Consider the following 134058-nt stretch of genomic DNA (forward strand, 5'->3'; position numbering starts at 1 on the left):
ATCAAACTCCAATGCTAATTAATGCTGACAAACATAGGGATACGAGATGCACATGCTTACATACGTGGTGCTCTTTGGGACCCCCAATCATGAGATGTAGCTAACTGCCCTGTTCGGGGGGGGGGGAACATATAACCTGCTTTGCACTTTTAGTGTTGCTGTATATTGGTCATGATAGAAGGAGATGCTGTATATTGCTCGTGATAGAAGGAGAATCAAGTGCAATGTAATTGCACCCGTTTAGTATGTTATCCTTTTTGGAGATAAGGATGTTCAGGACAGAGTGGTACGATTGACATTATTGACATCAAGGGTTCCTCCAATGTTGTCAGTATCGGAATGGGACCTGTACCGTTTGGCCAACAATTCGGGTGAAGTGGCCTATACCGATTCTCAAGTGAATCGTTTTGAATTGGCCAAAAAATAATTAAAAAATATTAAGTGTCAATCAGAACATGACACATGTTAAAGCCATTAAAATAATATTAAAATAAAAGAATAATTTTAAGTTGTTTTTTTATATTTATTAAAAAATAGTCGATTTAGGTCAGTATTGTATTGATTTTCTGGCGATACTATATGTATCGGACTATTCAGGCACCGAAACTGACAACACTGCATTCATCGATGCATGAGAATGAAGGGCATCCAACCAATGAGGATGGATTGTTTATGCACCAACGAAGCAAGAGCCGAAAGATAAAAAAAAAAGTGGATGAAGAAGAGAAGAAGAATAATAAAGGGAGCGTGGGGGGTAGGATTCATTTGGATCAAATATAGTATTTAGATCTCAATCGTTTACAATTTTTTTTTTCAGTAATTTTCAATAAACTTTTTAGGCTCTGATTGAAAACTGGTAGTTGGAGAGTTTATGCATTTAAAAAGGTGGTGGCAGCTGCCGAATCCATTCTTTAGTGCAAATACAAAGGGAACTCCCTTTCTCAAATGCATGAACTCCCGTCCTATCTCCTAGTTTCCAAACATAAACCACGAAAGTAGTTTGATCAAGTTTTTACCAAATGCATCGACTCCCATCTCAACTACTGGTTTCCCAACAGAGCCTTATTTTAATGGTAATTCATAGTTTCAGTTTGTTGTGTATTTTTAGATCAACACTTTTAATGCTTGCATCAGTTGCTTTGCTCTCAGCTGACCATTCTATATACTCTAGTGCGTTTAAATAATATGGGGTCTCCTGCAGATATCCACAAACAGGTAGATCAAGGTGTGGGGAGCATGCCAGATCCGAACCAGTCTCAAATGGAGGATCTGGCTTCTAAGTGCGTCAATATGCACCGTACATCTCATCCATCTAATTACTGAAAAAAGTTTGTGAGGCCCATCTAAAACATAAGGGATCCAACCGTGATAGTTGATAGTTGGATGGTGTTCATCCATATGGATGAACAGCATCTGAGGGACCCCTGCTGAAGGTATTACTGTGACAGGTACCCCTGGCCCGATCCGTTTTTGACTGCTTTTGAATTTTGCTACTTGTGTCAGGTAATCACTCTGTTCATCACATGTTGGTGATGAAATCTTGGCATAGCAGCTTCAAGGTATAGTGTTGGTGATAATAGCAAATTTGAATCCACTGTATTATTTTTTTTTTTAAGGAGCAGTCAATAAGTGAGTGAGGCTGGTTGTTGAATATGAAACTGGGGGGAGTTGGGCTTGCCCCTTAATCCATGCTGCCACTTTTCCCATTTCTAATTCTGGTTAAGTGATGTACAAGATAAGACTGTCTCCAACACACATCCCAAATCAACCTAAAATAAGCCATGGGCTGGGTTGTGGGCTTAAAAAAACTTATGAATTCAAGGAAATGAATAACAAATGTTGTAAATATACGATAACTTGAACCCGATCCGAATTAGGCCATGGGCCTAATGGGCAGGTTGGGCTTTGTATTCGACCCAAGCCCGACCCAGTTGGTCAATGGGTCGAACTTGACCAGTTTCGGTCCATCAATGACCCGGTTAAACCCATCCAATAAACAGGCAGGGCCAGCCTAAACTACCCATTGTGCAGCACTACTTTTTAACACTTGCTTCCTTGCTTTCATTTCACACATCACTACAAGAAAATTGTTAATTAGCGACGGAAATTTGCAACGGATTTTTTTCATCGCAAATTAGCGACAAATTAGCTAGAGAAAACTTTTTTCATGAATCCGTCGCTAATTAGCGACGGATTAGCGATGAAAGTTGTTCATCGCTAATTAGCGATAGATTAACGACAATAATTTTTCGTCGCTAATTCTCAATACAAGAAAATCATTTTAGCGAGGGAATTTTTCCGTCGCTAATTCGTCGCTAATTAGCGACGGAAAAATTCCCTCGCTAATTTTCGATTTAAACTGAGCGCGAAATTTTTCCTCTCTCCTCGTTCGAAATTTAAATCGACCGCGCGATTTAAACCGCTCTCTCCCCGTCAAAGAGCGCGCTGGAGAGCATGACGGCGATGAGGCAGATTGTTGGAGGACGGCGACGCCGACGACGGAGGACGGCGACGACGGAGGACGGCGACGCCGGAGGACGACGACGATGGAGGACGACGACGAAGGACGGCGACGATGGAGGGCGGCGATGACTTCGGAGGACGCCGTTTCACAGAGGACGGTGACGACATCGGAGGACGGCGACGGTGACGACGGAGGACGACGACGAGTTCGGAGGACGCCGTTTCACGGTGGATGGCGACGAGGCTGAGCGATTGTTGGAGGAAGGCAACGCCGGTTCAAGGAGGACGGCGATGCCGGAGAGCACCGGTTCACGGAGGACGATACAAGTCTGTGAAATGCCTGTCGGGTGCGGTATAAGTCCGGCTTATTGCTGCCGGAATACCGCCCGACAGGGATCAATTTTTTTTATTTTTTTTTAAAATTTAGCAACAGATTAGCGACGGATAATGTCCGTCGCTAATCTGTCGCAAATTTGCGACGGAATTAACGACAGATAAGTTTTTCGCCAATTAGCGAGCAAAAATTCGCGATGGCCTCTATCCATCGCTAATCCGTCGCTAAGCCGTCGCTAAACTGTTTAGCGATGGCTTAGCGACGGATTTAGGTCGTCGCTAATCCACAGGTTTCTTGTAGTGCATCGCTTCTCGTATCCATTTAATTTTTTGGTAATTATGCCTGAGACTCCTCAGTTATGATATTGCAACCTAACCATCCAATCTCATCAAACCTATTATAAGCATTTTTATTGGTGTAAACAAGTAAAGGCTAGGCTGGTTAAATGATATGGCTGGATGGTTGGGTTGCATTATTATAACCGAGGTATCTTCCCTTTGAATTGGAAATAGGTATCCCCAACTTCCCTATCCCCCCAAGAAAACGGACTTAGGTGTATAGGTGCATTAAATTCAAGAATTTTTGTTACATTCACCTTTTCATCCAAATAAAATCCATGTCATGCTTAGGGCTTGTTTACTTGCACTATTAAATGTGATTAAACATCATGTGATTTCCAAATCACAAGATAGACATTTTGATTTCGAATTTCACGTTTCGTAAGTAAATGGACCCTAACGTGATTCAGTTACTTACTGCCCCATTTTCCTATGTTTTGTAGCTTGCACTTGCACATGAGAAAATAAGGTTAGTTTCAATCGTTCTCTAGCAATTGCGAGAGGGTGATTCTTATTTGACTCCAATCTGAGGTGCCCTTAGTCAAATGCAAAGATTTGTCAAAAAGCACCTGCTTGGCCACATTTCATATGATATGGACAGTTATATGTCCAAGCTTCTTTGGACCTCACCCACTCTCATTGGTCGCATGCATGACCTAGTTGTCCCTTTCTTAATCAGTTTGGGTAGTCTGGCTAGGTCTTGTTAAACTAATCAGTTACCTGGGACGGTTCAAATGCAAATGGTAGTGTTGCTTGTGGGAATGCCACAATGAGTTCTTCCTATATACTTTTTGTAGGGTTTAATTAAGGGAAAATATATCAACAATTTTAACAAAAAAAAATATACACTACAATAATTCAGATAAATAGTCGTGTATTCCAATTTGGATGCTTGACTTACCTTTCTTGTTTTTTTTTTACTTTATCTCAATTAATGAAAATATGTATTTTTAAAATAGTTAAAGTCTGTTAAAAAGAAAATATAGCACATCCACTGCATAAACTATGAGTGTGGTAAGATTTGAACTCATGTTAACTTTTAAAGAGACAACAAAACTCTCCACAACACTACTTCTCTTTTTGTTATAATTAATATCTACATTAATTTATTTGTATGCATATAGGAGTTAAAGTTTTGTCAAAAAAAAATCTAGCATCTCACTACATAAACCGTGTGTGGTGAGATTTGAACTCGTCATCTTTCAAAAAGACAACAAACCTCTCCACAACATTACTTCTCTTTTCATTATAATTTATGTCTTCATAAATTTATTTATATGCATTCTAGTTTTCTGATGGATCTCGAATTTAGGATGGATCTCATAATACTTTGGATCTTCTAAAAATCCTAACAAATCCTCAATTGAATTTTAGATCTATTAAAAATTCAATCAAATCTCCAATTAGATTTTGGATCCAACTGCGGTTCAAATCCACTTGCTATATCCAAATCTACATATTAGATTCGATATGACTCCATTCAAATCTAAGATCCATTTGAATCCAATTCATTTGAAATAATATCATATTATCATATCTATTATAAAAAAATCTACTTTTATTTATTTTAATAATTATCAAAATTTTATAGGTTTTAGAGCAACAAGGTCAAAAAGGAAATATTCAAGACCTGAATCACTGTTTTTTAGGTAACCAATACATGCAATTTACCAACAAAAATTTGAGCATAAACTGCTAAAACCAAAACCCTAATTATTTGACACATGGTATTCAAATTCCAAGCATAACCAAGTCATGCTATAACCAGAGAGAAGGTAATATCTGGCAAACACTGATCAATAGTTATAAATAACTGGACTTTACTGTCTTCAAGAAAAGAAAATTTATACAGGTCGTTGAACCCAATCCTCGTCACGTTGTAACCTATTGCCCCATGTAAATAGGGACAACAAAAAGAATCGATCAAAGTATAAATGAAATTTTGTTTTATTAATTTCCTGCCCATTTAATCCCATACGTCAAGTCGAGCCAGGTTAGTACCAACAGTCCAATATGAAGAAACAGTTAAGATATTAACACTAAACAGACTACTACATAAACCTGGACAGGTTATAAAAAAACTAAAACAATCAATACCTACTAACTTTGATCATGCTAAGACGAGAAAATCAAAATTTTTGAAATAGCCTAACCCAACATCCAGAACGCCCCTTTTCAAAACAGATTTTTGGTTCCTTTTTTTTTTAAATATATCAGTTACACAAAAACCCTAAATTTGCACCCTATTGTAAACACTTTCAGCAAATCTGTAGGACAAGAAAAAATTGGCATATATTTTATTCTTAAACTATACTCTGACTTGATCCATGCAAATTTCCTCCTCTATCGAATTAAGAAAGAGCAGAAAGAAGATCAACATTACCACTCATGAAGATCAACATAATGTTGAACCCATGAACCGAACAAGAAAGAAAACAGAAATAAAAAATAGAAAAATAAAAAGCTAAAGAAAAAGTACAACAAAGCCGAGCTCAACCAAGATCCGCTGGACTAGAAGGCACCACCGATGAGTGAACGTTGATCAGATAGAAGAGGAGGTCTCTAAGATGCATACCCAGAATCACATATACATCAACCAGAATTTTATGTACAAGATTATTAAGGACGACCTAAATTTGTCAAAAAATAGCATCATTGCACGCCATCCAAACAAACCACCAAGTAGTAAGCAACCACGTCTTCCAGATCAACTTTCATCGCTTGCATCATCTAATCTGAACAAAGCCCAAGAGAAGATCAAGCGCGAAATACTCCTCTTTGATAATCTTGTCTAGAGATCTCCACGTCCTATTAAAGAGGACCACGAAGATTATGCAAGACCAGAATAAATGAAAGGTAGTTTCTTCAGCAGCTTGACAAAGCACACACCAGCTAGGTAACTGAAAACCCAACCTCTTTAAATAACTGTGAGTCTGAACCTTATCATGCAAAATTAACAAAGCCAAGACCCAAGATCTTGGGGAAGGGCCCTTAGTCCATAACACGCACTCAGGGAACCAATCATCCCCCAAGGGGAGCAATGATCTATATACTTTGTGGGTGTGGAACTCACCATTTGGCGCAATCGCCCATTGTGACAACTGATCATAATTTTTTGCATCCCCAATTTGATCTCTTAAGAACGATAAGGCTATCAGCCACATGCTACGCAAGTGCGAGATCGTCAACCCCCGGTTTTCATGATGAAGAAGAAATAAATGAGGAGCACCATATTTAGCATGAAGCAAACGAGCACATGGAGAACCCAGTTGATGGGCCAGCCAGCATTGCTTGGCCACAAAGCAATACACCTTTGTCTGGGCGCAAAAACACCTAAGCCAGCCATACACCTAGGTAACACCACCGTTCACCAAACCTACCAAATGACACTTACCCTGAAGTTGACACCCAGACCAAAGAAAACCCTCCATTAAGCGACAAATTTGCTTCTCCACACCCACAGACATCACGAACATTGACATGAAAAATTCAGGGATAAAGGAAAGAACATGTCTGATTAAAGTCAGACGTCCAGTGATGGAGAGATAAGACGCCTGCCACGAAAAAAACTTGTTTTTCACTTTTTGAATAGTTGAAGCCCAAGCAGCAGAGGAGAGGTGTTTCACTTGTAACGACAGACCCGAATACGTTATCGACAACTCAGAGATTGCGCGATTAAAAAATTGTTGCGCTGCTTCAAGCAAAGAAGACTCAACATTGAACATAGTAAGAGAGCATTTGCTATCATTTAGAGAAAACCAAGAAAGAGAGAGAAAGAACTGAAGAATAAGTTTGAATCTAAGCATTTGATGCATGTTTGCTCGCCCAAAAATAATTATATCATCAGCATAAATAAGAATATGGTCTGAAAAATCTAGAACATCTAAAGGATCTATCAGGCGCTTCTCCGCAGCACGCTTAAGCAACACCACGAGGTCCTCAACAACGACATTGAACAACAAAGGTGAGAGAGGATGCATGTACCTTTGTGTTTAATCGAAGAAAATCGATCATTCTCCTCCTTTCCTCTTCTCTTGAAGATGAAACTCTCAACTCTTTCTCTCTCTCTATCCTTTCTCTCTCTATTGTTACTCTCTCTTGCTCTCCATCTCGTTCCCCTCTCTTGCTCTCTCTCTCTCTCTCTCTCTCTTCATCGTGCTCCCCTCTCTCTCAAAGTTGTGTTTTGAGAGAGGGTCATGCCCATATTTATAAAAGAGGGATTTCCCTTTTCTTTATTAAGAGTGGAGACGTCCCTTTTTTTCAAAACCAGCTTGAGAACGATACCTTTCCTAATAACAAGTTTACCAAAATAATAATAATAATAATAATAAAATTTGCCTAAATGAGTTTTTTTTTTAAATATGAAACTCTCAATAGCTATGAACCATGGATCCCATTCATTGTGTCCACAATCTATTAAGGTTTCAAAACTTGTTGCAGCCCCTATACATATTTAAATAAAATTGTAAACCTTTATTTAGCATAAAAATTACATAAAATACTTATTGGAATTTTTTTAAATTAATTTTTTTTTTTGAGATCTTACAATCATTTTCCGCTAGTTAAAGTTCAAAAAAAAATATTTTAAATTTTCGCTAAAATTTTAAGTTAAGATTTTTGTGTGTTATAATCAAAGAGAATGTCAAGAGAGAGGGAGACGTAGGGTCAGATCGAAGGTGGAGCACATTTTATGGCTTTGGGGTGAGGTCAGGGCACCATATGAGTCACCCAATACCTCAAAAGGGAGATTTTTTGGGCCACGTGGCTCTGCCATTGATTCCCAAGGAGTTTGTTTGCAATGAAATCAGGGATAGGGTTGTATTAGAAAATTAGAGGAAATGTATATGAGAAGTTTCATGTTTACCCTAGACCAAAGGGGTTTGGCATGGTGGGATTGGGCCTAGACCGTTTAATGGGCAACCTAGGTTCAAACCCTCGTGTGTAAGCTGAAGCTTGGCGACACCTTGGGGTCGAGGAGTAAGCCCTCAAAGCTTTATGTTGACAGGACAACCATGATAATTACGAAAGGTTGAGCCAGCTCGATTAGGTCTATGTGCCTGGGGCAGTTTCTCCGAGTAAAAAAAGAAGTTTTATGTTTACCCAAGGCTAAATGGACAGTATTCTTAGACTGTGACAATAGATTGTTGACATTACATCATCAACAAAGCTTTGGTATTCAGCTTTCAAGTTGTTGCTTTATGTGTAATGGAGGTATTGAAACCGGGAATCATATGTTTTTTAGTATTTAGTTGCAGCAAATGCTTGGAGATTTATTTTAGAAAGGTTTGAGGTCAAAATCTTTTAGAATAACGCTCTGCTCATCCGGTAGGGGTCACTTGTGAATGTCATCAAGTTGTTGGGATGTCACAAGTTTAAAATTCATGGGTGGTGCCCCTTGCCTCAAAGGCGACACTGGGTATACTCCTTGATGGGTAGGGGGACCTCAAAGGTTTTACCAATCGGATACCAGCCAATGTGCCTTTTCACATTGTCATATAAAAGTTACGGTTTATCCTAGCGAAGGAGCCTGAAATTTAACTTAGGGTAGGCACACATAAACAATGAAAAGAAAAATAAATACTAATAAACTATATAACATATATAAAAACTCAAATATTAATATTTTAAATTATACCTTTTATAATTAGCCTCATCCATTTTTTCATATTTTGAAACCCATTCATAATTGAGTCATTGCTAATAGTGTTAAATATATTTTTCTCAACATAGGTAACTAAAATATCATTCGTTTATTTCTCATTCGGTTACGCAATCGAATCTTTATAATATTATGTAAAACTTATAAATTTTTAAGAGAAAATAAATAAAGGAATTGTTTTATTTCGAGTGAAAAATAGGTTTTTAGCTTTTAGTGTGTATTATGTGTGTTTTACACGCTTAGTTTTACTTTTCTGGCAAAGAAGGGTAAAATGGTTATTTAAAAAATTTATGTAAATAAGATACTATTAAAATATTTAATTTATTCATTTTAATAAATCACCAACTCATTTAGGCATGTTTGAGGTGTTTCAAACTTAACGAGACACATTTTAATGATTTTTTGAATAATTTCTTAAAAAAGGTATTTTGGTCATAAAATTTATTTTGAAATACTTTATTCAAATAAATAATTGTGTTAGAGCCAAATTTTTGTCAAAATAAGGCTGATATTCGCTAAGTAGACTTCGTGTAGTTTTATTTTTATTCTATTTTATTTTATTTTTTTTATTTTCCTATTCATTCCTTTTATGATCCTCGGGTCGGGCCCGAACTGGGTCTGATCCAGACCCGAACTAGGTCTGATCCGGACCCGAACTAGGTCTGATCCGGACCCGATAACCCCTCCCCCGTAAAACCCTAAGCACCTTATTCTCCCTCCCATTTTCACTTTTCACAGTTGCTTCCCCCCCTGAGTTTTCTACTTCTCCTTTTCCTCTCCCCGTTTGCAGGTCGCTGGAACCGTGTTGTCACTGTCACCCCAGTCGATCACCATTGTCTCCTCATCTTTTCTTCCTCGTTCGGAGATGGGTCAGAGCAAGGCACCATCGTCCACCCCCATTGGTCAACATCCTCGCTTCTTCTCCTCCTCCTCTTTCCTTTCCCCATCTTCGGCCTTGCCGGAGCTACATCATCGCCGACACCCCTATTGTCCGAAGGGCATCACCATTGCAGGCCATCCCTGACCTCTTCCTTCCTGCATTATCTTTCCCTTCTTCCTCACTTCTTTCTTCCCCTTTTCTTCTCCTTCCCTTGCGTTCTTCGCTCAAGCACCAACCGGAGGGCAGCCATTACCATAACCCTCTTCAACCGCTGTTGAAGACCCAACGAGATCGTCCTCCCCCGTTTGCCGCCTGTCTCCACCATCCCCATTACTGAGGTTTTGTGCACCACTCTCGCTTGTCGCTCCTCACTCGAAACCCTCCATTGTCGATGCCGAAAGTCGGGTGAGCCACCACCATGAAGTGTTTGTTTGGGCGCCTGTGGGAGACCAGCGCGGTTGTCACCATCGTGACCTCCTCCTCCTCCTCTTCCTATTTCCCATGCTCTTTCCTATTCAGGCACTGATCAGAGGCGAACCAACCCCTTCTGGGACTCAATGCTGCTACCATGTTGCCGAAAGCCCCAATCACTATCGAATACCCCCTTCTTCGCCACCCTCTACACGATCCACCACAAGGGTTCTCCTCTGCAAGCACCGGTAACCACCAGTCTGTCACCAACCACTCTCCTCCCTCCTTCATCGAAGTTCCACCGAATTTCATCCAGTCAAGGCCATCTCCTAGAAATCTGATAAAACCCCATCTACCTTCCCTGTTTGTTCTTTTCCTTATCCGATTGGGAGAGGGTTTTGTTTGCGGGTTTGCGCATTGGGAAAATGAATCCCCGTACCCTTTTTGGTTTTGAGAAACTGGTTTTTCCTCTTTATTTTGAGAACTCGGTTCCTCTGTAATTTTGAAATCGCGATTTGTTGAGTTTCATTTTTATGTGTAAGTTATTGGTAAAATGTGGATTATGTTTTAAAAATCTGGGTTCTGCAAATCATGGATGCGTGTTTGCTCAGTACCCCGAGCCCCAATCGATCGAGACCTTCTTCCTTTCATGCTGAAATACATATATGTGTTTGATTTTGTAAGACTCGTAATTTTTCAGTAATTTTTTGAATAAATTCAAGAGGCATTTACTGGTGAAAATAACATTTATACTCGAAATGCAAAATGAATCGATTTCTACGTACCAGTTATACTTAGGATATTCGTATATTTGCAAATATATGCTCAAACCATCAGGGAATCATAATGTCCTCCCTGAATAAAATCAAGAGATTTGTATGAACCAACTTTCTTAGTTACGTCAATATGAAGAGAATGGTGTACTCAGAATTTTTCAGAAAAAATCATCGAAAACATAAAATTTTTACGGGACCCACAAAAATGTTGGTGGGACCCACAAAAATATTCCTCAGAAAATATCTTGTGGGACCCACAAAATATCCCATGAAAAATATCTAGTAGGCCCCACCTCAAAAGAAACCTCTTGAAAATCTTAGAAAGGAAAGGGTAAGAAGGAGAAAGAAGCCTTTGGATTTTTTTTAGCTTTTTCTAGAAAAATCCAAAGAGGAGGTGAGATTACTTGGGGGCTAAGTAATCTTGGCTATAAATAGAGGTGCCCCCTCCTTGAAAAATCATCTCCCCCTCCTTTGCCTTCCCTCTCTCTCTCATAAACCTCCCCTACCTAGCCTAGTCTGCCTGAGTGGGTCTGAGCCTGCTTGATCTGGTCTTATCCTGCCTGGCTGGGTCTGAGCCTGCCTGATATGGTCCCAGCCTGCTTGACCTGGTCAAAATCTAGTTGACTTGACTTGAGCCTAATTGGGTTTAAAGTCAAAGTCAAAGTCTCTTTTAGTCCTGAAACTTGGTTTGGTTCACTTGACCTAGACCCAGCCTACTTGAGCTAAGTTTGAACCTGCTTGACTCAGTTGACTTGGACCAAACCCAGTTTGGTTCAAACCACCTAGGCTTAGTAGTTTGACCTGCTCTTCCTCTTTCTCAACTAGGTCAAACCCATCTGACCTAGTCTGACCTCTGGAAGGAAGGATCAAACCTCGTTCGAAGCAGTCAGAAAGTTTCGAAGTCGTTTCTTCCCTGATTTGAAGTAAGTTCGCTTCGTTGATCCATCTCTCTCAAGTATTTGATTGTTTGTATATAGCATATACCTTCTGAAGTAGTATCTCACCCTAGTCCTCGGTTGAGCCCTCTAGGACACTTCAGTGTTCACGCGCTCGCCTTGTGACTATCGTCAGATATATATGTTTGAATGCATAATATATGTGTTCTTAAAAATAGTATCTCTCCCTAGTCATTGGTTGAGCCCTCTAGGATACTTCGGTGTTCTCGCGCTCACCTTGCAACTATGGTTGGATGTCGATTCCTGCGTATATTGTATTTTATCTTGCTATCGCATTATATAATACCAAGGCTCCTGCTTTCTGTAATTTACAATTATGCACTTATATTACGTATTTTGTCTTGCCATCGCATCGAATGATACTCAGGCTCTTGCCTTCTGCAATTATATATGTAAGATATTTCATTCAGTTTTACCCTCCGAACAATATGTATATACACTCCTTTACGCCACCACCATACAAAGTATAGACTTCTGTTTATACTAAATATAGTGCGCATAAATAAGCGTTCAAATGAAGATCAACTCCAAATCACAAATGTGATTTCATTACCGCTCCTCGATCAAGATTTTACTTGACGAATGAAACCTTTATTGGAAAGACTTTGCCTTTACGCAAAACTGTTTTTCGTAAGAACTAAGTCACTTGCGCATGACCTAGATATGGCCCAAGGTTCTATCAAACCTTGATAGATGCAAAGTATGTACAACGGTGCACATCCATTCTTGAGTTAAAGCGTAGCAATTTCTCCGTCAAAGAGGGGAAGTGATGCTGAAATTCTGAAAAGATGCTCACCGAGCTTAAAAAAATGCATGCTTCCTCAGATAAAGAGAGGGAGTGCTGAAATTTTTTTTGAAGAAGCTCAACCAAGATCGAAAAGAGCGTAGCATGTTACTCTATCATACAGAGGAGGTGCTGCCCATATTTCGTTAAGTACTTTCTACAAACGTAGAAAAGTTTGACTCACTATTGCCATCGAAGCAAGGGAAGTGCTGTCAAAATAGTTGGCAGAAGAGCTGTCAGAACCAGTTGAATGGCACGAAGATGCCCTATTGTTGTAACGCTACCAGAATGACCCATTTTCATATTTTGTCTATAAGGGCACTTTACTCGTAAGGGTCGCAGAGTCAGAGTAGTTGCTACGCCTTGACTAGGCCATTGCTCGTAAGGGTCGCAGAGCCAGAGTAGTTGTTGCGTCTTGAATAGACCAACTGCTCGTTGCGGTGATTCACACCGAGCATCTGATCCTTTGAGATCAAGTCATACACATGCTCATAGATACAGTTATATAACTAGACTCGTAAGGGTTGTTGTGCCAGAGTACGTTGTCCACCCAAAGAAGGTGAGGTGCTCATGATGGTCGTAGTGTCGAGAGCTCAGTTAAGCATGCATATGAATCAGACTTAAATGTCTCATGAACCCCGTGACTGATGGCCATGTTAGGGGGGATTACTGAATGGGTCATGTATATATATCCTCAGTGTGGGGATGCATTGGCTTGTCCGAATGGCAAGAACATATCCGACGAGTAACGGTTAGACCGACGAACTCCTTCAAAATTAACGCTCATTGTGGCAGACGGTGATGGTACAACCTGAGTGATATGTATTTGATTATGAACCTGACAGAGTTCAATGGGACCTCGATCACTCAAGGGGTTTGAGGTCGTGGTTAACCTTAAGATCTAAGGATTGAACCCAACTACTGCAAGTAAAGGATGCATCTGAATCGACCTGTTAGGGTTCTCTCAGTACGAGTTTACCGCCCTAATATGAATGGGGTCAACAGGCCTCTAGGGTATCTAAAATACATGGAATAATCAACTCCTAGAATATCGCGTTGATGCCTGAACAATGTTTTGCGCATACCAAGGGTGTAATGGAATAATATCGAAACAATGCATTAGTTATAGGTTCAGCGATGTATTGAATGTATGAGTGAATGGACGTTGTTGTGTCAAGTCCTGCATAATCTTAGTGAAAATGTCATGATCGGTATACTACTTAACCGATACGACAAAGACCCGTGTTGTATCTACATGACTAAGTAAAGCTCGAGGAGCTTGCGCCTTAGGCTCGTAAGATACGAATGTGCCAAGTATGAAGACTTGAGTTTTGACATCCCAATTGAGACCTGGAAGAGGTCAATGCTAAGTCATGGAAACTTGAGCATGATATTCAAATCACAGCCCTAAAGAGGCTTGCGCTAAGTCATAGAGACTTGAACGAAGTATTCAACTCATAGCTCGAATGAGGCTCTTGCGATATACGCCAAGTCGTGGAGACTTGAGCGTTGTTATTGCAAACTGTGACCCTAAGTGATCAACACATTTACTTGAGTTGAATGAATGTATGATTGCTTGCTTACCAGACCATCAGTGGTTCTGTCCCCGTTTAATAGAGATTTTAGGTGTTGGATCTGCATTGCGATATGCGGAGCAAGGTGGCATCGAGTTCCAGGGTTTCTCTAGACAATATTGTATCGTTTTCTTTATTAAACCAAATACTGCTTTTTCCAAGCAGTGATGTTTATAATAAACAAGTGGTTTTGATAAATTGAACACTTTGGTGGTCAAGGAGAGCTTGGTCACATACCTATGACTCGCTCAGAGTTTTCTAAAACTGATGACTCATTATCGTTTGATTCCGCTGCTAAAAGTTTTTCTAAGTTCCACTGTAAAGCAAAAAAAAATTATGGAAATTTTAACTTACATTTTTTTTTGAAAATCTGGGGCGTTACAGATTTGCTTCTTATTCATTGATTATTTCTTTTTTTTATGCCGACCGATTCCTACCATTTTTACGACCGTTCTTGTGCACCTGATTCTCAACATTGGGAATCATGCAGGGCTGCTCTGCATGACAACAGGGGGTGTCGTTTGCATTGTCAATTCTTATTTTTGTTCATTTGGTTTGGTTTTGGTTCCAATGAGTATATATTTATATTTCACTGAAATTGATGATCTCGGTGGTTGTGCCATCACTAGGTTGATGTGCAGACAGTGTGCGACCTTAGGGTGCTGCCCAAACTTACTTTGGGACTTGTTAGGGTATCGCTTCGAGGTTTTCGCAAATCAAGATTACCGAAGTTCATTTTCGTTTTATCGCTCATACGCGAGCTCGTATTTAGATAAGTTGGTCATTGTATGTGCAATTGTAGCATTCTCTCTTTGTGAGAGAGTCGAGTAGATCGTGTTATGCGACGGTTGCACTGGATTTTTAAGACCCTGAATTTCGTTTTACCTTTTGTTGTATAAAAAAGGTAGGATTCTTAAACTAATTTTTTAAAATGTAATTCATGTTGTATGATAGAAATGTAAAAGTTAGTTGTACGTACACTTAGTTCGTAGCATAAGCACATTGTAAAAATGTTAGAATTATATTGTATTGCATATATAAATGTGCATTGCAGGTGCGTAACTGAACTAATTGTGTGATGCTTAATGCTAAGTATCGCATGTGGCCAAAAAGGTTATGAAAAAAAAAAAGCAAAAGAAAATGAAAGATGCAAATGCAAAAGCTTGCAAATCAGGTAAATACCTATGGTGATTAAGTGATGCAAGCGTATCACATATTATTTATTTTCTTGGATGCAACACTTTTCTACTCACACACTCACTTAGTTGTGGATATGTAGGACTGTTTTGTTGGAGTTTGGAGATCATGCTGAGCATGATTTGAATGTATGAGAATAAAAGTGCTCTTATTTTTGTAGTTCAGAGATCATGCTAGTCATGGTTGTGGTTAGCGGAATATTAGAGTGTGTTTGCTGTAGGTACATGTTTGACATTGTTGTGATATGAATGATTGAATGTATTGTAATGTTTGACATGACTATCTATGCTTGCATGAAGTTATTTTCGATTTGATTATGTATTACATGTGAAATTGTATCATGAAAATATACTTAAAATGAATATATCGTGTTTGTGAATATAATTTCATCTTTCTAAATATCCTTGTGATGTGTGTAAATATGACATGATAGAGTTACACACGAAAATATTGAATTATCAATGCATGCATAATAGTTCATGCAATTGTATTTTATGTTAAGCATGATTGAGATTAAACCATGCATATAATCATGTTAAAAATTGAATCATGCATGTGATCATGTATAGTAAATCATGACATGATAGGGCCATGCATGAAAATGTATACAAATTTGTTATGAACATTTATGAGAGCTTGTAAATTTGAATTATGCAAGTAGCATAGATTTTGATATCATGCATGAGAGCATGTGAATTTGAATTATGCAAGTGGCATAGATTTTTGATATCATGCATGAGCATGTGAATTTGAATTATGTAAGTGACAATTTGAATGATGTGACATAGATTTTTTATATCATGCATGAGCATGTGAATTTGAATTATGCAAGTGACATAGATTTTGATATCATGCATGAGAGCATGTGAATTCGAATTATGCAAGTGACATAAATTTTTAATATCATGCATGAGTATGTAAATTTGAATTATACAAGTGGTATAGACTTTGATATCATGAATGAAAGCATGTAAGTTTAAGTTATGCAAGTGGCATAGACTTTTGGATTCATGCATGAGGGCATGAGAGGGTTATCTGGTGAGAATATAATGCTTGGCTCTGACCTATAACTTAATAATAAAGATAACCCCAGACCATAGGTCCATTTTGAGACGTTGGCAAGACTGGGCTCTCTGAGATGACTGAATCTGTTTCGATCTCGTGTCCTCTTGGGAGAGGGAAGGGTGGTACAAGCCTTGTGAGACATGTTGTGTTTCAATGGTTGAAGGCACCTCTTGTCCTTGTCCCACGGAGGTTAGGGGACATGTCTACCAGTGAGTCCTAGGTGGTAGTACCACAGCTCTACAGAGTTAGGGATGCATGCCCGATTTTTCACCTGCGATTTTGGTTTGGCATAGGCCAAGACCTGAGACCATGAGTCAGTTCTCCCAACCGTTGCACTGCAGGGTTGAATCGTTCGGGAAAGACTTAGTTAAGCCATAAGAGGGTGATAAAAAATACATAGAAAAATGAATACTCCTATGGTTATTTCTGGATGTCTATACCCTCTTTTGTACCAGATGAGTTTGAATAACAAGAGAAACAATTAATTAGATTTTTAGGAGAATTGCTTTCATATGCATAATCCTATATTGTGAACATGTAGAAACTTTTAAGATTGTATGATTATTGCATATGAATTTGGTTACATGTGAATAAAAAGGATATGTTTATGCTTGGTCATATGATTTGACCTGCCCTTACAAGTCAAGGGTTTGGTTGGTGCACGTGAGGTGCTTGTGTGTGCGAGGCACACGAGAAGGGTCAAGATAAGACTTGATCTATTTTGATATTTGAATTGCAAAGTTTATAAATATTCTGATAAATGATATATGAATTTATAATTAAAATAATGCTTGCCTTAGTCATAAGTTTGACATGAGCATGCTTTTCTTTTGAGCATAAAGAAAGTGAATGATGGCATTACATGATATATTGCATTTTTACTTCAATTTGGAGTATGCTATAAATTGTTAGTTTCACTCTTTTATACAACTGATTATCATGTATAGGAATGGATATGAAATTGAATGCCATGAATTAAAATGAGAATGACTCTGATGTTTCCATGCATACGAGTGATGTGATTATGAATGCATGCAATGAATGATGGATTATATGGTCGAATATCATGTTCTTATTATGATATGAATTTCTTTAACTCTCATTTTTAATGATGAAAATTTCACTTGATTGCATCATTTCAATTTGAATTGCATTCTTCAAGTTTAGTTTTAGTTCCTTACGCGCATGTGGTTGATGCCCTACAATATTTACAGATATCCTTGTGGAGAATTGAAGCAAAGCACGAGTTGTTGCGCTGCTTAAGGCTCCACTCTTACCAGTATGATTCCTGGAGGAATCAGGCAAAAGTTTTGAGAGTTAAAAAACTTATGTAAATTTTACTTTTTGTTTAAATCCTTACATTTAAAGAAGTGTAATCTTTTTGGAATGAGAACATTTTTAAATTCTGTCATTTCATTTCTATTATATCTTGCATATGGTTTAGAACTTTAAATTTTGATGTAACTCCTCAATTATCTTAAATTTAGATACATTTTGTCGTCTACATCTTCTTTTTCACATGTGAGAAACTTTTAGAGTAATAGTCCTAATCAAGTTGTGCCTATGGATGATTCCGTACTGGATCTGATACTGAGTGGTGTGAGTTTTATGAAAACCCTTTTTAAAACAATATTTTTAATGAAAATCCAGTGAAAGCCAGACACCAAAAATATAGAAATCGGCTCGCACAAGTGGTGGAGTCCGGGTCGATCTCAGGGAACGGAAAATACTTCGTATTCAAACACACAATCTAACTACTCTTTATTGCCAAAATAAAAAGAATTAATTAAATAATTAACTACGAGAGTACGGCCCTACGCAGAGGGCTTAAACAAAATAAATAAATGGTTTTATTACAACCCAATGAATTGAATAAAATAAAATAAAAGCCTAGTCTAAAGAGAAAAAACAAGAGTCTTCAGTGCTTAAGGCTTTGGTGGTCCCTTTCTGTCCCTTCCAGGTTGAACACTTTGGTATGGTTTGATTCAGGGTCCTCTGAGGGCTCACTTGAGGGCATAAAAAAATGATCTCTTTGCACGTCCAACGCTTCTCTGCAAAACAGAAATCAAGCAAACGCAGTAGCAACAAAGAAGCTAAACTAAATCTAAAATGAGAAATCAGTAAAAAGAATCCAATTCACTAACTGCCTACACTAAAAGACACATTAGCATAACAAATTAACAAATTACGAATAGGAAAGAATCAACGTGTACACTAAAAACTATTTATGAATTCAACTTGAACATAGACTAACTCATCTACCCATAAATAATCCAGCACTAAGAAATCACTAACTTAAAAACATGAATCACTACAAAACAATAACGATCTGCACTAATAAATTTCAACTATGTAACAAGAAAAAGAAAAACAACCCTAAATCTTACTAAGAAGCAACTAACGGATTATGTAAAAAAAAAATTAAAAAAAACATGCATGAACCATGAAACTGCTAATGCAATGCAATGTACTAATTCTGTACTACTCTAACTCAAGTAACTCAACCTCAAGACCTAACTTATATAATCAGTAACATTAATTTCTACAACTCTAAATATAACCTAACGTCAATGCACCTTCAAATGCTTTTGCAACACAACAACTGAATCTAATATCTATAGTGACAACTAACTAAGAATTGTGGCTATATAAAAAATTATTAATGCATTAAATCAAAGGACACCATTTAAGCAAACACAAATTAAACCTTGCCTACTAAAAGAATTCACGTGCTATGTGAAAAAGGCTACAAAAGAAAAATAGAACTAACCTTACAGAAGTAAGCCTTGCAGATGACAACACCAACTTACATACTAATTAATTATTGTAAGACGCGATGATGCAAGCAAGAAAGAAAGAAAGACGCTGCTGATAAAATACTGTGCACTAAGCAGACGCTAATAAAAAAAAATGACACACGTTATTTTTTCTTTTCTGATTTTTCAGATGATGCTCAACATATGCTATGCAGATCTAAGATGCAGTATGCTAATGCAATGCTACGCAACTCACTACACTATGAAAAGAGAAGAGAAACACAGTAACATAAGGGAAGAAAGAGAAAGGAAACAACCCGATGGGGGACTTGGCTGGACTGGTTGAGGGAAGAACGGTCTCTCCCTATATCAGATTTCCACGCTGCCTCCCTTTTGCTGAAGGAAGAACCCGCTGGCTAGAAAGAAGAAGAAGAAGAAGAAGAAGAAAAACCGGCTGAAGGTAGAGAGAGAGGCGTGAGAGAGAGAGAACTTCAAAGTGGGTTGCGTGAATTCCAACGTGAGAGACCCCCTTTCTTTCTGCTGTAGAAGACTACTTATAATACTAAATTAGGGTAAAAGAAAAAAAATTCAAAACAAGTCCACAATTTTCAATATTTTTCAAAAGACCCATTTTAGTAAAACATGTTTTATTGTCTAAAAACAAACAAACAAACTTCCTAAACTGATTAAAAATTAGCTAATAAAAACCTAAGCAAACTAAACTACGATTAAAACATTCTAACTATAATAGAAACACTAAAAAATATATGCAGGAAAAGCTTTGAAAAAATACGATTTTCTGATAAAATTCAATTCAATGCAATTTCTCAGAACTAACAATAAAAATGGGTTTTTAGAGTGATTTTAACACGGATCATGCATAAATAATGATTAATAAAATGCAAATACTATGCATGATCAAATACCCCCATGCTTATCATTTGCTAGTCCTCGAGCAAACTGAAGCAAAAACAAAAATACTAAACTAGACACACAATAAATACCTAACTCACTTTCGTAGGAATCACGGTTGCATTTAGCATATGCAACAAGCCCTTTCAACCCCTGGGTTGCCCCAGTGGATGAGTAAGGTCTCGTGAGTTTTTTTTTTTTTTCAGTGATGCTACCCACAAACATCTGTGTCAAGTATGCATAAAATTTTAAAACACAAAGCATTAAGCAGTTAAGGAGTTCGTTTCCACAAGTATTTCATGCCATTTCATCATCAAAACGTGATTAGAGTCTTCTACTTGCCACCACAAAATAAAATATTTTCTTTCACTTTTCTAAATAGCATAATCATTTATGTTTCATCCTCAGAAATTCAAATACATACATATCATTATTTACTTATCCTCACTCATATGTGTTCTGCACAAGTTTCCTCAATATTTGCTTTTAAGCAATGAACTTTTCTCTTTTACGCTCTTTTCTCTTTCTTGATTTTCAATTTTTCTCATTTTTCAAATTTTTTTTTGAGCACTATATCCAATTTCTAGTTTCGTGACCCGTGTAACGAGCTTTGGGTCAGTGACTCCCAGGCCAGACGACCTTAGGGCACCAGATACAAAGTATCCCTCAGACTTAATTGCTCGAGTCACTAGACCTTTAATTTTCTATAGTTTACGTATAGTCTACTTCTCTGTCATGTGCAATGTCAATATCTATTAGGCTCTCTATAAAGTTCATGTAACGAGCTTTCAGGCCGATGGCTCCCAAACCAGATGGCTTTAGGGCACCAGGTGTAAACACCCCTCAGGCTCTACTTGCTCGAACAAAATAGGCCACAGATATCAACGTAGACAAAGAATTGACTTGCTTCGTTATCCTTTTCAACGTGGACTCAAACACTTCAACTTGTGTCTAAGCCCAGCTACTAGGGAGTACGAAGATATCAAACAACTAAACGTATGCTCGTTTCACTTTTTGAGCTCTTTTGCAACGTGTTCATTTGCTTAGTTTTCAAAAATAAAACTGTGCATATTCATACTTGTGATTCAAAATAGACTCTAACATGCATTTATAATCATTTCTTTGAAATCCACATAAACAACCATGGTTTTCTAGATTCGTGTTAGAAAAAAAAAATCGTGGGGCTTAAAAATTCTCTAAAGACGTTAGATGTTGCAAAGCAGTCATATAAGTTCAAACTCATTCCCTAAAAGCCTACTTTTAATGAGTTGACATAAACAAATGCAAGTACAAAGACATGAAAAGTTTAGGTGTGCACACTACACCCTCCCCCATGCTTGAATGACACTGTCCTCAGTGGCACTCCCCCATGCTTGTATGAAACTAAGAGGCTGCACTTGAGAACAAAATAATTGGGAGAAAAGAGCAGAAGTCACCTGAGATGACATATGAATGCATGTCCTACGATTACACAAGAATGCATACCTGATCTAACAAAACACTCATGAGATACAAGAAAGCAAAGCAAAATAACAAAAAACCATCTATGATATTTACTAGATCCTACTAAAAATACAACATACAAACATGTGCTCCCCCTCATGCATCCACGAGGTTAATAGCCTCAATGTCTTGCTGCACCACCATATCAGAAATGTAGGGCTTCAGTCGCTGCCCATTAACTTTGAAAATGCTACCCGTTCGAGGGTCCAAAAGATCTACCTCTCCATGTGGAAAAACTCTATGGACTATGAATGGTCTATCCCATCTGGACTTCAGCTTCCCTGGAAAAAGATGGAGACGTGAATGATAAAACCACACCTTTTGACCAGGCTCGAACTGCTTCCTCACAATATGTTGATCATGGAAATGCTTGGTTCGAGCCTTGTATATTTTGGCACTCTCGTAGGCTTCATTGTGCAACTCCTCAAGCTCACTCAACTGCAACTTCCTCTCAGCGCCAGCTTGGGCCATATCAAAATTGAACTTCTTGATAGCCCAATATGCCCTATGCTCCAATTCAACAGGAAGGTGGCATGGTTTCCCAAAAACCAATCGGTATGGGGACATGCCAATCGGAGTCTTGAAAGCAGTCCTATAGGCCCAAAGGGCATCATCAAGGCGCTGAGACCAGTCCTTGCGGTCTGGCCGGACTGTTTTTTCAAGAATCCGCTTGATCTCCCTATTGGAGACCTCGACTTGGCCACTAGTCTGTGGGTGGTACGGTGTGGCAATCCGATGATGTACCGAGTATTTCCTAAGTAAGGAAGCTACTTGTACATTACGAAAGTGCGTACCACTATCACTAATGATCACTCTAGGGACTTCGAACCGACTAAAAATGTTGTGCTTGATAAATCGGAGCACCTCCTTATGATCATTGGTTCGGGTGGCCACGGCCTCGACCCATTTGGAGACATAATCAACCGCCACTAGAATATAAATAAATCTGAACGAAGGCGGGAAAGGACCCATAAAATCAATGCCCCACACATCAAAAATCTCAACAATCAAAATAGGAAGGAGGGGCATCATATCACGCTTGGCGATGCGTCCTGTCTGCTGACAGCGCAAGCACCTCCTACAAAAATCATGGGCATCTCTATGCAGTGTCGGCCACCAAAATCCTGACTGGAGGACCTTCGCGGCGGTCTTTCGACTAGAAAAATGGCCTCCACAAGCCAAGGAATGACAAAATGATAGAATGGAGTCATACTCCTCCTCAGAAACACACCTCCGAATTATCTGATCTGGGCATAATCGAAACAACTCTGATTCCTCCCAAAAATAGTGCTTTACCTGCGAGAAAAATCGATCTCTCTCATTGCGGTTCCAGTGCGCAGGGTATTCTCCAGTCACCAAAAAGTTGATTATATGCGCAAACCAAGGCAGATGCTTGACATGAAAGAGTTGCTCATCCGGAAATGAATCATCAATCTGCCCCTGATCAGTGGATGTCTCCACTGTCAGTCTGGATAAATGATTTGCTACAAGATTCTCACATCCACTCTTATCTCGAATCTCGAGATCAAATTCTTGTAACAGAAGGATCCATCGAATGAGACGTGGTTTGATATCCTTTTTACTCATCAAATATCGCAATGCTGCATGATCTGAGTAAATGATGACCTTAGAGCCTAACAAATATGAGCGAAACTTCTCAAGAGCAAAAACTACGGCTAATAATTCCTTCTCTGTGGTGGTATAATGCATTTGCGCATCAGAGAGGGTCCTACTAGCATAATAAATCACATGAGATCGTCGCTCAATCTTCTGACCGAGAATCGCTCCAACCGCGTAATCTGACGCATCACATATAATCTCAAATGGCACTGACCACTCAGGAGATCGAAGAATAGGCGCAGTAGTCAAAGCCTCCTTCAGGGCCAAGAATGCCTTCAAACAGGCATCAACAAACACAAATGGTTGATCTTTCGATAATAGGTTGCACAACGGTCGTGAAATCTTGCTAAAGTCCTTAATGAACCTTCTATAAAAACCTGCATGCCCTAGAAATGATCGCACCTGCCGCACAGAGGTTGGTGGAGCTAATCTAGCAATGGTCTCCACTTTGGCCTTATCAACCTCGATCCCTTTCTCAGACACAATATGTCCAAGAACAATCCCTTGTCTCACCATGAAATGACTCTTTTCTCAACTAAGAACCAGATTTGTCTCCCTACAATGCTGAAGTACATGAGATAACTTTTGGAGACAATCGTCAAATGAAGAGCCATAGACCGAGAAATCGTCCATGAAGATCTCAAGGACATCATCCATCATATGTGAGAAGATCGCCATCATGCACCGCTGAAATGTTGCCGGGGCATTGCAGAGCCCAAACGGCATTCTCCTATAAGCAAAAGTGCCATATGGACAGGTGAACGTCGTTTTCTCCTGGTCCTCGGGATGAACGACCACCTGGTTGTATCCTGAATAACCATCCAGGAAACAAAAATACTGCTGGCCCGCGAGTTTCTCCAAGATCTGGTCGATGAACGGCAGAGGGAAGTGATCCTTCCTAGTTGCACTGTTCAACTTTCTATAATCTATGCATACTCGCCATCCCGTGGTAGTCCTCATGGGGACACTTTCTCCTTTTTCATTCGTCTCTACAGTGAGCCTAGACTTCTTGGGAACAACCTGGGTAGGGCTCACCCACTGACTGTCGAAGATGGGATAAATGATCCCTGCATCCAACCATTTGACTACCTCCTTCTTTACCACCTTCTTCATATGGGGATTTAATCTCCTTTGCGCCTCTCTTGAGGGTTTAGCCCCCTCATCCATGATAATCCAATGCATGCAAAAGGAGGGATCTATCCCCTTCAAATCTGCCACCGACCATCCAATCGCCTCTTTATGCTCGTGCAAGACCTGTAAAAGCTGACACTCCTGTGTGTCCGTCAGGTCTGCGAAAATAATGACGGAGAGAGTCTGATCTTTGCCTAAGAAGGCATACTTGAGTGAGGCCGGTAAGGGCTTCAACTCAAGCTCAGGCGGACTCTCTATGGATGGTCGGGCTGGCTTTTCTGCCAATTCAGGAAGCGGCTCGAAGTGCCAGGTCCAACTCAGATCACCTGTCTGACTCTCTATCGACCCATGACAATCTTCTTCGAGTGATTCATCAACCTCCTCCTGAGGTGGATTACTCAATAACCAGGTATGTTCTGCTTCTACCAGGTCCTGAATGAAGTCAACCTCGAAAGAAGCCTCATCGCCGGCCGGTCCCATCGCCGCATGAAAAATGTTCAGCCTCATCTTCCTGTTGCCAAATGAGACATCCATCGCGCCGCGACAATTAATGCACGCATTGGCAGTGGCCAGAAAGGGGCGTCCAAGAATGATGGGGGTCTGTCGCATATCATTAACTCCCTCCATATCTAAAATGATGAAGTCGACAGGGAAGTAGAAGTCCACTACCTTGACTAGAACATCTTCCAGAATCCCTCGCGGGACCTTGATTGATCTATCTGCAAGCTGCAGGGTCATAGGTGTTGGCTTCATCTCCTTTAATCCAAATTTGTCATAAAAGAAACCCGACAAGATATTGACACTTGCCCCAAGGTCGAGCAATGCACGCTCGACAGTGATGTCTCCTATGACACACGAAATAATTGGAGTCCCTGGGTCCTTAAGCTTTGGTGGGGTTTGGTGCTGCAACACCGCACTCACCTGCTCAGTCAAGTATATCTTCTTCGGTACTTGTGACTTCAACTTTCTTTTTTGCGTACAAAGCTCCTTTAGAAACTTTGCGTATGCAGGGACTTGCTAAATGGCATCAAGCAAGGGGAGGTTTATCTGAACGTGCTTGAATATCTCAAGCATCTCCTGCATATTCACTCCATGTTTGCCTAATGACTTCGACCTCTCTAACGCCTCAGGAAAGGGGGCTTTGGGAATATAGGACTTTGAAGGCTCAGATGGTAGAGCCCTCTCGCTTTCCTGAGGTGGGACGGTGGGGACAGGCTGCTTCTCACTCGTTCTCTTTCTTTCTTCTGCAGCCTCCCTCGCTTGGTATTGCTTCCCATTCCTAAGGGTGATTACCACTTGATCCTGCTCTTGATGAGCATCTGTCATATGCAGGCCATGCATCGGCTCCTTACCCCTAGGGTTCACCACCGGTTGGCTAGGTAAAGCCCCCTCACTCCGCCTGCTAAGCGCCTCGGCGAGTTGTCCCATTTGCGTCTCAAGCTTTGCAATAGAATGTGTATGGGAGCTCAGATTTGCCTTGATATCCGAGAAGTCTTGCAGCATCTTGTCCTCAAAGGACTGGCTGGATGAGGGCTCCTGGGACTGGGGCTGACTATAAGTAGGCTGAGCTGAAGGGTAGCTGGTTCTCTGAAATCCAGGCGCAGAACCGCCTTGCCTGGGTTGACTCTGGGAAGGGTTGGGAGGTTGGTCTTGTGGATTTCTCCATGAAAAGTTGGGATGGTTCCGCCAGCCCGGGTTATATGTACTAGAATATGGATTGGGTGCGGGCCTAGCGAAACTCTGCGCCATCTGAGCTTGCTTCTGGACAAACTCAGGGTATTGTGGCGCAACGGGGCAATCAGCAACATGGTGTGTAGGGCTAGCACACAGCGCACACACCTGTAGGATTGGAGAGGAACCCGACAACAGCTGGTCCAATTTCTGGGACAGTTGGTCGACCTTGTTTTGCAACTCAAGGTGCATCCCTATCTCGAATATACCAACCTTCTTCGCGCCATCTTGCACAGGTGTGGCCCTTTCAGATCGTGAAGCAGAAGCATGGTGCATGGAGTTCTCGCTCAAGGTCTAAAAAAGGGCCCATGCTTCATCTTCACTTTTGAGCATAAAAGTGCCCCCACAGGCAGCGTCAACCATTTGGCGGTTCTTTTCAGTGAGACCATCATAAAAATATTGCACCAGTTGCCAGCGGGGCACCTGGTGATGGGGACACTTGCGGAGAAGATCTTTCATCCTCTCCCACGTTTCATGAAACATTTCTCCCTCGATCTGTGAAAAGCTGGTGATGGCTTTTCGATACTGGTTCGTCTTACCAATTGGGAAGTATTTCTTTAAAAACTCCCTTTGTATAGGTTCCCAAGTGGTAATTTGAACTGTATCGAGGGCCTTCAGCCAATGCTTGGCTTTATCCTTAAGGGAGAAGGGGAATAATGTCAACCTTAACGCGTTATCTCCAAAATTGTTGATCTGCACCGTAGAGCAAATCTCGAGAAATTCGTCGAGATGACGGTATGGGTCTTCGTTACTAAGGCCATAAAAGGAGGGTAACATCTGGATGACACTGGCCTTGATTTCAAAATGGTTCGCTCCCACATCAGGTCTTGTGATGCAGGAGGCAGGAGTGTATGTGTTGGGCATAAAGTACTCCCTAAGAGGACGGATCAACTGCTGATCTTCAGCCATGGGGCTGGATTGATGGGCTCTCCTAAAGAAAGATTCGGGATCCTCAACAAATTCGGCAAGCCCAGGTTCAAGCGAACGTCGCCCGTGCATGCACCAAAGGGTAGACCGGTGCAGCAACCGTCCTAAATTGGGTTTTTCTACCTAACTAACGCGCTAGCGGCCAAACCACACAAACCACAAAGCGAGTAACAAAAACAATTACTGAAAACAAGAAATAAACAAGCACCACGCAGTTGCACTCAGTAGAGAATTTACGACAATGAAATCTATGTGCACGGTACCAATCGTACACAGTCACTTCTAAGGGGATCCTAATGGGTGAGCTGTGCAGAAAAGTAAGCTTGTCTCTACGGTATGCACACACGTGGTTCTACGCCTAAATGCGAAAAGCAAACTAAACAATCCTAATTAAAGAACTGAATTAAACTAACAACCTATAAATACGAGAACAAACACAAGGCAATAAAGTGAATACTAGTATTTCGCCGTTCCCCAGCAACGGCGCCAAAATTTGGTGTGAGTTTTATGAAAACCCTTTTTAAAACAATATTTTTAATGAAAATCCAGTGAAAGCCAGACACCAAAAATATAAAAACCGGCTCGCACAAGTGGTGGAGTCCGGGTCGATCTCAGGGAACGGAAAATACTTCGTATTCAAACACACAATCTAACTACTCTTTATTGCCAAAATAAAAAGAATTAATTAAATAATTAACTACGAGAGTACGGCCCTACGTAGAGGGCTTAAACAAAATAAATAAATGGTTTTATTACAACCCAATGAATTGAATAAAATAAAATAAAAGCCTAGTCTAAAGAGAAAAACAAGAGTCTTCAGTGCTTAAGGCTTTGGTGGTCCCTTTCTGTCCCTTCCAGGTTGAACACTTTGGTATGGTTTGATTCAGGGTCCTCTGAGGGCTCACTTGAGGGCACAAAAAAATGATTTCTTTGCACGTCCAACGCTTCCCTGCAAAACAGAAATCAAGCAAACGCAGCAGCAACAAAGAAGCTAAACTAAATCTAAAATGAGAAATCAGTAAAAAGAATCCAATTCACTAACTGCCTACACTAAAAGACACATTAGCATAACAAATTAACAAATTACGAATAGGAAAGAATCAACGTGTACACTAAAAACTATTTATGAATTCAACTTGAACATAGACTAACTCATCTACCCATGAATAATCATGCACTAAGAAATCACTAACTTAAAAACATGAATCACTACAAAACAATAACGATCTGCACTAATAAATTTCAACTATGTAACAAGAAAAAGAAAAACAACCCTAAATCTTACTAAGAAGCAACTAACGGATTATGTAAAAAAAAAATTAAAAAAAACATGCATGAACCATGAAACCGCTAATGCAATGCAATGTACTAATTCTGTACTACTCTAACTCAAGTAACTCAGCCTCAAGACCTAACTTATATAATCAGTAACATTAATTTCTACAACTCTAAATATAACCTAACGTCAATGCACCTTCAAATGCTTTTGCAACACAACAACTGAATCTAATATCTATAGTGACAACTAACTAAGAATTGTGGCTATATAAAAAATTATTAATGCATTAAATCAAAGGACACCAGTTAAGCAAACACAAATTAAACCTTGCCTACTAAAAGAATTCACGTGCTATGTGAAAAAGGCTACAAAAGAAAAATAGAACTAACCTTACAGAAGTAAGCCTTGCAGATGACAACACCAACTTACATACTAATTAATTATTCTAAGACACGATGATGCAAGCAAGAAAGAAAGAAAGACGCTGCTGATAAAATACTGTGCACTAAGCAGACACTAATAAAAAAAAAATGACACGCGTTATTTTTTCTTTTCTGATTTTTCAGATGATGCTCAACATATGCTATGCAGATCTAAGATGCAGTATGCTAATGCAATGCTACGCAACTCACTACACTATGAAAAGAGAAGAGAAACACAGTAACATAAGGGAAGAAAGAGAAAGGAAACAACCCGATGGGGGACTTGGCTGGACTGGTTGAGGGAAGAACGGTCTCTCCCTATATCAGATTTCCACGCTGCCTCCCTTTTGCTGAAGGAAGAACCCGCTGGCTAGAAAGAAGAAGAAGAAGAAGAAGAAGAAAAAAACCGGCTGAAGGTAGAGAGAGAGAGAGGCGTGAGAGAGAGAACTTCAAAGTGGGTTGCGTGAATTCCAACGTGAGAGACCCCCTTTCTTTCTGCTGTAGAAGACTACTTATAATACTAAATTAGGGTAAAAGAAAAAAAATTCAAAACAAGTCCACAATTTTCAATATTTTTCAAAAGACCCATTTTAGTAAAACATGTTTTATTGTCTAAAAACAAACAAACAAACTTCCTAAACTAATTAAAAATTAGCTAATAAAAACCTAAGCAAACTAAACTACGATTAAAACATTCTAACTATAATAGAAACACTAAAAAATATATGCAGGGAAAGCTTTGAAAAAAAATATGATTTTCTGATAAAATTCAATTCAATGCAATTTCTCAGAACTAACAATAAAAATGGGTTTTTAGAGCGATTTTAACATGGATCATGCATAAATAATGATTAATAAAATGCAAATATTATGCATGATCACTGAGAGACTTATATACACTCGCGCTTGCGCTCAGGTGGGGCCGTCTAGTATTTGGAACGGTTAGAATGTCGTCGTAGATGAACTTGTTGGCATATTACTTTTGAAAACTATGTGAATTGTTTATATAAATAAAAAGTTTTAAATTTTTCTCAAAATTTAGAGTTGGAAAAGTTTTTAAAAAGTTAGATTTTTGAGAGGTGTTACGTATTCCTAGCTGAAAATGCCCTCTCAACATTTGTCATCCCGATTGGTAAAGTCAAAGCTAACATGATAAGTAGACAAACCATTATGCTTTCCTATCATTACCACTATTTCTGCAAGCTCGGTCAAGCATTTTCAATTGGAAAACTTTACACTGCGGTCTCTCTGTAAAAAAATACCTTAAGCTGAATTAGGCCTGTAGGAATCTTCAGGATTAAATCTGGCGTCATCCCAGCACATGGGGAACATCAAGTTCTAGTTCTTTATCTTTTCATGAGGTTTCCTTTGTAGTTGGAGCTGATAGACAGTTTGTCTATACTTTGGGATTGCATGATGGTGCTTATCTAATAAAAAAGGGAGTCTCTCCCAGCTATAGTCTTAGGAATAAAAAGAAAAGAAAAAGCCCTTGAGACTTTTCATAATCAATAAACTCATTATTTGGGATTTTATCAGCATAAGAAAATCTAGTGCTACATGAATTTAAAAAATCTATATTTTCCTCGGAAAATTATTGGTATATTCAATTTTAAAAGTGTATAAGAACATATATAAAAAATAAAATTTATTAAATTTGTAAAAAATATATAAATATAACACAATAATATCATGATAAAATTACAATGTTTACAAAATATGTAATATTTTGAAAATGTTGCATTTCTTTTAGGATTATATCGGTTTTTAAAAATCTCACTATAAAAGGGCAAGATTTTCAAAAAATTGATGGATATTTGTGAGTACGCCCTTTCATGTGAAACTTAATTTAAACAACATAGGAGTCATAATGAATCATTTTCTACAAATTAATACAGTCACTTGCTCTGGCTGATCTTGTGACGAACCAGGGCTGAGATCCCAACTTGGTCTGCATTGAGCTGCTCATACACCTGACCGTGCTCGCGGGTCACGTAGGCATGGAAGTCATCCAACTTAGGGAACCATGGCATCAGTCTCTGAGTCACGGCCAACATGGAGGCTGCCTTACTTGCACACTTCTCTCCCTTCGCCTCCATGCAAGGCCCGGCAGTGGCATTGCACACCGCGTCAAACACGTGGGACAGCCCTAGGCCGAAGATGTCGGCGATCGTCTGCCGGAGCCAGTAGTAGAGATCCTCACTAGATTGCAGCACCTCCTCTCTAAACAGTGCCGATATCGAGTCACATGCTTCCTCCACTTGACCAATAACTAAGGCATCCTCGGTGGGGTCTCGATGCGAACCCACCCACCCATCCCGCAGCTCTGGTCCGAGACGTTTGATCACCTGGGCGCACCCTTGGCCCTGTAGACAGGGGTGTAAAGAGTCAAATTTTAAACTGTATAGGCTAGTGTTGTCAGGAGTTATTGAGCCCGAGTCTAATGAGTCGAACCAAAGGTGTCGTTAAGCAAGAAAGAGCTCTCCTTTTGACATGAAGCCATAGCGAGAACCAAACTTGTGACCTAATTGTTGCATGTAAATTTGTACAATCACTTGATCTGCTTTCATGTTTTTTTGACATTCTCACGCATAGACCTAATATAAACCAACTATACCAGCCTAGATGTACCCATGGTTCATACTCGGCTCACTTTTATATATATATATATATATATATATATATATATATATATATATATATATATATATATATATATATATATATATATATACACGCGCGCACACAAGTAGAAACGGCCTCTAAGATCAAAGACTTAGCCGTGCTAGCTCTGTCTGCTGTACTTACAAGACAACATAAAACTCTGTCAACTTGCCTCTTGCCCCCCAAAAGTCATCACGCTTCAGTTTGAGCAAGAGGTGACGCCCATGAGATTTGAACCTAGACCGCCTATCACGCTTCAGTTTGCGCAAGAGGTGACACCCATGAGATTTGAACCTAGACCGCCTCCCTAGTGACCTAAGCCCCATCCCTCTAAGCCAAACCCTTTTGGGGCAACAAACATTATCCTTGTGATCTTGCATTGTTAACTTAACAAATCCTTTCTACTGGTTTCAAAGGATCAAGTGATTGCACATTTCTTAGTGTAAGTTTGGTTCGATCTCATTAGGGATGGCAGTGGACTGGGGGAAAGCGGGGCCCTGCCCCGCCTCGCCCCGTTTGGACCGGGGATGAAGGGTATGAAACGGGGATGGAGGCGGGGACGAAGGTTAAAATTCATCTCCGTCCGGGGGTGGAGGCGGGGATGGACGTGCACTTTTCCCTGCCCCACCCCAATCCCGCCCTGACCACTTTTCCCCGCAATATCCCCGCCCCGCCTCATCCCCGTTTGAACCGGGGATGAAGGCGGGGGTGGAGGATAAAATCCATCCGGGCGGGGGTGGAGGATAAAATTTTGAGGCGGGGCGGGGGTGGAGACCTTGTCCCCCGCCCCGTCCCACTGCCATCCCTAGATCTCATGATATTTGAGTTCTCGTGATATTTCAAAAGTAAATCTCATTTGCACAGCACCTCAAAAGCAACCAAACGTAAAAAAAAGTGAGTTGTGCACAGCACCCCCAAAACAAGGCTTTGCAAATGAGACCTCATGAGATTCCAGTTTTCAGATTTAGAAAGTGTCTCATTTTGCAGAGCACCCCACACGCAACCAAACGTACCCTGCACCAGCAGCACGCTTGAGGCGTGCAATCACATTTTGCACATTATCTCAATTCAGTTCAAAGCCTAAAAAAAAAATGAACGGGGTTTGATGAACGACCGCTACCTGTAGAGCGAGGAAAGGCACGGTGCTTCGCGCCCGGACGGTCTGCCTCCACAGGATCCGCGCCGCCCTCCTGCCTCTCGTCCTCTCCGTGTAGACGCGAGTCGCGTACTTGTCCACGTAGAGCAGCAGGTCCAGCCCCTGGTCGACGCACCTCCTCAGCGACTGCGTCTCCAACGGCTTCGAGTGGCTGAACAATCGATCAGCTACGTACACAAGCACCACCACGTCCAGACCCCAGCAGCGCTCGTCTGCGTAGTTGCTGAAATGGCCGCCCGTGATCTCCTCCAGCCTCTCGAAGAACGATGGTAGCTCAGATTCCATCAATAGCTCCACTAAAGGACCCGTGCTACTGTTGGTGGTTTTCTTCTGATACCCTCCTCTCTGTATCAGCTTCTTGGTCGTCTCCTTCTCGACGGCATCAATATCGCTCAAACAAACTGCTCTCCAATTTGGGAATTCTGACTCCCCATCGAGACGGAACACGACTTCCTTCACCTCTTTTCCGCAGAGTTTGGAGTTCAAACAAACTGCTCTCCAAGTCGCATTCTCTTCCATGTTTCGAGTTCGGTAGAGGGAAGAGAAGCAGGGGATGATGATGATGATTGAGGTGGAGAGTAGTCGGAGGAATTTGGATGTGATGACGACCATCTTCTGTGATTGTATGAGAAACCCCAAAGTGGGGTCTCTGAATAAATTGAGGATCTTAAGCATAAGCCTCGAACCGCCTAAGCTTCGGATTTTCAAGGGCCTCTCTTTCCATGAAACCAGTCTCTGAACCCAGTAGCTCTCTGTGTTGCAATTGATCGAACATGGGGTAGTGCTAAACGGAGAGCTATTGAACCATCTGTAGCCGATGACGATGCTGGTGAATAAGATGGTGAGAGTTTGGGACACCAACACTGCCCAAATCGACCACTTGTAATCTGAATCGCCCTTGCAGAAAGGACCACCAATACTGGAACCACCGAAGAGGCTTCTAACCTCTGCCTCTAACAAAACCAGAGCAGAAAGAGACGAAACAGCTCCTGCAGCAGCAACGTTTGGGGTTCTGTTGAAAACGTTTTGTGGGTCACCGGTGACGGCCATCACCCAACTTGCCAAAACCAATTCTTTGCACAACTTCAGCCTCTCCTCCACCTTACCACTCAGTCTAGACTTGAGTTGCCCATGTTTGGTGTTGTAATTCTGGGAGAGGATGTCCCTGATGGTCTTACTGGTTAAAGCAGAAGAGCACATAAGCAAGAGAAGGAGCAACATCGTGGACATGATGATGGCGTGCTCGGGGATGAAAGCAAAGATCACGCCCGTGCCCATCTGAATACAGATGTTGACGACTATGGTTACGACGAGGATGGCGAGGGCTACCATGTTGGAGAGGAGCTCCGAGTCTTCCATGCCGCCCAAGGACGGCAGCATGAACCCCATGGCAACACATAGCAGAGCTGTTCCACTCAATTTGGCTAGTTGATGCTCCGGCCCAGGCATCGACGTGTTCAGATCGACGGGCAGTTTGGTTGCAATCGACAGGAAGGTGAGGGTAGCAGCGTTCAGTTTGAACCATTTGCAGGGTACCCATCTTAGCCTATGGAGCCAGCCTCTGCAAGCGTCGACAGCGATGAGGACGAGGCAAACCAGGGAAGCTGCTGCTATGTAGAGGCCGATCACGGGCAACGGCTTCGCGAAGCTGCTGGTGTCCAGTTTGTCGGAGCCGTGACAACCATGATTCACCATCGTTCTTCTTCTTCTTCTTCTTCTTCTTCTTCTTCTTCTCCCCCCCTACTCTCTGGGGCTTCTACCTCTGGTGGGGTCGATTGGTCTACATTTACCAACTACATGTTTAGTTGCATTTTTTTTGTCATAAAACAATGGGATAGTTTACATCATCCAACCCTACGAAAGCGACATTAATGGAAGATAGTAAACAGTAAAAAAAACATCCTTTTTGGAAAAAGACACCATTGTAATGGTTTGCGAGTTGGAGGAAGCTTCCTCTTTTTTCTTCTTATAAGCACTCCTGATTAGCAAAACAGTGTTACAGGAATGGTTGGTGAACTTTTTAGACCCGATGCTTTTTACATTGTTGGTATGTCCCACATGGTTGCTCCATAGGGAGGAAGCACTCTAAAATATTATAGAAAGAACAAACCAATTGAGATGGAATGTGAAGATTTGGTATGAATGGGCTATTGCACCATTTCTTAACGAAGGTCTGCCTGACGGTGAATTGAGGATGCTTGACTTCATACATTGCATGTTTTGCTTTGGTTGACTAATGAAGTAAGTGTTGAGTAACTTATAACTTTTTTTATGTTGATCAATACTTTGAAGGGTTAGCATATAGATTTGAAATGTAATGAGCCCCCATGCAAAATTATGAATCAATGCAAATGTATTGAGATTTATTTTGTTCACCATCGTTGTGATTATTTTCAAGTGATTGTAATTTCTTTTTCTTGGACTATGAGTTATCTAAGCTTTCACAAGCGAGAGATTATAAGGCTTGTGACAGTAAAGAAGGACCATCACATCACATTGGCCTATTGAAGAAATATGTCTGTGATAAGTGGTACTGAAGCCCATTCTCGAATTGAGAAAGGGACTTCAGAGTCGATGTTGAGAGATGCGCTGACAAGCCATGATTTGTGAGTAAGACATCATGGCACCCCAATACAATGTGCACAGCACCAAAGGTAAGGCATTCACCGAAACTGAGAAGATGGGTTCACCTCGGGGCCAAGAGCAAATGACTGAGATTGTCAATAGACTGATGGCTGATGCGACTTCACATGAGAAAGCGATTTCACATGCATTTGAGTCATTCGAAGGATTAGATGATGAGGTCAATAGCTTGCGAGAGTAGGTGAACTTACTGATGGGATGGGTTACTTCACTGAATGCGACAATGACCACCCTGCAGACTGAAGTAGGGGAGCTTCAGTTGAAGAACCACACTTTGTAGTAGACGGTGACCCTAAATGACGAAAATGTCGTTAGGCCATCAAAGGTAGATGTGCTGAGGGCAGTGAAGTTCAATGGTTCCAAGGATAGTAAGGTCATACAAAACTTTTTGTTCTAGATTGAAGACTATCTGGATATTCAGAACGTATTGGTCGAAGACCTCAGGGTGAAGGCTGCAGTAGCTCTGCTTGACAGAGATGCTATAGCCTAGTGGAGACGGAAATATAGCTATATAGAAAGAAGGCATTATGTAATTGATACTTTTGAGGCCTTCAAAACTGAGCTACGAAACTATTTTATGCCAAGAAATGTACAACGCCAAGCATATCGGATGGTGTCAGAATTAAAACACACTGAAGCCTTGATAGATTACATCAGGACATTCCAGAAGCTCATGTTGGACGTACCCAATATGCTAGATGAAGACAGACTCAACGGGTTTATTGTGGGATTACAGTCGTGGGAACAGTCTGAAGTGGAAATGAGCAACCTCGAGACTTTGAAAGATGTGTATGTGATGGTCGAGCACTTAGTGGATACTCAGCGCAAGACCTTTACTTCATCGACAAATGTCATGAAGAAACCGGACTATGGAGGCAAAAAAGAGGATCGGCACGACAACAAGGGTGAGGCGTCGACCTAATACCATTTTGACAAGCAGAATTACAAGTACAACAATGACAACAAAGTGTGTGTTATGACTTGTTGGTTCTGTGGTGATAGGCACATCGCAAGGCAATGTCCAAAATGCCTCGTGAAGGACAGTAGACAGGCCAATGCAGTATAGGTAGAGAGTAGCGACACTGAGGTCATGCAACCAAGGATGAGAGTTATATGGTCGGTTAATGCAGTAAGAACCTGCGCAGTTGAAAGTATACCAGTTAACTAAGAATTCATGTATCTAGAAGTCATTGTGAATGAGAAGTCTACTATGACAATGGTAGACTTTGGGGCTACGCATAACTTCGTCTCACAGGAAGAGGCAGAGTAGTTGAGATTGAAGCCTGGGCCAAAGCAAAGGACCATCAAGACGGTGAATTCTGAGGCCAAGTCCATCCTTGGTGAAGCAAGGGATGTGGCTATCCAAATTGGGAGTTAGGTCGGCAAAGCTAACTTCTCAGTGGTGACCCTAGATGATTTTTGAATGATTGTGGGCACGAAGTTTTTTCACAACCAGAATATGATGAAGCTGTTGAAGTTTAAATCATTAACGATCTTGGAGCAAAACTCTTCACACACGGTGCAGTGCCTTATTGTTAAAGGCAAGTCTTCAATACTATCTGTCATGCAATTGAAGATGGGTGTTAAGCAGGAAGAGCAGACATTCTTAGTTGTTGTGCTCACCGAAGAAGGCAAGGTAGAAGCAGCAGTGCCGCTGACCCTTTCCCCACAATTAGCAAAGTTTTGAAGAGTGATGCCCCTGGAACTGCTACAACGTCTGCCACCGAGATGCGAGGTCGACCAAAAGATTGAGTCCACCCCGGGAGCAAAGCTCCCTGCCATGGTCCCTTATCGTATGAGGCTGACTGAATTGAAGGAGTTGCACAAGCAGCTAGATGAGATATTAGAAGTAGGCATTGTTCATCCTTTAAAAGTACCCTTTGGCACCCCTGTGCTCTTCTAGGTGAAACATGATGGTTTCAAAAGGCTATCTATGAATTATCGTGCATTAAACAAGGTCACAGTAAAAAATAAGTATTTGTTGCCACTAATAGCGGACTTGTTTGATCAACCAGGTAGTGCTCGTGTCTTTTTGAAGTTAGACTTGTGATCTGGTTATTGGCAAGTGAGGATTGCTGACGGTGATGGGCCAAAGACTACTTGTGTCACTTGCTATGGTGTCTATGAATTTTTGGTGATGCCATTCGAGTTGACTAATGCTTCGACCATGTTCACAATATTGATGAACAAGATCTTCTACTCTTACTTAGACAAGTTCATGTTAGTCTATCTTGATGACATCGTGATTTACAGCAGTAGCATAGATAAACATGTCAAGCAATTACAAATAATGTTTCAGGTGCTGAAGAAGAATGACGTTTATGTCAAGTGAGAGAAGTGTCTCTTCCGACAGAAGGATATTAGCTTTCTTGGCCACAGCATGAGGCGTGGTATGCTGCGCATGGATGGGCAGAAGATAAGAGCCATCTAGGAATGAAGTCCGCCAACCAAAGTGTCAAAGTTGCGGTCATTCCTTTGCTTGATAAACTACTATAGGCAGTTCATCAAAAGCTACTACATCATTGTTGTGCCCCTCACGGATTTACTGAAGAAGAATCAGGTATGGCTCTAGACAAGAGCCTGCCAAGATGCTTTCGATGGCTTAAAGAATGCCCTGGTGAGAAAACCAATGCTATGGTTGTTGGACCGCATAAGACCCTTTGAAGTCCACACAAATGATTCAGACTTCGCCATCAACAGAGTTATCATGTAGGAGAGACATCTGATTGCTTATGAGAGTCAAAAACTAAAAGATACGAAGAGGCGCTACACTGTGCACGAGTATGAGATGACAAACATCGTGTATTGCTTCAGGACATAGAGGCACTATCTTGTGGGTGTCCAGTTCGTCATCAAGACGAACAATGTCACCATGAGCTATTTGCAGACGCAAAAGAAGCTGATGCCCAAGCAGGCTCGATGGCAAATGTTCCTAGCTGAGTTTGACTTTGCTTTAGAGTACAAGGTGAAAAAGACTAATATTGTTACTGACGCCCTGAGTCACAAGGCAGAACTGACGGCTGTATAGGTGGAGTCTTTCGATGTTCACTTGGAGGGTGCGTTGCTGAACCACATCCACGAAAGAATGCAACAAGACATAACAACGCAATACCTTGTCTCTCTGGCGCAAGCGGAAAAGACTCAACGATTTTGGCTACGGGATGACCTTCTCATGATAAAAAGGGGGACGTGTCTTCATGTCGTGGTGGGGAAACCTTCACTACGAATTGCTTAAAGAGTGTCATGATACATTATGGGTCGGTCATCTAGGTCATGAGCAGACCTTAGTACTCCTTGAGCGCGGCTACTATTGGTCGCAGATAAGAGACGATGTGGAAGGATATGTGTAAACATGTCTTATTTATCAGAAAGACAAGAGGACCAACCAGAAGACTGTTGGTCTCCTTGAGCCTCTACCTATTCAAGAACATCCATGGAAGAGCATTTTCATGGACTTCATTATTAGTTTGCCAATGGTAGATGGTTTTAGTTTCATCCTAGTGGTGGTGGATCGTTTCTCTAAATATGCCACCTTCATCACAGCTTCTAAGGAGTGCCCCACAGAGAAGACTCTGAAGATGTTCGTCAAGCATATTATGAAGCATTGGGGTGTACCAAAAAGCATTGTGGGTGATAGTGATGCTCGCTTCATAGGCAAATTCTGGCATGAAGTATTTCAGCTACTCAGCTCTGATATGCTATTTTCAAAAAGTTTTCACCCACAGACGGAGCACATCAATGAATTGTTAGAGCAATACCTCAGGCACTTTGTTAGTACCAATCAGAAGACTGGGTGAAGCTCCTGGACATGGCCCAATTCTGCTACAATTTTTAGAAAAGTAAGTCTTTAGGCCACAGCCCATTCGAGATAGCTACAGGGCAGCAACCATTGACTTCGCATACTCTAGCCGCACAAGAGAAGGAAAGGTCATCCTTCGCCTATCAGTTTGTTCGAAACTGGCATGAGTAGACCGAGCTTGCAAAGGTGTTTCTTTACAAGGTGGCTAAGAGGATGAAGAAGTGGGCGTACAAGCGTCATAGACCTGCTGAGTTTCGTGTTGGGGACCAGGTATTGGTGAAGCTTTACCTAGATCACACAGGCATCTTCTGTGGACAACACTGCGAACTGATCAGGAAGTATGAGAGACCATTCACCATCACCAAGAAAGTGGGCAAACTAGCGTACAAGCTGAACCTGCCCCCGAACTTCAAGGTGCACCTGGTGTTTCATGTGTGCAACCTAAAATCGTTCTATGTGGATGAGGGATATCCGTAATGTAGGGTGCCACAACACGCTCCTATCCTACAGAGGGCCCCTACAACACAACGGGTTGAGAAACGTCTCAGCAAGATCCTTCGCCACAAGGTCAATTACTTGGGCGAAGCGAAAAAGTATTTTGCGCAGTGGGAGGAGACAACAAAACTGACGTGGGAGCCAACATTTTGGATGAAAAGCCGCTATCCAGATGAAGTCAGGGTCTACCATGAAACTGAGGGCGAAGGGGGGAGCTTGTTCTCCTGTGACCTACTTTGTACAGTTGTATCTAGAGTCTATTTTGCTTTGGTTGAGTCATGATGTAAGTGTTCAGTCACTTGTAACTTTCTCTGGGCCACTCTTGCACTTTGGTTCAGGTTGATCAATACCCTAAAGGGTTAGCCCGTAGATCTGAACTGTAACGAGCTTGCGGGCAAAATTATGAATGAATGCAAATGTGTTGAGCTTTTGTTTGTTCACCTTTGTTGTGATTACTTTCAAATGATTGCAATTTCTCTCTCTCTCTCTTCTTACACTTTCTTGAACTCTAAGTTATCTAAGCTTTCACAAGTGGCAAGTGAGTGACCGAAAAACTTGCGGTGGTAAGGAAGGACCGTCACGCCGCACTGGCCTATTGAAGAAATAGGCCTGTGACACTGTAATGGTAAAGCATCATGCTGTCTATCATGAACTAACAAAGAGGGCCAAGTAGGTCACCTTCAATTGCGTGAAACTTGTGTTCTATGCTCATTACTGTGTCCTGCTCTATAAAGCATACCTTTCGATTGCTTTTGGGGATTCAAGAGGTTGGCGGTGTTAAATATAAGGAAGTTCTCAATGCTCGGATTGCCATCTCTATGGGAGATATGGTTCTTCTGAAGAATTTAAAATCTTGCCCAGAGCTCCATGACATGGGGAAATTGCTCAGACACATCCCAAACCTAAAAAGAACTCTAGACGTTCATTGCTACGTCGGCTATATTACTATTAACTGAGCTGTCTTTATACTTGAGAGAAGTTTTTTTGTTATGGTGCAAATTTTCAGTACCAGTATTGCTTGCATAGATTTGCCATTCTATTTTACCTTTTCTAGTCATATCATGTCCTATTTTTGTCATTACTGTCAGGCGAGTTGTCACTTTGTGCAAGCTTCAAATTTTGTCCATCTGTATTTGTGAAAGTTTAAAAATTCTCTCGACTGAGGTTGGATATACATGCTCTGTCCCATTTAATTGAAATGGTCATCTGTTGCATGTATATATTTTCTGCATTATCTAATTGAAAACAATCATGTTCCATCATTAGAACCAAAAGCTCTTTGCCTTTCACCTATAATAAGAATACTGCACTGGATACAAGCACCTTGTCTTTGGAGAAAGCTGCGCTACCCATGTGGGCTGTGCTTCCTGTCCATATATGAAGTCCGGTTTTCTGCTCCAAGCGGTATAGCTAAAGTGATATTACTGAATGCATAATCCCTTAAGCTTGATGAAAATGTTCATTTTTGTTGTCAACTGAAATGAGAAGTGCATATAGATAGGCTGAGATATGTCAAATAGAACTTGTGCCTGCTGTAATTCATATAGGCTGCCAGACTGATGACGTCTCATCTCATTTTTGTGGTCATAATTGCTTTTGCATAGTTGCTTAATCTTTCATCAATTCTGCAAATTCTAACTAATGCATTTTTTACTGTATGGCATTTCTTTCACAATCATTTTTATCATACATATCATCATTTACATCATCGGTGCTAGTGAGACCAGGTTAACCCAGAGGTTTTCTGTGCTGATTGAAGATTTCTCATCCTTCATCAGTTTATAGCATTCTGTGCATGATCTTAATGTGAATTCCTATCTTAGCACCACATGCTGTCAAGCTATATCTTGTAAATTTGTAATGCCTCAGATTAAATTATATAAGATATTCTTCATACACCAAGATTATGGTAGCACCAACGGGGAGCTCCGGGTGTCTGGTAGGAGCAGTTAGTGCACGTCACCTTGTGTTGGGACGAGAAAAACAAGACCATGTCTTCTCTGCTCTCTCTCTCTCTCTCAACTTTCAGAATACACGTGACAGTGGCAATGGTTTCTTTAGCACAAAATTATAATTTGTATGCAACATGTGCATTTGGTTTGAAATTTGAATAATTGCGAGTGCATGTTGCAGGCATGAGAGAGAGGTGCCGAAATTGATTGAGTAATGATTTCCTAAAAATGTTGTTTTGTGTTTCGATATGTGAAGTTGCCTCAAGCTTTTTTTTTGGCCTAGTGAAAAAACCCCATCACCTACCACACATAGGATGGTCTCCAGTAGATGAAACCCTTGAGGTCCCCCTACCCACCAGCATTACACCCAGCTTAGACCTTGCGATAACGGATGCCACCTGTGGGTTTCGAACTTGAGATGCCAGTCAACTTGGTGACCTTCACAAGTCGCCCTTACCAGATGAACAGAGTCCTTGTGGGCAGTTGCCTCAACATTTTTGTTGATTCCCTATCGCCCTTTTTTCTTGGTAGGCGATTCTCTATTGCTATTTGATTGAACAAAGATGGCTGAAGCAACACTGTTTTGTCCTGATCTTTTCACTTTTTCAGCATCTGCATATATTAAAATTGATTTGCAGGAGCTGCTCTCTATCATCGTTAATCAAGGACCTAAAGATGGCACCTTCTTGGTAAAGTTCTGTTATTTCTTTTTAGCCACATTTAGGTAGACCACCTTCCCTGTGCCTTTTGAGTACATGGATTTTCTGTACGAGCAAAACACATGTTGCCTGGTTAGTCTGCCAAAATAAAGTGAAGTTGTACAAACTTTGGAGTTCACTTGAATCGGCCCATTGCCAACTTGGCTTATAAAGTTTTTAGCGATTACATGTTTTTATCCATATTATCATTTCCCAAGTAGTTTATACTAGCTAACTCAAAAGAAAAAGTAAGGGAAAGTTTGCTTTGGTCGCTGATGGGTTGAGCCATCACACTTGAGAAAGTTGATCATGAGGTTAGTCTTGTGACCATCTTAAGTTTCAAGGAAGATTTTAAGGAAGAAGCATTATAAAAAAGAATTACAATCACAATTTGCACTTTGTCATGCTTTGCAGAACTTGAGAAAATGTTGTGATTGTGATTTGCTTCCACAGGATCTTAAGCTAATTTTTACAGGGCGTTGCAAGCTTACACTAGAGGTCAAAGCATATGTTACTGCTATACCATGTTGCAATGCAAAGGACAACCAAACAAGTTTTCAAAAAATAGCCTTAGAAGTGGCAGCAGAAAATCATGTCAAAATCGGCGCTTTAGTCGGCCATTTCTGTCATCTCTTTATTAGATTTTGTTGGAGGATGATAGCATCTCCAAGATTTGATTAGAGAACTCGAGTAGATGGACAAAGTGCACTCTTTTAGGGTCTTTTTAGCTGCCAAAAGCCTCAATGAAAGACGCTTCTTAAGTGCTTGGCTCTGTTTGGGAGCCTTAAATTGGAGGTTCATAATGGTTTCCCCAGCACCTCTGCTGTTTAGGAGCAGTCATAGTTTTTTCAACCCATGTTGTTTAGGAGTACTGGTGTTACTAAAACATGTCTAGGGTGGTGTTAGCAACCCTAACACTATGTTTCGACCATAGTTACCAGAAAGCAACCCCTAAGGGGCATGCTTCTAAGCGAAAAGTATCATGCTTCCTCCAAAAGAGAAAAACAAGATGGAAATCTCTTTTTCTCATCTTTTCTGTTTTCCACTCATTTTCCTTTTGCTTCTCACTCGCTTCCCTTTTGTTTTTTATGTTTTTATATAATTATTTGTTTTGTCTCTTTCCCCTCACTTCTCACTCGTTTCCCCTTTGTTTCCTCATTTTCTTCATGTTTTTTTTTTTTTGCCCCAAGATCACACCACCACTAGATCTGTCCTTGCAGCGTAAAACTTCTTGAGCTTACCCCTTGCCCTTAGGGATTCACCATGCTTCCGTTTGCAGAAGGGGGTGACACCCATAGGATTTGAACTTATACCACTTGCCTAGCGGCCTAGGTCCCATCCTAATACGACCAAACCCTATGGGGAAAAAATATGTGCATTTGATAAAAAAGAAACCTAAGTTATTGAAAGACTAGGTTTTGGCAGTTTCTATTTAAAGGTTGGATGTAAAGAGTGATGTAACTAGGGGTATGGGTCTGGTTTACCCAGACCCAACCCAAACCAAACCCTATAGGATCCGGGTATGGTGATAAATAAGAAGACCCAAAGGTCTGATTAATCCATGGACCCAGTTATAGTTTGTGAAAGTTTATAACTGACCCAAGTTCCGATTAAGACCTGCAATTTTTCAATATAAAAATGATAAAAAAATATGGTTTTACTGGGTATGGTCCAGGTTTGGTTCATGTTGTTCTTATCAGGTCGGGGGTATGGTTTTTCTTACAGTGGACCCGATTAAACCCAGGTTCAAACCCAAAACCATACCCGAAAATCTGGTCCAAGTCTGATTTCACCTGGTTCTAAACCAAAACCCCACCCATTGACACCCCTAGATGTAACATCAACTTAGCTTTAGCCAAAATGGAATGAACTTAGATTTTAAATCACTATCCAATATCCAAAATAATAAGATGTCTTATATGCATATATTCTTACACCAAACATCATCTCACCCTTTTTTTTCACCAAGGACAGAAAACCAGCTCCTAATAATAGGCTTGGTTGCGCTGAACTTATGCATGCCAAACCTACTATCACTTCTCAGGTGGTATAAAATCTTGTCTCACCCCTTGCTTCTACTTAATATACAATAAGCATGCTGTCACGGGCCTATTTCCTTCAATGGGCCAGTGCGGCGCAACGGTCCTTCCTTACCGCCGCGAGCCTACTTGTTAGCTTGATTGCCAGTTGCGAAAGCTTATAATTAGAGTGCAAGAAAGCAAGAGAGAATAGAGGGAGAAGAATTACAATCACAAAAAGCAATCACAACGAAGGTGAACAAAAGAAAGCTCAACGTATTTAATTCATTTACAATTTTGCCCGAAGGCTATTACAGTTCAAGCATACGGGTTGCCCCTTCAGGGTATTGATTCACCTGAACCGGGTAGCTTACATCAGACTTAACAAAAACAAAACAGACTCTAAGCACAATTTTACAGTGTAAGTTGTAAGGGAACATGCCCCCCCTTCAAATCATGCACCGTCCTCGACGCCATCTGTTTCATGGTAAGCCTTGACTTCAACCGGATAGCGGTTGTTCATTTGGAATGCAGGTTCTCACGTTGGTTTTGTTGTTTCTTCTCACTGCACTAGATATTTTTTCATTTTGCCCAAGTAGTTGACCTTATAACGAAGGATCTTACTAAGGCGATTCTCGGCCTGTTGTGCTACCGGGGCCCTTTGCATGATGGGAGCGCGTTGTGGCACGCCGCGTTCTGGATCTCCATCGTTTAGATGGAACTACTTGAGGTTGCACATGTAGAACATCAGGTGCACCTTGAAGTCTGGAGGCAACTCCAGCTTATACGCCAGCTTTCCCACCTTTTTTGTGATGGTGAAGGGTCCTTCATACTTTCTGAGCAGTCAGCGGTGCCATCCGCGAAAGATGCTTGTGTGCCCTGGATATAACTTCACCAACACTTGGTCCCTAACTTGGAACCCAGCAGGTCGACGATGCTTGTCCGCCCACTTCTTCATTCTCTGTGTTGCCTTGTGTAACAATGACTTTGCCAACTCATTCTGCTCATGTCAGTCGCGAACAAACTGATAAGCGAAGGATGGCCTTTCCTTTTCTTGTGCGGCAAGAGTGTGTGGGGTCAATGGTTGTTGTCCCGTGGCTATCTCAAACGGGTTGTGGCCTGAAGACTCTCTCTTCTGTAAGTTGTAACAAAATTGTGTCACGTCAAGGAGCTTCACCCAATTTTTTTGATTGGCACTAACAAAATGCCTAAGGTACTGCTCAAGTATCTCATTGATGCGCTCTGTCTGCCCATGTGTCTATGAATGGAAGCTTGTTGAAAACAATAAATCAGAGCCAAGTAGCCGAAATACTTCATGTCAAAACTTGCCCGTGAAGCGAGCATCGCGGTCACTCACAATGCTCTTTGGTATGCCCCAGTGCCTCACCATATGCTTTACGAACAACTCTGTAGGGCACTCCTTAGAAGCTGAGATGAAGGTGACATACTTTGATAAATGATCCACTACAACCAAAATAGAACTAATGCCCTCTACCTTTGGTAGACTAACAATGAAGTCCATGGATATGTTATCCCAAGGGCGTTCTGGAATTGGTAGAGGCTCAAGGAGATCGACAGCCTTCTGGTTTGTCCCCTTATCTTGCTGGCAGATGAGGCATATCCGCACATACCCCTCAACATCATCTCTCATCTGCGGTCAATAGTAGTCGCGCTCAAGGAGTGCTAAAGTCCGCTCCTGACCAGGATGATCAGCCCATAGTGTAGCATCACACTCCTTAAGCAGTTCTCGGCGGAGGCTTCCCCACCGCGACACAAAGATGCATCCCCCTTTTGTCATGAGGAGGCCATTCTGTAGTCAAAATCGTCGAGTCTTTTATGCCTGCGCCAAATAAACAAGGTGTTGTGCAGTTAGATCCTGCTACGTACCTTTGCGAATGTGGCTCAGCAATGTGCCCTTCAAATGCACTTCAGAAGGTTTTGCGCGCGCAGCTGTCAGTTCAGCCCTGCGGCTTAGGGCATCCGCCACAACATTAGTCTTTCCAATCTTGTACTCCAAGGCAAAGTCAAACTCAGCCAAAAACATTTGCCACCGAGCTTGTTTAGGCGTCAGCTTCTTCTGTGTCTAAAAATAGCTCGTGGCCATATTGTCCATCTTGACGATAAACTCGGCACCCAAGAGGTAGTGTCGCCAGGTCCTGAGGCAATACACAATAGCGGTCATCTCACGTTCATGCACTGTGTAACGCCTCTCTGCATCCTTCAGCTTGCGACTCTCATATGCGATCAGATGACCATCTTGCATAATAACTCCGCCAATGGCAAAGACTGAGGCATCTGTGTGAACTTCAAAGGGTCTCGAATGATCGGGCAGTCCCAGCACTAACTCCCTCACTAAGGCTTTCTTCAAGCCATTGAAGGCATCTTGGCACGCTCTTATCCAGAGCCATACCCGATTCTTCTTTAATAAATCGGTGGGGGGGGGCAACAATGAGAGAATAGCCTTCAATGAAACGCTGATAGTAGTTCACCAAACCAAGGAATGATCTCAACTCTCGCACTTTGCTTGGCGAAACTCATTCTTGGATGACCCTTATCTTTTGTCCGTCCATACGCAGCACACCACGCCCCACAATGTGGCCAAGGAAGTTGATGTCCTCCTGCCCGAAGAGATACTTCTCTTGTTTGACACAGAGGTCATTCTCCTTCAGCACCTGAAACATTGTTCGCAAGTTTCTAATATGTTCCTCCATATTGTTGTTATAGATCACGATATCATTCAGGTAAACTACCATGAACTTGTCTAAGTAAGGGTAGAAGATCTAGTTCATTAAAGTCGTGAACGTGGCTGGAGCATTTGTCAACCCGAATGGCATTACTAAGAATTCATAAGCATCATAGCGGGTGATGCAAGTTGTCTTCGGCTCATCACCTTCAACAATTCTCACCTGTCACTAACCTGATTGCAGATCTAGCTTGGAAAAGATACGGGCACTGCCTAGTTGATCGAACAAGTCCGCTATCAGTGGCAATGGATACTTGTTCTTCACTGTAACATTGTTCAAAGCACGGTTATCCACATATAATCGTTTGGAGCCATCATGTTTTATTTGAAAAAAAAATCGAGACGCCAAATGAAGCTTTTGATTGATGAATGATGCTTGTGTCCAACATCTCGTCTAGCTGCCTTCGCAGCTCCTTCAGCTCAGCTGGCCCCATGCGGTATGAAACCATTGCGAGAGGCTTCGCTCCCGGTGTCAACTCAATCTTGTGGTTGACCTCACGTCTTGGTAGAAGACGTTTTGGCAATTTCGGAGGTATCACCCCCGAAACTCCTCCAACAGTGGGGCTAGGGTCGACGACACTGCTGCTTCTACCTCCCCTTCTTCTGTGTGCACAACAACTAAGAATGTTTATTCCCCATGCTTGACACCCTTCTTCAGTTGCATCGCCGATAACATTGAAGACTTGTCTTTCTGTGTAAGGCATTGTACCGTGTGGGACAGGTTTAGCCCCATAATCATCAATGTGTTAAACTTTGGTAGCATCATAACATTCTGGCTCCGCAGAAACTTCATACCCATAATCTTCTTGAAATCGTCCAAGGGCATCATAGAGAAGTTGGCTTTGTCGGCCCAACTCTACACTTGGATAGCCACATCTCTTGCTTCACCAAGGATGGGCTTGGCCTCAGAGTTTACCATTTTGATGGTCCTCTGCTTTGGCCCAGGCTTCAAGACCAACCGCTCTGCCTCTTTCTGTGAGACAAAGTTGTGTGTGGCCACAGAGTCTACCATAGTTGAAGTAGACTTTTCATTCGTAATGACTTTGAGATACATCAGTTCTTTGCTAACCTGCATGTTCTTAACTGCGCAACTTCTAGCTTTGTTGATCGACCCATGGCTTTCATCCGCGGTTGCATAGCCTCAGTGTCATTGTATTCAGTATCATGGCATTCTTCTTGTGTTGCGTTGGCTTACCCGTTGTCATTCACGAGGTGCTTGGGGCATTGCCTGACGATGTGTCTATCGCCACAGAACCAACATGTCACAATCGCACCCTTGTTGTTGTTGTTATACTTTGAGTAATTTTGTTTCTTGTTGGATTGATGGTTTGTCGATGCCTCATCTTTGTCATCGCGTCGCTTATCCTTCTTGCTTTCGTGGTCAGGCTTCTTCTTGACTTTGGTTGATGGGGTGAAGGCTTGCGCTGAGTGTCAACTAAGCGATCGGTCGCCACATATGCATTTTTCAAAATACGGGGGTTGTTTCTTTCCACTTCAGACTGTGCCCATGTCTAAAGTCCCACAATGAACCAGTTGAGCTTGTCATCTTATGGCATGTTAAGCACCTCTAGCATTAGCATCTGGAACATTCTGACATAGTCTTGCAATGAACTAGTATGTTTAAGCTCACGAACCCTCTGATACGCCTGCATTTGAGCATTCCTTGGTATGAAGTAGTTGTGTAGCACTATTAAGAAGTTGTCAAAGGTGTTTATCACGCATGGACCCCTTTCCATGTCACTGCGCTTTCGCCTCCACCAAGTGATAGCATCCTCATTCAGTAACGTTGTTGCAACCTTGATCTTAAGATCTTCAAGTGTCACATTTTGAATATCCAAGTAGTCATCTACTTGGAACAAAATATTCTTAATGACCTTGTTGTCTTGAGAACCATTAAACTTTGTTGGTCTTGGCACATCAATCATTGATGACCTCTCACTATTTCTCCCATTTAGAGTCACTGACCGCTGCAATGTGTGATTTTTCAACTGAAGCTCCCCTACTTTAGTTTGCAAGTCAGCCACTTTTGTCGTCAACAAAGTGATCTGCTCTATCTGTAAGTTTACATGCTCTTGCAGGCTAGCCACCATATCATTCAGTCTACTGAATGATTCAATTGTGCGTGAAATCACTTCCTCATGCGAAGTCACATCTTCCACCAGCTTGTTGACAGTTGTAATCATCTCCTCTTGTTCCTGAGGTGAACCCATCTCCTCAGCTTCGGCAACTGCCTTATCTTTGGTGTTGCGCAGGTTTTGATAAGGCGCCACAATGTCTTGCTCACAAATCGCAGTTTGTCGGCGTGTCTGTCGACACCGACTCCAGAGTCCCTTCCCCAACACGAGAACATGCCTCTGGTACCACCTGTTACGAACCTATTTCTTTCAATAGATCAGTGTAGCGCGGTGATCCTTTCTTACCGCCGTAAGCCTACTTGTTAGCTCGCTTGTCAATCGCGGAAGCTTGTAATCAGAGTGCAAGAGAAAAAAAGAGAATAGAGAGAGAAGAATTGCAATCATAAGAAGCAATCACAACGAAGGTGAACAAAAGAAAGCTCAACGCATTTAATTCATTCACAATTTTGCCCAAGGGCTATTACAGTTCAAGCATACGGGTTGCCCCTTTGGGGTATTGATTTACCTGAATCGAACATCTTACGTCAAACTCAACAAAAGCAAAACAAACCCTAAGCACAACTTTACGAGAGGGTTGTGTATGTTCGCCCCCGATGATTCACTGAATCCCACGTCCGTGTTTGGGGGATTGAATGAGCACCACGTATTCATGCACATGGGGCTCGTATTCCCGTGTATGTTGACATAACTTTGCATCGCACTCTGGTGCTGTTGCAAAGACTTAATCACCCTTACTTGCTTTTCTTGCCCTGAAATGACGGTTCGAGGAAATGACAAAAATATCCTCCATTCAAAAGTTGTGAAACGACGGGTGGGGAAAAGGACAAAAAAGTCCTCCTTCCAGAAAGTTTGATGTTAACCATTTAAAGTGGAGACTTTCGCCTGCGCCATCTGCTGTAATAGTGCTCCCATTATCAACGTTCCAGTGTTACAAAACATTCTAGTGTCTTCTCTTCATTACTGTTGTCGTTAGGCATCATGGAAGAAAGCAATGATTCATAAACATTCCAACCAGTGCCATCAAGGCACAGTGAGTAGCTTTTCATCTCATCATGCTATCGATGAAGAAGGCATGTCGTCTTGTGTGCCATTAAGGCATTGTTTGGTTATTGCAGGTAGATCTTGTTATTACGAAGGTTGGAAACTTATCGATATTTGTAAGACGCTGGGACCTGTTGACAAGAACGCTTGTTTGCAGATGCTAGGAAGGGCCTCTACCCCATCAGGTATCCTACAGTCACTCATCATATGCATTGTATCTCAAACCGCTGTATTAGTAACAGACTCTCGTTTTTGTGAGATACATTTTTGTTAGTTAATATCGATTTGTTTGCTATTATGTTCAAGTTCTTCCTTATCGATTTGTAATTTATTGTGCGATATATTTATCGACCTTTTAGATAGTATGTTTTTGTATCGTCGAGTTATAAGTTATAAAAACTGAACTGCCGTATCGATTTTCAATATCTGACAAATCGCTATACATATCGTTTTGTAAGATATTATATGTTTTGTAATATGTATTTGTAAGATATTTGTACACAGACTTTGAAAACGTTTGGGTGCAGAAACACATCTTGACACGCATGGCGGGGCGATTTTGGCATGCATATCGTTGCTCTCTCAGCGACTTCTATTGAACTCGCTTTAGAGCCTCGTGGATATTATGAGAGCGTTATCGTCAACACACATGTACGACATGTTTATTTTATTGGCATGGTAAGCGACACGTCGATGCTCAGCACAAGCAAACATCAAACCGCACTTGCTTTGATACTTTCATTCATTAAATCGTTGCTTTGACTTGCGTAACCCTAGTGGTATCCGTTCTTATATGCATCCTGATTAAATCGTAGTAAACCTATGCCGCTTGCTAACGGAAATTGATATATTGCTTACAAAACATTCCACTGTCTTCTTTTATTTGTCGTTGTTGTTAGGCATTAAGGAAGAAAGCAATGATGCACAAACATTCCAACCAGTTCCATCAAGGCGGCGTGAGTAGCTTCCCAGCATCATGCTATCGATGAAGAAGGCATGTCGTCTTGTGTGTCATTAAGGCTTTGTTTGGTTATTGCAGGTAGATCTTGTTCTTACGAAGGTTGGAAACTTATCGATATTTGTAAGACGCTGGGACCTGTTGACAGGAATGCTTGTTTGCAGATGCTAGGAAGGGCCTCTACCCCATCAGGTATCCTACATTCACTCATCATATGCATTGTATCTCAAATCGTTGTATTAGTAACAGACTCTCGTTTTTGTGAGATAATATCGACTTGTTTGCCATGTTACTGCAAACACAAATTGATATATTGCTTAAAACATTATTGAGCTTATCATCATGTTGTAATAAAGACGATGTAGCTCAATCAATAGAAAGATCTGGAGAATTGAATATCTATACTTATGACCCAACTGAAGAATTGAACATCTGCACTAACGATGCACATGAAAAGAAGGGTGCAGGCATTAGACCCACTATTGACTTGAATGTTCCAGTGTAAGAAATGCAATTCAATGATGAGGTAGACTACCATGACAGGGCACATAATAAAAGTGTATGCACCGGGAATGTACACGGAAGTACACCTGACTTCAATGTTCCAGGAGAAGAAATGCAATTCAATAATGATCCTGATTTTGATGTCAGTACATTTAATAAAACCGTAGGAACTGGGAATGTACATGGAATTGCACTTGACTATGTTTCTGTAGAAGGAATGCATTTTAATAACGAAGAAGATGCATATAAATTTTACAATGATTATGCCTTAAAAGTTGGCTTCAGTGTGAGAAGGTTTTCTTGGTCAAAAAATGCACACGGTGTCTTGATTAGAAAGACATATGTCTGTTCCAAGCAAGGTTGGAAGAAATCAATGGGAAATCCAACTAGGAGCACGCCAAAATCAAGATGTGGATGTCAGGCGAGATTGGTTTTGAGAAGACATCCGAATGGGAAATTTGTCGTGCGTACTTTAATCAGTGATCATAATCATGATTTATCTGCATCATTTATGACTCCTATGCTAAGGTCACATCGTAAAGTAACTGTAGCTCATGCTGCAATGGCTGAAATAGCCGATAGCGCCGGCATTGCACCAAGGAAGACATACAATTTGTTTACCCGCATAGATGGTGGTCGCGAAAATGTGCCATTCACACCTTTGGATCTTAGAAACCACTTGAGCAGGAAGAGGACAGATAACATGAAGAACGGAGAAATATGTTGTTTGGTTCGTTACTTACAGAATAAATCAAGCAATGAACATGGTTTCTTTAGTGCAATGCAAGTGGACGCAGATGGATATGCCGTGAATATGTTTTGGTCAGATTCAAGGTCTAGATTAGATTATGAATGCTTCAATGATGTGCTTGTGTTTGATACTACAGTAAAGATTAACACTGAACAGTGGCCATTTGCGCAGTTTGTGGAAGTGAACCATCACGCACAGAGTTGTATATTAGGCGGTGCTTTTGTGTATGACCAGACCAAGGAAACCTTTGAGTGGTTGTTCAGAGTATTTACACAGGCAATGAACGAGAAGCATCCTGAAACTGTACTCACAGATGGTGATCACGCAATTGCGGTTGCAGTGCTTCATGTGTGGCCAGATGCACATCATCGCTTGTGTTTGTGGCATATCTTTCAAAATGCAGCAAAGAACATAGGACACATATTTAATCAGAATACAGGGTTTGACAAACATTTTACAAGGTGTGTACTTCATACCGTAGACGAGGTCACCTTTAAGTCAGATTGGGACAAAATGATTAAGACATACGACCTTGCTGACTGTCTATGGTTACAAAATTTATATGCAGAAAAAGAGAAGTGGGCATTGGCATATGGAAGACAATACTTTTGTGCAGGTATGATAAGCACACAAAGAGCTGAATCTATGCATGCCACGCTGAAGAAAACCCTTTATTCATGTTTAACAATGTTTCGTTTCATGGAACAATATGAATTATTTGTAGACGGTCTAAGACAGAATGAGCTTGAACAAGACATGAAATGCTTCAATACACGGCCTCTAACTTTTGGCATGAAAATATTGATGCGACCTGCAGCTCTGTATACACTAACTGTATTTGAATGGATCAAGAAAGAGGTGTTGCATGTCATGAATTGCAGAATAGAAGAACTGGTGCAAACCGAGAATATGCACAAATACCATATTTTTTGTCAGGGCGAAAAGCATCAGGAAAAGCAAGAAGCGCATGTCACGTACAATGTCGACAACGGAAGGGTAGAATGTTCGTGCAAAATGTATGAATTCAAAGGTATCCTATGCTGTCATGCATTAAAGGCACTCAATCAAGAGAAGATACAAGAAATACCTGAGTCTTACGTAATGCGAAGATGGACGAGACGCGCGAAGATTGAAATGCTCGTTATGGACAATGCGAGTAAATCTGGTGTTGACGAGAAGTGTCACATAGCCTCCCGTTACCAACAACTGTGTAGGTCATTCATGCATGTTGCTGATTTGGCATTGAGAAGCGAAGAAGGCTATGCATGTGCGAGAAAAGCTGCAACGGAGTTACTTAAAAACGTGGAGTTAATTCACATTAAGTCTTTTGCAGCGAATAAATACCAGCCGAAGATAATGGGATCGAACAACGTAGGTCAAAATCATGTCTCGCTTGACACTCCCGAGAAGTTGCGCCGAAGCGTAAACATTATCTTCAACAAGTCAGTAGTGAACGTTGTTGATTATGATGGACATATTCATGAAGCAAAGGGTATCAAAAGAAAACCTGCCTCTGATCGCAGTCGTCGGAGGGCAAAGGGTGCACTAGAATTGGTTGGCAAGAAAAGGACTAAGAAACAACCAACCTGTAATAAAAAACAACAAAGCCCTTCGAATGAACAGGTATGTAAAACATTATATTGCTCTCCATTGCGTGAAGCTTGTCAAATAGCTAACTCGTGTAATGTCCATCATGCAGCAATACCCTGCAGAAGTCCCGGCAAACGTTCAAACCTACATTCCTCCCGACCAGATTTTCGGCAACGATCGCTACAGTTTTACAAGGCTTTTGGTATGTTATCGATGTTGCGAGGAGGTAGGCATTTCTTGTGAAACTTAATTCAGCGTCTAATATTTTCTCTTTCATGACAGGCTACGATGCAGTCGACAGATAGGTTTGGGACACAGGAATCTCGTGTGGGCTATTAACTTAGTTGGCATGCCTCTTTGCATGACCCGATCTCCACAATGCCGGATTTTTGGAGAGTTTATAGTCGTTTGTCATTGACGACTTGCGGTTCGTGGTTGAATTTGTTCAAATCGATAGATAACGGGTTTTTGCTTCTAGTTGTTCTAGTTGTTTCAATAATATACCTATGTTTTCTTTCAGCTAGACTGTTTTGTTGTGGTGTTTTTGGACAAGATCTATGATGAACTATTCTATGGTTTTCAAGATAGTTTTTAAAATCATTTGAAAGATACTCTCCTCCGGAATCAACTCTAAAGATTTTTAAATTATCATTAAATTGATTTTTAATCATCATATGATATGTCTTAAACGATGCAAAGACTTCATGCTTATGTTTAAGGAAGTATATCCAACAAAATCTTGAATAATCATAAAAAAAAATAACATAGTAAGCAAATCCTTCCTTAGACTCTACGGGTGTCTTCGCCTCGAAAGAATAGCGCACAAAGTATTGGCGAAGACAAATACAGCGATTGTTTGCCATCGCTGATTACAGCGATGCAAATAATCAATAGATAAGGAAAGGATTTGTTGGATACTTCGTGCTTTGAGTCGGAGAGCGATCTGTGGCATCGCAACATAAATCCGAGTGCACAAGTTCAAAAGATTTGTTTGTAAACGTAGATCTTTGTTCAAAAGTCAAGCTTCTCATTTTTCCAAAAATGCAATGATTACAATTGAAATTACTATTACAGAGTTCTTTGTCTTCGCAATCGCTGTATTTGTCTTCGCCTCGAAAGAATAGCGCACAAAGTATTGGCGAAGACAAATACAGCGATTGTTTGCCATCGCTGATTACAGCGATGCAAATAATCAATAGATAAGGAAAGGATTTGTTGCCATCGCTGGATACTTCGTGCTTTGAGTCGGAGAACGATCTGTGGCATCGCAGCATAGTGATTTGTGGGTATTGTTCGAATGTCAAATCACACGTGGAAAACATATTTTTGAATATTTAAAACTTAATGAGCGGCATGGAAAGACGTATTTTTGAATACTTCGAACGCAAGCATTTAATTTGGCGGCGGTTATCAAAAAAAGGCGGCATGCGAAAAGCCGTATTTATATTTTTTTTAAATGCAATCAATTAATTAGCTTCGTGCTTTGAGTCGGAGAGCGATCTGTGGCATCGCAGCATGGTGATTTTTGGGTATTATTCGAATGTCTAATCACACGTGGATAGCGATATGTGGCATCGCAGCGTAGAACGTTGTTGATTTTTGTTGGACTGTCAATCTTAGCGTGATGCGAAGGATTGTTCAAGTGTGCTGCGATATGTGGCATCGCAGCGTAGGACTGTCAATCACTGTGCTGCGATGCCACAGATCGCTATTCAACGATAACCACAAATCGCCATACACCTCCAGTGAACTTCTTCTCCAGCAAATCTTTCGCGTTCCCGACACCTCCACTTGCCTTTTGAAATCATTATTGTTATCTTGTGAAAAGTTGTATCCATATATTATAAATAAAAGGCTACTCAATGTGTATTTTCCAACGGATACCCATAAATGTTTGAGTTGTCGTACAGTATTCATTGATCATGTTGGTTGAGCAGTACATCTTTTAGGTCATAAATAGTCGCACAAGCACTGGAAGATGTGTTTGTCTTCTACTTCGTGAACCAGCAACAACCAAACCGACGGTTCCTTCATAAACCTGGAGATCCGCCCTCGAACATAGAAAATTATAGTCGGTGAGGCAGACGAAGACAGCTACACGACCAACAATGGCGAATCCTGGGTATATTGTCTACACATAGTCTACATGTTCAGCAAAATTCGTCTCTTTCATGCGTTCTAAATGTTTGAGTTGTCGTACAGTATTTTATGTTGCTTTTCATTATTGATTTAGTCCAATTGATTCGTATGTTAACGTTGTCAAAAAAAATTCATAGACGGATTTTCGCATGCCGCCTTTTTTTGATAACTGCCGCCAAATTAAATGCTTGCGTTCGAAGTATTCAAAAATACGTCTTTCCATGCCGCTCATTAAGTTTTAAATATTCAAAAATACGTTTTCCATGTGTGATTTGACATTCGAACAATACCCACAAATCACTATGCTGTGATGCCACAAATCACTCTTCGACTCAAAGCACGAAGTATCCAGCGATGGCAACAAATCCTTTCCTTATCTATTGATTATTTGCATCGCTGTAATCAGCGATGGCAAACAATCGTTGTATTTGTCTTCGCCAATACTTTGTGCGCTATTCTTTCGAGGCGAAGACAAATACAGCGATTGCGAAGACAAAGATCTCTGTAATAGTAATTTCAATTGTAATCATTGCATTTTTGAAAAAATGAGAAGCTTGACTTTTGAACAAAGATCTACGTTTACAAACAAATCTTTTGAACTTGTGCACTCGGATTTATGCTGTGATGCCACAGCTCGCTCTCCGACTCAAAGCACGAAGTATGCAGCGATGACAACAAATCCTTTCCTTATCTATTGATTATTTGCATCGCTGTAATCAGCGATGGCAAACAATCGTTGTATTTGTCTTCGCCAATACTTTGTGCGCTATTCTTTCGAGGCGAAGACAAATACAGCGATTGCGAAGACAAAGATCTTTGTAATAGTAATTTCAAAAGAAAGATTGCCCAATCTAAGAGTCTTGAGAGAGTAGAGGAGGGTCTCACCACCCACCGAATAACAAAAAATGCAATGACTCAACTTCAAGTGCAGTAAGGACCCAGAGTCGAATAAATTTAGAGGCAGCTCATCAGTAAGGACCCACAACAGTCAATGTGCAGGTCAGTCGGTGCTTGATGGAGCAATGTAGGATCTTATGATGGATGTGCACAGAAGCAGAAATAGAAGGGAGAGAGAGCGAGAGAGGGTTGATGAGCCCCCGGACCCCCCTCCTGTAAGGGCAAAAGGCCATGAACACGCTGGGAGGAACCCTCAGACCCCCCTTCTGTAAGGGTAAAAGCTCTGAATCAGACTCCATAACTCTTCAAGTTGAATGATGCTACCCACACTGGGAGGAGCTCTCAGACCCCCCTTTCTGTAAGGGTAAAAACTCTAAATCAGACTCCACAACTCTTCAAGTTGAATGATGCTACCGACGCTGAGAGGAGCCCCCAGACCCTCCTCCTGTAAGGGTAAAAACTCTGAATCAGGCTCCACAACAGTAAATGTGCAGGTCAGTCGGTGCTTGATGGAGCAATGTATGATCTTCTAATGGATGTGCACAAAAGCAGAAATAGAAGGGAGAGAGAGAGAGAGTGAGAGTTGAATGATGCTACCCACGCTGGGATGAGCCCCCAAACCCTCCTCCTGTAAGGGTAAAAACTTTGAATCAGGCTCCACAACAGTCAATGTGCAGGTCAGTCGGTGCTTGATGGAGCAATGTATGATCTTCTAATGGATGTGCACAGAAGCAGAAATAGAAGGGAGAGAGAGAGAGTAAGAGGGTTGATGTTCATGGCCTCCTCCAGGGGAGATTTCTTTTTCGGATAATCCTCCAGTGCAGAGACTGGGTCTTAAATAATCATCTTCGGGGCACTTAAGTCTTTACAACCACTCCTTTTCAAGAACCGTCATTTTTTTTTTGCACCAATGGAGGAAAGGGTACTTAAGTCTTTGCAATCGCATCAAACTCCAACGCTAATTAATGGTGACAAACATGGGGATACGAGACACACATGCTTACATACGTGGTGCTCTTTGGGACCCCGATCATGAGATGTAGCTAACTGCCCTGTTCGGGGGGGGGGGGGGGGAACATATAACCTGCTTCGCAACTTTACAATGTAAGTTGTAAGGAAACACATGCACTCATAAGATTTAGCCAGACCACCCATCTAGCACCTTAGGCCCCACCCGCTCTTTCAATTCCTTTTAGGGCTATCCAACCTTTTGAATTTGGAAGTTCCAAAAGAAAAGAAAAAGGTCGACGGTTAGCTGTTAGAGAGCCGTTCAGCCAACATGTCACTGGAGAGCATGTATCTTGTTGTAAATTTGGAGGTCAAGCCACTAAAAAAGAAAGAAAAAATGGTGCATTGTTAACCGATAGAGAGCCCTTCTAACACGGCATGTATATGGGAGCATGAACCATCTATATTATATCTTCATCTTTCCATGGATTATGGATGGGAGTAGTGAGGAATCCCAAAACTAGGTTATCAACAAAAAAAGAAGATGCACTTGAAGGAACTTCCACGGTTCCACCCAAAGCCTTATCCCTCCCTAAACCCTTTGTATCCAACAGAGCAAAATTGCAAAAATAATGTTTGTCCACGAGTTTAACCTTGGTAAAACGGCAAAAGAAAAAAACAAAAAATTTACTCTATCTTCCTGAACCTTTCAGCTTATCAACCATTTGTGTCGTGTCACTGAGGATAACACCCACATCAGTTTCACACCATCTCCCTTCTCACTCACCAGAACCCACCTTCCCCACAAGAGCCCACACCACCTTCACAAGAAGAAGAAGAAGAAGAAGGAGAAGAATGGCAATCTCAGTAACCGCAGCTCTAACCATAATCCCAACAACTTCCTCATCCACCAAAGCCTCCCCACCTTCTCTGAACACCTTCCTCCTCAAACCCAAGAAATCCTCCCTCTTCTGCTCCTCCTCCTCCTTCACCAACCCCATCTCTCTGAACTCCTTTCCATCCCCATCCCCTTCGTCCCTCCACCGCCGAAGCCGCACCTTGGTGGTCCGCGCAGCCCGGGGCAAATTCGAGCGGAAGAAGCCCCACGTGAACATCGGCACCATCGGCCATGTCGACCACGGCAAGACCACCCTCACCGCCGCCCTCACTATGGCCCTCGCCTCCCTCGGCAACAGCGCCCCCAAGAAGTACGACGAGATCGACGCTGCCCCTGAGGAGCGAGCCCGCGGCATCACCATCAACACCGCCACCGTCGAGTACGAGACGGAGTCTCGCCATTACGCCCACGTCGATTGCCCCGGCCACGCCGACTACGTGAAGAACATGATCACCGGAGCCGCCCAGATGGACGGCGCCATTCTCGTCGTCTCCGGCGCCGACGGCCCGATGCCGCAGACCAAGGAGCACATCCTCCTGGCCAAGCAGGTCGGCGTCCCCAACATGGTCGTCTTCCTCAACAAGCAGGACCAGGTAGACGACGAGGAGCTGCTCCAATTGGTGGAGCTGGAGGTCAGGGAGCTCCTCTCTTCCTACGAATTCCCCGGCGACGACATCCCCATCGTCTCCGGCTCCGCCCTGCTTGCCCTCGAGGCGTTAATGGCGAACCCCAAGATCAAGAGGGGGGAGAACAATTGGGTGGATAAGATTTACGAGCTCATGGACGCCGTCGATAGCTACATTCCGATTCCGCAGAGGCAGACCGATCTTCCATTCCTTCTCGCGGTCGAGGACGTGTTTTCGATCACCGGACGCGGGACGGTGGCGACCGGAAGGGTCGAGAGGGGGGCGGTTAAGGTCGGGGACACGGTTGAGGTGGTGGGGTTGAAGGAGACGAGGACGACCATCGTTACAGGGGTTGAGATGTTTCAGAAAATCCTTGATGAGGCTCTTGCTGGTGACAATGTGGGATTGCTTCTCAGAGGTATTCAGAAGACGGACATCCAGAGGGGGATGGTGATTGCGAAGCCGGGGACGATAACTCCGCACACAAAATTTGTCGCCATCGTTTATGTGTTGAAGAAGGAGGAAGGTGGGAGGCATTCGCCTTTCTTCTCCGGGTACAGGCCGCAGTTCTACATGAGAACCACTGATGTTACGGGGAAGGTGGAGTCCATTATGAATGATAAGGATGAGGAGTCGAAGATGGTGATGCCCGGTGATCGGGTTAAGATGGTGGTGGAGCTGATCATGCCAGTCGCTTGCGAGCAGGGAATGCGGTTTGCTATTAGAGAAGGAGGAAAGACAGTGGGCGCCGGTGTAATTCAGTCGATCGTCCAATGAGGAATGTATGCGCTACCTAAATTTGGTATATCTCCCTTTCTTTCTTTTCATTTTCTGCACTTTTTCAGTTAGAGTTTTTTCATTCTGTAGATCAGCCTAAATTGACAAGGTTTTCTTCATATCGCTAGTTCTGTTCATCAGGATGATTAGATTGCCAATTGCATTTGAAGGGAAGCTCTTTTATTGACTTCAAAGAGTCTGGAACTTTTTCTTTTGTTTGTTTGTTTGTTTATTTTTTCACACTGTTGAATTGGTTTGAACTTGTTTCTTTCCTTTTTCTAGCACTTCTGTCCATCTCTCTGTTGTATCCGTATAGACATATTGAAGATGCGTCAGGACTTGGTTTTGTATTTTTTGTGGAAATATGTTTGTTTCTAAATGTTGAGAATCCAAGTAATACATAGTTATGTGAGCGAGCCTCGACTTCTTTTTTGTGTTTTCTTGATCTCAATTAGGCTCTTCTGTCAGTTTCTCTATTATGACATTTCTTTCAGTTTTTCCAACTTCTTCATTATTTTAAAGTTTATTTTAATCTCTTTGACACCCCAGACTGATATTTTTCACTTCAAAATGGGGTCCATGACATTTTGAGCCTTTGATGTTCCATAAATGGGTATTTGGTCCATTGAGGAGGATGGTACTCTTACATAAATGATATTGTTCACATACAAGAAACATCTAACAGATTACCTGAATCTCCACATTGACAACCCACATCAGAAGCAGCTAGATGGCTCTGCTGCCTGGTGTTGGTGTCACAAGATCATAGCATTCAGTCATTCCTTTAGTGAGGCTTTCCATTATCAAATATATAATGAATGTTTACTTAATTAACTAACTACACTGAATCTTGTGTCGGTCTCATGGGAGCCATCACCCACAGGTTTGCATTGGGTATGTGCTATACTTAAAGCATAAATTTCAAAACCTCAGTAAGGTCAGGAAGTAGTAAATTTCAAAATATTAGTTGCTTTAGTAAATACAGTGGAAGCCCCTTCTCAGGTGAAAGGTTTGTAGATTTCTGGATTGTCTAGAGATTCTTGAAATGGTTCCATAGTTCAGTCGGAATTTGTGAACTGAATAACAGAAAACTGTGACGGCAATGAAAATATGACCATATATGCCAACATTAACTGGATTAGTTAGTTGTTGGGAAATGATTTGGGGTGCACGAACAAGATGTTAATCTCTCACAATGAAATCTCAAAATACTTTGCTAGCTTGAGGATTTTGTCAAGGAGAATGTGAACAGTAAAGGGGTGGCTCATGTCTATCTATCCAATTGTTATCCAATCTTTTTGTTGGCTATTATGGCCAAGGTTATAAGTAGCGTAGTGTTACCCGTATCGGTCAGGCCCAAAGTTAGATACATTGTAAAAGTATCTCCAACAAGATACTAAGATCAAGACCTTAATATTCTTGATAATAAACTCGGCACGCATGCACAAAAAGAACACTTTAGAACACTTGTGCACAAAAGCACAACTCATAAAATCTCACAAATGCACAACGGCATAAAAAATATTGAAATCACTTTATTGAGCACTTGGGCTTTGACTCAAAGCCATGAAAAATACAAGAGGGAGAATCCCCTATTTATAAGAAAGCAAAGGAGTCACATAGGGGGCTCACAAGAGAGTCGTTGGGAGCCCCCAACGGTCACATATGTGACTGTTGGAGGCTCCCCAACGACTCTTTGGGGAGCCTCCCTATGTGGCACAAAATAAAAAAAAAACAAAAAAGAAAAAGAAAAAAATAAAAGAGAAAAATAAAAGAAAAGAAAGGTTACAAGCATATTCCAAAATGGAATATGCGTAAAACAGAAATTTACAGAAATACCCTTTTTGGGTGGATAAGAAAATATATATATATATATATATATATATATATATATATATATATATATATATGAGATTACAAATATCAATACATAATTTAACACCCCCCTCAAACTTAGGGCATGATGACCGAGAGTTTGCCAAGGAGAAAGTTGAATCTTGGTGCACATAAGGCTTTGGTGAAAAAATCTGCCAACTGATATTTTGAAGTAACATAAGGTAGATCAATGACTCCTTTCAAGTAGGCTTCACGAATATAGTGACAGTCCATTTCAATGTGCTTAGTCCGCTCGTGGAAAGTATGATTTTTGGTAATGTAAATTGCACTCTTATCACAACATAGCTTAGTAGACCCTTCAATAGTGATCCCCATGTCTTCAAGCAGCTGATGAATCCATACAATTTCCATGGCAGTAGATGTCATGCCACGATATTCAGCTTCAGTTGAAGATAGAGAAACTTTTTGTTGCTTCTTACATCTCCACGAGATCAGTGAATCACCTAAGAACACACAAAAACCAATGGTGGAGTGACGGTTATTTGGGTCACCTCCCCAATCAGAGTCAGTATAAGCAATTAATCTTAACTCAGAAGAGGATGACAGAAAAACTCCCTTATTTAGAGTACCCTTTAGGTATCTTACGACTCGTAAGACGACATTCATGTGAATAGAAGTTGGTGCATGCTGAAACTGACTTGCCGTATGAACTGCATATGAGATATCCAGTCTGGTAATACTCAGGTACATCAACGATCCTACAAGCTGTCTGTAGGGAGTAGGAACGAAGAGAGAAACACTATCATCAATTTTCATTTTAGGTCCTACTATAGCAGGAGTCTCACAAACCTTATCATCAGTAATACCTGACCTGTCAATAATCTCAGATGCAAGCTTAGTTTGAGACAAAAAATACTCTCTATGAGAGTATGCTACTTCAATACCCAAAAAATAAGTTAGAAATTCCAAGTCAGACATTTCAAACCTATCCTTTAAAATTGATTTTATGCTTTTAACCCTTTTAGAATCGCTTCCGGTTATAAGCATGTCATCCACGTATAGAAGTAAAATAACAATCTCTGTATTGGATTTTCTAACAAACAAAGCAGTATCAGTAAAACAGGATGAAAAATCATTTTCTATCATTACAGAATTAAACCTATCATACAAAGCCTTGGGGGCTTGTTTCAGACCATAAAGTGCTTTACGAAGGCGGAACACCTTTCCTTTAGCAGACTCTATTCCAGGAGGAGCATCCATATACACTTCTTCATTTAGATCTCCGTTTATAAATTCATTCTTCATATCCATTTGATAGATGTTCCATTTGTTGATTGAGACAACAGTTATAAGACATCGGACAGTGACCGTTCGAGCTACCGGGGCAAAGGTCTCTTCATAATCAATCACATATTCTTGACTATCTTTTTGCCACCAAACAGGCCTTGTATCTCTCAAGGGTCCCATCACTCTTAGTTTTAACCTTAAATACCCATCTATACCCTATTGCTTTCTTACCTTTAGGAAGGTCTTGAAATACCCATGTCTTGGCTCTTCTCAGAGCTTCGAGTTTATTATCCATTGCGGCTATCCATTCAGGACATTTTCGTGCTTCCTCGAAGTTTCTAGGTTCTATGTAAGAATGAATGGCACTTAAACAGGCTCTATATTTAGGTGAAAAAGACTCATATTTGATAAACCTAGAAGGGTTTTTTTTATGTCTTTCGGTCCTACGAAGGTTTTCCTCACTTTGAGGAGCAGTCCTACCATCATCATATCTTTCAAGGGCACTCCTGAAAGTATTTCTATCTCTATGAGTATAGGTTATGAGATCTCTATGCAGTTCCTCATTCACATGTTGATGAAATGAAGAAGACATAGGACTGGTTTCATTATCACTTGAGTCATTCTGATTTGACTCATCATCACTAGTTTCATCACCTTCAGTTAAAAGATCAAATAGAAAAGAATAGTCTACATTCTCGTCATTAGATTCAAGTTTTTCAAAACCATTGAGATTTTTCAAAAAACTTACATTTCTGAAAACATATAGTTTATCATTTTTAATATCATAACATCGAAAACCCTTTTGAGTTTCGGAATAACCAAGAAAGGCACAAGGAATGGCCTTGGGGGAGTGTTTATCATTTTTGTCAGTAAGGACAAAACATTTACATCCAAAAACCTGTAACCTGCTATAATCAGGTTCTTTTTCATACAATCGTTCAAACGGGGAAACTTTGTTCAAATTTTTTGATGGGAGTCTATTTATGAGATAGACCGATGTAAGGGTTGCTTCAGCCCAGAGTCTTTTCGAAATATTCTGAGAGATGAGCAAGGTTCTAGTTGTTTCAATGATATGTCTATGTTTTCGTTCAGTCAACCCATTTTGTTGTGGGGCTTTTGGACAACATTTTTTATGGAGAATACCATAACTTTCAAGATAACTTTTGAATTCATTTGAAAGATATTCGCCATCGGAGTCAGTTCTAAGAATTTTTAAACTTCCATTGAATTGATTTAAAATCATCATATGAAATGTTTTAAAATTTGAAAAAATTCATGTTTATGTTTAAGAAAATATATCCAACAAAATCTAGTGAAATCGTCCACAAAAATAACATAGTATGAGAAACGTCCTTTAGATATCAAAGCTGGACCCCATACATCGAAGTAAACAATTTCAAAAGATTTTGTTGTAAACATGGATCTTTGAGTAAACGGTAGACTTTTCATTTTCCCAAGAATACATTCATTACATACAAAATTCTTATTACAAAGATGCTTAATAAAAGGCAAATATGAGATTTTAACAATGTTGGGATGCCCAAGTCTCTTATGCCATACATGAATATCTTTGTTTTGAGCAACATTACAAAACTGGTTCTTGGGGATTTGGAGAAAATCAATATAGTAGAGGTCTCCTCTCCTAGAGCCTTCCCAATCAACTTCCCGGACTGGCGATCCTGTATCCAACATTTATTAGAAGAGAATTTTATATCGCAACCATAGTTCGAGAGTTGAGAGATCGAAAGTAAGTTTAAGTTTAGTTTTGGTATAAGACGAATTTTTGGAATAAAGAAGTCTTATTTTTCAAAATTGCCCATTCCTTTAATTTCAAGAGGTGTTCCATCTGCCGTTGAGACAAAAGTTGGAAGAGAATTTTTAGAAAAATCGGAAAGAGAACAAGCACTTGGAATCATATGAAAAGATGCACCGGAATCTAGGAGCCAAGATGTCTTACCGAGAGATGAGGAGGATGACATAGTGGCTCCGAAAATGCCTCCCTTGAGAAGAGGTTGTAGAGCATCCACAATTTATTGAAGGGAAAGGGGCCCATTTGATGAAGATGGTCGTTCCTCTGGTTGGGATGCCATAGCCGCAACAAGGATTTTCTTCCATTTGGGGTAAATGAGTTTGATATGCCTAGGTTCTTTACAAAAATGACAAGTTAATTTGCTATAGTCTCTTTTGCCATATCGATCATTTCCTCCTTGTCCTTGATTTTTGAAATGAGGAGGTTTGTAAGCCTTCATTATTGTTCTCGGGTCTTGACACGACATTAACCCCTTCACAATCATCTTGAGAAGATGTAGCAAGGATGCTAGGATTATTCTTACTAATCCCCATACGGGTCTCCTCATCACTAAGCTTAGTGATTACATCTTCAATAGAGGGAGATGTGAAGGCGGGTAGAAAAGAGGATCGAATTTGTTCAAATTCGAGTCTAAGTCCATTTAGAAAATTGAAGAATCGATCTTCCTCTAGTTGTTTGTGTCTTAACTCAATTGCTTCTCCGCTCCATTTTGGTTCGAGCATAGCAAGCTCATCCCAAATAGGCGATAGTTCGGCAAAATATTCCCGAATAGATAAATCATTTTGTTGAAGGGTCAATGCCTTCTTTTGAAGATATTACTTGTGTGATAAGTCCCTTGAAGTATACATTTTTTCAAGGTACAATCAAGCTTCGGAGGCCTTTTTGAACTTAATGATGTTGGCGTTGATCTTGGTTTTTACGGACGAAAAAATCAAAGACAAGATCTTGAAGTTCTTTATCTCCCACTCATCATGCTTTTTTGAATAATCTTCTAGAGCTTTTTGTCTATCTTTCCCCTCAAGAATCTTAATATCTCATTTTTCAATGATTGTAAGTTTGGGTTCGGGTTCCGGTATTGAACCTTGAACGTACCCCCAAAGGCGCTTTCCTTTGATATGGGCTTCCATATTGCCTGCCCAAACATCATAGTTTGAACCACTAAGTTTAAAAGCAAGGGAGAAGTGGGAGTCTTTTTCACTCATTAGAGAGGGTAGAAGATAAAAAATAACACGTACCTCAAAATATTTTCAAGTCTTTCTTGATAAAAGTGGCTTCTAAAATATTGCCCAAAGAAGATGATCCACTTCAAACTCCAATAGCTTGAAGGCACGTTTTTTGAGGTACTTCAAAATGAAGAGATGCATGATTCCCCTTCTTCAACGAGGCTCTGATACCATATAAAAGTATCTCCAACAAGATACTAAGATCAAGACCTTAATATTCTTGATAATAAACTTGGCACGCATGCACAATAAGAACACTTGTGCACAACTCACAAAATCTCACAAATGCACAACGGCATAAAAAATATTGGAATCACTTTATTGAGCACTTGGGCTTTGACTCAAAGCCATGAAAAATACAAGAGGGGGAATCCCTTATTTATAAGAAAGCAAAGGAGCCACATAGGGGGCTCCCAAGAGAGTCGTTGGGAGCCTCCAACGGTCACATATGTGACCATTGGAGGCTCCCCAACGACTCTTTGGGGAGCCTCCCTATGTGGCACAAAATACAAAAAAGAAAAAGGAAAAAATAAAAGAGAAAAATAAAAGAGAAAAATAAAAGAAAAGAAAGGTTACAAGCATATTCCAAAATGGAATATGCGTAAAACAGAAATTTACAGAAATACCCTTTTCGGGTGGATAAGAAAAAAAAAATATATATATATATATATATATATATATATATATATATATATATAGAGAGAGAGAGAGAGAGAGAGAGAGAGAGACATATACATATATACATAGTACATATGTATTTGTATCTCTCTATATATATGAGATTACAAATATCGATACATAATTTAACATACATATAATAGCGTATCATAACAAATCATAATGTCTTAATATTTTTTTTTTCAAAAATTTCAAAAAAATCAAGAAAAAACAGAAAAAATTAGCAAAAAAAAATCACAACACATGAAACAATGATGAATTGCACAAAATACAACCATAAAATCACATATGAAACATTTATGTCTCTATGAGTTGCATAAGACATCATCAAACATCAACTAATATAGATAATATTGCATGCATATCTACGAAGAACAATGCAAAATATTAAATATCAATATGTCACAAGACTCATACTTTCATATTACATAAACAAAAACAAAATAACCAAGTTTATCATCACTTAAGTGTTAAATAACCAAGTTTTTTGAAAATATAACTTCAATCATCATCATCATAATCATCATCTTCTTCTTTTTTTTCTCCAAATGTTTATGCTAGGGGTTGTAGGATCAGAAGTAAGGAGCTCATATTCATCATATGCTTCCTCTCAGGGTTGCGCATACCTTATTTCTGCGTCACTCATCTCTTTTTCTTGTCTTTTTTCTCTCAGACCAATAAGTAATTGCTAACATTGTCATTTCACAGCATCCGTCAAATCTCTTAACACGAAGGGGATAACATTATGATGTGTCCCAACTAAATGATGCTTCAATCAGTTTTCACTCACTACTTGAGTGTCCCATTGACATGCTGGATCATTTGATGCCATATTTAAACAAAAATCAATGGGAAGCAAAGACTAAATTTGTTACCTTAGCCCATTCCCTTGAGTGAAAAAGGATGAAAATGCACTCTTACATGAGAAATCTGCAAAAGCCCTCTTCCTTGAGTACAAACCGGCCCCCAAATCTCTCTCACGCCTCTTAGGGTGTGTGGTTTTTGTCTAAAAGCCTCCACAAATGAGAGAATCGGCCCTAGGGTGGTTTTTAAAACTCAAAATAAAAAAGTCAAGTTTTGACCCTTTTAAAGTGCACCGAACACGTGTTGTACGATACACCTTGTATCGTACGAGATTGTACGATGCAGGGTTGTATTGTACGATACAACTGCTATGGATACAATAGACACTTGTATCGCAATACAAGTGTGTATCGTATCGAGTTAGGCCATAGTTACGATACGTATTGTACCGTATTGTCCGATATGGTACGATACAACATTGATTATGGCATCTGTGGTAGATGCAAGATCTTTTTATTCATGCCTTTGCTTTCATATTATGTTGTAGACATCTAATTTCTATTAGCATCAATGTGTCCAATGTCAACTTAAAAACTTGTACGCGAAAACAGTTCAACAGGGAAAAAAAATGTGAACTTTCTCTTTTGACTAAAAAGAAAGATTTTGAGTAAAATAAAAATTGCAGTGGATAATTACACCAATTGTAGATCAGAGGAAAATTGTAGGAATTTAAATCATGTAAGTATGGTGAGATGATTTTGAAGGTGGACATGATGCAGAACATGTTGATAGAATGAAGTTTTTGCATTTCATTGAGAGGAAATGATTTTGCTTTGAGTTTCTGATGGCAAAGCTGATAAGCTTTGCAGTAATCATTGTCATACACTATATTAATGGTGTCATTATCATGCTAATCATAATCATCATCACATCACTATCATTGTCATGGTCTTCTTGCATCTACATGGGTTGTTGAAGAAGTTATTGTATTTCGTATAGATTAAGGGACAAATAGTTACTCATTGGAATGGTTTATGTTGTTAAAGTATGGTTTCTAACAAAAAACTGGTTTCTTATTAGATTATGGACTCTGATGGTATGTTTTTGCCATCTTGAAAAACATTTCATATAAAAAAAAGACATTGGTCTCAAGAAAGGCCTAAAAATGTATTAAGTGTATTCTCATTATTTTCTTGCATTCAGATGGTAAAACATAGTAATATACACTGGTCCATGAAAATTTTCCCAACTGTGGAAAAGTTGAGTAAGAGTAAGACAGAATACATGGAATGTCGATTTAGTAAGCAACGAAATAGAGATGGGAGTGTAGTGAAGCTTGGTGAGCAAGAAATACCGGTGGATGATTCTTTCAAATATTTGGGATCTATCATTGAAAAGTATGGAGAAATTGATGGAGATGTAAATCATAGGATAAAGGTTGGGTGGATGAAATGGAAGAGTGCAACTGGAGTGTTGTGCGATCGTAGAATGCCATTGCGGTTGAAGGGAAAGTTTTATAGGACGACTATTAGGCCCGCTTTACTATATGGTACGGAATGTTGGGCTGCCAAGAGACATCCTATTCAAAAAATGAGTGTAGCTGAGATGCGTATGCTGAGATGGATGTGTGAAAATACAATAAAAGATAAGATTCGGAACGAGGAGATACGTAAGAAGGTAGGTGTTGCACCCATTGAAAATAAGATGAGAGAGAATCGTTTACGGTGGTTTGGACATATTCGACGAAGGCCTAATGATGCTCCAGTTAGAAGGATGGAGAAATGGGAAAATATATTAGTTAAAAGAGGTCGGGGTAGGCCTAGGAAGACATGGATGGAGATGATAGGAAAGGATATGAATGCTTTGAACCTCACCGAGGACATGGCATTGGATAGAAATGAATGGAGGAGAAGGATTCATGTGGAAGACCCAGAATGATTTTCTTTGTTGGTTCATATCGCCGACCCCAATTGTTTTGGGATGAAGGCGTAGTTGTTGTTGTTGTTTGTTTTGTTGTGGAAAAGTACATAAGCTTTGAGATAGCTTTGGAACCAAAGATTCTTATGATAGTGTGTCAATACTGTTGTGGGTATGTTCATTTCAAAAAATAATACTATTGTGAGTTTGTCATCTCCTGTGCTTATGTTTTACATGAGGAGAAACTGTTATAGGAAGAATAGCTTACTGATATTAGTAATTGGTATGAAAGCATGCAAATCTTTTCTTATTCTATGCTTATTGTTTTCTTGGTGTGCCTTGTTGAATGATGTTGTCGCAGATGCAATTGCAGGTCTCTTTTGGAAGACTAAACTTGCTTCCTGGAACTCAATGTAAGTTGCTGAAGAGAGAGTGCTTGATAGAGCACAAAACTTTTTTGGTTTTGATCCAATTGTTCAAGAACAGATTGGATGAAAATGTATTGTGCACTATGAGATTTGAGAGTTTGCAATAGAACCATCATGAAGTTACCATGTAACATGTAACTTCCTGTCCATTTTGCCCTTCAACTTAATATCATCTATGCAATTCCTTTTTTAGTTTTTTTTTCCCCCATCTTGCTCTGGTGACCTTTTGTCTTTCTTTCCTGTTTTGGGATTTTCTTGATAAGGTTTTGCATCTCTGCTGCATTATGATATGCTTGTGCCAACTACTGTACTGAGTGCCCCTTTTGGTCTGTAATTTAACTCAAGTTACTACATAAGTGTGAGCAGATTCTGTTGTTGTGCAGTTTTGTAATAGAAGAAAATGTTTGGTGGTTGAGTGAGATAGCTGGATGGTTAGGTCGTCCATCATAATAAGCAAGAGGCTGTCTTATTTTTTACTTTTCCCTCTTTTTTGGGTTCCTCCTCTGTCTCCCATTACCATGGTGGCCTATTCTGCTCTTTGTGACATGAAAGTTTGACCTGTCTTTGCTTTTCATGACTAAGATTTTTCTTTGCACAATTTTAGCTAGTTTTAAAGTTTAAGCATTGTGTTCCAGGCCTTGTTGGGACTTCAGATACTACCCCTAGTTTTATGTTGTGATTTCAGGTTCTGTGATTATTCACATATTCAAATTGGGATTCATAGCTGTTGCTTAGAAATTCGTTTTAAGCTGTAGAACAGTTGGCTACTTAAATTTTCAAATTTTAGTTCAATTCATATTAGCTCCATTTAAGATCCCTTTGTTCAACATTGCAGCCATCTCATGCAATTGGATCTCAGCCAGGTGTTCGGCCCATTGATCTGCTATAGAACAATTTCAGCTAATTTTCCTGTTCACCTAAATCAAATAATGAATGTTCTCCTTGTCATAACTATTGATTCTTATTGTGCTAAACTTGATTTTTTTATGCGTGTGCCTGGCTTTTCTTTTCAGCTTGGACAATTTATTTTCCCTCTCTGATTCATTTCCTATTCAAACTTACAGAAATAAGCAAATTTAGGCCTGCCGTGAATTTTTTATTCCATGTGTTTCTTCTCAAACAAATTAGTCTTTTGCAGTCATTCCTAAGCATGGTATGTTATGTATTATGATGAATCTACTTCATAATGAGAGGAAAAGGTACGACAGAGAAGTTACATTACTTGGCCATTAGATGTCTTAAAGTTCATTAGTTTGATAAACACTGAAGTACAGCACTCGTGAGTTTAGGAGTTCCTTGTTATGCTGGTGCTACTGTAATTTCAGAAAAGTGCCGTCAATGCTGCTTCCTCAACTCCAATCGTGGCTGAATCAGTGCAAGAGAGTGTTTTCCTAAATATTGTTACTTTCATCATGTCTGGCCGTTCTCATTGCTACTGGAAGTGTTATTTGTTGTGTCTTTGAGGTAGAATCACTTCTTTCATTTTTATACTCGGATAAAGTGAGGTAAATGACTCTTTGGGTACAGCCCATAGCAACAACTTCAATTCATCATCTATGTGATGCTTGGTGCATTTTATTATCTGTTTACATTATGTGAAGCATCAAAAAGTAAATAAATTTTATCTAAAAACAACAAAATGCCTTAAATAGGAGAAAGGAGGAAGGAGTGGGGGTGTTCTATTTTGTCTGTTTATAATGTCTTAATATATATCATTTCCAAACTGCCCCAATTCATGCTCAATTTGTCCCAATAGATGTTGGATCTATTTTCATCCGAACCTACCAAGTCATCTCCAACCATCGTGATCCATGGATGTTGAATTAGAATTTAATTCAAGAGTGAAGTATAGATCATACATGGATCGATTTTGGTCCAATTGTGATAAGATGTTAATACATTTGGACCTTTGTGGGGCTTAAAATAGATTCAACATGAAAGCTGCATGGGGGTTCAACGTGGGCTGACACTGAATCAAACATGAACCCTTTTGATTTCCTCCATGTTTGTGTGCTTCAAACCCATATTGTATAGATGGTATGAATTCTTATTTCATTAAATTTCAGGCCATCAAAGTTTACCTATACCCACCTATTTGCATGTTGCATATTGATTCCAAGTTTTGACTCCTAAATTATTTTACATGTTGCCATCATAAATATTGTTGGTGTTTAAGTTTATTGTTCATAAAACAATCTTAAGCGTATATACGACCAAACGAGGTTAGAACGGAACTAATTTGGCTTCAAACGTGCTACTTTACTAGTTTTAAGGATGTAAACGGCTCAGATTCAGGTCAGATGTAGCCAATATCATATTCGACTAGTCGGATGATGGCTAAATGGATTCAAATTAGGATGGTGAAAAAGTCGTTCCAGATCTGTTTTTTTAGATGAAAACAGATTCGGATATCCATCAAATTCGGGTATTTAACAGATTCAGTAGCAAAAAATAAAAACCATATCCACATCCAATTATAGTCGGATATGGTTTTGGCTTACCAAATGTAAGTAAACGGAAACAGATTTTGTAATATCAGATAAAATCAGATTCATTGGCATCCCTTGTAGTTTAGGAAGGTTTGGATCCCAACTGCATAGCACCCAAATGTGGACCCATCAAAGTGGGCCCGATTGGTTGTGGCAGTGGTCTAGTAGCATCCAGATCTAGTTTGATCTGGACCAGCTTTCTGTATAATTCAAATCAACTTTCTAGCACATTGGCATCCCTTGTACTAACTCAATCTTAACCCAGTATGTCGCTCCGGTTCCAAAACCTAACCTTAGGCAAACAAACCCCAGGTAGGATTTGATCAAAGTTTGGAGACCAAACCTCAACCAGACAGGTAGAGAGCCCTTTTTCCATTGGTTCACAAGTTTCTCCAGTTACCCATGCCAATTACTAAAAGGGCTCATAAGGCCCATGATTAGTATAGGTAATACCAAAAGATACTCTTCAGTGATTTCACCCAAGTCCCCCAAGTTGAAAACAGAATGCTAAAAATACTCCTATCAGTCTCCATATTTTCCAATTTACCTTTCTAAACTAATTAACAGTGCACAAGCAAGAAGAAAATTTTGAGAGAGGTTTTAGTAGGAATGTACCATATAAAAGGTGAGAAAAACTTTAGCAGAGAGGAGGATTCTGGTTATTCTTTCCAAGAGATGCATAACGACAACCACTAGAAGGTGATGCATGCCTATATGCATAGATCATCATCAACCCTTTTTCAAACAAAATGGCACCACCTACTGGTCGCTGATAACTTCTCTGGGACGTGTAAATGGCTAACAATGACACTGGTGTCCACGTTCAATTAGCACACTAGCAAAAATATTAAAACTGCAATCGGAATTTACAAACATCTGACAAACAAGAAATGAGAAAAAATGATACTCATGAACTGATGCATATACCACAGATCAGACGAATGGTAACATATCAATGCCTTGGCTGATTTGGTTATGGAAGGGTAGCATAATTTACATTGCTGGATAAGCCTGTGCTTATGGATGCTTCTTGGATCCAGAACCTGTTTCTGTTCTGGCACATAAATGCCGAAAATGCAGCATCATACACTTCTGATTTACCCTTTCTCCCTTCGGATCGTTTTGGTATGTTGAGCAGAAAGGAAAAACCAATCACTGATATAAAGCATAACCAGAATGGGCTTTCCCAACACTATTACTGCTTTAAGCTCCCACGTTCAACGTCTCTTGTATAAACAGGGCTTCAATCTTGGCCATTGAATATCGCTCCTCAATGAACTTGTCTCCTGCAATATCAGTAGCAGGAAAATCTGTGAAGTTCCTGGAATGTCATGCATGAAAAACAGAAGGCAATTGCAAGACAATCAAGATATGATGTATTATACCATCTTCTTGAAGAAAAGAAGGATGAACATTTTATTTGAGAAGTCCTGCACAGTAGTTAAATGATTATCACATTGTGAACTATTCCAAACAGGTGTATGAAACAGACGTGTATGTCTCTTACCTTAGACACTGCAGTAAAACCTAGCTTGTGGACACATTTGGAGAACAAACTGGGATCCGCACCTCCACTGTTTGGGTCAAACCTGCTCTTAACTTCTGCTATCAGTAGCCAACCACTGGAGACACAAAGGAACAAACACAGTTTGATAGGATTAAAGCAGCTTTTAAAGGTATGGATATACTTCTCATAGAGAGAGGAGACAGAAATTCACAATTAATAAAAGATTGGTGAAATATACTAACCCTGGTTTAAGAACCCTGTGAGCCTCCAAGAGGTAACTTGGAAAGTTTGTTCCCATTAAGGAAAGGCAGAAAACAGCAACATCTATCGATGAAGAAGTCAAGGGTGTCTGTCATCCAGATTACATGCAAAAGCACATTAACAAAATGCTTGAAATAAAAGTTTCAAATGCACAGATCAATCATGCTGAGTAAAAGATGATTTGGTGACACTGGCAGCCAGGAGCTATAAATATGAGCATACATGAAATCCAGGTTATTTTTATGAACTGAGTTGCTCAACTGTAAATCATCATTTGTACCAGGATCACTTTAAAGATGTCTGGATTTGCAGCATTATGCAATTGACTTTATTCAACAATTCTGCAAACACCATTTGTTTGGATGTGTGATATATTGATGAGGAAATTGCGAAGAACTCTGTTAAAGGAGAGGGATGAGAGGAGAATCATGACAGGTTGTTCCTTCTCAAAAATACTTCGGAAGGATGACTAGGCCTTACTTGCACCCTCTTTCGGGCATATATCACTGAAATATCCTCATAAAGTAACAATATACAATAATTACGATACAAAACAAATAAGACAACAGAAACAAAAGATTATTAGAGAAATAGCACCACCATTAACATATCTATTTCTAGAACAGATTATTCTTAATTATTCTTATAAAAAATCCTTCAATATTCAACAAAAAATGTGTAAATAGGATTGTCATTTAGTTGCATGAATGGTACAATGCTTGTTGACTATAGAACAATTCTAGCTTCTCAGCGCCATTGTTTTCTTAAATGGTAGGTCAGATCGGGTTGGGTTGAATTTACAGCCTGGCCCAGATTATAATTTACAGGTTGCACAAGAAGTTACAAACAAATTTGAGAATTTGAAAAGAAAATAAGGTTGCATATGGTTTTTCCTTATCTCAAACTAGTAACCAAGTCTGAACACAATTCTGGCTGCTATATGTATGGTTGGATTACAGTTGAACCCAACCCGACCTTGATCCAACCCATTGACAGCCCAACTTCTGAATGAAGTGCAGAATAGATAATAAAATCAGAAATTTGAGATGCAAAACATCAAGACAATAGGGGAGCTAAAGGAAAAGATGAAAGAAACTATTATGAGAAAGCACAAAAACAAAAAGAAGGGAAAAAATAACCAAGATTTAATGGCAAGTTGCTATCCCAAAAATTCATGGCTGCAACTCCAATACTGTTAGAACGTCACATATATACGTATATACTTGAATATATATGTATATACTCTTTGTAATACAAGAGTATGTATATGTATGAATATATATATATATATATATATGTATTTAAAGTATATACGTATGTAATACAATTTTTAAGTCTTTTTATATTTCTTATTTTTCTTTTTTTTTTGCTTTTTAGCTAAGTTAATAGTCAATAGTTGACTATTTGACCAGTTGTTGGGCTGTTCCCAACGGCTCTAATTAGAGCTGTTGGGAAGTAGCGTTCCTTTTTTGAAATCTATAAATAAGGGTCCTTGACCCATTGTAAGTGGTAATTCTGGTGAGGCTTTTCTCGATAATATTTGGTATTTCATACGTGTATTGTGCCTTAATGCACTTTGTGATATTTGTGCCTTAGTGCACTTTGTGGTATTTATGCCTTAGTGCATTCAACGAGTGAATGTTCTTGTCAAGTTTATAAACTTGATTATTTGTGAGATTCTTTGCATGGTATCAGAGCTTAGTGTATACTCACTCGTAAAGGCTATCTCATAAAGCACGCATTGGTGGGCTGCCTCATGAAGCGTATTCATAATTCTTCCTTGGTCGTGGTTCTCTTCTTCTCCTTCTCATTATGGGTGAATTCTTTCCGCACAATTCAAGCAACTCCAATTTTATTCCATCGTTCAAGCTTGATGGAAGCAATTACATCATTTGGGCGGGACACTTGGAGACATTCATAAAAGGTCAAGGTTTGTGGGGGTACGTGAGAGGTACTGTTTTTTAACCCACTCCTAAAATTACAATATGCGGAAATGGTGTCGAGACAAGTCTCGAAGAAAAAAGAAAGAGACAAGGCAACAAAAGAATATTACAAAAATTAAATAAATGGGACATGAAAAATGCCAAAATTCTTTCATAGATGCTAAGTGGAGTCGAAACAAAAATTGCCTCAAATGTCTTGTATTACAAGAAGTCAAGCGAGACATGGGAGTATCTTAGAGGTATGTTTACCGAAAAAGATATGGCCCATAAGTATTATCTCTCATAAAAAACTAGAAATATCAAACAAGGAGATAAAAATGTTAGAGATTATTTTATGGAGTTATCATTCATTTGGACTCAATTTGAACCCAAATGGGAAGGTAAGTGTATTGAGATGCGGAGGTCTTAAGTTGAAGAAGATAGACTCTTTGCTTTCCTTTATGGATTGAGACCCAAGTTTGAACAAACTAGGGCTTCTTTGCTATCATCCTCTTCATCTCCTCCTATTCATGAGATTCTCACTGAACTTAGTGGAGAAGAGATTAGGCTAAACATGAGTAAGAATGATAGTATTCTTGCTACTCCTAGCAATAGTCAGGAAGAAGATTGTGCTCTTGCCGCCTCCAAACTAGGAAACTATATCAAACCATATAAACCTCATCATTTTAATAAGAATAGAGGAAAATCAAAAATAATTTGCCATAATTGTCACGAGCCCAGCCACATTAGACCTCGATATCCTAGATTCAAGGACTATAGACCTCAAGAAAAAAGGGTTGTTGCGGCTTTGTCAAAACAAGAAGATGATACTCTAAACCTCAAAGATCTCACAAAATCATTATCCCAATTGACAGAAGCATTACAACCATTGCTTAAAGGATCTACATCAAGAGTAGCCATTGCATCTTTTTTAACCCCTGGTATGTACTATTAGTTTCTTGACTCAGGAGCTCCATTTCGTATGACCCCACATAAGTCTAATTTATCCGAGTGTCAACCTAACTCAAATGCATCATTTGTTTCCACTGCCGATGAGACTTCCTTAAAAATAAAGGGTGTTGGAATTTTTAAAAATGATTTGACAAAACGCAAGTTTTATATTCCAAAAGTAAGACTTATACCAAAACTACATCTTAACTTACTTTCAGTTTCTCAAATCTCGAATCGTGGATGTGATGCCATATTCTCATCAAACAAATGTTGGGTGCAGGATCGCTAGTCCGAGAAATTGATTGGAGAAGGTTCTAGTCAAGGAGATCTTTATTATATGAACTTTTTTTGTTCACTTTGGGGGTTATTCTTGGAAAATGTGAAGCCCTCATAGACTCCATTCTCCACCCTTAGCTTAATCCATTCGGCTCGTTCAGTCAGCTCAATAAAAGTCCTGGATGGTTCAGTGGAGATTAATCCTCTCAAAGGTTGCGAAAAATTGTTGAGGATCAGCAAAAAAGCATGCCTCTCTGATATGGGATCCCTCATTTTGTTGCAAGCTGACCTCCATATATGAATGAAATCCCTTGTCTTTTCATTTTCATTCTGCCTTAGATTGTAGAGATGACTTAATATTGGGAGTGTCTCTGTGTTGAACAGGAAGCGTTCAATAAACAAATTCACAACTTTATCGAACTCCTTAAGCTCGATGGGATTGATATGCTCAGCATACCATTTAGCTGCAACTCCTTCCAAGCTGCGGGGGAGCATAGAAATAGTGCTCTGTTGTCCCTCTTGAACTTAGAGCATTCAGCGAAGAACATGACGAGATGTGCTTTGGGGTCGCCAGAACCATCGAACTTGATGAATTTTCGGAAGAGGTTTTCGAGATCATCATTCCCTTCTAGGCCATCATAGAAGTCCTCGCTAGTGAAGACTTTCTTGCCCTTGTCCGGGGCTTGTAGATCTTTGACAACTCTAGCCATTTCTCTGAACTGTGCTTGCAGTGGATCTTCTGTGACCTGACTTTTCAGTTTGCGGGCATCCTAAGGAATCATTTTGTAATATTACCCAAACAAAAGATATAAAAGTTTGGCACCATAGACTTGGGCATCCAAATATAAGGAAATTGAATTTTGTACCTATTACTAAGGATCTTTGCAAAGATAATTTTGAATGTAAGGAATGTTTACTTAGAAAATTGACATCTTTACCTTGTGGATAAAAAACTTTTTACTCCTTAATGCCTTTTGAGTTGGTCCATTCGGATGTGTGGGGTCCTGCTCCTGTAACTTCTAAAGGAAGATTTTCCTACTATGTTGTGTTTGTCGATAATTTCACTAGATATTGTTGGATTTACTTTCTTAAGTTTAAATCTGATGTATTTGCAACCTTCAAAACTTTCCATAACATGATTAAAAATCAATTTGAAAACAAGATTAAAATCTTGAGAACCAACTTTGAGGGAGAATATTTGTCAAATGATTTTAAACAATTCTTAGAAAATGAAGGAATTTTGCATAAAAAATCATGTCCTAGAACACCACAACAAAATGGGATTTTAGAAAGAAAACATAGACATGTTATGGAAACTATAAGGACACTACTCATTGCTAAGAATATTCATAAAAAACTTTGGGCTGAAGTTGCCTTAACTTCAGTATATCTCATAAATAGGATACCTTCAAAAATTTTATCCAATGAAATCCCTTTTGAAAAATTATTTAAATACCAACCTGATTATCAAAGACTTAGAATCTTTGGTTGCAAATATTATGTCTTAAATGATAAAGGAGATAAACTATCTTCTAAGGCTATCCTCTATTCTTTCATTGGTTATTCTGAAACACAAAAAGAGTTTAAATGTTATGATATCAAAAATGATAAACTCCTTGTCTCACGGAATGTTAACTTTGTTGAAAATGAAAGTGGATTTGAAGGAAATATGTCTCAAGACATAAATTCTGACTATTCTTTCTTATTTAAACTACTTTCTAATGATGAAGATACTTACGTAGAACCCTCTATTGAGAATAGAACAACACTTTAACCAATAGCATACACTAGAAAAAATAGAAACATATCTGGTGAAAGTGTAAATCAAGATAATCATGAAGCATTAGAAATTTCCTCTGAACAAATCATCATTTGTAGATCTGAACGAACCTTAAGGATTCCAAATAGATTTGTTTTTATGACTCATTCTCTCTTAAACATAGAGCATGCCTTATACCTATTCATTCATATTTTGAACCATCCTGTTACAATGAAGCCAAAAACCTACCTGAATGGGTAAAAGCCATGCATATAAAACTAGATGTTCTTGAAGGAGCCAACACTTGAGAAATTCTAAGTCTACCCACCGGAAAGAAAACCATAGGTTATAGATGGGTTTTCAAAGCCAAGACAAAAAGCGATGGATCCTTGGAAAGACATTAAGTCAGGTTAATCGCCAAAGGTTATTCTCAACAATATGGAGTAGATTACGAAGAAACCTTTGCTCATGTTGCCAAGATGACAACTGTTCGAATTCTTGTAGCTATTGCAGCTATTAAAAATTAGAATATATTCCAAATGAATGTTAAAAATACAATTTTAAATGACAACCTCAACGAAGAAGTATACATGAATGTTCCATCTGGATTGAGTCTCTAAAGGTAAAGTGCTTAAATTAAAAAAGGCATTGTATGGACTCAAATAAGAACCTAAAGCTTGGTTTGACACATTTAACAATGTTATTACAAGATATGGTTTCAAACCATGTTATACTGACAAAGCTTTATTTATCAAGAACCCTTTTGCAGGTATTATAATTTTACTTTTATATGTTGATTACAGGAAGTGACAAAGAAGAAATTAAAAAAGTAAAACAGTTTTTTAAAAACTCCTTTGAAATGATTGATCTTGGGTTCCTAACATACTTTCTTGGGATAGAAGTATCATATTCTAACAGAGGATATATATTATCACAAACAAAATTTGCTTTAGATATCATTGACAGGTCAGGATTATCAGATGACAAAGTTGTTGACACTCCAAAGATTGTCGGAATGAAGATGTGGGTTGATGATGAAGTTCCCCTGGACAATCCAACTCCCTTCAAACAACTCGTGTGATCTCTTATGTATCTAAGTATTACAAGACCTGACATAGCTCATGTTGTACTTATAGTTAGTCAATTAAAGCATGCTCCAACATCAGTTCATATGGGTACAGTCATGAAAATTATCAAATACATCAAAGGCACAATAAATAAGAGAGTTTTTTTATCCTCTTCTTCCTTGTTAGATCTTATTGCATATTCAAATGCTGATTGGGAAGGGGATCCAAATAACAAGCACTCAACAACTGGTTTTTGTGTGTTTTTAGGTGAATCCTTGATTTTATGGAAATACAAGAAACAATAAAAAGTGTCACTATCATCTACGGAAACTGAGTATAGAGCAATGGCGACTACTACCATGGAAATCGTGTGGCTCAAACAACTAATTTCAGATATGGGAGTTCATCTTCAGAATCGTACAAGATTATGCTGTGACAACAAGAGCTCTATATGCATTGCTCGAAATCATACATTTCATGAAAGGACTAAGCATATAAAAATGGACTGCCACTTTGTTCGTGAAGAATACTTAAAGAAGACTATTGATCTTCCCTATATGACATCGGAATATCAACTTGTTGATTTCTTCACCAAGGCACTATGCTCACCAAGATTCAATTGTCTACTTGACAAACTTTCGGTGATTGCACCATAAGTTTGAGAGGGACTGTTAGAACGTCACATATATATGTATATATGTACTCTTCATAATACAAGAGTATGTATATATATATATATGTATGTATTTAAAGTATATATGTATGTAATACAATTTTGTAATAAGTCTTTATATTTCTTATTTTTTCTTTTTTTGTATTTTTTGTTTTTTAGCTAAGTCAATAGTCAATAGTTGACTATTTGACCAGCTGTTGGGCTGTTCCCAACGGCTCTAATTAGAGCCGTTGGGAAGTAGCCCAACGGCTATTGTTCCTTTTTCAAATCTATAAATAAGGGTCCTTGACCCCATTGTAAAGGGTAATTCTAGTGAGGTTTTTCTCAATAATATTTGGTATTTCATACGTGTATTGTGCCTTAGTGCACTTTGTGATATTTGTGCCTTAGTGCACTTTGTGGTATTTATGCCAAAGGTGCATTCAACGAGTGAATGTTCTTGTCAATTTTTTATAAACTTGATTATTTGTGAGGTTCTTTACAAATACCATGTTAGGAATTAATCCTGGCTCATACAAGTTGAGATATCCCATACTTCTATTTTTCAGATAACGCAGACTACCATTAAACCTCATTGGATTTATTACCAATACAATTACATAAAGACTACAGGAACATAACCAACAACCTGAGAATATTAAGAATGCCATAGTGACAATTCCTATCAGGAAATAGTAGATGGACAGGTTGATCACAGAGCATGACAGAGAGAATTTACACATTAAAAGACAGACCCAAAGGCACATCATATGATTTTATGGAGTAATCCATTAAATGCTGGGATCCAACATGGGAATAAAAATGGAGTATTCACATGATATAGAACATATAAAATCATTTGATAGATCATAATATGAACCAAACAAAACCAAGAAAACTTACACATACCTTAGACATGTCACAAGCAATCACAAGAGGATCATTTGAGACAAGATCAATGGAGAAGACAGTATTCTTTAAACTCTTTGCAATGCTTGCATCTCCTACATTAATTACAGATGAGTGAATTGGAATCATAGTATATATATATATATACCGTAGCCCATATATAGGTTTACAGGAAAGATCGTGTAGTACTATAGTTTTCTGACAAATTTTTAGGAAATACTAACATTTAAAAATATTAAAATAAAAATAATGCAAAAAATAAGAAAATTCTGTTCAAGTAATATTTTCAGCAAAGATGTGAAGAAATGATAGAAATGCTTTTAAAACAAAAAAAGATGAAGAATAAAGAAATATCCTATTTAAAATGTTAAAAAAGAAAAGTAAAAATATGAAGAAAATAAAAATATCATGGTAAAATAAACAGTACATTTCGATTTTTCCTCAATATCTCTTGGAGCAATTCAATCTTTCTACTTTTAATTTTATTATTTTAAAAAATTCCCCGAGATTTATCAGAAAAACTACTCACCACAGCCAAAATCAGCAACCACCAATGAAGGGCTGTGATCCTTAAGCCACTTGATTATGCTACCCACGGGCTGTTCTGGCCAGTGAGACATCTGCTCTTGGTATCCTGCATGATACTGAAACCATATATTGTACATCATGAAAGGCACAAAGTCCATTAAGAAGAAAATAAGCTCTGAAAACATTAAACTAGCAATTCACAAACACTGCATGACAGACAACACATTTAATAATAGTAAATAAAAGAAACAAAACAGAAGCTTGAACACATTCACAGACATGTTATTTCAATAGAGCACACAGTTTCAAATTTGAGGCACGTATGACATGCTACAATAGTACCATAATGGGCCCATCACTAAACATAATTAATACCATTTGTAGAGAAGGAAAACTTGAACTTCAAAGGCATCCATGGCATTATTATTTTGCTACAAAAAAATGCACCTTTAGAAAAGAAAACTTGATTGGATTGTTTCAACACCCCAAAAAATTCATTCATAAGCCAATCAGAGCATTATGCCATCACTCAAAGTGCAAAAACTTGGAGAAAATTTTCAGCTGTCTAAAACCTTCCAAGAGAATCATCTATAACTGTTCTAGTCATTTCCCAACTTCATTTGAAAATGACATAATAAGGTTAACAAAAACAAGGTTAATAAGGGCAATTCTGAACGAAAAGAAAGATAGTATCCCATGGTATTTTCTCCCAAAAAAAAGGAAAAAAAGGTTCACCACCTATACCCAATGGAACTACCATAAGCAACCATTGTGCAGACCAGATACGAATGCAAAGATACAGCAAAGCTGAGGTCTCCAAAGAGCACTGGGAGCTTCTTCTCCTTTTGTCTCTCTTATGCTTTGTTTCTTAAGAAAAGGAAAAACAAAACTAGTTTCACTTAAGTACATCACACAAAAATTTGTAAAAATTTTAAAATTTCCTAAATTTTAAGCTTAATGATCTCTGACTTGGACCTTCCAATGAAAAATTAAAATATAGCACCACCTAAGCAGAATAACATTTCAGGATCATGACTGTAATTCCTTTCAATTTTCTTTCCACAAAATATAGATTCTGTTCCCACGTTCATCTCTAATCTACTTACAATTCCTCACTATCTTTTCCTGCCTTTTTCTTGTTCCCCATCTTCCCCTCATCAACTGTTTCTTTTTCTTTTCCCCTCTTTCTAGTCATGATCCCTTCAGTCATACCAGAAAACGCTTACTCGAAATCTCATTTACCAGTTACATTGTGGAAAGAGACACCCACAATATCATAAAGTCAAGATTGGTCTAATGCCAAAAATCTGATGCAACGTCAGAGTAGGCATTACAATTGAACTAATTTAACCTAACGACAAGAAAAGTAGGTCGATTAGTTAAAGTGTGTAGATGTCAGTCCTTTGTATGCCAGAAGAGGTCATACTGCTTGAATCTAATTTGGCTCCTCTTTTTTCAACATTTGAGTCCTTAACTTTACGCGGTCCTGCACGTTAGTTTCATCAAGCACAAAGCCTCTTCAAGTAAAAAAAAAACAGATAATAACAAAGTGTCAAAGTGACAAAAGGTACCACATCAAATAGTGCTGGGTCCTTCTTGAAGAGATCGAATGCTTCATTGCCACTGCAAAAAACACAGAAAAAGAAAAAACAAACTATCAGAGATAATGCGCCTGCAAACAAGGAATAAGCATATAACATAGTTGTCTAAAGTAGCAACAATAGATCTAGCAAAACTAAGTCATTGTTAATAGTCTTCTTCGACGAAATCTCATAAAGGAATCAAACGTTAGATAAACCGAACAGTTAAAAAACCCAATATGGTTCAATCAGAAAAGACCGACCTGCTAGTGTACAACTTCTCGTTGAGCATCCGGAAATGACCGCCGGACAACCTTGCTCGCATCTGAAAGATTCGCAGCATGAATCGAGCCCACATTAGAAGGGGAAACGGACTGAATTGTATCGAGAAAGCGACGACGATGATGGATACCTTCTGGAGAAGAGATGAGGCAGGTGGCTTTTGGACGTGCTGTGAAGGGGCATTAGGATTGGGGCAATGGGATTTAGATGTTGATGGCCTTTGGCGCTTTGGTGGGGCTGTGCGCTGCCGGGAGACGTCGTTGGTTGGGCTTGCTCTTGCTTGGGCAGGAGGGGAGTCGTTGCGCTTCCGCTTCCGCTTCCCTCTCTTGCGTTTCCAATCGGAGCTCTGCATCTGCGCCTCCGCTTGCCTCTGTGGTGCCTGTCAACAGAAACGAGCGCTCAGCATGCCCAAATCGTCTTTTACAAGCGGGTCGGATTTTGGAGAATTCAGATCGGATCTTAGGCTCTGTTTGGGAGCCGGTAATCGAAGGTAGCTGGGGAGACAGCCATGAAATCCACAAAGGATAAGGATTTCAACTTTTCTATTAGGCTGTGTTTGGGAGGATGTACTTTGAAAAAAAACAAGTACTGAAATTCAAGGGAAATGATTTTGAGGGAGTTGGAGGTAATCAAATTTTGTTTGGAAGCATCGTCAAGTGTCACAAGGATTGAACCTTTTTTCTCTTTGGAGATCAACTTTTGGATAACATAAAGATGTAATAACAAAGAATATGGATCAAGGGTAGATTGGATTTTTTTTATATCTACACGGAGAATCATAGACTTAGTTGTGCAGGCTTTGGCTTACCCCTTGCCCCAAGAGAGTCGCCATGCTTTGGCTTGTGCAAGGCGTGATTCTCATGGAACTTTAACCTAGACCACAAGCCTAGCGGCCTAGATCCCATTCCACAACACCAAACTTGTTTGGGACGGCTTGTAAGGAAAAATTGGATTTAATGCATAAATATTTTAGGCCCAACTCCAAATCTATCATAAATACCTAGGGGTGGCAATTTCTGACACGACCCGCCAACCCGCCTCTTAGGCGGGTTCGGGTTGGGCTTAAGCCAACCCGTTTAATAAACGGGTCGACCCGCGTAACCCGTTTATTAAACAGGTCGGGTTCGGGTTAGGGGTATGCCAACCCGCCAACCCGGCTGACCCGTTTAATAAACGGGTTAGGCGGATGGGTCAACCCGCCAACCCGTCTGCCAACCCGCCAACCCGTCTGCCAACCCGCCAACCCGACCCGTCAACCCGACCCGCCAACCTGACTACTTGCCAACCCGATCCGTCAACCCGCCAACCCAACCCGCGAACCTGACCCGCGAACCTGAAAACCCGTTTACCCGACCCAACCCATTTATTAAATGGGTTGGCGGGTCGTGTCGGGTTACCCGTTTATTAAACGGGTCGGGTTCGTGTTTGCCACAGCCGACCCGTTTAATAAACGGGTCGGGTTCGGGTTGAGGTATGCTGACACGCCAACCCGCCAACCCGACCCGATTGCCACCCCTATAAATACCTAATAAATGTCGTATTCACTTAAACAAAAAAAATGCTTAAAAAGTCCAAAATAAAAGCACAAGTGCCGCTAAAAATAAAAAAGAAAGATGTTTATAATTTGAATATAGTTAAGCAGACTCAATCAAACATCTCGTTCATTAATGAACAAAAACTAGATGTGTAAATGTTGGGTGGGAAGATAATGAAGAAAAAAAAGGGGACGATAATTAAGGGAAGTTATCTCTCCTCAGTTATTGAAACTCTTCGTGAGGGGAGCAGTTGCTAGAGATGATCAGGGGGTGGGAGGTTATCCCTTCCTTCCCTGATCATCGGGTAGTGGGGGTTCCTCCTCGGTCTATTTAAATACTGCAACCTCCTCCTCTCCACTATTTCGAAGAACAAAAAGGAAGAAGAGGAGGAGGTGCTTTCAGCAAAGGTAACGACACCATCTCCTCTGTTTTTCTTTTATTTGAGCAAGGAAGTGGATCATTCGACCGAGAGAGATCGATGTCTCTCTTCATCGCCCCACATCGCTGATGAGTTGCAAAGAAAGAAAAAAAAAGCTTAGCAGTCATGGCTATCTGCCTTGTTGTTGAAAGAGAGAGAGGGTCAACTTCTGTTATAGGCCCCTCTGCTTCAGAAGAGAGAAAATCAGACCCCTTTTTGCCCCTTTTTTTACCCAACAAGCCGACTTGGGTCAGTCTAGGTGTGGACCAAACGATCTAGGTTGCACCCATATCGAACCAAGTAAGTAAAAAAAAATGATCATACCAGTATGAACTAAACTAGTTCAGACTGAACTAGTCTGACTCAGACCGTCTTAGTCAAACCGATCTGGTCTCGGTGTGAACCATCGAGTTTGACCAAGACCGACTCAATCTGGTTTAGTCCAGTCTGAGTCTGGTCAATTGTTTAAGATTCGACTCGATTAACCAAACTGGTTCTAACTGAATCAGGTTTGATAGGGTCTCGGTTCCTTGTATGGATCTAGTCTGATCTGAACTAGACCAAATCTAGATCCAATCAGTCTGGACCAATCCAAATTGAATTGGATCCAAACAAAATTTTGGTCTGGATTCTGTCTGACAAATCTGAATCCAGATCATAATTGGATCTAGTTCAGATCAATGTTAGATCTGGGTCTGAATCTAGTCTGACAGTTCTCAATTCAAATCAGAACTTGATCCAGATCCAACTCACAACTAGATGGATCAAAACTGGGTATTAATCCAGTCTGATAGTTTTGGATCCAGATCAGAGTTAGATCCAGATCCAACTCATAGCTGGATGGATCAATTCTGGATCGATATTAAAATTGGGTCTAGATTTAGTCTGATAGTTCTGAATCTAGATCAGAACTTGGTCTGGATCTAGTTAGATAATTTTGGATCTAAATTAGATCCGAATCTAGTTTGTGATTAGTTATGAATTTTGAGAATCCAATTGAGTTTTTAAACCAAACCCAAATGGGTTGAGACTAAGTTTAGTAAACCATGTAATCTAAACTCAGACCAAACATGTTTTGATATAGGATGAGTTAGGTCAAATTATAAGAATTAAAATGACTAAATTATCCTTGTTTGTACACAATACCCGATTAAGTAAAATGGGCATAACTTTGCACTCTGAACTCACAATTGAGTGAGGTTTGGTGCGTTGGACTTGTATCATAGAGAAAAATCTTTTTATCTTCTGGTTTTGGTCAAATCAAGGGTACAAAAAATTAAGATATGCTGAGTCATCTTGAGAGGGGTATTTTGGTAATTTTGTCAAAATATAAAGAAGGTATGTGTATTAATATGAACATGCTTGTGTGATGATCGGATTCTGTTATTAGAGCTTCTTGAGACTCGATTGTGACTAGAGTACAATATTCATATTTGAGGTAAGGGATATTATTAAGTAATCTTACTTGTGAACAAACCATATTGCATTGCATGTTATTATTAATATTGTATATTAGCATATTTAGAAATGTAGCTCTTGAGTGTGAGCATAATATGCATAAAATGACCATTCATGAGATTATTGCCACGAGATGATTATATGCACACGTTAGTCATGTTATGCATATTAGAAAGTAGTTATTTTTATGATAACATATATATGTTATAATTTGCAAATAACATGCATTACGATGGGATTGTGATTAGCCTCAACTCCCTTAAATCTAGTCATGTCATGTAAATTTTACATTGAGATTAACATGCATAATCTATTAAATCCCGAAAGTGGCGACATGTATAAAGGGCTACCTGGTTTACGGCCAGAGTGCAACCACTATACAAAGTGAGTCGTCGGTGATTTAATGACGTAAACACTCCACCTTGTTGCATTATTAGTTGATACAAAGTGTGAACCCTAATGTCATTCTGAGATTGAGAGTGAGATTTTTCATGATTATTTCACAATATTACTCGTGGGAGAACGAGTGAAATACGAGTTTGATAGTAAGGTTCAATGTAATAAACTTGAAATATGACTTGAAGTTATATTCACACAGTATCTAGGACTCTAGACAACCATGAATGATTGAAAGTTATTATGGTTAAGATGTAGCATAAACCATGTCGAGTTTGAATTTGAGTCTGACCTCCCGGCTAGCTACCGGTGGGGTCTTGTTGTTTTGTTGTAGTGCCTGGTGATCCGGGTATCATTGGGAGTGTAAGGTTTATAGTCTGGCCAACATTGCAGAATTGAGGTGTCCTACGTGGGTTGCTACGCCCATAGATGACTATGATCGGTATAGTCAACCTAGTATTATAGTTTGATATGAGTATTTGATTGAGAGAGTTAAGAGGTGAAAGTTAAAACATGCAAACCTTGTGTGGTGTGTCGAAAACTAAACTCGAACTAAGGGCTTAGAGCCCACTACAGTTATAAGTTAAAGTCATTTATTGCTTATGAATATTCTTTACTAAATTATAGACTCACCTCCCTATATAATTATAATTGTAGGTTTCAAGCACACTAGCGCAGGCAGAATATGATCGACTACTCCAACTTTATAGAAGAATACTTGTTAGTTTACTTTATTACCCATTAAATGCTTATGTAATCATTATCTCCGCATGGTATAAATAATGAACTTTGTGAAAGAAATTGAGTTATTAAAAAAAGAAAAATATATATAGTCATGTTTTCTCTATATAAACTTTGTATGTTTTCCCTCTAGGAAGTAATATCAATCAGACTTGAATTCTTGAGGTCCTAGATTGGAGTGTTACACGATGGTATCAGAGTCAGGTTCACACAAAAATATTTGTCATTTAAAATAAGTTCAATGACATAGAATATAGTATAAGTTTCTGCTCGCTAAAAATATGATAGTGACTATGTTGTTTTGTAATTAAGAATGATTAGTCAGTGCGATAATCATGGAGACCCTATGGTGCAAGAACCTTCTGAGCCGTCAGTCGTAGGAAGAAAATAATTCATCATTGCAATGATGATGGCTACTGGAGTCATGGTGAGCATAGCTCAAATAATCAAAGAGTTGATATACCACAACCCATACCGATCTATATCATAGCCAGAGAAAGAAATGAATATCAACAAAACAATCTCAACACTACTCAAGGGCGATGGTCACAATCCTACGAGAGAGAGCCACAACCCTATAGGCGAGGGACTCACCAATGCCATTGTTAAAGAGCTCGGTCAGTGCATGGGCGAACGATGAGGGACTGGATGACGACTCAAGGAGGAGTCATAAAGAGAGCATCCATAGCGCAAACTCTATATCTCGTAAAGGGTTTAGGATGGCTAGTGCACGGGGACAACATATATCTCAGGCCAGCCATGCGACTTCCATGAGCGTAACCAATAAAAAAGTTTCAAGTTCGACTGTGGAGTTTCTTGTTGAAGAAACCAAGAGGACAACAATTCAGGCCACAAAGGCAGCATGACATGCTTACAAGTGAATGAAAGCGACCCAAGGCTAGCACAGGGACGAACAGTATCAGAAAGTTTATGAGAAGGAAGCGAGGATAAAATCTCACTCTTACACCCACCTCACCTACCTATACTCTCGCTTTGCCCCATTACAATATGGGTATCCTTTATGTGCCTGGAGATCCCTCTGTTGCCCCCGCCTCACATACTTACACTCTTGCTTCGTCTGCATATAACATGAGTGATCTTCCTATACCTCACCCTCAATAAACGCAAAGAGATTCAGGGAGTGAAGCAAGTTTAAAATAGATTAAGGAGTGATATGATATTGTATCTAGGATTGTTTAGTTTTGTTTAGTCTAGTCTAGTTATCTCTGGTTTTGCTTTGTTTTCTTATTGTTTTGTGTATTTTATTTTCTTTATGTGTAATGGGATGATTAATAAAATAAAATACTTTGGACTGAATGAGTATAATAAATGCATGCATATGATGAAATTTCATATAAATATAACCTAACTCAAATAATAATAAATTCATTACATGATAATTTCAATAAAGCATGCATGGCTACTCATAGGGGAATGTCCTATCTGTCTAAGAACATTGTAGTTGCCAGACGAGAGATGAGGAAGCTTGACGTAGTGACTGGTGATAGAGAGCATCTTGGCAGTCCATCCCAAAGGGCGCCTTTTATCATCTCTCACATGGGAAGGTGCCCTAATTCAAAGAGTGCCTTCATCTTTCTATACCCCTTGATAAGCATGCTCCACGCAGTGGTGCAAAAGAGAGTATGGAGATCCCACAAGGATCACCAATGGGAAGCTTAGGAAGAAAAAGCATGGGGATACCTTTTGAGTATACTACAAACCATATTTTGTACGAGCTCTTGCAAACCATCCGAGCTCAACAAGGACAAGCCCAAACGATCATTTCAAGCATCACCTCTTGGGTTGAAATGTTCAAAAATATGAAACCTCTACTTTTCGATGGCACTCCTGATGGTATCAATGTAGAGAATTGGCTCATGCAAGTAGAAAAAGCCTTAGATATAATTCAATATCTTGAGGATCGGCCGATATGGATATCAAACTTGACCAGTGATGCAGAGCACTGATGGAAGACCATCTGAAACACTCTAGAGTGTGATACTTATTTGCCTTGGTCCACCTTTGTGAGGATATTCTACAGGCAATTCTTTCTAAAGTGTCAGAGGGTGGAGAAAGATAAAGAATTCATGAAGTTGAAGTAAGGCAACATAATTGTAGCCCAATATACGACCCAATTTAATTATCTTTTCTGTTTCGCCAAGTCCTTGGTGGCAAATAAGAAAGAGAAGTGCAGACGCTTTGAGAGGAGCTTGAGACCTAAAATTTTAAGGTTGGTAGTGCCACTCCAAATAAATAAATACAGTCGGCTCGTGGACTATACTTTAATGCATGAATTTTAGGAGTTGAGGACGAAGGAGAAGCCCCAAGAAAAAGAAAAGCCTAGGACTAAAAAAAAGGTCAAACACAACAGCAATGATGGATCTGAGTCCTCTCAAAGAAAGTTTCAGTATAAAGGAAAGTTTCAATGAGAACATAAGAGGTACTATAGAGGTCAAATCTAGGGTAAGAAAGTCAAGAATTCAGGAGGCCAACAAGCTAAGAGACAAAAAACTCAAAAGTTGGCCCACTCAGACAATTCATGTAGGTTGTGGTCTTCAGAGGCACAAAGGCAGGTGCAATCAGAGAAATAGTGCAACCCCAAAATAGAAACCTATAGTAATAGATCATGCATATGTGGTCGCTCTTCAAGAAGCTCTTGCCGGCCCTGAGGTGGTTGTAGTATGCTAGCACATGTGTTGTTTGACTCTAGAGATACACATAGTTTTACCACCTCAACCTTTAAGAAACGGTTACCAATTACATATTCACGGTTGATTGTTTCTTACTTGATAGAAACACCCATAGGAGAGTCTACCATAGTAGACATTGTGTACAACAACTGTGTAGTAAAAATAGAGAACCGTGAGTTACTTGTGAACTTGTTGCAACTCGATTACAAGGATATAGACATTATCCTAGGTATGGACTAGTTGCCAAACCACCATACCACTATTAATTGCAGAAGGAAGTGTGTTAGTTTTCAAAACCATTAGACTCTAACTTTTACATATCAGGGTATTAAGAAAATACCTAGGTTGACAATCATATCATGCTTGAAGGCCAATAAATACATTCAAGAAGGATGTATTAGATTTTTGACTTACATGAAGATAGATGGGAGAGAGGACCTCACCATATCAGATGTAAACATAGTTTGAGAATATGCAGATGTTTTTTCGAAGGAACTACCAGGTCTCCTTCATGATCAAGAGATTGAGTTCTAAATTGATCTTGTCTCGAGAACAACACCCATCTCGGATGTGACCTGTAAATCTTAAGGAACTCAAGGAGCAACTGCAAGAATTATTGGAGAAAGGTTTTATACGATCATCGGTATCTCCTTGGGGTGCTCCAATTTTGTCCATCAAAAAGAAGGATGAATCACTGTGAATGTGTATAAACTATCGACAATTGAACACAATGACCATAAAGAATAAATATTTTTTATTGCGGATTGATGACTTATTCGATTATTTACAAAGAGTTGCATACTTCCCAAAGTTGAATCTGTGATCGGATTACCATCAAGTGAAAATTAAGGAAGAAGATGTAGCTAAGATGACTTTTCGATCAAGATATGATTATTATGAGTTTTTCGTCATGCCTTTTGGTCTGGCTAATGCACCAAACACTTTCATGGATATGATGAACCAAGTTTTTAGACCATATTTGGATAAGTTTGTAGTGGTATTTATCGATGACATTGTTATTTATTCAATCACGAGAAAGCAACACGAGAAACGCTTTAGAATAGTTCTACAGATGCTCAGAGAACATCAACTTTATGCCAAATTTTTAAAGTATGCATTTTGGTTGAAGCAAGTGTCCTTGCTTGGTTATATCATATCCAAAGAAAGAATTATGGTAGACCCTGCAAAGATTAAAGCAATACCAATTGAGATAGACCCAAGAATTCTACGTAGATTCGTTGTTTCTTGGGATTGGTTGGGTACTACCAGTGATTTGTGAAAGGATTATCTATGTTGGCAGCTCCAATGACCAAACTCACTAAGAAATATATAAAATTTGAGTGAAATAACAAGTGTGAGCAGAGTTTTCAGGAGATAAATAAGTGTTTGACCATTGCTCTAGTTTTGTTCTTACCTTTTGGATCTGGGGGCTTCACTATTTACAATGATATTTTTCATAAGGGACTGGGTTGTGTTCCAGTATAATATGCTAAGGTGATACCCTATGTATCCCACCAACTGAAAACATAAGATGTTAACTATCCAACGCATGACTTGTAGCTAGCAGCAGTTATATTTGCCATTAAGATATATTGACACTACTTATACGGTGAACAATTTGAAGTTTGTACTAACAATCAAAGCCTCAAGTATCTATTTTCGCATAGAGACTTGAACTTGAGACAAAGGAGATGACTTGAATTTTTAAAAGATTGATTTTGAGTTAAAATATCACTCGAGAAAGGTAAATGTAGTTGCTGACGCTCTTAGCAAAAAGTCAGGAGTATTGGCCAAACTTGCAGATTGAGAAATATTTTTTTTAATCGCGTAACAGAAAGTAGAAACTTGATACTTATCAGGTCGATTATTGTTTGTGCAAACCACATTGAAGTCAGAATTATGGGAGCAAATTAAGGAAAAGCAACCCTTAGACCCAAAATTGGCCAAAGTTAGAAAGAGAATTTCTAAAGGTGAGGAGTCAGACTTCAAGGTTGACAATCAAGGTCTTCTTAAATTTTGTTATAGAGTGTGCATTCCTAAAGATGATCAGCTTAGCAATCAGTTGTTGGATGAGGCACACCACTCTAGATATGTCATCCACTCTGTCAGTACCAAAATGTATCGAGGTATGAAAGATACGTTTTGGTAGAGCAAAATGAAGAGAGGGATTTCTAAGTTTTTAAGCAAGTGTCTAGTGTACCAACAAGTAAAAATTGAGCACCAATGTCCTGGAGGACTAGTATAACTACTTCTCATACCTGAGTGAAAATGGGCGGATGTTACTATGGACTTTGTCTCAGGATTTCCAAAGACTAGGAATGAGATTGTAAGACCAGCGAATTTTCTGAGAAAATTCAATTCATGATAAGAGTTTTGAAATAAATAATTTTGTATGGTTACAAGGATTTCCGCACACATAAATATATATATATATACATGAATTGAAATGAATGCAAATTTGGAATGCATTATTCATCGAAACCCTAAATTTAATTTGAATTGCATAAGATCAATTGGATTTCAAATCAGAGAATTTTCACGATTTTAGAATCCTGTCATTTTATGTAAATGAATAAAGAATGTAATGTTAAAGGAGTATGGGTTATACCGGAGATGGCTTTTCACGAAGAATATAAATTTAGGATATATTTTTGAATTTCGGATTATATTAGAATTTCTGTCGAATTTCCCTTCGTAGGTGGGCTTGGGTCCCACTAGGGGGTCAACCCTAGCCCATGGTCGACCCATATTTGGACAGCTACTAGCCCTAGAGACTAGCTGGTCACATTTGACCAGCTGGGCGGTGGCAAGAAGGTAAGTAAAATAAAAATTTTCAAAAGGATAGCAAGGATTGGCCAAGTGGGCGGTGCCCATGGCAATCCTGTAATATCTTTGGATGTCATAATGAAGGAGGGGCATATTTCCAAGGGGAGCATGGGGCTGCGACCCATGGCATTTTTGAAATAGTGAAAAGGGAATTTGAATGGGCGTGAAGGTGAGAGGCCTCTTTGGGCAGCCATGCAAGGGTATTACACCCTTGCCACCGCCTGTAAGGGCTTGAGAGGAGCCCTAGCCATTGGATCTCACTGAGAGATCCTAGCCATCCAAATAGCATGCATTGATATAAAACCTTTTTGGAAAGAGGAGAGGCTCAAAAGTTGACAATTTTTGGAGCTCTCTCTCTCTCTCTCTCTCTCTCCTCTTCCTCCAAACCGTGTGTGTGTGCTTCCAAAAGGGTGTGGGTGTGTTGTGCACCTTGTGGAGGACATCTCAAGTGTAGTAGCCGACCACTCCTCCTTCCCTATCCGAGCAAAGTGAATACTTCAACCCTATATTTCCATTTTTTCCTTTCTTTTCGGATGTTAGCATGTTGTATGACGCATGAAGCCAAAGAGGGCCGGGTGCATCCGTTGCATGCACGGCTCTATGGTGGAAATGGTGTTTGGTAGATGCTTGTAGCATTTCTTCACCTTGAGCACCGACACACTTAGTATATGTAAAACGACTTTCTTCCACATTCTTTCATCCATTCTTTTGTTTTAGCATTGCTTGCAGTTTTGTGGATTGGTGCAAGCTTGAACTCCCTCCATTTCATTCCATGAAATGTGAGGGATTCTAAGCAACTGGTTTTCATCCGGTTCTAAGCATTCTTGTTTTTTTTTCCTTTTTGTTGCTTCCATTCAACCAAAAATGCCTTCTTGTTTTTCTTTAGTTTTGCTCATGTAAACCTTTTTTTTATTTCAGTTGTGCTTGCCCTGTCCGCAGCCATCTCTCTCTGTTAAGAGGTTGGCAGCAGAGCAGCATCCATGCCTTGAAGAGCTGGAGTGACCGAAATGGGCTTGTTTGTAGCACAACCCAACTGCAACCTACCTTTTTCTCTCCCGGGCCACATGCAACCTTTCTTCTAACCCCTGTTTATATTTTTTTCCCTTGAGTGTTGTTCTGTTTTGTCTGCAACCTCTCGGGTTGGACCCAGACAGGAGCACCCTGGTCTGAGCAGGGGCTCAGCCAGTTGCTCCATGCTAGGTTAGCTGGGTGCGACAGCCGGCTGTTGGGTGCAGCAGCCGGCTACCGGGTGCCAGTTGCACTCGGGTGACCTTGCTGGCCCCGGTTTCAGCCTTTGGACTAGGTTGCAACAAGTTGCAGCACCTGGTCTGAACCCTTTTGGTTCAGACCAGGGTCCTCTCTGATCAGCAAGGTCTGGTCCGACGAATCTTGGCGCTTAACCCGCTGAAACACCCAGATTGTTCCAGTCCAGGGATGTCCAGCCGGTTCTCTGCTTCGGCACACACCTGGTCCAAACCACTCTGGTTCAAACCAGGGTGTGGGTGAGACCAGCTAGGTCTGGTCCCACCTGGACCAGGCCTGGCTGAGCTCCTTGTTAGTACCCTGTCACTGGCCTGCACCTTTTCCCCCTTGCAGCAAACCTTTTATGCAAAAAAAAAAAGAAGAGGGAAACTCTTGTACCGGGACAGCATGTCCCTGTGCACTTGCTATCCAGCATGCATTGGCCTGGACACTTTGCACATCCTGTGCATGTTCAGACCAGTGGGTTGTTGACCTCTTTGGCCGTAGCCTACACCTTGTTGGGTTGGTTGCATTCGCCGCAAGCGGGTCACCTTTGATCAATTGCTTTTGTTTGGATAGATGTGCTGGCCTCCATGGCGCGCCCTTGCTGTTTTGTCAGGGCAGCGGGGTGGTGAGCGAGGTGGTGAGCAACAAACTGCCCACCCCCTTTGCTCTTTTTTTTTTTTTACGTCACTTGCTTTTTGGCCGATTACGTTTTGGAGCTAGAATCACCTAGCTATTTTCCCGCAAGCACGACAATAAACCTTGGAAATGCTAACGTAATTCCCATACGTATGCGAATATTCCAATTTGCATACCTCGACACTTGTGTGCGTCATTGACTCAATATCTTCATGCAAATGGTCATGTTACTCGTGGATGTTGTCTTGAATGCATTTACTCGAAATTCTTTAGTCATAAGACATGCACAAAGTGTTTACTATACAATCCTTTTCTTTGACTTATATGCAAATTATGATGAATTTATGCATTTTAATCATGTATCGCATAGGGATGTCGAATGATACACTCACTTGCACATATTCAAGTGTTGCAATGTGTTTGCATAAGTAAGCGTAGGTGCCATTGATTTTGTTTCAATACTTGTGCAAAAAATTAGAATTTTGTGTAGTATTGCTTCGCACTGGCACCATGGCACACCATGACACATGTACTATCCATTTTTACCTCGAGTGTGGTAATTGAGTATTGTGCTCTGATATGTCAAAAAATGTACCATTTTGCACACTACACACTTGATGTAACAAATGGTTGAGACTTAAACACCATAGGGTATTAGCACAAACACCTTTTGAGGTTTTGCAACTCTACTTGAGTCTTTGGGTGATGGTCCCATGTTCGTGAGTGAGATCACGTATCGAGATACCCTAGAAATGAAAATGAAAAATGGTGTTGAATCGCCTTCACAGGCGATGTTCTCTTTTGTTGGCAGTGTAAAGCCTGAGCACGTGAATGGGCATGCAAAGACCTTGTTGTGTGACCCTGCAGGGATCACGAGGCTGGTGTGTCTAAACGCCTCAGAAGAAGGTGTGTTGTCAATTAACTTAAGAAAGATAAACTGTTTGTTTTCCCATTCACAAAAACGGTTCACCTTGGAGAGGGTGGATGATACAACTCTGAGTGATAGGTCGTTGCTACAACACATTTATAGGAGCTAAGGCATCCTTTGACCTCCAGTCACTCAGAGTTAGGGAGGTCGAGGTTACCTGTTGAGGTACCTCCGCTACTGCAGTAGTGAGGATTGCAATCAATTACCTATGCAAGGTTTTCTCTCAACCATGGGCTGCCCGCATGCGGTTACTCGGTCTGTAGCATCCCCGATTACCACATTAGAATTTGAATAACAGACGTCAGGTGCATGTCTCACATAATGCGAGGTTCCTTCACGTATCCGAAGGAGTAATCAAAAGAACATAATTACTAACCAATCACATGCTAACTTACTTTGTTAGATGTTTTGCTTACTCACGTTAGTATTGTTCTCGTACCTTTCTTACTTGTATTTTTCCTTAGTTGCTCGTACAATAGATGCTTTACTTTAGTTCTTAGTTTTGACTATCGTATCTTGTTACCCTAGTCTGTACTTCGTTACTTTCTTTGTCAACTAGACTTGTAGCACGTGCACCTACTTGCTCATATGCACATATACTTGCTTACTTATTCACTTTCATGCTTCATGCTTTTCCCTTAAATGGTAATATATGGTTGTTGTATCTCACCAACTCGCAAGAGTTCTGACCCTGTTTTATGGGGATACAGGTGATGAATAGGTTCAACTGCGATGCAATGACGCATGAATGGAGGCTTGGGACCCATACTTAGTCTGTTGATCCTGGCTTCTCCTTTTTGGGGTTTGAAGGGATATTTCCTATAGTTTTGAGAGACTGATAGAAATGTTGTATAATGTCTCATTTTGTATATTTCGGTACTACTGACTCATGTAGTATTTTTGGACTTTATATATTTTGGATTTTAGTTCAGTATGTATTTCATCTGTGGCCTGCTCAGACTTGCGGCCTTTGCCTTTTCCTTTTCCTTGCATTTTCGTTGTTTCACTTAAACACTTTAAAAAAAAATGTTGCTAAAAAACTAAGAGTTTTTCCAAGGTCGGGGTTTGGGGGCGTCATAGAGATGGATTCAGTATGACTGATTATAGATATGCTAACTAAGTTAGCTCACTTCTTATCTTATAAGATGACTAACACTTGTGACTAGTTGACCCACCTCTTCATCAGAGAGATAGTCAGACTTAATGGAGTATTCGATTCGATTATTTTGGATAGTGACTCTAAGTTTACTTTGAAATTCTAGAAGAGTTTCTAGAATACAATGTGGATGCAGTTAAAAATGAGTACAACATTTTACCCTATAGATAGATAGAGCAAACAATTCAGACCCTAGAAGATATGCTGCAAGCATGTACTTTAGAGTATAGTGACTTGTGAAATGACATCCTTCCTCTGATGGAGTTTGCCTACAACAATAGCTTTCAGGCAAGCATAGGAATAACTCTCTTTGAAGCATTGTACAGTTGACATTGCCGAACACCCTTATGTTGGGATGAGGTTGGAGAAAGAAGATTGTTAGATCCTAAATTAGTACAATGTATAACAAACCAAGTCAGATTCATTCGTGAGCGTCTTCTTGCACCGCAAAGTCAATAAAAAAGTTATGCGGATTAGAGATGTCGTTAGATACAATTTGAGCAAGGTGATCATGTATTCATGAAGATATCTCCCTTTAAGGGAGTAATGCGCTTTGGTCGGAGAGAAAAATTGAGTCCAAGATATATTGGACTCTTTAAGATACTCACAAGAATTGGTCAGACAACGTACTGATTGGTTTTGCCACCTTTTTTGTCTAGAATTCATAACGTATTTCATATCTCTATGTTGCATAAGTATGTACCTGATCCCTCCCATGTATTAGACGCAGTCGAATCAGTACTGAAAATCCAGAATGACTTGAGTATAAGTAAGAAACCCATAAAAATCTTAAATGTGAAAGTGCAAAAGCTGTGAAACAAAAATATATTACTAGTATTAGTCAGATGAGGTAATCACAACAAAAATGAGGTCACATGGGAGCGCAAATCAGACATCCATATGTAATTTTTATAATTGTTTTCAGGTATAATTAATGACGAATATTCTTTTAAGGGGGTAGAATTGTAAAATCACCTGACAATGTCGGGTGAAAAGATAATGAAGAAAAAAATGGAGGGAGTAACTGAGGGAAGTTATCCCCCTTTAGTTATCAAAACTCCCCATGAGGGGAGCAATTGATAGAGATGACTAGGGAGGTGGGAGGTTATCCCTTCCTTCCCTGATCATGGGGTTGTGAGGTAGGGGGTTCCTCCTCGGTCTATTTAAAGACCGCAACCTCCTCCTCTCCTCCACTATTTTGAAGAACGAAAAGGAAGAGGAGGGGGTGCTTCCGACATATGTAAGAACCCCATCCCCTTTGTTTATCTTTTATTTGAGAGAAGAGGGATCCACCGCCAACACCCGACAGTTGCTGACAGTGGACTGTTCAGCCGAGAGAAATGTCTCTCTTCGTCACCCCATACTGCCAACGAGTTATAGAGAAAGCAAAAAGAAAAACCCGAACTACAAAGCCGACAACCATGGCTATCGGCCTTATTGTCGAGAGAAAGAGAGAAAGAGAGAGGGACGACGACCAAAATTGGCCCTCTCTCTCTTAAAAGAGGGAAAATCAGGAAGGGGTCGTGCCCCTTTCGCCCCTTTTTTTACCCAGCAAGCTGACTTGGGTTGGTATGGGTGCGACCCAGACCGAAGATCTAAATAAGTAAAAAAAAATTGATTGTACCAGTCCAAACCGAACCAGTCTAAATTGAACCGGTCTGACTCGATCGTATCGAATCAGACTGACTCAGTTGGGGTGTGAATCAGTTTAGTCCAGACCGAGTCTGGTCAACTGTTTCAGACTCGACTTGGTTGACCAAACTGGTTCTGACCGAATCAGATTGAGTCGGGTTTGATAGGGTCTTAGTTTCGTGTATGGATATGGTCTGATATGGACTAGACTGAATATGGGTCCAGTTCAATACAGTCAATCTGGACCAATCCAAATTGAACTAGATCAAGACAAAATTTGAGTCTGGATCTTATTTGACAAATCTGGATCCAAATCATAACTGGATTTGATTCAGATCAATGCTGGATCCAAATTAGAGTTGGATCTGGATTCAACTAGATGGATCAGTTCTAGATCTAGATTAGAACTAGGTCTGGATCCAGTTTGACAGTTCTAGATCCAGATCAGAGCTCGATACAGATCCAACTCACAACTGGATGGATCAGTTCAGGATCTATATCAGAACTAGGTTTGGATTTAGTCTAACAGTTTTGGATCCAGATCAGAGTTAGATCCAGATTCAACTTATGGCTGGATGAATCTTCTTTTAAGAGGGGTAAAATTATAAAATCACCTAACAATGTCAGGTGAGAAGATAATGAAGAAAAAAAGGGAGGGAATAATTGAGGGAAGTTATCTCCCTTTAGTTATAGAAACTCCCCGTGAGGGGAGTAATTGCTAGAGATGATCAGGGAGGTGGGAGGTTATCACTTCCTTCCCTAATCATGGGGTAGTGGGTTCCTCCTCGGTCTATTTAAAGACCACAACCTCCTCCTCTCCTCCACAATTTCGAAGAACAAAAAGGAAGTGCTTTTGATAGAGGTAACAATCCCATCCCCTTTGTCTTTTATTTGAGAGAAAAGGAATCAACCGTCGACACCCGACAGTTGTCGATAGTGGACCGTTCAACCAAGAAAAATGTTTCTTCGTCACCCCATATCACCAACGAGTTACAGAGAAAGCAAAAAGAATAACCTGAACTACAAAGCCGACAACCATGGCTGTCAACCTTATTGCCGAGAGAGAGAGAGATAGAGAGAGAGAGAGAGAGAGAGAGAGAGAGAGAGAGAGAGAGAGAGACGACCAGAGTTGGTCCTCTCTTTCTCTCAAAAGAGGGAAAATCAGGAAGGGGTTGTGCCCCTTTCGCCCCTTTTTACCTAACAAGCTGACTTGGGTTGGTCTGGGTGCGACCTCGATCGAAGATCTAACCAAGTCAGTAAAAAAAAATGATCATACTAGTCCAAACCGAACCAGTTTGGACTGAACCAATCTAACTCGATCGTATCGAATCGAACCGACTTAGTCGAGGTGTGAACCAGTTTAGTTTAGACCGAGTCTGGTCAACTATTTTGCACTCGACTTGGTTGACCAAACCGGTTCTGACTGAATCAAACCGAGTCAGGTTTGACTCGGTCTCAGTTTCTTGTATAGATATAGTTTGATCTGGACCAGACCGATCCAGTCAATCTGGACCGATCCAAATTGAACTAGATCCAGAAAAAATTTGGGTCTAGATCTTGTTTGACAAATCTGGATCCAAATCATAATTGGATTTGATTCAGATCAATGCTGAATCCAAATCAAAGCTGGATCTAGATCCAACTAGATGGATCAGTTTTAGATCTAGATTAGAACTAAGTCTGGATCCAGTTTGACAGTTCAAGATCCATATCAGAGCTCAATATAGATCCAACTCACAACTGGATGGATCAATTCAGGATCCATATCATAACTGGGTTTGGATTCAGTCTGAAAGTTCTAGATCCAGTTCAGAGTTAGATCCAGATTCAACTCATAGCTGGATGAATCAGTTTTGGATTTATATTAGAATTGGGTTTGGATCCAATCTGACAGTTCTGGATTCAAATCAGAACTGGGTCTGGACCCAGTATGACAATTTTGAATCCAGATTAGATTTGGATCCAGTTTGTGATTAGTTATGAATTTTAAGAATCCAAATGAGTGTTTAAGCCAAACCCAGATGGGTTGAGACTAGGTTCAGTAAACCTAGTAATCTAAACTCAGACCAAACATGTTTTGACCTAGGATGAGTTAGGTTAAATCATAAGAGTTAAAATAACCAAATTACCCTTGTGTATACCTAATACCCGATTAAGTAAAATGGGCATAACTTTGCACTCTGAACTTATAATTGAGTGAGGTTGGGTGCGTTGGACTTATATCATAGAGGAAAATCTTCTTGTCTTCTGGTTCTGGTCAAATGAGGGGCATAAAAATTAAAGTTTGATGAGTCATCTTGAGAGGGATATTTTTGGTAATTTTATCAAAATATAAAGAAGGTATTTGTATTAATATGAACATGCTTGTGTGATGATCATATTCTATTATTAGAGCTCCTTGAGACTCGATTGCAACCAGAGTACAACATTCATATTTGAGGTAAGAGATATTATTAAGTAATCTTAGTTATGAACAAACCATATTGCGTTGCATGTTATTATTGATATTGTATATTAGCATGTTTTGAAATGTAGCTCTTGAGTGTGAGCATGATATGCATAAAATGACCATGCATGAGATTATTGCCATGAGATTATTATATGCACACGTTAGTCATGTCATGCATATTAGAAAGTGATTGTTTTTATGATAACATTTATATGTTATAATCTACAAATAACATGCATTATGACAAGATTATGATTAGCCTTAAGTCTCTTGAATATAGTCATGTCATATAAATTTTACATTGAGATTAACATACATAACATTTTAAATCCTGAAAGTGGTGACCTGTGTAAAGGGCTACCTGGTTCGTGGTCAGAGTGTAACCAGCATAGAGAGTGAGTCACCGATGATTTAACGACATAGAGACGCTACATCATTTCATGCTTAGTTAATACAAAGTGTGAACCCTAATGCCATTCTGAGATTGAGAGTGAGATCCGTAATGATTATTTCACGATATCACTCATGGGAGAATGAGTGAAACACGAGTTTGAGAGTAAGGTTCAATGTGATGAACTTGAAATATGACTTAAGGTTATATTCACAGTATATATGTAGCTAAACAACCATGGATAGTTGAAAGTTAATATGGTTAAGATGTAGTATAAACCATGCCAAGTTTTAGTTTGAGCCTGACCTCTCGACTAGCTTTGGACTCTCGCGGTCTCAGATCGGGGTGCTACAAGATGCATGCCCAAATCAATGTGTTTGAAGGAGCATGTGTAAACACATACTTACAAACATAATAACATATGTGTTCTTAATAATCACCATCTATTTTTTAAGTTGACTGAGTACACTTCAAGTCTTAAAACTTAGATAGGGCTTTATAATCACTCATGACCTTTGTAAGACATGCAACTCAGACATAGACTTCTATGTGTCTATTTGAGTTGTCATGAGATGAAAACCTTGACTCTTCTAAGAAAAAAAGGGAACCCTCCCTCTCATCGAAGCACAGAGGTTTGAATGAAGGAAGTTGTGAGGGACATGAAGTTTCATGGCACTATTACGAGTGAAAGGGTATTTTTCTCTTCCCTTTTTAGGTTAAGGATAAAGAAAACTAGCTAGAAAGGCAGGATGCACTCAAAGAAATGAAGATGAGGACAAATAGAGAGAGGGAATAAAGAGGGAAAATAAGAAATGTTAGGGAGTGAAAGACCACTAGAATCCTTTCACAATGAGGAGTAAATACCTCCTCATTGTAAAGGGGGTCGAAAGTGGGGAAAATAAAGGACTTGAGAGCTTTTGACTCCAAGGCAATAATCTCGGTTCCATCATATCCCTTCTCTCAAACAACATTGGGAAATCTGAAACAGTCATAACGACCTTTGATGCCCTCTCCTTTTATTCATCACTCTCTTCTCAAAAGCAAACCTTATGATATTTGAAAGCACCCCATAATTTTCTTTTTTTGAGGGTCAAGATATTAAAAGTAAGATGATTGAGGAAGAGATTTTGTCAATATATTAGAACAAATACATGCTATAAAACTGAAATATTCAATCAATTACAAGGATCACCCCTCCTCAAGAAAGGGACAAGACATTGGGGGGCAATCTAAGATAGATTTGAGGTGGGTCAGGACAATTTTGTCGAGTGAAATAGATCAGACTGAATGGTAAAGTGAACTCGAGAAGTTTGAGAATGAATATCCCAAAACATTTGATTATTCCGCTCCTTCCAAACCTGCCACCAGGCAACAAACAACCAAAATTTTCAGATCCTACTTCATTTGCGAGAGTAGCCAATGAGTGACTGCTTGAAGCATGATGAGGGGTGAGCCTCAAAACTAAGGTGCCCCCACGCCAGGTGAAGGAGGTTTTGAAAAAAATCACAGAATAATAATAGGTGCGCAGCCAATTCGCAATCCTTGTGGCATATAATACATTGGTTAGCTAATCTGATCCCTCTCAGTTGCAGCCTATCGAGCCTACTGATTCTGCCCGCAATCAATGTCCAAGCAAAAAAATAGGTAAGCGGAGATACACCATGACACCAAATTGCGTTCTTGGGGAGCCAAGATATATCATCCTCCAAGCAAGCCCTGTAATAATAGGCAATCAAAAAAATGTCATCTCCTATGAGGTACCACTTGAATCCTCGGGGATTTTCATCAGGAGCCACAAAAGATGAAAAGGCTTTGAATGCTTTAGCAATGGCTCCAAGCTGATTTCTAAAACCATTAGAGCGGAGAACCCTCGAAAATATATTTGTGCTTCAAGAATGCAGCCCATGGATGAACATCAATGGCTAAACGCCACCACCATCGACAAAGTAGTGCTATATTGAAAACTAAAAGTTGCCTAATGGCCAAACCACTCATCTTCCAAGAGCAAGTAACCATTTTCAAGCTTACCAAAGTTTTGGTAGGATCCGAGCCATCCCAAAGAAGGTTTTTAAAAATTCAAGTGATTCTTTACTCAATTTTTGTTTGGCAATTGAAAGATTGCAAGATGATGCAGAGGTAGGCTATTCAAAACATGATGAATAAAAATAGCCCAAGCTGGTTTGTATAGATAAATACCTTCCCAAGAATCAATTTCTAAGAGGATTTTCTCTTTAAGTGCCACCCACGTCTTGGGGGGGGGGGGGCTGCCATGGACAATTTTGATTCCCAAGTGTTCTAACAAGAGTGAGGATCTTCGACAACCAAACACGATTTCTGTCATCTTGATAACATCATCTTATGTGTTAAAAACCACCAATCTTGCATTTATCATCACTCATTTGCAATCTAGAAACAACTCCAAAGGATCAGAGAAGGGTCCATATTTTTGCCATTTGTAAGGGACACATTTTATGAATAAAGAGTTGAACACTTCTTCCACCACATTAAACAAAAAAGAAGATAATGGGAGGCCTTGGCACAACCCGCTTTCCATTATGAAGAAGCTCCCTCTTTAATTATTAACCATAACTGCAATCTTCACAGATAACAACTTCATGATCCAATTTGAATATCAGTCGGGGAATACAATATTCCTCATGTTGGCACCAATGTAGTGCCTGAATTTGATTTTGGGGTATGAATAACATGCTTCAGGTGGGTTTTCCAGTTCTATTATTTTCCAATAACTCTATTTGGTAGATACCCCTGGGCTTTTATAGATTACTGCCCTTGATGTTGCCATCAACCTAGAAAAAACAAAGTATTTACCACAAATTGTGGATAACTTATTTCACTCTCCAGTAACTATCCCCACTATCATTGCAGTGGTTATTGGACATTTTATATCACAATTAGTGTATCATGTATCATATATAACAAAACATGCACCAAGTGACCTTGCACAATTCCAAAGGTTATATAAATATCTAAGTGTGATGTTTTTCTCACATGCTATGGGTTATTTTCTCATATAGACATGTGTTTTTTTATCATCATATAAATCATGATTTTTTTTACATATAGTATAGGTTTAGCCATACCATCATGTGGTTTTACATATACTAGCTGAACTTTTCCTTCATGATGCATCCATATGATAAATATATTCACAATCTAGATTGATTTTTCATCATGCTCCTTTCATGCACTCATTTCACATAATTATATGGGTTTCATATCATGTCAAATTTTTTAATCATAACCCTTAATATGCAAAACATGTGTAAAATGTATTTTTGTTTTCACTTTCACTAGATTTAGTCTATAACAAACCATGGTGAATCATTTTGCATATTCATAATGAAGGTCTCACTTTCTTAGATAGTCATGGGTTTTTTATTATTCTTCCATGACCATGCTATAGGACATCATTATATTCTAATAACCTTGCATAAATTCTCATACACTTTAATGGAGTACTATGGATTTTTAGCATCCCATTGATTCATAAAAGTTTAAGATTCCATGGATTAAAAAAATTGATTTGCTAAATATGATTAATGCTCACACTTTTCAAGAATTTACCATAGTTTACACTTCCACTATCCACGTGTATCATCATCACATGCAATATGTTAAAATGCTTTTCAGGTTAATCACAATATGATCATTTTATATCAATATATCTAGATCCAAAGACATAAATATTATTGCAAAAATTAACATGACTATGTTGCATACCATGCATAAAGCATATAAAGCATGAAAAACAAATCATTCATTCAAATAAGCATTCATGCTAAATATCTACATACATGTGTAAGTTATAATTCAGTTCCCATTTTTTTACATATTGCTATGTCACATTTTTCTTGCATCTTGTGCAATAAAAGAAGATTTCATCACATGGTTAGTAGATTTGGTCAGCCTCCACTAACCACGGTTAGTAGAGTTTACCAACCTCCACTAACCACATGAGCTCGAAAAAAATGCCATCATGGTCAATCCTCTCAACATATCATTTTTAGGAGGAATGCATGATCCTTTTACAATCCATGGGCTAACTATCTGACAGTTAGTTCAATATCAACTACTCATATTGCTCACTAGAAGTATGTTCTTTGTCATACTGCTTATCAGTCCATTAATGCAAGTTATCTATGTCAACATTTATATTAATAGTAATTTTCAAGTATATTCATGCTTAAAATCAATACTAGTGGATCCTTATTTAGATTCAAATTAAATTCAATCATATTGCATGCAATTTACTTCTATAAGCTTTAAATATATCAAATCATGTTTATTTAATCAATACTTAAAATATGACGTATGCTCACACTTTTCATGCATTATGAAAAACATAAGCATATCCTTTATTAAACATGCAATCAAAGTTATTTACTCTCACATTATCAAAGTGAATCATTGATCAGTACCTGACCATGTCATGTTTGGATCTATGTATCCAGTTTGTTATCCAAAATTATAAACAAAGTCATGCATTAAGTGTTCAAAGCATATCAAAAAATATTCAATCATATTCTCATCCAAATTATTCATTCAGGGAGCATACAATCATAATTCTACTTTCACTTTTCATGTATATCATGAAAACTTAAAATATTTATTTCCAAATATATATATTTTAGATTTGTGTTCTAATTTCATAAAGTGATTCGCTACATCAATATATCAATCTTGAATCTATATACCAAAATTCAATTTTTATCCAAACACGTGATTGCAAGATATACGATATTCAAATATGTTAAAACCATGCAATCATAATCTCATGCAATTAGCTCATTTTGGAAACATATGCATTTGGATTGGAAGTGAGGCCCTTTCTCCTTTATATTTACACTAAAGGATGGATTTGGCAGCTACCAGCTGCCACTTCCTCAAATGCATAAACTCCATAAATGCCCATCCCATCTACAGATCCCAAACAAGCCCTAGGTGGCAGTCATTTGATGAAAATAGCACCATCAACTGCACTGTGAACACCCCCACGAATATTTTCTTCTTTCTCCCAAACAAAAAATGATGTTGGGGATTCACCAGCTTCACTCCTATGGTTGGCCCCCGAACAAAGCCTTAGTGTATTCAGTATTGGATGAGTAAAGTGAATTGTGGATAGAATTGAGCATCATTGATGACCCGATGTTCCCTATGTCAACAGGTTGGGTATTCAACCTCATAATGGTGTATCCGAACCCACCCAAATAATAAGTTGTTGGGTTCAAGGTTTTTGTTTTTTGAAAAGCAAGCTGGGTTTTGGCGGACCTCTACCAAAACAACAGTCCTCCCATGTGGTAGAGGGATTCAATCATGGGCCTTCAGCTTGACACAGGATCCTGCTTACCACATGGGATGCCACCTCCGTTGGTTGTTGGGTTCAAGTTTTATCGAGTCGAGACGAAGTCCCAATCTTGAATCCATATAATTTTCAGAGCATATTTTCATTAAAATCTATAAGGAAAAATCAATAAAATCTATAAGAAAAAAGCATAATAGACTGTTTATATTTATAGTGTGACAAAGGGTGAACCCACTAGTGACAAACTTCATTGTTTGTCTTCCCTAGATGTGTGATCTACATGTTTGGTTTAACATAGAGCCACTCTTGGTGTTTGTCAGATTTTGCAAGGGTTGAAAAATCAATGGCATATAATGTAACAAATTTTTAACCCACAACAAATCATATTTTAGGTCCAAAAAACATCTTCCAAGGTTTGATTCCTACTATTTTGACTATGCTGAACACGTTCATGGGGTAAGATTTGGTGCCCCTAAGAGTTTTAACTAGGGAGTTTAGAATCCATGAATGTAGCCAATATTATATGTGAATAATGTTGTGTTTCAATAGAAAATAACCTAGACATGGGTTATCATGTTTAGATCAATGTTGTCAGTATCAATACCGGCCCTGAATTGTTGGGCCACTGATTCAGCCGTTATCGATACTCAACTGAATCATTATATGCAAATTTCTTCCTCCCAAATATCCAAATTTACTCCCACATATGCAATTTTTTTCTTAAATATGAAGATTTTCTCCCCAATATGCAATTTTCTTCTTAAATATGAGAATACGTGATGGTTTTCCCAAATCTCTTGTTGACACTTTTGAAGTGTCACTAAAGGCTTTAATGTCGCTTTACTAGACTTGCACATTTGAGAGTATTCAGTTAATCTCATGGTTGTGAATGTCCCCAAAATGTGCAAGCCTCCTTTTAATAAAATCACATAAGGGGGCCTAAGGCCATTCACAAATGTGGGAGAAAATTTGCATGTTTAAGAAAAAAATTGCCTATTTGGATATTTGAGAGAAAGGTCGCATGTCCAAAGGAAATTCACTTGTATGAAAGGTAAAAATGTTATTTTAGAGTTAGAAATTTATGAATTTGGTACCCATAAGAGGTAAAAATCTTTGCTGTAGTTTCAAAATAGGCTACTCTTTAATTTTTCTTGCATTCGCATAATCAACTCCAAACAGAGGCATGTCTATGTGCGGTTGGTGACAAAAGTGTTTTCCCTTGATCCAAGAAAAAAAAAGGATATTATCAACCACTGATTTTATACACACCCTTGGGCCCTGCCTCTCTCCATTGAGTCAGCTGGCCGTCGCTCTATTTCTCGGTCACAGCCAAGGAGAGCATTTACGGTCATATTGTATATAACCGGTCTTCAGTTATATTCAATCTCCGTCACACATCTCACTTGGGAACCGTAAGATATGCAAGAGTGCAGTCCACACTACCTCTATCAAGTGGAATGTGTCGTTGTGGTGCTAGAATATAATGTCATATACAATATGATGGTAAGTGCTCGCACATCCGCGGGGCGTACAACCTGCCAGATCTCTCTCTCAGTTTGGTAAAACCTTTGGGGGATCCTAGAAGTGGCGGTAGTGGAATTGCAGGGTTGGAGAGATCAAATTTGGCAGGAACTCGGATTGCTTTCTGCCTTCGTGTGCCCTTTTATAGATCCTCTCTTTGTAACGGGTGTGCCGGGAAAGAAACACAGATAACCAGGGGGAAACAGGTCGGGTACTGTCCGGATCACGTTAGGTTCAAATTGAAACCAAAATTTAAGGACTAAGCCTCAATCCAATGTAGTAGAGCTGAATTCAAATTCGAAACCTAGAATGCTTAAAGCAACTTTCGAGGCCAGAAGTTACTTCTGGATCGAACAAAGCGGTTTGTATAAGCAAGAAGTTCTGAGATAACAAAGCCTCACATACCTTTAGTAGTGACAAAAAATACCTCTCCAACAATGCAACATGTAGAGGTGATGAAATTACTCGAAGCAACAAAAAACTGCTAACTAACATCCGACTAAAACCACACAAGGATGGGACGGCATCTAGGCCTAGCAATGCAGTACCCTTCACCTCCTGCAAACCAAACGAAACACTATCTGGTAAATTCATGGGAAAAAAGGGGAGAAGGCTAAAAGAAGATATGGCTTCCTACGTTTACACAACATGGAAAAAAACCAAGTTCTAACAATAAGGATGTTTCCTTATTTCAAAGAGGCTGCTATTTATTTCAAAAAAACAAAAAGGATATTTCCACCACTTTATGCAAACACATTGTCTTAGTTCACAATCCAAAACTTATGACCAAATTAAAGGAAACAATGCCAGGCATAGATAGATAAGGATGTAAGACACATCTCCCACCATATATATCAAAAGTCAGAGAGAGAGAGAGAGAGAGGTGTGGAAACAATGACATGGGAATTCTAAAAGTATTGATATGACAGTATAGCTAGAAATATGTATATGTACATATGCATATATGCTTTTTGAGAAAATTTATGTAAGAATGCATTTGTGTGTGTGTGTCTCTCTCTCTCTCTATATATATAGGGTTAATATTTGGTGCTATTGAAGACAAAATTATATGGAACTATTGAGCCTAAAATCATAGGTCTTAGATTTCTTTTGCAGATTAAATCCTATAGATGTGATCTACATGTTTTGTTTAGTGGAAAATGTGTTTTGAGTCATATTATTGCAACACATAAGCAGGTTAAGCAGGTTTTTTAAGGGCTTCAAAAATTAACGGTCCACAATGCACTAAAATTTTGACTCAAAAAATTATAGTTTTTGATCAAAATAACACAATCCAGGGTCTGATACTTAGGAAACCATCTTGAACACATCTATGTGGTCAGATTGAGTCGATAAAGCTTGAACATATGATTTCCAGCCCAATAGTTCCATATAATTCTGTGTATTCAATAGCACACAATATTAACCCATATATATATATATATATATATATATATATATATATATATATATATATATATATATATATATATATATATAAGGTAATACATGCTAAATGAAACATGCTATTATTCTGAATTCTGACCGTACATATGTGATCTAATGCTTATTTTTATAGGAATCAGTTCTTAAAGTATATGATTCCGATGCATGGATAGGTTTCTATAAGGTTTCAAAAATCAATGGCCTATTCATAAATTTTTGAGGCTCCAAATAACATTTTTTTCATCCAAAATGCATGATCCAAGTGTCGATTTCTAGTAAATCAATCATGCTGAACACATCTATGGGATTGAAATTGCGAAAAAAAAAACACCAGAAATCTAAGAGCATGTTTCATTTAGCACCGTGCCCGTGCTTCTATGGTGGTACTGCACCATCATAGCTTATGGTGGTACATGTTTGATTTACATGGATCTAAGCTCAAAAAGCAAAATTTAATCATTGGATCATGCCTAGCATATACTATTTATCATTTTCATGTGTTAAAGTTTACTCAAATATGATGTTTTATACCATTTTTAATCCACCCTTATTTTCATGAATTGTGAGCCATTGATTTCCACCCTCTCAAAAATTGAATACTATGGTGTATTAAACACGATAAAGCCTTCTAATATAGTAAATAAATCATGCTAACCTCATTCGTATGGTTAGATTTACCATTTGGTGTACCACCGTAAGGTATCATAGTAGAAAACCACCATATATATATATATATATATATATATAGGGAAATTATTTGCTACTAATGAAGGTAAGGAACTAATGAGCTAGGAATCATAGGTGCTAGATGTATTCAGCATGGTTTTTTTTGCTAAGAATCAAGCCTTGGATTGTGCTTTTCTGATGTAAAAATGTGATTTTTTGAGTTATAAAATTTTGGCACATAGTGGGCTGTTGATTTTTGAACCCCTTTAAAAACCTAATTACTTGTCATAATCACATAATTCAAAACAAGTTTCCTACTAAACAAACCATGTAGATCACATCCATAACATTTGATCTACAAAAGATTGGAAATTTTTGAAGAAGAGTGGTTTCTACTCATTAGTAGCCAATATTTACCCCACATATATATATATATATATATATATATATATATATATATATATACGGGTATGTCACCCTTTATGCACCTTAAAATGGATGAAAACAGGTAATGGATCAGGTCAGATCCAAAACTGGTTTGACCCATACCCAATGAAGTACCAGTACCAGTGCCCATGTGGACACGGGTACTACACCGTTCTGGAAGTACCCATGTTATACACACACATGCACATGCAGACACACACACACAGATTGTAGACACAAATCTGGCATTTTCAAACTAAGCATAAGTGCATGATGCAACTGTGTGGTTGGTGCCAGCATCATGATGTGAGTTGTTATGAAGAACAACAAAAATTTGCATTGTATGATTAGGTATTACCTCGAGCTTTACTTATGCTGAAAGGACCATCCGGAAAGATCCTTTTCTGCATCAGATTTCAACAGCACTGGTTGAAGCAGGATAGGCAACCTCTTGGTTTGTTTGTCAACTTCATCTTTTGTGTTTCACCTAAATTATCCCGTACAGCCATCAAAGAGCTAGTGCCAGGAGACTCTGGAGGCAAGACTACATTCTCAGAGGAAATCATGCGAGAGTGAACTGCAGGCATTGGAGGTGAGATAGTGCATAAAAACTCCTGGAGAATCTTCACAATTTGGCTAAAGTTTGGTCGAGAATTGGGGTCTTCTTGCCAGCATGATGTCATAAGCAAAGCCATATCCTCAGGAAGGTTGTCTGCACTAGGCCTAATATTCTGCAAAGAAATTGAAGGTTTAGGTTCTACTAGTGAAAGAAACCAGCTATAATTCTGAGATATAATACAGCCAGGAAAAAAAAGAGATTCAATCAATATAATAAAAAATTACTTTGAATGCAGCGGCATATGCTGCTTGCAAGTTCGACATGCCTTCAAATGGCATACGATTGTGTAACAGCTCCCACAGTACTATTGCAAAGCTGTAAGCATCAACCTTGTGAGTGTAGTGCTTTTTCTCTCCATGCCTTAAAGTTACTGTACTGTACAACTACGAAAGCACACACAGCATAAGGCTATTAAGCAAAAACCAACCTTGGGGAAATCAATGAAGCTTATGAAAAAAGGAAAATGATAAAAAGAAAAGAAATATGTAAGAACAGCAAGCAGCTAACACCTCTGGAGCCATCCATCGGTATGTTCCTGTTTCTGCTGTCATCATTTCTGTTAAAGCCTCTTCCCTTGCTAAACCAAAGTCTACAAGCTTAACAGTTTTCTGATCTTCTGTTAATAGTAAGTTTTCTGTGGAAAATAGAAAAAGATGGTTTTAACACTCAGAAGCTACTATTTCAGTCTACCTAATGGCTGCAGCAGAATACATACAGCTCATATAAAGAACCAGTTAATCAAACTAAACAATGTCTATCAATCTCTTGCATAAATATTAAAGGATGAAGAGCATTTGAACTAACAATTATCCATAGAATCAACAAAAATAATAATAATGAAAAATAAAGAAATGTCTCACCTGATGAATCACCCAATTAGATATATAAACTGACTTTTATGAAATAGAACAATGATAAGAAGCTATTGCAAGTTAAGCAATAACGATAGCACAAAATTATGTTCTAGATAAGAAACAATGCAACAAATTGATGAAACAGTTCCATCAACAATTAAAGAACAAGCTAAACAATGAACTTACAGCTACAGTGTTGAGAACTCTCCTGTTGTTGAGGTCCAACAGTAATAAATCTGTTACATGCATTTTATTCAGTTCTGAAAAGGATTCAATATTTCCATGACAACAAAATATGTTTACAGATGACAAAAGTTACAGAGAACAGGCAAATTTAGAAGGCGAATGCAGAGAAGTCCTCCACTAAGTTTGTGGGTGGTAGTCTTACTGGTTCAGCTGCGATAGGTTTGCTTCTCTACAGTTTGTTGTGCAGTTATGCCCCCAAAAGTGCTGCTAGCCAATCAAGGGTAAGAAGGGTGCTTATATCACAGTTCTTTTACTGGTGTGTTTGCCAGAACAGTGAAAATAGTGGCCTATGGATAGGAAGTATTGTTAATTGCTGATTTAGTTTCACTGTTTGATTTGAGGTAGCGCCAGGAGGGTTGGTGCATAAACAGAAAACTTTCTGATCGAGGATAGACAACAGGTTCATCCATATATGTCATAAGAGAAATCTTATTGCCAGAAGTTGATTATTCTAGGAGTAAAGGATGATCAAAATTTTCCTCAATACCAGATGGAGGAAGTTCTGCAAGCCATTTGATCATGGACTGTGTTTGTTCTTCAGAGATTGTCAAGACTTTCTTGAAAAGGAGCATCAGAGGGGCATTGTTCAATTTGGTTGAGAGCAATACCTAGGAAACCTGCTCCTAATCCACTGTTGGAAGTACCACTCAGAATTACATTCTGTGTAGATGAATTTAAATGTTAAGAGGGACATAAAAGGGTGGCTTCACATTAATGAAAAAAACTCTCTCCAAGAGGAAAGATGTGACATGAAATTGATTTTAAACTTGAAGCAACAGTACAAGAAAATTTGAAGACATGAGGAATGGCACAAGATTACATGGAAAAAAAAGAGAGAAGGAAAGAAAGAGAGAAGAAAAACGAGAGAAAACCAAGACACAATCTTCCAAGTAAAACTGATACATGTGAGAGGACAGCTGATCCCCATGACAGGCGCAGAAAGATTTATGCAGCCACTCTAACAAAATCTTCTATAGATTCACATCTCTCATGCATTTGAGGAACTTCAATGAAGTAATATTAACAGCTTGTATGGAATTTGTGGCTTCCATTGGTGCAAATCCAATTGCTTTGATTTGAATTTGGATGAAACACAACTCGTTGACCATGATTGAAAGGTTTATTCTAAGCTGATTTAAGACCAAGAGAGAACTCAAAAAATCCCAAACTCTGTGGGCCACACCATGAGGTTGGATAAACATAGAAGCAACACTTTCTTTGCCAGTAGCAGAAAGAAAGAAGCAACCCCTAGCCACACTCCTATGATCCTATCCCAACCGAAGCAGAAAGCATATTCATCAGTTATGTATATTTTATCAGTTACATGACATGAACATCATAGAAATTGAAGAAAACCTATATGTAACACCTGTGCTAATCCATGTGTGTTAGGACTTTACAGTTATGTGACCCAGTCTACCAATTTTCAGTTGCTTTGGAACCCAGCCTCAAAGTCTAATGCCACCATCCTTAGCCAACCTACAAAAGCTATCATGTTTCATCCAGGGGCACTGTAGTATTGCATCGAGCAGCTTCAGTTGGACCAGATCAAAGCACATCCGCATGCATACATATACTTTTCAACTTATCCAAACTAGTAACTTAATAGGTTACTTTTAACCACATGCAGGCGAAAATTAACACATTTATGGAGAACAAATATAATTTGAACAAAATTTCTTACCAGGCTTCAGGTCACGATGAATGATGCCATGTGAGTGTAGGCACTCCATTGCTTGGGCAATATCCAGAGCAAACCCCACAGCCACAGGCATATCCAAACACCTCGGTCGCATATTTAACAAATATTTGCGCAATGTTCCACCCAACAAAAGCTCAGTCACAACAACCATCACAGGTTCCTTACAGGCCCCAATGAACTGTTCACAACATAGGCAGCCATCACTAGAACTTTGCAGAGCTAAACAATTCACAAGATTGCACTACTTTTTTGAAAGGGATAAAGCCACAAACAAATACACAGTGGTTTTTCAATTTCATAAAAAAGAGAATTGTTTTCTACATCCCAGAAAAGGGCACTAGAGGAACATTTCAGATAAGTTTCTACTGGAAAATAATGCAGTCCATAAGGAAAAGAAAGAAAGAAAGAAATATTCAGCAATGCAAACCTTCACCAAATTCTTATGTTGCACTCTAGAAAGCATTGACACCTCTCTTGCAAACCGAGCTGCTCGTTTTGCAATCTCCTCAGGTGTTTCTCCTTTCTCAACAATTTTGATAGCAACATTCTGGTTCTTGTATCTAGAAAAACATCTAAAATGTGAGATTGTTCGGAATACAATTAGCAAACTAATTTTACTTTGAATCAGTCGAAGCATTTCTTAATATGGCAACATGACACAACTGTCATATCTAGGATTGATTCTTCACCTCAGAAAACTGGAATGTGGCAGGGTATTGTCCCAATTGAATGAAGGGCCTCAAGTAAGTCCAAGATTTAACTAAGAAATAGCTTCTTGATTTAAGGTCAATTTGAAAGCCTTAGACATTTTGAATTTCAATTAAAACACTGCTGCATTCATCCAAACAATATATGAAGTAAAATTGTTGATACAGATGGGATAGACAAGTTAGATCTAGACTTTTAACTTGTACCAACCAATGACAATATCAGAAAAGAAGAAAGGGTGCTACTCACTTTCCCTCATAAACTTTGGCATGTGCACCTTCTCCAATCCTTGGACCAACAAACAAAAGCTTGGGATCAATCAGCAACATAGAATCCAAATAGAACTCATCGCTGAAGTTGGTCGAGAATCCTTCGCGGGTTGCCATTGCTATAGTTGGGAGGAACCACACAACCAACCGAAGCTTTTGGGCCTCATGAAATTCAGGCCTAAGAAAGCGCCATTATAAAAACCAAGCATTTATGGTCAAGTGTGGGAGGGCTCACACAAGAGCAGAAGGATCAGAGCAAGGCAACAAGCGTGGGGAATTGGAGCCAATGCATGGGCAAACTGACAAGAAGCATGCAACAAAGGGCATGCTCTGCTTCCATGGGAAGAGCAGAGGAATCATCTCAAAATCTGCACCAAATTAAAATGCAGAACACCCATCAAAATTTCCTCAAAACTGCCCCTACCAAAGTACAAACTACAATTAAAGTCCAATCATGCAACCACTGACCACCCCCAGAAAAACCAAACACAATAGGAGGAGAAAAACACTCAAAAGAAGGGTCGTACATATACATATACATATACACTGACAAAATCTGATGTTTTTGGGTGTTCATGAAAGTAAGCAACCGTTTCAGAATACAAAAACAAAGAAAAAGTTCTTAGATTGGCAGTGTGAGATCATCGGAAAGAGAGAAGAGAATACCAAGAAGTGGTCATCAAATGAGCAACCCCTAAAATTCAGAGCGACCATCCCTCTGAGTCCAACCCATAACTCGCACTGAATCAATAGCAGCGGTATCTCAAAATCACACCTCTGCCTCTGCAGAGGGCAACTTCAGACACCCACATATCCATAAAGGCATAAATCATCCTTCTGGCCAAGCGAATGCTTAGTTCTCAAGTCATTTATCAAATAATAAGATAATAATAATAATGAGGTACGCGGTTTACCTTATGGTGGACATATGCACGTAGATTATAATAAATATTTTGGGAGGCAAAAAAACTAATCAAGTGCACATGGTCACTGAACCTCAACACGGAGACAGACCACCAAAATTAAACTTCTCGGTGAATTTCCATTTCCCTAAGAGAATCAAACAAGGACTTGATGAAATAACAAATACTCTTCTCAAACAAAAAGCAATAATAAATACCAATTTTGCCTAGTAATCGGTAGCCTAATCTACATAAAAACATTTGCAAACTAAACAAATCACCTCCCTGACATTTTAGGTCAATTTACACCCATGACAAATACTTACCTTTTTAAGAAATTGCTCAGATGATTATCTACCTTCCACAATCTTCCTGTACCAACTTCTCAAAAAACCAACACCACGAATCTCTCAAAAACCATCATCTTATTTTCCCAAGAAAAAGTTTAAACTGCCATTTTTTATGATATATCTAGAGTTAGGTGAATAGAAAACAACTTAGATAGACATCTGAGCAATTTCTCAGAAGTTAGGTGTTTATCTTAAATATTTGAAACTTGAGGCATCTAAAAATAATTTGCTAATGTTGTCGCCTGTATGTAAAGTATCCTATTTTTCTTTTTTTTAAAGGCAAGCTGGTGTAAGCTGGGGTTAAGCCAGTTATACAACTATATCATTGGGTTTTGAACCTGCAACTTCCCGACACAAGGTGACGTGCACTAAGCAAGAGGAGTCCTCGTTTGTAAAGTATCCTAAATTTTTACGTGTCAACTATAAGCGTATATTTGAATCTTGGGGCGTCTAAACAATAAATTTATATATCCTAAAATTTATGTAACCAACGTGGCCTCCCCTTACAACCGAGGGGTTATCTTGTGCCAAGCTGAAGGCTCAGGTTCGAATCCCTATGCCACACGGGGCTTAAGGGATATCTGGTAGGGGTCTGCCTAACCCCAGCTGGTTTATAAAAAAAAAAAAAAACATGGGTTCCCTTTGTCTGGTAGGAGCAAGCTAGTGAAGGTCGCCTTGTGTTGGGATTTTGCAAGTTCAAAACCAAATAGCAGGGTTGTATAACCGGTGGAGGTCTGACTAACCTAGGGGTGTCAACGGGTTGGGTTTTGTTCAGACTCAGGTGGTATCAGACTTGGACCTGATTTTCGGATATGGTATTAGGTCTGAATCCGGGTCTAATCTGATCTATTATAAGAAAAATCATACCCAGACCCGATAAGAATTACATGAACTAGACCTGAATCATTCCCCGTAAAACTATATCTTTTTATCATTTTTACCCCGTCTTAATCGCGTCAGGTTTGGGTCTGGTATAAAATTTTACAAATTATACCCGCATCCAATCACACCTTTGGGTCCGGACTGGGGGTCTTAATCGGGTCTTATTATTTATCACCATACCTGAACCCTATAGGATTTGGATCGGGTCGGGTCTGGGTAAACCCATCCGGTTGACACCCCTAGCCTAACCCTAGCTTGCCTATAAAAAAAAAATCCTGAAGTTTATGTATCATCCATAAGATTTATCTTTTTCCTTTACCATAGAGGCTCATACCCTCCTCTCTTTCTCAGAAGTGCACATAAAACTATTATTTTTTAGGCCCTTGGCAGCATTTTCCTTCAACTAATGGGGATGCTTATCTCCGGGAAGGAGACATCACTAATATCGTCAGCATAAATTTTCTAATCATATTATAGTGCAAACACGTGAGTTCTATGTCATAAATGTTAAAGCACTCTAGTGGCCTAACCAGTGAGGGTGTCTATCCAAATTTAATCGTTTCTCTTGATATTTTTTTGGTCCAAAATATCCATAGCTGTTGCACTTGGTGGTCTATATGGTGTAAACCCTTTTCCCCATCACACTTGATGGGCTTCCCATCTTTATATTTTCCACATTTTCTAGTAAATAAGCTGATAGGGATCTTACTTTGAGCAATATCGACCGTATGTTTCGTTGAGTTTGGATAAGGGGTCCACTCTGAACATGGGCAGCTCCTTCACTTGATGGCAATCAAATTGAAACGCTTGTAGGACCCTTTTGGCATCTTCATCTCCTGCTAATCCGAGAGCATTTTATAGGTTGCCCCCCACACGAATCAAGGTAAGATCAACTATTAATGGGTTGTCTCAAGTTTTTTTTTTTATGATAAAGCTAAGTTTAGATAGACCACTACCTGTTCATTAAATCAGCATTATATACTCATACCAATTCAATCTCACTGGGAAACCAGTCCGGTGGTTTATCTTTCCAGATAGCAAAAGGCTTGAGCATTCTCATTCGTGTTGCAAGATTTATCAACACGGTTCACTCTAGCATGATCCAACTGATTTAAGATATCCAAGAGAGCTTTGGGAAACGAGGTCCAAATTTCCACGTCCCTCTCACCGCTGGTTAATAATGCACTACACATCTCTTCGACAAGTATGTCATGAGTTAGGTACTCGGGGTGTGTATCTTTTGCCATAAGTTTGAAGAAGCAGGCTCACTGGTGGGCAAGAAGGGAGGCTGGGGTTTTTAACTGCTTGAGAGTGGACCACATGGCAGAGCTTCAATCTCTCCCAGGCCTACCATTAGAACCAAGGTTTCCCTAAGAAAAAAAAAAAAGCTTAATTGAGCAGTTGAACCACCCACCTTCACTACTTAATATAAAATTCGGGCTGCTGAAGTGTTGGACTGCAGCGAGAGCTTGATCAAATTGGAGCAGAACTTTCATCCTATATCACATAGGGCATGTTTGCCTAGCTCACATGTGGACATGAACAAGTACAGCTGAGAAAGTAGATGTGATTGTAGGTCACAAGGTCATTCTTGTGACTAACTTTCACAAGATACCAGGCAAAAAAACTTCCAAGTTTAGTGTCCACACAACTTAATGGATGAGGAGAGAAGAGATCAGTCATCGTTAATGATATCAACTCAATTTTATCATTTGAGGAGATATCGATATTCATGCCATCATTTGAGGAGATATTGTTAATGATTTGTCAACGTTAACGATATCCACTTAATCTTTGCCATCATTTGAGGAGATATCGTTAACGATGATAGATCGTTAACGATATCAAGATATCTTTATCATTTTTTTGTTGTAACAAAATGTTCGGTAAATAACGATAACAGATGCTATCGTTTAGTTGTAATGCTTTTTTTATTCTTTATTTATTTGTATAATTAAAAGTTGAGATTTCAATGAAACACGAAAATGATATTTTTTGTGTCTTCAACTTTACATGGTATCAAAGCTAGTGTTTCTGCAACAATGATTATGTTATCAACTACAAAAAATTGAAGGTCCTGGAGAAAGTCTCATGGTAGAAAACACAACAATATCCAATGCTTCAAAGACTGATCCGACTTTGAATATCTCTAGCCCATATTATATGCATCATTTTGATAACCCAAAAAATGTGCTTGTCTCTCAAGTATTGACAGAGGAGAACTATGACACCTGAAGTAGAGCTATGTCCATGGTGTTATGTGCAAAAAATAAGCTCGACTTCATTGATGGAACTATTGAGAAGCATGTTGTTACTTCATCATAACATGCTTTGTGGGTACGTTGTAATACCATGTTTCTATCATGGATATTGAATTTTGTCTCAAAGGATATTGCTGACAGTGTTATCTATGCAACCTCGGCACATGATGTTTGGAATGATCTTAAAAAAAGGTACAAGCAGAGCATTGCTCCCAGAATTTATCAAATTCAGACTACGATAAATCGTTTACAACATGATACACTTTCGGTTGCCGCCTATTTTATCAAGATAAAATCCTTATGGGATAAACTTGGTTCATGTACTTCTGTCCCTACCTGCACTTGTAGTGCCATGAAGATTGTCTCAAATCAAATTAAGAGAGAAAAGGTCATCTAATTTATTATGTAATTAAATGACTCATATAATGCTACACAAGGTTAAATCCCCATTACCAAATGTAACCAAGGTATATACCTTGGTTCTACAAGAGGAGAAACAATGATAAGCTCACTTTACTACACCAGTTTTTGACCACTCAAGGTCGGCCATGGCTGTTAGGATCCCTGCACGTCGTAACCAACAGACAAAAGTGCAGAAAATGAGAGGTGGTTGTTCAACTCGCCCAACATGCTCTCACTGTCAAGGAATAGGGCATGTTCGATAGAAGTATTTCAAATTGATAGGATATCCACCGGGACATCGACTATATGATCCCAACTTCAAACCGAGAGTTGCCAATGTAAGCTCTAATGAAGTTAGTCCAGCAGGTGAAGATGATTATAGCAGCAAGTGTGCGGTTTCTGCATTCACCATCGAGGAATACCAAAAGCTTATCTCCCTTGTGAAAAATTGTTTGAACCCATCATCTCAAATCTCCAATGTAAATTGTGCAGGTATAACCGGCCCTATAATTTCTCTGATTCATTCTTGGATTATAGATTCGGGACTAGTCAACATATGTGTGTCAATCAACATTTATTTTATAATCTTATTTCCTATGATAGTCCAAAGCCCGTTAAATTAGCTAATGTAAATTCTATATTTGTTACCCATTATAGATCCATTTGCATTGATTCTTTTGAACTACATGATGTTCTATTCATTCTTTCTTTCAAGATGAATTTTCTTTTGGTCAGTCAACTAGTTAAATCTCAAAATTGTTCTGTCACCTTTTTGTCTAACTCTTGTACCATTCAAGACCTTGGGTTGAAGATGATGATTCGATGGGGTGAAGAAAAAGATGAGCTTTATTTTCTACAGCCACGACCACTATTTTTTTAGCCAATGCTTTAGTTTCGTCAGGCTATGACTTATGGCATAGAAGGCTTGGACATCCATCAGTTTCTAGAATGAAATTAGTAAAAACTTATGGTTTGCAGTTTCAGTTAGATTTTAACAATTTGCATCATTGTGATTCTTGTCATCGTGCCAAACAAACACGACTGATTTTTCCTTCAAGTGATATTATGTCTTCATATGCTTTTAAAATTATTCATTGTGATATATGGGGTCCTTATTCTCAAGCCTTTCTTAAAGGGGCATATTAGTTTTTAAGCATCGTTGATGATTTTACTAGTGCCACATGGGTTTTTCTTATGCGACATAAGTATAAGACCTTGAGTCTTCTTATTTTTTTTTAGTATGGTTTCAAATCAATTTGATAATCATATTAAGAATATAAGGTCTGATAATGGCTCAGAGTTTTTCTCGAATGAAATGCAAAACTTTCAAAATGACCATGGTGTTATCTATTAACACAGTTGTGTTGCTACTCCACAACAAAATTGTGTAGTTGAATAAAAACAGAAGCATTTATTGAAAGTCACCAGAACCCTTTGATTTCAAGTTATTGTTAACGACCAGTCATCGTTAACGATATCAACTCAATTTTATCATTTGAGAAGATATCAATCATCATGCCATCATTTAAGGAAATATTGTTAATGATCTGTCATCGTTAATGATATCCACCTAATCTTTGCCATCATTTGAGGAGATATCGTTAACGATATCAACTTAATCTTTATCATTTACGGAGATATCATTAATGCTGACAGATCGTTAACGATATCAAAATATCTTTATTATTTTTTTGTTGTAACAAAATGTTCGATAAATAACGATAATTGAGGCTACAATTTAGTTGTAATGTTTTTTTTATTCTCTATTTATTTATATCATTAAAAGTTGAGATTTCAATGAAATATGAAAATGATATTTTTTGTGTCTTCAACTTCACATGGTATCAGAGCTAGTGTTTTTGCAGTGGTAATTATGTTATCAGCTGCAAAAAATTGAAGGTACCGTAGCAAGTCTCATGACAGAAAACACAACAATATCCAATGCTTCAAAGACTGATTCGATTCTGAATATCTCTGGCCTATATTATATGCATGATCCCAACTTCAAACCGAGAGCTACCAATGTAAGCTCTAATAAAGTTAGTGCAGTAGGTGAAGATGGTTATAGCGGCAACTGTGTGGTTCCCACGTTCTCTATAAAAGAATACCAAAAGCTTATCTCCCTTATGAAAAACTGTTTGAACCCATCATTTCAAATCTCCAATGTAAATTGTGCAAGTATAACCAGCCCTATAATTTCTTTGGTTCATTCTTGGATTATAGATGCAAGAGCTAGTCAACACATGTGTGCTGATCAACATTTATTTTATAATCTTATTTCTTATGATAGTCTAAAGCCTGTTAAATTACCTAATAAGAATTCTATACTTGTTACCCATTTGCATTGATTCTTTTAAACTACATGATGTTCTATCCATTCTTTCTTTCAAGATTAATTTACTTTCGGTCAGTCAACTAGTTAAATCTCAAAATTGTTCTGTCACCTTTTTGTCTAACTCTTGTACAAGACCTTGGGTTGAATATAATGATTGGGCGGGGTGAAGAAAAAGATGGGCTTTATTTTCTACAGCCACAACCACCATTTTTTTCAGCCAATGCTTCAATTTTGTTAGGCTATGGCTTATGGCATAAAAGACTTGGACATCGATTAGTTTCTAGAATGAATTAGTAAAAACTTATGGTTTGCAGTTTCAGTTAGATTTTAACAATTTGCATCATTGTGATTCTTGTCATCGTGCCAAACAAACACGACTGGTTTTTCCTTCAAGTGATATTATGTCTTCATGTGCTTTTGAAATTATTCACTGTGATATATGAAGTCCTTATTCTCAAGCCCCTCTTAAATGGGCACATTATTTTTTAAGCATCATTGATAATTTTACTAGTGCCACATGGGTTTTTCTTATGCGACATAAGTATAAGACCTTGAGTCTTCTTAAATTTTTTTTTAGTATGGTTTCAAATCAATTTGATAGTCGTATTAAGAATATAAGGTCTGATAATGGCTCTGAGTTTTACTCGAATGAAATGCAAAACTTCCTAAACAACCATGGTGTTATCCATCAACACAGTTGTGTTACTACTCCACAATAAAATTGTGTAGTTGAATGGAAACACATGCATTTATTGAAAGTTGCCAGAGCCCTTCGATTTTAAGCCAACCTTTCTATTTAATTTTGGGGTGAATATGTCCTAATTGTCACCTATCTTATTAATCACACTCTAACACCACGTCTTAAGGGTCGAACACCTTTTGAAAGGCTATTTGAAAAAAATCTACTTTTAGTCATCTTCGGTTTTTTTGGTATCTATGTTATGCCATTAACATAGATCAACATAAAACTAAGTTCGATACGAGAGCAAAAAGATGCATATTTATTGGTTAATCCATGGGACAAAAGTGTTATAAACTTTCTGATTTAGAGTCACAACTGATTTTTACTAGCCATGATGTGATTTTCAAAGAAGAAATATTTTTTTCTTCTTCTATAAAAGTGATTCCTGATGGACCTATGTTGCCTATGCCCATAAGATGTGATAAAGAAAGTAGCTACAACCCATTGCAACCTTGTCATGATAACAATATTCTTGAAATGTCACCTATTGTGTTGCCCCAGACTGAAAACATCTCTGAAGATCCTGTTCAACTTTCCTCTCAAACTGAACCAAGCTCACCCATATCTTCTCATGAAGAAGTAGACGTTCTACAAGGATAAGAAAGCCTTCCACCTGACTAAGGGATTTTTATTGCTCTTTTAGTTATTCACCATCTCCAATCTCTAATTTGACTCAAGAAAAATAGAAAGGTACATGTTATCCTTTATCAAGCTATTTCTTCTTGTCAAAGCTCTCACCGTCTTATAAAGTCTTTGTTGTTGCTTTGTCTACTCTGCACGAACTTGAGAAGATCAAGCCATTCAATTTAAACATTGGATAGATGCCATGGATTCTGAGATGCGTGCTCTGCGAGATAACCACAATTGGACTATTATTTCTTTGCCTACCAGAGTGAAACCCATTGGATGCATATGGGTATATAAAGTGAAATTGAAGTCAGATGGGACTATTGAACGTTATAAGGTCTGACTAGTAGCCAAGGAGCACTCTCAACAAAAAGGTCTTGACTACATAAAGACTTTTGCCCCAGTAGCCAAGATGGCAACTATTCACACTCTGCTTGCTATTGCTGCTACACAAAATTGGATTTATGTCAAATGGATGTGCATAATACTTTTCTGCATGGTGATCTGTCTGAAGATGTGCACATGCATATCCCACCAGGATATGGCACACAAGGGGAGAATTTAGTTTGTAAACTCAATAAATCCCTTTATGGTTTAAAGAGGCACCCAAGAATTGGTTCTCAAAGTTCTCACATGCTCTTGAAGAATTCAATTTTAAATAGTCAAAGGCAGACTATTCCTTGTTTTCTATTCCAAAGATCATATTTTTATGGCCGTTCTGGTCTATGTTGATGACCTGGTTATTGCAGGAAATCATTCAACAGAAATCAAGCAATTTAAGCAATTTTTGTCTTAACAGTTCCATATGAAAGATTTAGGATCCTTAAAATATTTCTTGGGTCTTGAAGTGGCACAATCCAAATCTAGCATTTATTTGTGTTAATAACATTATGCTCTAGAGATTGTCAATGAGATGGGTTTGTTGGGATCTAAACCCATCGAGTTTCCTATGAAACAAAAGCATGGCCTTGATGCAGATCGTGGACCACTGCTATCCGACCCAACAAAATATCATCGGCCAATAGGACACTTACTTTATTTAAGTATCATAAGGCTGGATCTAGAATACACAGTTCATAGTCTTAGTCGATACATGCACCAACCACATGAGTTACACTTCAATGTGGCTCTTCATGTAGTACGCTATATCAAATCTCGACTTGGACAAGGTCTTCAGTTTTAACATGGTATCACTTTGCAACTCAATGCTTTTTGTAATTCAGACTGGGTTGCTTGCTCTCAAACTCGCCGATCTGTTACTGGCTACTGCATTTTTCTTGGTTCCAGTCTCATCTCATGGAACACCAAGAAGCAAGTGAGAGTCTCTCAAACTTCTTCTAAGTTTGAATGTAGATCCATGACAAACACTATTTGCGAGATTCTTTGGCTTAAAGGCTTGTTCCTCGATCTTTGGGTAAGGCATCCTCGCCCAGTCAATCTTTACTGCGATAACCAAGCAGCCCTTTACATCGCAGCTAACCCAGTTTTTCATGAACGGACCAAGCACATTGACATTGATTGTCATGTGGTTCGCGATCAACTCATGCTTGAAACTACACACACTTGTTATATCCGCAACAAGGACCAAATAACTGATCTTTTCATAAAGGGACTTGGATGTGAATCTTTTTAGCACTTGGTTTGCAAACTGAGTGTTCAAGATATTCATGACGCAGTTTGAGGGGGAGTCTTAGCAGCTTATCCTAAAATCATTTGAGGAGATATCGATATTCATGCCATCATTTGAGGAGATATCGTGTCATCATTAATGATATCAACTTAATCTTTATCATTTGAGAAGATATCATTAACATTGACATATCGTTAACGATATCAAGATATCTTAATGTTTTTTTGTTGTAACAAAATGTTTGGTAGATAACGATAACAGAGGCTACCGTTTAGTTGTAACATTTTTTTTATTCTCTATTTATTTGTATAATTAAAAGTTGAGATTTCAACGAAATACGAAAGTGATATTTTTCGTGTCTCAACTTCGCAGAAGGTGATAGTGATCAGGTGATGGGCTCTCACTCCTAGGCTGTCGTAGTTAGTTCAGGAGGGCTCCCTATGTCTCCTATTCCTGATGACGATGATGATGGTGTTTAGGTGGAGGAAGCACTTGATCCGTTGTCGCTGGTTATCTTTGACTCAGCCTATTCGAACATGCTTTCACCGTATTGCTTCATGATATTGGCAGGACTCCCTAGTAACTTGGAGGCTAAGCGCTTATAGAATATGATTTTATTTTTGAATCCTTTCTCAAACTTTTGCCGGGAATGCAAGGTGTGAAATTTTTTGTTGTTGTTAATGGCCTGTTCATGATTTAGGTTCAATCTGAAGATGATATGAGCACTGTTATGAGGTGTGGTGCCTAGCAGTTGGCGAGTCGCACTTTGGTCGCTAATCCTTGGCAACCGGGTATGCCCTTCAAGTTAGAAGCATCAAATCTAGTTCCTATATGGACTTGGCTTCCTGGGTTGTCAGCAGAATTATAGAATTTGTCATTTTTTAGAGTGTCGCCAAATATCCGAAGGGTATCTCTTATCTGTTGATCAATATACTCATCAACAGGAACACCTTTTAATATGCTCGAATAAGTGTTGATACCCTACTCTCATTCGTTCCTCGGGGCCACATCGATGTCACTATCAAGAATGGTTATTCATTCCATCAACCTATCGAGTACAAGTCCAGCTTAAAGTTTTTGCTCTCGCTGAGGGTCAGTGTCTCACTGCCCGACCACTGTCGCTTCAGACTCCCTCCTTGCCTACCCCAACAGTGCTACTGAAGGTTGGACCAACGTTTCGATGTCTAAGAGAGGGCCTAGGAAGGCCAAGTCATAGTTGAATTCCATGCCTCATAACGGACCTGGTTCACTTGTTGAAGTTACTAAGCTGGGTGGCCCTACTACTACAGTCTCCAATCGCAAGGCATCCCCTAAAATCCAGCTCCTCCGGTGTCCGTTGTTGGTCCCAACAGGTTCTCTGTGCTGCAGGAAGATGTTGAGGTACATGATTCTGTGTCTTCAGAGTTGGAGGATTCTACTGCTATGGTTGATTCAACCGTCCATAACGCACCTCGCCAGGTCCCCTCTTCCCCGGTGTGCTCTTTCCACTCTTTGGCTAAAAACCTTTTTTGGCAGCCAATGAGTCAATTACAAATGTGAGTGGAGACCCTGCGGTTATTGCTTACATGGACCCCCATCCCCCTATTCCAATGGAGCACTCCTCACCGACCCTTCCTCCCAATAATTGTCAAATGCTAGCTCAGCCTAGTGGGACCCCTACTTGTCCCTCTTATCCTGTAATCCCAACCCACCTGTCTCTCTACTATGCTGACACCCCTCATGTTCCAATGGACTGATCTACATCCCATCTTCCCAATACTTGTTCTCCGACATCTACATGTCACCCTTCTCTACTTGTTTTCTCAGTCCTTCCTTCCCCCCGTCACCCCCATTGATTCACTACCTGGTTTGAGTTTCGTGCCTCCATTCAGCAGGATAGTCCTGAGCATCCCGATGTCGTTAAAATGGTTCCTTGGAATTCTAAGCCTCAACGTGAGTGTATCCAACAGGCAGGACTGGGCCGTAATAAATCTTCTAGAGTTTCATGTGAGTTAAGGCCCGCTCATCCAATATGAGCTCACCAAATTTGTGCTAAAAGAAGGTAGGGGGACCTTACTAATGTTTCTCTGGAGCATTGTCCTCTGCCCCCAAAACCACCATATTTAGTCCCTGCCTCCTTTTTTTATATGGATATTAGCTCGGGTGACCCCAGTTCGGTGGATTTGGATGGTTCGACCTCTTTGATTTGTTTGAGTGTTCGTCTTTGTGTTGGTGATAAGGTCCTTTCTTGGAATGTGAGGGGCCTTGGGTCAACCCCTGCTCAGTGTGATTGCCTCTGCAAGCACTCTATTTCCCTTGCATTTATTATTGATGCGATGCTTACCCCACAGTGTCAAGTTCCTACATCAACTGCCCAACTATCAGGTCATTGCGAGTCCAATTACTGTTGAAGGTTGGAGTCGTGCTTTATGCTTATGGGACACACTTCAAGTATCTATTGATACTCACATTCTCCATACATACTGGGTCCAAGTTGATGTATTCTTGATTGAGGCTCGCACTTTTCATCTCAGTTGTGTTATAACACCTTGGAGTGTTTGGAGGGCTCAGTTTTCAGACCTTACTAGCCAACTTGTTTTCACTCCCCACCCTAACTTGGCCATGGGTGACTTTAATTCAATGTGTTCTGCGGCTGAGAAAATGGGTGGTCCCCTTAATTGCTTTTCATGCCATGACTTGCAGAACTTCATATGCACTAATGCCTTCTTAGAGATCAATGATCTCAATCACAGTTTCACCTGGACAAACAATAGGAAAGGCACTGATGGGATTTTCAGCAAAAATTGATCGATGTTTTGTCACTCCTTCTTGGTCAGCTGCTCTGGGAACCAATGTCACTCTGCAAATTCTTCTTTGGTCCCTCTCTGATCACCATGCTCAGCGGCATACCTACGTACCCTTCACATTTTAAACCCTTTAGGTTCTTCAAGTTTTGGCTCATGATGAATGTTGAGCTATTGCGGAAAGTTGATGGGCCACTTGTACTTATGGATGCCCTATGGAACGTGTGCTCTACAAGCTTCAGTTGGTTCGGTGCCACCTTCAACTTTGGAACATACAGGACCTTAGTGCCATTGATCGATGTGCTGATGTAATTAGAGATGAGCTAGCAGATATCCAAAGAACAGTGGAGGAGGGCAACCAAGCTTTAGCCCGTGACACATGTCTACGTTATGATCTGACTATCACTTTGAGAGAAGAGGAGTCCAATTGGCGTCATAAGTCTCGTATTAATTGGTTATAAGATGGGGATTCCAATTTAGCTTTCTTTCATTATTTCATTTGCGCACGACGCCAGAAGAACACAATCTATCGCATCCTTCACGACGGGGTTTCTCTTGAAGAGTTCTCTGATATCCAAATGGCATGTAATTCCTTTGAAGAGTTTGCTAACTAAAGATCCTCAATGTGGTTGGAACGTTCTAGAGTCTCTTTATATTGGTATGTGTGTTTCTTGAGAAGAGAATCATTCTTTATCCCTTCCTCCCTATTGCTGATGAGGAGGTACGCCTTGTGATTTTCCAACCTTTTGGAGACAAGGTTCCAGGACCCCACTACAAGAAAATTGTTAATTAGCGACGGAAATTAGCGACGGATTAGCGAGGAAACGACTTTTATCGCTAATCTGTCGCTACTTAGCGACGGATTAGCGACTGCATGTTTTTGTCGCTACTTTTAATTACAAGAACACCATTTTAGCGACGGATTTAGAGAGGGAACTCTGTCGTCGCTAATCCGTCGCTAATTAGCGACGGAGTAGCGACAGAATATATTCCGTCGCTTTTTTGGTATTTGGGTTTCGCGACGGCTTAGCGACGGATTTTTTCCGTCGCTAAGCCGTCGCTAAATGTCGCGTAAATCCCTAATCCCATCCCTCTTTCTCTTTTCCCTGTTTCGCTGTATTGCTCCCTCCCACCGCCCGTCGGCTCTCGCCACCGTCCGGCCACCGCCGCTTGCCAGCCGCCGCTCCCCGTCCACCGCTCGCCAGCCGCCGCTCGCCAGCCGGCGCTCGCCAGCTGCCGCTCCCCGTCAACCTCCCGCCACCGTCCGGCGAAGCGCAGGTAATATTCTTCTTCTTCTTCTTCTTCTTCTTCTTCTTCTTCTTCTTCTTCTTCTTCTTCTTCTTCTTCTTCTTCTTCTTCTTCTTCTTCTTCTTCTTCTAAACGCAGGGGGTACGCCCCTTCCCTGCCGGAAACGCAGGGGGTTTAACCCCCTGCCGTGCTTTCCGGCAGGGGGGGTCGACCCCCTGCGTTTCCGGCAAGGGGGGTCGACCCCCTGCGTTTCCGGCAAGGGGGGTCGACCCCCTGCCGGAAAGGCATGGGGGGTCGACCCCCTGCCGGAAACGCATGGGGGGTCGACCCCCTGCCGGAAACGCATGGGGGGTCGACCCCCCTGCCGTAAAGGCACGGCAGGGGCTCAACCCCCCATGCCGAAACTGCCTTTCCCGCAGGGGGTTTAACCCCCTTCCCTGCCGGAAAGGCAGGGGGTTTAACCCCCTGCCGTGCTTTCCGGCAGGGGGGTCGACCCCCTGCGTTATGCTGCCTAAGTGACTTGTCAAAAAAAAAATTTCTGTTTTTGAATGCCTATGCTGCCTATATGAATCGTTTGAAAAATAAAATCTGTAGTAGGAATAACATGCTGCCGATGTGTATTGCTTTTGAAAAAAACAATCTGTTATGAGATATATTATGCTGTCTATGTGAATTGGTTTCAAAAAAATATGTTTTTTAATGCATATGCTGCCTATGTAAATCAGTTTGAAAAAAAAATCTTTAGTAGGAATACTATGTTGCCTATGTGTTTGTTTTTAGAAAAAAAATTTGTTATGAGATACCTACGTTGCCTATGTGATCTGTTTTGAAAAGAATTTTTGTTATGGATACCTATGCTGCCCATGTGATCTCTTTTTTAAAAAAAAAAAAGTTATTATGTGATCCCTATGTTGTCCATGTGATTAGCTTGAAAAAAAAATTGTAATATGTGTATATAAGATGTCCATATGGTTTTAAGTGTAGTTTGCATATATGTTGTCCATATGGATTTTAAGTTGAAATTTTTTTTGTAATGTATATATACAAGTTGTCCATGTTGTTCAATTTGTTAGTTTGTTAATGTCTACTGGTAGTTAGTTTTACTTCAATTTGTTTTCTTGAAATCTGGTTAGTTAGAGTATTTCAATCTATTAGTCTTTTATAATTATATTTTTCTTAGATAGATTGGTATTTAATGTTCTCACAATCAGTTAGTTAGATTAGGGCTATTTGAATTCTTTATGATAGTGGTGGTTAAACGGAGTTCACATCTTTTTTAGTAAACTAATTGATTGATTTACTATTCCTTTGCTAAGTAGTTCAGATTAGAAATTGTCTATGACTTTATGTTAGTCGACTGGTTCAACATGTTATAGCTGGTTTGTTAAATTAGCATCTTCTAGTTAGATTTGGCTTAACATATATACTATTTTTCTTTTCTCTTCTTTCAATTAGTTAGAGTTGTTTTAATTTGTTTTGATTTTTTTAGTTAGTGTTTCATCTTGTTTCATGATTAGTTAGTTTGTTACTTAATTTGTTTTGTTTTTGTGCAGATTTTTCAACAGAACCAACTCGTGCTCGGCCACCTGTGGTAAGTAAATGACAAAAACAATGCAAATCGGGTAAATACCCGTGGTGAGTAAGTGATGCAAACGTATCACATGTTATTTAATTTATTGAATGCAGCACTTTATTGTTCACACACTCACTTAGTTGTTGATATCTAGGACTGCTTTGTTGGAGTTCGGAGATCATGCTGAGCATGATTTTAATGTAGAAATATGAAAGTGTTCTTATTTTTGGAGTACGGAGTCTATGCTAAGCATGGTAGTAGTTAGTGAGATATTGAAGTGTGTTTGCTGCAGGTACATGTTTGCCATTTATTTGATATGAATGATTATGATGTATTGCAATGTTTGATGTAATTGTATCCATGCTTGCATGTAGTTACTTTCAATTTGATTTTGACTTCCATGTGAAATTTTATAATAAAAGCATGCTTCAAATGATTGTATCATGTCATTAATAGTTTGCACATGAAAATATTAAGTTATCAATGCATGCATCAAAATTCTTGTTATTGTTTGACATAGTATATTGCATGATAAATTTGATATTTTCTTCATTGTCGCATTCTGATTGTTTTTTTAGAGGAAATAATGGAGTTGACTTACTTAGGCATGAATAACAGGGTTACGGTATTCAAGTGTCATTGGTTTGATCTAACTGCAACAAGACTCGACAAAGCTTCAGGCATTGTGGAGGTGAATCATAAATCCAGGTTTGGAACATATAAACCATTCATATTAGCCTCGCAAGCTCAACAAGTTTATTATACTTCATATCCGAGTATAAAAAAGTCAGATAGAAATGAATGGTGGGCAGTTTGCAAGGTGAAATCCAAACTATACCCCGAGTATGATCAGTTACAAGAAGATGAGTTAGCTGAAGACAGTGATTACTATCAATCAGATGATGTCTGTGACTTCGCTTATGGTCACGATGTTGCGCATGATATGAATGTCATATCTCCATTGGCTGATGAAACATTCATAGAGGAATGTGATCCAAATGATGTACCAAGTGGATGGGCAAACAATGAAGAAGAAGAAGAAGAAGAAGAAGAAGAAGAAAGTCAAACTAGTGACGAGGAAGAATTCTCAAGCTAGTGAGCAAAATCTTATACTACAAACCTCTATTTAAATGCATTGTAATACTTGATGTGAGTTGTATTGCAATACTTGGTGTGAATGATTAAAAATTTTATTTCAGTGTATTGTAATACTTGATACGAATGATTCGAATGCATTGTAATACTTGATGTGAATGATTTCAATTATCTGAATGTATTATAATTTATGCAATTAACGAATGATTTGAATTAGTGCAATACTTGATGTCAATGATTTGAATTATTTGAATGCATTGCAATGCTTGATGTGAATGACTTGAATGCATTGTAATACTTGATGTGAATTATTTGAATGTATTGTATGACATATGTTATTTGTTAGAATATGGTTCGTGGAGGTTATAGTGGTCGCTCATCCAGTAGTAGCCAGGCTCAACCTTCATCTTCACGGGCTCCTGTGATAGGTATATCATATAACTAATTAGATGCTTGATTAGTTCAAATACACATTCTGAGAACTTGGTGTGTATTTTTTTACAGATGATGTTGCGCCTGTACACAACCCACCTACACCAGTTGATCGCACAAGTCAACAGCCAACACAGGAAACAGGGTCTTCACAGGCTGGCACAAGAAGACTCATTCGAATAGTGTATATCGATAATCG

The 134058-nt window shown here is 39.4% G+C and overlaps 4 protein-coding genes across 7 annotated transcripts; 1 reads left to right on the top strand and 3 right to left on the bottom strand.

Annotated features, from left to right (window-relative positions):
- Positions 1-30510: 30510 nt before the first annotated feature.
- LOC149811647 (uncharacterized) lies at positions 30511-34344 on the bottom strand. The gene is made up of 2 exons (XM_089993763.1): positions 32500-34344; positions 30511-31081 (listed from the first exon to the last, which is right to left on the bottom strand). Exons 1-2 carry the CDS (start codon positions 34228-34230, stop codon positions 30614-30616), a joined length of 2199 nt encoding a protein of 732 aa, XP_089849889.1. The 5' UTR covers positions 34231-34344; the 3' UTR covers positions 30511-30613.
- A 24235-nt stretch (positions 34345-58579) lies between these two features.
- On the top strand, positions 58580-71047 carry LOC149811648 (elongation factor Tu, chloroplastic-like). 3 transcript variants are annotated; one of them, XM_089992561.1, is made up of 2 exons: positions 58580-60172; positions 70966-71047. In XM_089992561.1, exon 1 carries the CDS (start codon positions 58702-58704, stop codon positions 60145-60147), a length of 1446 nt encoding a protein of 481 aa, XP_089848687.1. In that variant the 5' UTR covers positions 58580-58701; the 3' UTR covers positions 60148-60172; positions 70966-71047. The 3 variants fall into 3 exon arrangements, with proteins under 3 accessions (XP_089848687.1, XP_089848685.1, XP_089848686.1); XM_089992559.1 differs by lacking the exon at positions 70966-71047 and adding an exon at positions 70064-70338; XM_089992560.1 differs by lacking the exon at positions 70966-71047 and adding an exon at positions 70076-70338.
- Positions 71048-73520: 2473 nt separating this feature from the next.
- On the bottom strand, positions 73521-84873 carry LOC149811649 (ribosomal RNA-processing protein 8-like). Its single transcript, XM_089992675.1, has 9 exons — positions 84444-84873; positions 84295-84356; positions 84023-84074; positions 82453-82567; positions 81924-82018; positions 74369-74475; positions 74127-74241; positions 74005-74049; positions 73521-73905 (listed from the first exon to the last, which is right to left on the bottom strand). The coding sequence occupies exons 1-9, from the start codon at positions 84663-84665 to the stop codon at positions 73837-73839; spliced, it is 882 nt and encodes a 293-aa protein (XP_089848801.1). The 5' UTR covers positions 84666-84873; the 3' UTR covers positions 73521-73836.
- A 25057-nt stretch (positions 84874-109930) lies between these two features.
- LOC149811650 (serine/threonine-protein kinase STY13-like) lies at positions 109931-117917 on the bottom strand. 2 transcript variants are annotated; one of them, XM_089992573.1, is made up of 8 exons: positions 117826-117917; positions 116578-116965; positions 116048-116180; positions 115603-115798; positions 113328-113452; positions 113043-113201; positions 112558-112930; positions 109931-110219 (listed from the first exon to the last, which is right to left on the bottom strand). In XM_089992573.1, exons 2-7 carry the CDS (start codon positions 116712-116714, stop codon positions 112616-112618), a joined length of 1065 nt encoding a protein of 354 aa, XP_089848699.1. In that variant the 5' UTR covers positions 116715-116965; positions 117826-117917; the 3' UTR covers positions 109931-110219; positions 112558-112615. The 2 variants fall into 2 exon arrangements, with proteins under 2 accessions (XP_089848699.1, XP_089848698.1); XM_089992572.1 differs by lacking the exon at positions 117826-117917 and adding an exon at positions 117264-117432.
- Positions 117918-134058: the final 16141 nt, after the last annotated feature.

The sequence above is a fragment of the Nuphar pumila genome, chromosome 17, assembly GCF_984573655.1.
Source record: "Nuphar pumila chromosome 17, dmNupPumi1.hap1.1, whole genome shotgun sequence".
NCBI lineage: Eukaryota > Viridiplantae > Streptophyta > Magnoliopsida > Nymphaeales > Nymphaeaceae > Nuphar > Nuphar pumila.

Excerpts from the sequence above, each read along its gene's own strand:
- LOC149811647 (XM_089993763.1), bottom strand. The coding sequence starts at position 34,230 with ATGGTGAATCATGGTTGTCACGGCTCCGACAAACTGGACACCAGCAGC. Across the intron at positions 31,082-32,499 it reads TGCCTTTCCTCGCTCTACAG|GGCCAAGGGTGCGCCCAGGT; the intron begins GTAGCGGTCGTT and ends CCCTGTCTACAG.
- LOC149811648 (XM_089992561.1), top strand. The coding sequence starts at position 58,702 with ATGGCAATCTCAGTAACCGCAGCTCTAACCATAATCCCAACAACTTCC.
- LOC149811649 (XM_089992675.1), bottom strand. The coding sequence starts at position 84,665 with ATGCAGAGCTCCGATTGGAAACGCAAGAGAGGGAAGCGGAAGCGGAAG. Across the intron at positions 82,019-82,452 it reads GGTTGCTGATTTTGGCTGTG|GAGATGCAAGCATTGCAAAG; the intron begins GTGAGTAGTTTT and ends TAATTAATGTAG. Across the intron at positions 74,476-81,923 it reads TTGCTTGTGACATGTCTAAG|ACACCCTTGACTTCTTCATC; the intron begins GTATGTGTAAGT and ends TCTGGATGACAG.
- LOC149811650 (XM_089992573.1), bottom strand. The coding sequence starts at position 116,714 with ATGGCAACCCGCGAAGGATTCTCGACCAACTTCAGCGATGAGTTCTAT. Across the intron at positions 113,453-115,602 it reads TCATCGTGACCTGAAGCCTG|AAAACTTACTATTAACAGAA; the intron begins GTAAGAAATTTT and ends TATTTTCCACAG. Across the intron at positions 113,202-113,327 it reads ACCGATGGATGGCTCCAGAG|TTGTACAGTACAGTAACTTT; the intron begins GTGTTAGCTGCT and ends GTGCTTTCGTAG.